General features: G+C 44.4%; 5 protein-coding genes across 9 annotated transcripts; 2 read left to right on the forward strand and 3 right to left on the reverse strand.

Annotated features, from left to right (window-relative positions):
- Positions 1 to 1,048: 1,048 nt before the first annotated feature.
- Positions 1,049 to 5,577, reverse strand: LOC129522545 (uncharacterized). Its single transcript, XM_055344870.1, has 3 exons — positions 4,829 to 5,577; positions 4,321 to 4,421; positions 1,049 to 2,397 (listed from the first exon to the last, which is right to left on the reverse strand). The coding sequence occupies exons 1-3, from the start codon at positions 5,338 to 5,340 to the stop codon at positions 2,093 to 2,095; spliced, it is 918 nt and encodes a 305-aa protein (XP_055200845.1). The 5' UTR covers positions 5,341 to 5,577; the 3' UTR covers positions 1,049 to 2,092.
- A 716-nt stretch (positions 5,578 to 6,293) lies between these two features.
- On the forward strand, positions 6,294 to 7,072 carry LOC129522546 (histone H1.10). Its single transcript, XM_055344871.1, has one exon. The coding sequence runs from the start codon at positions 6,294 to 6,296 to the stop codon at positions 6,933 to 6,935; it is 642 nt and encodes a 213-aa protein (XP_055200846.1). The 3' UTR covers positions 6,936 to 7,072.
- Positions 7,073 to 15,771: 8,699 nt separating this feature from the next.
- HMCES (5-hydroxymethylcytosine binding, ES cell specific) lies at positions 15,772 to 36,955 on the reverse strand. 2 transcript variants are annotated; one of them, XM_055344580.1, is made up of 7 exons: positions 36,871 to 36,955; positions 36,131 to 36,336; positions 26,978 to 27,121; positions 26,209 to 26,334; positions 20,781 to 20,959; positions 17,838 to 18,030; positions 15,772 to 16,407 (listed from the first exon to the last, which is right to left on the reverse strand). In XM_055344580.1, exons 2-7 carry the CDS (start codon positions 36,311 to 36,313, stop codon positions 16,159 to 16,161), a joined length of 1,074 nt encoding a protein of 357 aa, XP_055200555.1. In that variant the 5' UTR covers positions 36,314 to 36,336; positions 36,871 to 36,955; the 3' UTR covers positions 15,772 to 16,158. The 2 variants fall into 2 exon arrangements, with proteins under 2 accessions (XP_055200555.1, XP_055200556.1); XM_055344581.1 differs by having other exon boundaries at positions 36,813 to 36,902.
- A 1,048-nt stretch (positions 36,956 to 38,003) lies between these two features.
- On the reverse strand, positions 38,004 to 67,019 carry COPG1 (COPI coat complex subunit gamma 1). Its single transcript, XM_055344089.1, has 24 exons — positions 66,890 to 67,019; positions 65,909 to 65,961; positions 65,383 to 65,463; positions 64,834 to 64,905; positions 64,641 to 64,720; positions 63,069 to 63,144; positions 62,716 to 62,808; positions 62,208 to 62,294; positions 60,572 to 60,729; positions 60,351 to 60,484; positions 59,202 to 59,269; positions 58,596 to 58,784; positions 57,525 to 57,620; positions 54,330 to 54,573; positions 52,657 to 52,732; positions 48,912 to 49,015; positions 48,309 to 48,434; positions 47,932 to 48,000; positions 44,295 to 44,437; positions 43,798 to 43,969; positions 42,782 to 42,879; positions 41,639 to 41,777; positions 41,217 to 41,315; positions 38,004 to 38,474 (listed from the first exon to the last, which is right to left on the reverse strand). Exons 1-24 carry the CDS (start codon positions 66,924 to 66,926, stop codon positions 38,344 to 38,346), a joined length of 2,625 nt encoding a protein of 874 aa, XP_055200064.1. The 5' UTR covers positions 66,927 to 67,019; the 3' UTR covers positions 38,004 to 38,343.
- Positions 67,020 to 122,851: 55,832 nt separating this feature from the next.
- CNBP (CCHC-type zinc finger nucleic acid binding protein) lies at positions 122,852 to 135,293 on the forward strand. Of its 4 annotated transcripts, none has more exons than XM_055343464.1 (5): positions 122,852 to 123,010; positions 132,414 to 132,551; positions 132,650 to 132,742; positions 132,895 to 133,093; positions 134,292 to 135,293. In XM_055343464.1, exons 2-5 carry the CDS (start codon positions 132,428 to 132,430, stop codon positions 134,407 to 134,409), a joined length of 534 nt encoding a protein of 177 aa, XP_055199439.1. In that variant the 5' UTR covers positions 122,852 to 123,010; positions 132,414 to 132,427; the 3' UTR covers positions 134,410 to 135,293. The 4 variants fall into 4 exon arrangements, with proteins under 4 accessions (XP_055199439.1, XP_055199438.1, XP_055199441.1 ...); XM_055343463.1 differs by having other exon boundaries at positions 132,650 to 132,740; positions 132,890 to 133,093; XM_055343466.1 differs by having other exon boundaries at positions 132,414 to 132,530.
- The last annotated feature ends 7,539 nt before the right edge of the window (positions 135,294 to 142,832 follow it).

Consider the following 142,832-nt stretch of genomic DNA (forward strand, 5'->3'; position numbering starts at 1 on the left):
CAGAGACGGCGGAGGCTCAGGGCCTCAGGGCCGGGCGGCTTCAAACTCCGATCATCCTCCACCCTCCTCCCTTTTGTGGGCCTCATCTCTAGGTTGAGGATTCTCACTGGGCACTCCAGGTCCCCAGGTGCCTGGGGTGAAACCCTGCCCTGAGGCTGCACGCAGACGTGTGCACGTGGGCCTGCCGTCCCTTCGGCCTTAATGCAGTTTGAGAGAACAAGGCGCTTCACGCTGAGCGCCCTCCCACAAAGGTCTGGTTTCTTCCCCCAAGGGCGCTCCTTACCTCCATTCGCAAGACAATCGCATGGGAGCCCTCCGCGGACTGGGTTTGCTGCTGCCCTAAGCCTGGGCCGCCTGCGGTTGGGAACCTGCCCCTGGCCTGCCCCATTCTCCTCGCAGAGTTGGGGCCCAGCTCCTCCTTCCGGACCCTCCCAGACTGGAGGGCCCAGCCAGCTACCTCCAAGTGAGGCCTCCGGGAACTCTAAGCTCTCTCCGTCCACATGTTTCGCACCCTTTCCGCCTCAGCATCGACTTGTCCACTCCTTAGATCTCAGGCCGCTTTGCCAGGGTTCTTCAGACCCTCTGTCCCCTCAGAGCCCACTGCACAGCCACAGGGGGCCAGGGGCCAGGGCCCCTAAGAACGTCCCCATTCGGGGCTTCACAATACACATTTGCATCTTTTTTTTTTAATTTTTTTATTTATTTTTATTTATTTATTTTATGATAGTCACAGAGAGAGAGAGAGAGGCAGAGAAATAGGGAGAAGCATGCTCCATGCACCGGGAGCCCGACGTGGGATTCGATCCCAGGTCTCCAGAATTGCCCCCGGGCCAAAGGCAGGCACCAAACCGCTGCACGACCCAGGGATCCCCCTACACATTTGCATCTTAAAGGCAACCTTCCCCAAGGTCTTGCCTGGTGAATTTCCCTTTGTCTCCCCTTAAATGCTGAAAAATACTTAATGCCTCTCTATTTACATTTTAAATCCCAAATTGGGCCCCATCACCCACCCCCCACCCCCCCCACCCACCCCCCACCCCCCGTCCAGGCCTAGGATGAAGCCAACCTCTCGGTTTAAAACACATTTTGGGGAGACACTCTTGGCCCTCAACTGTTACCCTCAGCAGTTAACAGCCAACGGGTCCTCCCTGGTGAGGTGCCCTCAGCAGCAGGGCCTCTGAACCCGGTCCCTGAGGCTGGTGACACCCACCCAGGCCTTCTGAAACCCTCCCATGCGGAGGGGCCTCCGCTTGAGCTCTAGAACGGATATCCCCTGTACAGGTAACCCCGAGGCCAGCAGAGGCAGAGGAGCCCACCCAGAGTCTAGGGTTCTACATCCTAGGCCCAGACTTGCCACTGGGCCAGGCCGACTCCTCTGTTTCGTGTCTCATCCTCCAGGAAGGTTGTATTCTTGTGGGTCTTCCCTTCTCTTGACTTGTCCTCTGTTCAGAAGTCCAGACTCAGGCTGCCAGAGCTGGAGGGCACGGCACACATCCAACCCCTTTTCACAAACTGGGACACTAAGGGCAGAGTAGTGTAGGGGGAGCGGGGGGCCACACGTGGAGTTTGTGGGAGTGCCAGGGTCCAAGCGCAGCCGGGAGCTCCTGTGACTCCCAGCCCACCTTCCTGTTGCAGAAGCAGGCAAACCTGTCCTGGCTCCAGGCAGCAGTGAGCAGGGGCAGCAGCCCGGCAGGGTGTACCCAGGGCTGGGGTCTGGCGGGGAGCAAGGCCCACCCAATGTTCTTCTTACTAAGCACCCGGTACACACGTAAACAGACCCAAGACGGTGGGATGATGATGATGATAGTGGGCAGCCTGGGCGGCTCAGCAGTTTAACGCCGCCTTCGGCCAGGGCCTGATCCTGGAGATCCGGGTTGGAGTCCCATGATCGAGTCCCGGGACGGGCTCCCTGCATGGGGCCTGCTTCTCCCTCTGCCTCCCTCTCTCTCTCTCTCTCATGAAAAAAAAAAATCTTAAAAAAAAAATGATGATGATAGTAAGTGCTATGAAGGAAATCAAGTAGGGCGCTGTGATTACAGGAACTCTGAGAGGTATGCAGCCTGGCTGCCTAGGCGGCTACGTGGGGAGGCTCTCAAGGATGGAGATGGGAATCAGTGTAGTCAGCCGCACAGCAGGTGCAAAGACCCTGAGGCGGAACGCCCTGGGTCTGTGTGAGGAAAGAAATGGCCAGTGGGGCTGAGAGCAGACTCCTCCTAAATCTGATGACAGCCACAGGAGGCCCTTCCGCAGAGGTGGGATGCAGATCAGAGTCCTGTGTTAGCCGCTCCATCTGCTGCTGCGTGCCAGCAGTGTGCCAGGGCCCGGCAAGCCGAGAGGGGACAGGTGGAGACGGTGTGGGGCTCGGGGAGGATGTTTGCGGATAGATGTGACAGGAATCTGTAGGTTGAATGAGAGGGTAGAGGGAAAAAATGAGGACAAGTCTGTGCTTTGGGTTAGAACTGCCCTGGAAACCTTGGGGAGGAGCAGATTTGCGAGAGAAAAGAGTTCTGTTTTAGCCATCACCCGAGAGATGTGTTTGGACATCCAGGTGGAGTTGGGGGCAAGCAGCTGGCTGCCAGTCCGTCGGTCAGAAGAGAGACAGAAATGAGGGTTGACATTAATGGGTGTCATCAGTATATGGATGGTGTTTGGAGCCCCAGGACTGGAAGACTCCCCTAGGGAGAGAGGACCCACATGCCCACACTGATTCTGCCTTCAGCTTAACTCCAAGACTGGCCTGGTGCTGGGGGGATGAGGGAAGGGGGTCACCCTTCTAGGCCCTGGCCACTTCCAGATTTTATCATTTTTCATTTGTTACTTGAGGCCTTCCCCACCTATGTTTCCTGGGAAGGGTGCCAGGAGGCTGCTGGGAGCGTGGGATTTGAGAAGCATCCCTGAAGACTGGCAGGACCCCAGGCCTAGAATCCTGGCTAACTGGACAAAGCCACTGTCCTCTGTCCTCCAAGCCTGTTTTCCTCATCTGTTTCATGAGGCCAGTGGAATGAAACCACTTGGTCTCTGCTAGTTCCCAAGGCCCTGGAATCAGTCTCCCAGAGCTTGGTCCACAGGCCCAGAGGCAGAACCCCCTCCCCCCCCACAAAAGCACCTGCTCCACCAGCAGGCCAAGGAGCCCGAGCCACACTGCCCTGCCTGCATGTGTCCACTCCCTCCACTGATTCCTTCTCCCCTCCAGTCACCAACCACCAGGCCTCCCCCAGGGCTAGAGAACCTTCCCGCTGCCCCACAATGGCCACACTCCCCAAACTGACCAGGTGCTGGGAGTCTGGCTCATCCGCAGGGGTGATGGTTTTAGGCCCCATTATTTCTGCCCCCACCCAGGGTAAATCTTCAGATTTTTTTAAGGGAAAGCTGAAATCTGGACACGTTTTTATCTGAAATCACTTGAATTTTCAATCCTATTTGTTTGTTTCGTTTCATTTTTGTTTTTAAAACACTGGGCAAAAACAGGCAGATTCTAGCCAGAGGGTCTTGGAAGCTGCAAGCCTGCCAGGCTCTCCAGCTCTGCTGAACCTGTCCACTCTGCTGATCCATCTATCCACTTTCTGAATGGGCTGCATTGTGACAGACCAGCCCTTCTTTCTTGAAACTCTCTCCTCCTTAGCTTCCGAGACACCAGCCACACCTGATTCCCTCCTTACTTTCTGACGTTCCTCCTCTGCCTCCCACAGAGCAACCTTCCCTTTCCTACCATTTCCACATCCTCCTCTTCCCTGCACCATGACCCCAGGAAGACAGGAAGACACCCCTGACCCAGCCTCCTGCTGAACCAGCTCCAGATTCACATTTCCAGCGACCTTCTCTCCGGGATGGCTGGACCAATATCAGTCTGAGGGTGCCCTTGCTCCCATGCAGGGGTTCCATCAGGGACATCACCATCTGCTACTGCTCTGACCTTTCTGAGACCAAGCTCAAGTCCCCCCCAACCCCCCTACCCCCCACCCCCCACCCCACCCCCGCCAGTCACCTGGCTGCCTGCCCTCCAGCTAGGTCCTTGGGCCAGCTCTCTTCCTGGTGTTCCTGCCCCAGCTCCAAGCACCCTGGTCCACTGCAGCGGGGCGGCCATACCCACCTCCCTGCCAGGTCCTCTGCTCAGTCTCAGATGGCTTCTGTTCCTGGACAGAACCTCCTCCGCGGCTGCAGCAGCTCCATCTTACTACTTCTCTTTCACTGCACTACATCCTCTGTGTAGCCCTGCATGCACACACTTGCATTTCCAGAACCTGTGGTTCTCTCCGCAAGACCTTTCAGCTCCCCAGGGCCGCCCCCAGGGTTCAGCCAACAGGACTTCCAGGAACTCACCCCAATCTCTGCTAGGAGATTCCTGATGGTCTTTTCTCACCTTGCGGGAGGTCTCAGGCCTGCAAGGTTTTCCATGGCTCGAGGTCCACTTAGGGTCCTTCCTGGGAGAGAGGCTTGGCCTTCTTTGCACGGACCTGAGCTTATCTTTCCTCTCCTATGGGTTGTACTCACTGCGGGGGGGGGGGGGGGGGCTGAAGACCTCCCCTGCCTCCAGGCCACTGGCTCCTCTCCCCCGCAAAAAATCTCCACCCCCCGTCTCACTGGTTCATAGCCTCAATTTTCTCCTCTCCTGGGTCTTATTCACTAGCTTGTCGGAGGGCAGATGGGGTCTGTGCCTGCTTTGGAAAAGGGGTGCCCACTGACAGGGACCTCTTGGGGTAGAAGGCCCAGAACATCTCCCCTCCCCCCCTTCTCGGACTTCACGGCCTCCACCTCTCTCCACCCCGAACTCCAATTTTCTACCGTCCCCTCCCATCCACTCTTCCATGCTCGGCCTAAAATCACTTACCCCGAAGGAATCAGCTCTCCCTCCGGGGTGTCTCCCCATGGATGCAGCTTCCCCAAGTAGAGGCATCTTTCACTTCGTGAAATGCCTTCCGGCGCCTCCAGGGCACCAGTCACGCTGGATCCCGCCCATATCAGAGCCTCCAGACTTGCACAAGCCCCCGCGGGGGACTTCGCCTGGTACCGGGAGAGAGGGAGCTGGGAAAGCAGTCTCCAGGCCCGGCTCGCAATCGCCCTCCCCGCACGCGGGGGGAGGGGTGCGGCCCAGCACCTCCCCTCCCCCATCACGTCGGAGAACTCCTTGGGGGGTCGCAGCCTGACACTCAACCGGCTCCACCGTGGAACCGCCATTTGGCTTTGGGGCGAACGGTGGCGGCCACTTGCGCACCACAAAATGGGGCATTTGGAGCATCGGCGCCAGTTGGGTGGGGGTGGGGGGAGGTTAAGGAATGTCCGCAGGGAGACACCTGCAGTGGCCCCCACGTCCTCCCGGGCCGTGCTCAGGCCCCTTGGCATAGCAGGACCCCGGGCGCGCAGTCGGAGGGCGCCTCCAGCCGCCGGCCCCTCGGACTCGGGTGGAGACCCCCCTCGAAGATGTCCTAGCACACTTCACATTGCCCCAGCCGACCACGTGAGGGCGTGCCCTGTGTTAGTTCGGACAAATTAAAGCTCGTCCTGCGGGCAGGCCAGGGCCCCCCAGACCGCGCTCAGGGCATGGGCGGCCGTGGCGCACTCTTGGCCGCCGGCCGCAAAGCTCCGGGCCGCGTGGCCTCCCCCGGAGCCCGCGCTATTCGCCCCTAAACCGGGTGCCCCCCTCCACTCGCGCTCCCGCAGCATAGGGTGCGCCCCTCCGTTCCCCTTTGCCGAGCCCTTCCCGGGCGCAGGCCGCCCCTCCGCTGCGCCGCAGGCTCGGGCCCTGTCCGGGGCGCTCGGCCGTGGGCTCGGGGGCGCCCGGGAGGCGCGCTCCGGGAAGCCAGCGGCCGAGGAAGGGGCTCCAAGAAGCACAAGTTGGCGCTGGCTCCAGACCAGGCTGTTGTTGTTCTCAACGTGGTCCGCCACGGAGCTATAAAAGCGGAGCGCAGCGCCCTCCTCGCCAGAGCGCAGCGCGCACGCCCAGCGAGCTCCGGCAGCGGCTTCCGCGGCGCGCCCCCGGCCGACCTGCCCCCGCTCCGGCCGGCGCCCGGCTCCGACCCCCTCCGCCCCGACCCTCTCCGCTCCGCCTTCGGCTCCGGCTCCGGCCCCGGCCCCGGCCCCGCCCCGGCTCCGGCCCCGGCCTCGGGACCCCCGCTCCGGCCGGCTCGGCCCCCGCCCCAGCCCTGCCGCCCGGCCCCAGGCCCGGCCGCGGCCGCTCCCGCCTGGAGCCGCCGCGCGCCCCCAGTCCCCCGGCGCCCCCTCGGCCCCTCGCCTTCCTCTTCCCGGCGCGGCCCCCGGGCTTTCGCGCCCCGCCCGCCACCAACCCGCTCGCCACCATGTCCGTGGAGCTCGAGGAGGCCCTGCCGCTGACGACCGCCGAGGGGGCGGCCAAGAAGGCGGCCAAGGCCGGCGGCTCGGCCGCACTGTCCCCGTCCAAGAAGAAAAAGAACAACAAGAAGAAGAACCAGCCGGGCAAGTACAGCCAGCTGGTGGTGGAGACCATCCGCAGGCTGGGGGAGCGCAACGGCTCGTCGCTGGCCAAGATCTACACCGAGGCCAAGAAGGTGGCGTGGTTCGACCAGCAGAACGGGCGCACCTACCTCAAGTACTCCATCAAGGCGCTGGTGCAGAACGACACGCTCCTGCAGGTGAAGGGCACCGGCGCCAACGGCTCGTTCAAGCTCAACCGCAAGAAGCTGGAGGGCGGCAGCGAGCGGCGCGGAGCCACGGCGGCCGCCACCGCCCCGGCGCCCGCCGCGCACAAGGCCAAGAAGGCGGCCCCGGGCCCGCCCGGCCCCCGGCGCGCGGACAAGAAGCCGCCCAAGGGCCCGAAGGCCGAGAAGCGCTCGCACAAGAAGGGCGCCGCCTCCAAGAAGGACAAAGGCAGCAAGGCTAAGAAGGCGGCGGCCGCCGGGGGCAAGAAGGTGAAGAAGGCGGCCAAGCCCAGCGTCCCCAAGGTGCCCAAGGGCCGCAAGTGAGCGCGCGACGCTCGGTTTTCTACCCAAGTGTATGTAGGTTTTGTACGGATGCCGCCGCCCCTCCTCTGAGCCGCGCGGAGGGCCCCGGGCCCGCGCTCCATCCCCTCCCCGCCCCTCCCCCGCCGCCCTAGCGGTGGTTTTTTTTTTTTTTTCTTGTTGTTTTTCCTTTAGATTTTTGAAACGGCCTGGCGACGCCACTATTGGCTCTCGCCCTTGGCAACGGCCGTCGTCATGGTTACCGGCCCCTCGGCGCCAATGGCCGCGACCGCGCCTGCCCCGCCCGGTCCGGGTACTCTGGGGGACCTTCTTCTCACTCCCCACCCTCCGCCTTTGGGTGCGCGACACACAATCGCTCGGGGCGCGGCCCGCGCGGCCTTCCCTTCATCCCGCCGGCCTTTTTGGGGCACAATAAATTGTTTAAACCTTTGAACCGCTCTCGTTTCCTTCCGAGTGGAGTAGGGATGGGCGCGGTCGGCGCGCGCTGGGGGTCGGATGGTGGGTCCCTAGGGCCCTGGGCGCCCGGGATGTGTGCGAGGTGGGCCTGGAGCCCGGAGTGCCCCGTCGGGGGTGGTAACTGCAGGGGCCTGGGGCCGACCGGCTGATCCTGGAGGGACCCTCGAGGGACGGATCTCCTGGGAACGGAGGTGGAGACAGGTTGAAGACCCGCGGGTCCGGGGCTGGGGGAGGGGGGACGGGGCAGCCCGGGCTCTTCCGGGTTTGCTGGCCTGGGCCCCTCAACACGTACAAGGTCACACCAGGCTAGGCATTTGCACAGGTTAGTTCTTCTGAACTCACGGAGACTGGGTTGATGCAACAGGACATTGGAAATGAGGCCTCGGGCCCCGGCTCACTAAGTACGACCCTAGGTGTGGCTTGAGCCAGGTGCTGATCCTCAGCTCACTGGCTGCTCCGGGGTGTACATGGTCGAGGGTTATTGGACAAGTTGGAAGGATGGGGATCCCTGGGAGGCGCAGTGGTTTGGTTCCTGCCTTTGGCCCAGGGCGTGATCCTGGGGACCTGGGGTCGAGTCCCACATCGGGCTCCCGGTGCATGGAGCCTGCTTCTCCCTCTGCCTGTGTCTCTGCCTTTCTCTCTCTCTCACTGTGTGCCTATCATAAATAAATAAAAATTTAAAAAAAGTATTAAAAGTTGGAAGGATGACCCTCAGCCCTGAGACACCCTGGCGTCCAGTACATGTAATGGTTGTATTTAAGACCAAGTGAGCCCTTGACAGATGTTCCTATGAGGACAACCCTGCAAAAGGAAGGCTCTGGGGCAGTGGGAAGCTAGGGAATGTTCCAGAAGAGTGGGTATGTGCATGTACCAAGCTAGGTAAGCCTGGGCTGGGGGTAGGTGACAGATGGAGATGATCTCTGGGTTAGAGACTATGCGTGGGGGGAAGGGGAAGGAGCATCACTAGAAAAGCCCCTCTGGCCTGCTGGTGTCCCTGACCCTGGCCTGGCAGCCACTAGCCTCCCCCAGCACAGATGGTGGGGTCACAGGGCAAAGCTTCAGCCACTCACCACCCTGCAGACCTTCCACACAGGGCAAGTGGCCAATCCACGGGCTCTTTCAGTTTAAAAGTCTTGCTGGGTCCCCGAGCTGCCTCCTGTCTCTGGGAGCTGCTTCCCACCCTGGGCTGGGCTATGAGGGGGGCACAGTGGCGGGCGGAACAGCACAGGTGCCTGCCCTGCCAGTGGAGAACACAAGTCCTAGATGGTCCCTCGGCACATCATTGCTCTCTAGGCGGGAGGTTTGAGAACAAGATGAAACACCCCCCTACCCCCACATCCGCAGTACAGACACCTGTGTCTGATGGCAGCAGGGGGCAGGGCTGCCACTGATAGTTTTCTAGGACCCAAACCACTCTACCCTCAGGCCGTGTGGCTCTGGGGATTGGACTCTCCAGGCCAGGGATGGTCATGTGACTGGAGACCTGACCAATGAGTGTTCCGTTGTCCCCTTTGTCACAACCATTGGGTCAGAAATAGGTTCTTGACCCCAGTGAGTTCAGTGAGAGTCAATCCTGGGACTCTTCCCGGAGCTGTAGACAAAGAGGTGCTCTCTCCCCCAGGTGGGGATGTGGGGCCAGAATTGCAGCCATCTTTGTCAATATACTGTGAGAGCCCATCTGAAAAAGGAGCCAAGACAGAAAGTTGGAACCACAAAATGGAGAAACAGATACTTGAGGACATTAACAGAGCTTCTGGATCCAGCCATGCCTGAAGCTGGTGTGAACCTGCCTCCTGAGCTGATACTTTGCTTTTTATGTCGGCTCACTTGAATTGGTTTTGTCATTTGCAATCTGGTCTCACTCTGTTGACTCACTTTACCCTCCCATGCTCCCAATGGACCTTGTCATTCCTTTAAATTGTTCTTCCGAAAGGACTGCCCCAGTGTCCCACTGTCTACCCACAGGCCCCTGCCCTCCTCTCGGGGTGCTCCCTAGGCCCTTCAGCTGGCCCCTCTGTGTGGGTCCCACCTCTCTGCCCTACACCCCAAGAAGAAGAATGGATGGCCGTGACCTGCCCCATATGGAGACTTGGTGTATACCAGGTGCTCTAAGGAAGGCTGCACGGGCCGCCCTTCAGCCTTGGGACAGCCCCAGCAAAGACGGGGTTCAAAAGCTTGTCTTGCTAGTCTGGTGCTGAGACTGGAAGGCTGTATTTTCTGCCCTGACCCCACACTCCACTCCTACACAGGGCTGGGGAGCCCAGGACCCACCGTTGACCTACTGTGTCTCTTAGACCTCACTTCCAGGAGCCCCGTGAGGCTCTGGAGAAGGGCTTCCTGTGCAGGGGGTGACCCCAGTGCCATGAGGAAGCAAAGGACCACATGTATTTGCTTGTCTGTAAAATAGGGGCTTAGCAATGGCCCCAGCCTCCTCTCTGTACTCCCTGACCAGGAGGGGAGGGACTTGGGCAGGAACAGGTCTCTGGAGGCCTAGGTCAGCATCCTGGGTCCGGTCCACCATGGATTTTGGTCCACGCAAGCTTCTTGTTCCCACGCCTCCGCTTCCTTATCTCTAAATGGAGCCAGGAAAGATTTCTTTTACTCACCCATCAGCTAAGCTGGGAGAGGGTGGACACACCTCCAATCAGGGGCTGCAGCTTTTCCCGCCTCCAGCCCTCGCATCCCCAGTGTAGCCACTCTCCTGTGCCCCTGCCTGCCGCCTCTGGTGGGGCTGGGACCTGTGTCCCTGCAAACCTCCTCAGCTCTCAGGTTTACCTCCTGGGTCTTTGGCTTGACTCTTCCCAGGCCCCAGGACAGCCCTGAAGACTGGAAAGGCCTCTTTCCAGGCTCTGCAGGACTTAGCGACCCATGCACTGGGGGCTCCACCCAGCGGACTCCAGTAGACTAACCCAATTGAACTGGTCCCTCTGGCAGGGCAAGGCCTAGTGCTGAGCACGAAATCAGATGGGGTTGGGGGGCTCAAGCACTCAGCACAAGGGGTGCTTGCCATCCCTCTGTCCCAGGCATCAGACCTTGGGTGATATAGCCAGAGGGCCCTTTAGCCATTCTGGCAGCTCCATTAGTCAGAGGCAGCAGAGAGGCCCTGGGTCTTTCTACAGCGAGCACTACTGAGGCCACTGGCACTTGCACAGCGGGCCATTGATCCTTACAGAGGTACTGAGGGAACAGGAGGGCTCTATGGCCCAGTCCACAGGTACTCATCAGCACACACTGGATGAACAGAGGCAGGGACAGGGACCCATCAGACCTGCTTCCTGTTCTTGGGGAGGATGCACAGGAGGACAGAGAAGCCAGCAGCTTTAGGGTAGGACCATCCAGGCTGGAGCACCAGCACAGGCCCCCAGGATGGCCAACACTCCTGAGCCTGGAGAATGGCGAAGGTGGCACGTACACTGACCAGGCACGAGGCAGGAAGAGTCAGCAGGGCTTCAGGTTCCCCTCTGAGAGTTCAGTGGAGCAGCAGAACCACAGGGGAACTGGCACATACACACACCTGCCACTGGCTGCACACTTGAGGGGCTAATGAACCAGTTCCTGAAGACTGGATTTCCATGGTGGAGGCTGAAGTCTGAGACCCCCAGGCATACAACCTGGGTCAGTGAAACAGAAGGAGAATCCAGGGAAAATGGAGTCATTGGTGCTGTTTCACACTAAGGACGTAAATCAGCTGATCAGCAACCAAAATGGTGGTTTCCTTCCAAATCTGGCAAGAATTGAGCTTGTGGCCCACCCTGCGGAAAACCTGTGAGTAAGGGAGTTGTGGGAGATGTAGTTTTCAGCCTGGCCAAGCTGACACACTCCACTGCCACCACGTTTCCCTGTTACAGAACAGGCACATGTGAGAGGGTGAGGAGGAACTGGCCCAGAGGTCTCAAACATAAATGAGCACAGGCACCAGGCCAGGTAGGGCAGACTTGCCAACCAGGGGACACAGACCCCACCTGAAGGGGAGGCAGTGACTACCAGTTCTGCGAACTGCTTCCTATTTTCTCAGAAAGTGTCAGAAGCACCTCCTGAAAATGTGTCTACATCCCCTTCCAGAGGCAGGGAGTGGCTTGGGCCATCCAGGGGGCAGAGGAGGGTGCAGCTGCCTGCTAGTGGTCCCACAAGGGGCTCCATTTCAGAAGCACTTCTTGAGAATTTATGTAGAAACCATACTTTTTGGGGGGCTGAAACCCACTTGTAAAATGAGAGCTTAAAAAAAATACCCCAGGGGCAGCCCCGGTGGCGCAGCGGTTTAGCGCCGCCTGCAGCCCAGGGCGTGATCTGGAGACCCTGGATGGAGCCTGCTTCTCCCTCTGCCTGTGTCTCTGCCTCTCTCTCCCTCTCTGCATCTCTATGAATAAATAAATAAAATCTTTTAAAAAAAAAGAATATTTTAGAAAAAAAAATACCCCACCTCACAACCATCAGGACAACTACTATTTTAAAAAATCACAAGTGGGGATCCCTGGGTGGCGCAGCGGTTTGGCGCCCGCCTTTGGTCCAGGGCACGATTCTGGAGACCTGGGATCGAATCCCACGTCAGGCTCCCGGTGCATGGAGCCTGCTTCTCCCTCTGCTTGTGTCTCTGCCTCTCTCTCTCTCTATCTGTGTGACTGTCCTAAATAAATAAAATTAAAAAAAAAAAGTTTAAAAAAAAAATCACAAGTGGTGGCAAGAACGTGGAGACAGACATAACCCTTATACGCTGTCAGTAGGAATGTGAGATGGTGCAGCCACTGGGGGGAAACACTATGGAGGTGTCTCAAAAAATTAAAGAATTATTATATCATCCAGTAGTTTTACTTCTGGACACATGCCCGAAAGAATGGCAAGTATCAACTCAAAGAGATTTGTACACCCATGTTCATAGCATTGTTCACAGTAACCAAGAGGTGGAAGCACCACACATGTCTGTCAATATGGACAAACAAAATGTGGCATCTCCATATGATGATTAGCCCGTCTTAAAGAGAGAAAGAAGTCTGATACACACTAGAACATGAAGGAAGCTTGAGGACACCGTGCTAAGTGCAGTAAACCAGTCACAAAAAGACAAATACTGTATGATCTCGATTACATGAAATATCTAGGACACTGAAAATCATAGACAGAAAACCTGGTGGTTGCCAGGCCCTGGGTGGGGTAGACAGAAATGGGACTTGTTTAATGGACAGAATTTTAGTTTTGTAAGATGAAAACGTCCTGGAGATCCGTTGCACAACAATGTGAATATATGTAATGCTACAGAACTGTGCACTTAAAAATGGTTAAGATGGTAAGTTTTATGTCATGTATTTTATCACAACTGAAAACACTATACAAGCCAAACAAAACCATGTGTGAGCTCAGTGGGGCCTGCAGCTCCCCACCTTTTGAGGTCACTCAACTTGATCTTCTATGAGGGCCCTTCCAGCTGCTTCACAAGACAAGAAACCCGAATGGTGATGTTCTGGTGGCAAGAAACGAGGCCAAAGGAAGCTCTAAAGTGGTGAAAGCGAGACCCAGCCTGCCAGTACTGTGGGTCGGCACCAAGGGTCACAACCTCTCCCCAGAGGGTTGTCATTAGGATTTCTGAGCCTTGTGAGTGCACCCTGCAGATACACACTTCCAGAGGCCCCTTTTTTGCCCACCTCACCTTGGCTCTCCTAGCTCCTGTCCTTCTTCTGGAAGCTTCTGTTAGGGGCCGGGAGTGTGGCACTGGGGCCCTGCCTCAGCCTGACTGTCCTTGAAAACTTTTTGTTCAGCTTGATTGTCCAACTCCTTTCACTGATACTCCCAGCTCCGCCAAATAGTCCTCTGGCCTCTGTGGCCCACAGGAGCACTGCCTGGGAAGTCTGCAGTATACCTCTCCTCCCAGGAGTCCTGGATGCAAGGGGAGATCCTCATCTATCTCTTCAGAGGGGCATCAGCCCAGAGGTAGATTCTGGTCTCACAACAATGAGATCTGTTTCTCTGGGCTCTTAGGAGTTCGACTGTGAGTACCCACTGTCCTGATTCACAGATGGGCAAATCAAGTCTCTGAGGAGCCAAAGTACTTGGTCAATTTTTCTTATACTGGGGACCCTGCCATACAACCTGAGCCAAAGCTCCTTTCTCCAAGGAATGACCTTCCACCCTTCCTACCACTTGCTTCTTGCTCTGGCTGAGAAGGGGGAGGGAGGAGGTTCAGGCCCAGTGGGGATTTAGGAGTCTGAGGCCTCCCATTATTCTCAGGTTCTCACCACCAATCCCCCCTCTAGGTGTTCCCAACAGCAAACAGGAGCTTGTCCAGACTCTAAGCTTAAACACCCCTCCCAGGCTAGGAGCCCTTTAGATTTGTCCTCAACTTAATGCCTAGCTTTGTGTCCTTAGCCAAGCCCCTCCCTTCCTCCCTTGCTTGAATTTGTTCTGCCTCTGTAGGAAGCAGGTTGGGCTTTAGGAACACAGGCTTTGCACTAGGAGATGGATCTTGATGGACTGGAGACAGGAGCAGAGGAGGCGGGCTGGGGGGGTGGGGGGGTGGCGGAGTGGTAGAGTGGGCAGATACCTGTCTATTAGGACCTGGAACAGAGGACCCTCCCCTCCTCTAAGGCTACAGAGGAGCAAGGAATCTCCTAAGGCCTGGACCCAAGCCTGGTCACTGCACAGGCTGATCAGGGGCAAGAGGGGCTTGCTATCTGGGAGCCCAGCCAAGGGGCCAGACAGCCATGTTTGAGGCCTGTCCCACCTATTCGGGGAAACCGTTGGGGCCCTGGCCTGACCTGGCCACGTCGAATGGCAGGTGAAGGCTGCCCTGTTTGTCTCTGAGATCTGTTCTTTAAAAACAAAGGATAGGAGGAGATGCTCCACTGCTCTAATAAGCAAACTAAGTATTGAAAGGTGGGATTCACGTGTCCCTGAAATAAGTGAAAATTTGGAGCAATTTGGCAATACCTATTAAAGCTGGATGACCCAGCTAAGAAAAAAAAATGCAAGGGGAGATGCCCAAAATGATACCATTTCCAAAAACCTGAAAAATCACAAAATATGTTTTCAGGTTCAAGAATGTGCTTTTTTGTTTGTTTGAAGAATGTGCTTTTAACATCCCATTTATGTGCAAGTAAAAACTGAATGAAAAGGATACACACCCCTGAGGACATGCTGTCCTTTCCTGTTACAGTGATTTACAACCCTGACAAACGGTAGAGACAGCAATGAAAAACAAAGGGAATTTCACTTTTGTTGCTTATTAAATTCGAAGCATTATGGCAACATAATCATAACAGTCAACCTTCTGGTAAGTTATCTGTATTTTTAAATCTCTTGGTAATACTAACAACTCAGTAAGCCCAAACAAACATGGAGGCCGCTGTGAAAAGGCTCCCACCTCCAGGGCTCAGGGAGCTGGGGCCCGACCCACCACAGCCCACCCCGCCCCTCGCGGGAAGGCGGGCGCTCCACAGAGGAATCCGGAGAGCAGGGAAGGAGACCCCGGGCTGGCCCCGCCCCCAGGCACCCTGGGAGGCGCGCCGCGCACTCCCATTAGCGAACAGCGCGAGAGCGCCCCTCTGATTGGTGGACACTGCGATCCTTGATTTGCATAGGGCTTCGGGCTCTCACCCTGCCCGCTGCGGGCTGCGTCTGCGCAGCCTGCTCCAGAGGAGCCCTGCCCCGCCCCCGCCAGCCTGTGCATCCCCTCTTCCCCGGAGCCCTGCTGAAACCTTCCCTTTTGGGTGCGGGTGTGGTTATTCCTATTCTGCCCGTACAGAGCAGGGCACGTAGGAAGTGCTCGCAGTCACCTAACAAGTAGTTACACGTCCGTCTGTTAACGGTGAAGCAGTGGCCTCTGCTTTCAGAGAACTAATGGGCAGGGTGCGGAGAGGACAACAGATAACCATTCCAAGTAAGGGTTCAGTGCCAAGGAGGAGCCTGCAAAAGCAAATCACAGGGGCTCTGGCCAGCGCCCTTGGCAGCCCAGGTCACCCTCTGTGTCCTGCTCTGCCCAGAGGCTGGGAATCTGGGTGGAGCTTAGTGGGCTGTGACTGGAGCTTCTCAGCCAGACCCTATGGTCCCTGTGGTCAGGACAGGGCCTTGACCTCTGTGTCCCATTCTCTGCCCAGCTTTGTGTTTAGCAACCACTCAGCTTGGTTTTTAGCTAAAGGATTCACAAAACTTCCAAGTATTAAGAGTGAACAGTGCCTCAACGAAGACACCCTCACCACACACACACACACACACACACACACACAGACACACACACACACACACTGAGCCTTTTTGCGGTTTCCAAAAAAGCAGCTTTGTCCACAAAAAGCCCCAGGGCTCCATATTTGTGACAAAATCCATTCCTGGGGACTGATGCCAGGAGAAAACAGTAAGATCCAGAACTTCCCCTGCCAGCAGCATTTTCTGAAATGTAGACAGTATCAAATATAATTTATTAAGAGAAAAATACAATGTTTTAAGAACTTAATTCCAAAAGGCTGACAGAACCCAAAAGCTGAGCAGAAAACAGCCTTCTGTGAGCAGTAACAGGTCAGGCTGAGAACCACACGGGGTCTAGCTTGGAGAGAAGGCTCCACCAGCCACACACCAGGTATAAAGGCCCCTATGAATTACTGATGGTGGGCGGTCCCTCCTCTGCCCAGGCTGCCATCTGCTCCACTGTGGGTTCCTAGTTGCAGCCAGGAAAGCTATCCACTCATGAATCCACAACTGTCAAGCAATACTGCTATCTCATCCCAAAGCAAATCCACACACATAATAAGCAACAAAATTGAGTACAGCGAATCACAGTCTTGGTCTCTCAAAGTCCCTGATACTGGCTGTGAGGCCGCTTGGCTACAGGCTCCTCTTCCTTCTCCTGCTTCAGCCATCGCTCCAGGAGTCCTGCACTTCCTCTCTTGGTGGGGAATGGGCTCTTTTGTAGGAACTGGCTGGACCACTGGGGCACATCTGACTCTGCCTTTTGGGGTGTTTTGGACTCTTCTTTTTTGGGTGACTTTGTGGCCAGCCACTTCATCATCTTCTGGCTACTACCACTTGCCTTGAGATCCTAGAAGAAAGAGGAAAATGCTCAAACCACCCAGCTTAAGCTTTTGGGAAAAGGCCAACTGCAAGGGAAGAAATTAGAGAAGAGGCATTAGGTACTGACCCAGCCTTGGAAGAGGTTACTGAGAGCCAGACTGGGCCCAGTGGTCAGGAGTGGGGAGAAGGGAGGAGCAACTGAGTATGCTCCAAGAAGTGCAAGGAGTAGGGAGTGGCTCTTACAGCAGGCCTCAGATGAACTGTGTGGGACCAGTCAGAAAAGAGCTGATGGGCAATCCAAATAGGTGTAGAGAAAGAAGCATTCTCAGGGAAGAGGGTATATTCAGTGTGCCCAGGCTAAGTGTGGGGATATCAAACTGGAGATGTATGGCTTCAAGCAGTCACCATGATTAAGGATTCAGCTAAGGCTGAACAGGCTGACCTGTTTTCCCACTGTGCAGCCTCTCCTCGACTGGCACTGCTTCCCCCCTCCAGCTCTTACACTTGCACCTCAACCCTAAACTGAAGGTTTTATATTCATTTAAATGCCACCTCTCCAGAATGAGAATTCTTCAGGGGTAAAGACCATGGCAGAAATGGGGCAGTATCTAGTACAAAATGAATGTGTATCATTACATTTTTAGAGACCTCTAGGGAATAGAGGGATCAGGATTGCAGGAGTTTGCAGAGAACTGAGACAAAAGAAAAAAGATGACACTGTGTATTGAAAACTTAGAAACTTTCAGAAAAATGAGGTGTAGTAGCTATTTTGTAATCATTGTCCTTAACACTTCTCAGGCATTCTAAGATGTCTATTCTTGAACACTCAGAGCCATGTCCTACTTAAGTCCTGGAAACAACTGCTATTCCCAAACCTTTGCTCTGGAGCTTTTGTTCCCACTGGAGGTCTCTGGCCTGTTCACCTCCCCTTCAGAATATAACTATTCTTTCCAATTCTGAAAAGTTAAAGTTCATGGCAAGAATGTTCTCAAATCCTCCTGAAAGAGTATAAGGATTGGAACTCCTCCAACTTGTAGCTGGGAAAACAAAGGTACAGAAAAGAGACAGAAAAAAATTCCACAGTTGTAGACAAAGATACAATTGCCGACAAGGGCTCCTTTGTCTTTCTTAAAATCACCCTCCAGATTAGTAGGAGTCCTCAAATTTGGCTTATCAGATTCGCTTAATGACACAGAAGCCCAAGCCCAGCCCTGAATACTGACTCAATAGGTCTAGATAGAGTCCAACATTTATATCTTGAAAGAGTTCTCCTGAGGAGTCTGAGTCATAGCCAGATTTGAGAATAGTGCTCTGCTCCATCTTACCATACATAAAGAAATGTGAGTCTTGGGTGGTTTAGATTAAAGCTAATTGTGAAAGGCCATATTCTAACTGAAAAAGCTATCCTGGCAGAAGACAGAAAGCTCAGAAAGGACTATCAGAGTCACAGGCCCTTACCTTTTTGACCAATAGGTTGACAGGAGCAAGACATTTAGGAGTGTTGTTTCGGGAGTTGTTCACCACGGAAGAGACTGGATGGAAGGTGATGTTCTCTGTGGGGTGGATTAACTTCAGAGCTTCCTGAGTTGAGACCTCACCAAAGTTAAGCCATTTAGAGACTTCTTCCTCTCCATCTAATATGGCAGGCATCCTAGCCAGTGAGGTAGAGACATTGGTTAGGAGGTAGAGAGAGGGTAGGGAGACAGAAGGAAGACTTGAGTCAGCACAAATCATCCTAAGGATAAACTTGTCCTCTTTTTACACCTCATGTGCTGATCTGAGGCCATGTGCTCCCTGACCACAACTAGATAGGGAACAACATTCAACCCTTGGGAGCTAGCTTACAAAGTTTATGGCAAAGACAGTGAATAGTGCTATGACAGGATCCAGTGCATCCCAGTGTACTAGCTAACCAACTGGTGAACATTCTGTGATGACTCAGATGCCTAAGATTAAAGGGAAATTAAAGGGAAAATTTGTCTATCAGTAATAATCTCTAGATTTACAGTAAGAAAGAGCTATTCACATAATCGTGAACTACCAGAAACTATGCCTCAGAAAGCAAGGATGCTGCCTAAGATGACTCCTGATATCTACCCATGGAAATGTTAGGAAAAGACCCTGTGTTTAGCTTCCAGTTTTATGTCCTAGACCAAGGGAAAGCATGCTGCACATTCACTGGTGGAACACTTGATTTTAGGAGATATATGCATAAACATCTATTTTAATAATTATTATAACTTCAACAAATCAAACGTCTACTTTCAAAAATACTTTAGAATTGGGACATCTGATCTGAGTGGCTGTTGGTTAAACGTCGACTCTCAATTTTGGCTCAGGTCATGATCTCAGGGTTGTGAGATGGAGACCCACGTCAGGCTCTGCACTCAGTGGGGAGTCAGCTTGAGATTCTCTTCCTCTGTCCCTCCCCCTTCTTGCTAGCTCCCTCTCTGAAATAAATAAATCTTAAAAAAAATTTAGTCTGTGAAATCCAGATGCATTTTCTGATGAATGGCATCTCTGCATTGTATTATAGTTTAACTGGAAGTAAATGGGAGCACTTAACTTTTCTTAACAGTGTATAAAATAATGTATTAAAAAAAATGAATGGGAATTTATTATTTTTTTAAAAGATCTTATTTATTTATTCATGAGAGACAGAGAGAGAGGCCAATGTGGGACTCAATCCTACGACCCCGGGATCACGACCTGAGCTGAAGGCAGACGCTCAACCACTGAGCCACCCAGGCATCCCAGAATTTATCGTAAATTAGTGAGAAATACAACCACTATATCATATGAAAGTATAATTTCACAATGAATACTTAGGACAAGGCTAAAATAGATAATCCTATCATGTGCAGCACTACATTCTTTTCAGCAAAACATCAAGTATCACTTCTGAGGGCACCTGGATCTGGCAAAACCTGTTAGTGATAGACAGTCAATTCTACTAATGTTTGTTTTTAAAATGTGATCTGTTCCAATGTGACTGACATATTAGAGAGCAATTTCAGCATAATGTAAATTTCTTGTTTACTTTAGTTTTGTCTGTGGGAAACGTGAGGTGAATAGACAGCTGCATCCAGTTGAATGGAACCTTGTAGGAACACACAGAAATACCTCAAATATTGACAGCTACTGCAGCTCACTGTATGTTATCTTCCAAAGTTATGTTTTGCTCTTATTTTGCATTTGTTGAATATATTCTCCCTATATTAAAAAAAAACCCTTCATCCAACATCTCAAATATGCCTAATAAGCTTTGTAGTTCAAAACATGCAAAGGAGTACGTGTAAGTAGAAAATTTTTTGACTACTGATGAGAAGCTTGAACTATTAGAGCGTCCTGAAAAAAAGAGAACGTGTGCTATCTCTTTAGCAGCAAACATAAACAAAAACCTGCAAGCTCTCACAAGTTTTATTTATACTTAAAGGCCTGGATGGCTTCGTGGTTTCAAACAGTGATTAAATTTCCAAAACTTTCAGTGTCAGGAGAAGACATTAGAATGGATGAAAATGCTGCTAAAGAATTTTCAGGGGGATCCCTGGGTGGCTCAGCGTTTAGCTCCTGCCTTTGGCCTGGGGCGTGATCCTGGAGTTTTGGGATTGAGTCCCACGTTGGGCTCCCAGCATGGAGCCTACTTCTCCCTCTGCCAGTGTCTCTGCACCCCCCACCCTCTCTATGTCTATCATGAATAAATAAATAAAATATTTAAAAAATAAAGAATTTTCAGCAGTTAATACAGAAGTTAATTGCACGAGGGGGCTATATACACTGGATTAAAAAGTTCAATTTTGATTAAATATGTATTTATTATAAACGCAGGCCCTGAAGAACAACATTTCTTTTTTTAACTCTGAGATCATGACCTGAGACTAAGGCAGACACTTAACTGAAATGAGCTACCCAGGCACCCCCTGAAGGAACATTTCAAAGGCAGAAAAACTTGCCCCAGGACTTAAGGCCGCAAAGATCCTACATTTTGCCTAATTTTCCCTCCACTTCACAATAGCTCATAAGTTACAACTACTCCGACACTCATTTTCCACAAGCAAATTCTGCAACTTTCTAAGGTAAAGTGCCATATTTAATGTAATATCTATGTAGATAACTGTGGAACTGTTAATAAATTCCTATTATTTTTTAATGTGTTCCTGATGAATTTTTAGGCATTGTCGTTTTAACCCATACTTTTCTCATATGTCCTTGGGTTTTCACTGTACAGTTTGGCATAGTGTGGGGACTTTTTTTTCATATTATAGCCAAACTCCACAAAGCAACTGCTACTCTAAATTTCTGCATACATAGAAACATTGAATCCAAAGCTACCCATCTAAAAGCAGAGGACAAATCCTCTTCTGAATGCTTTTGGACCTAGGTATTAGAACTGTAACTTGCCTAGGGTGAATGTCATTCAAGCTTTTGCAGGAATCTACTGTGATGATGGTGTAGGAATACAGGAGGTCTCCTTCTGGGGACTCCCAGCAGTCAAAGATCCCCGCCATTGTCAGCAGCCTCCAGTTGTCCCAGACTTTCTCCCAGTACTCAGAACTGTCCACAGCACCAATGCTACCTGACTGGAAAAAAATACATGGGCAGATTAGATACTCAGCAGCCCCCTCCTACACACAGGCTGGGTACTACCACAGACTTAACATAGCAATCATTTTAGAAGTACTTTAGCCCATGTGTTAGCTCCTCTTGATCCACTATTGCTAAAAGAAAGAGGTTTGATGGCAAGAACCCAGTGAAGCTATGGATTTATGGCTCCTTAATGCTTTCAGAATACAATCCAACATCATCAATGGGCATTCAGGCATTCCATGATCTGGCCCATCATTCCAGCTTTTACTATTTTTTTGGTCTTTAAAAAAATATATTTATTTATTTGACAGAGAGAAGAGAGTGTGAGCACAAGCAGGGAGAGCTGCAGCAGGAGAGGGAGAAGCAGATTCCCCACTGAGCCCGCCACAGGGCTCAATCCCAATCATGACCTGAGCTGAAGGCAGATACTTAACTGATTGAACCACCCAGGTGCCCTTTTAACAACAATTTTAATTTGAGCCAAACCCAGCTGTTTGTAAATAAAGCCCTTGTACAATTTCATGCCCTTGTATCTTGCCAGAGCAACTTCTTCTGCCCAAAATGTCCTGCCATTTCTCATCATGCCAGCTCCTACCTAACATTTAAGATTCAGTTCAAGACCTAGAACTTAGAAAGCTGGAAAGAGTACCCCCTCGGGATCCCTGGGTGGCGCAGCGGTTTGGCGCCTGCCTTTGGCCCAGGGCGCGATCCTGGAGACCAGGGATCGAGTCCCACATCAGGCTCCCGGTGCATGGAGCCTGCCTCTCCCTCTGCCTGTGTGTCTCTCTCTCTCTCTCTGTGACTATCATAAATAAAAAAAGAGTACCCCCTCTAACAATAAGAAAAAAGCTAGATAATCTACAAAAGTCATAACTTTCTTTCATTTTATTATTATTTTTTTTATTTATTTATGATAGTCACACACACACACACACAGAGAGAGAGAGAGAGAGAGAGAGAGAGAGAGAGAGGCAGAGACACAGGCAGAGGGAGAAGCAGGCTCCATGCACCGGGAGCCCGACGTGGGATTCGATCCCTGGTCTCCAGGATCGCGCCCTGGGCCAAAGGCAGGCGCCAAACCGCTGCGCCACCCAGGGATCCCTTTTTATTTTATTATTTTATTTTTTATGTTCAAGCCCCATATGGAGCCCAACACGGGGCTTGAATCTATGAACCTAAGATCCAGATCTGAGCTGCTATTAAGAGTTGGACACTTAACCAACTGAGCCACCTAGGGTGCCCAAAAATAGTAACTCCTTAAACTCATCAGAAAATAGGTCACTGGGCAACCAATTGGCATAAACTTTATGGAAAGAGAGGGGCTTCCAAGGGAAGATGAAACATAAGTACTGGCTTACTGGAGGCAACAGGAGGAAAGCAAGGCCTTCATTCAGGTAAAATTATCACCAAATTGCTAAAAACAGTGTATGGGCTAGCCTGAGAGTCCAGAACCCCTGGGAGCTGCAGACATTAGGGGAGTTTACATCAGTTTACAGAACTCTTCTCCATGAACCTCTCCAGCTGCTCACAAGAAAGACAGGGGCAGAGCAGGAAACCAGAGAAAGCCTTTCTTGCTGGTTCATGCCTAGAGGAGGGAGGCCTCACTCTCTTACACCAAGGAAAGGCATGAAGCCTCACCCAATCACTTCTCCTCTAAGGAGCAAAAGCCTTAAGGGGCCAGGGTATAGGTAATAAAGCCTGTTGCCCGTAAGATACAGGTAAGGCCCACTGAGTCTGGGGAAGGGTAGAAGATCCCTCCTACTCCCCTGGGGAAGCAGCAGGATTCCCGAGAAAGCCTGAGCCTGACACCAAGGGCCACAGATCTGTTGAGACTGAGGATGTATGAAGACAAGAAAGAACACTCTCCCACCTTTTAGATCAGCAAGTACCACATGAACAGCAACAGAAGCCTAATTCTGGGGAAGGGGCAAGAGCATAGAGATCCTCTCGAAAGCACAGGCTTAAAGGGAGGTACTATAGTTGAAGGAAGCAGGACTACTGAGAAAAACCCTCTGGAAGATTACTCTTACCCTGAACACAAAATGGCATGGAGAAATTTAAACCCTGTAGTGAATAAAGGTAATTTTTTTTTAAAGATTTTATTTATTTATTCATAGAGACAGACAGACAGAGAGAGAGAGAGAGGGGCAGGCAGAGACACAGGCAGAGGGAGAAGCAGGCACCATACAGAGAGCCTGACGTGGGACTCGATTCCAGGTCTCCAGGATCATGCCCTGGGCTGCAGGCGGCGCTAAAGCGCTGCACCACAGGGGCTGCCCGAATAAAGGTAATTGTAACAACAAAACCAGTTTAGCTCCTGATAAAATCGACTCAATCTCACACATTTATGGCCTATTAGAAGAATAAATGTATCCATTTCCAGATGTAATTATCTCAGTCTCTGGCAATCAAAAATTTTAAGACTGGGCAGCCCCAGTGGCGCAGCGGTTTAGTGCCACCTGCGGCCCGGGGTGTGATCCTGGAGACCCAGGATCCAGTCCCACATCGGGCTCCCTGCATGGACCCTGCTTCTCCCTCTGCCTGTGTCTCTGCTTCTCTGTCTCTGTGTCTCTCATGAAGAAATAAAACCTTAAAAAAAAAAAAAAAAAAAAAGGACTGGAAAAATTCTAGTCATTATTTAAAAAACAAAAAAACCACACACACACAAAAAATACCAAAACCAAAAGCAGATGCTCAATCACTGAGCCACCCAGGCATCCCCACTACTATATAGTTTTTAAAATTAATGAATTAATTAATTCATGAGACACACAGAGAGAGAGAGAGAGAGACAGACAGACAGACAAGAGAAGCAGGTTCCATGCAGGGAGCCTGATGTGGGACTCGATCCCAGGACCGCAGGATCATGCCCTGAGTCAAAGGCAGGTGCTCAATTGCTGAGCTACCCAGGCATCCCCACTATACAGTTTAAAAGGGTGAATTTTATGATATGTAACTTACTTCTCATAAAGAAAATTATGATGATTAAAAAAATGAACTAGATAGTTTCTTGGACAAAAATAGAATTCATTACCAATAGGCCTGAACTACAAGAAGTATTAAAGGAGTTCTTTAGACTGAAGGAATAGGATACCAGATAGAAACTTGGATCTACCCAAAAAAGTAAAGATCCATGGAAATGGCTAAAAATTAAGGTAAATGTAATACTTATTTTTTATCACTATAAAATAATTGTCTAAAGCAAAATAGTAGCAATGTATTGTGAGTTTATAGCATATGAAAAAGTAAACTGTATGACAATATACCAAAAGATAGGATTCAGAAATGCACTATTATAAAATTCTTACACTATTCAAGAAGCAGTTTATTCTCTGCAGACTTTTTTTGAAAGATTTTATTTATTTATTCATGAGAGAGAGAGGCAGAGACAATGTTCAATGGGCTGAAGGCGGCGCTAAACCACTAAGCCACTGGGGCTGTCCTCAGATACATTCTGATAGGTAAGAAAAACTGGACAGAATTGAGAAAGTGCCATCCTACTTAATCCACACAAGTGCCTAACAGTCTCTCAAGAAGAGTGCCAGAGGGAAAGACTCTGAAAAGATATATAATTCCTAAAAACAGAAAAGCTAAGCACTAGAATCCTGGAGTGGTGCCCTCAAGAAAGAAGCCACAGAATTCCGACTTACTGCTAATTTATTTATTTACTTAAATATTTTATTATTATTTTTTAAAGTAGGCTCCATCCTGGTGATCAAGTCTCAGATCAAGACTGAGCTGAGAGCAAGTGACTAAGCCACGAAGCACACCTAAAGGATTTTATTTTTAAGTAATCTCTGCACTTAAAGTAGGGCTCGAACTTACAACCCTGAGATCAAGAGTCACATGCTCCCTTGACTAAGCCAGCCAGAGGCCACCAATAATTCCCAATTTTTAAAAAATTTAAATTCAATTAGCCAACATATAGTACATCATTAGTTTCAGATGCAGAGTTCAGTAATTCACCAGTTGCATATAACACCCAGTGCTCGGGATGCTTGCGTGGCTCAGCAGTTGAGCAGCTGCCTTCCGCTCAGGTCATGATGCTGGAGTCTGGGATCGATTCCTGCATTGGATTCCTTGCGGGGAGCCTGCTTCTCCCTCTGCTTATGTCTCTGTCTCTCTTTCTCTGTATCTCTTTCATGAATAAATAAATAAATCTTAAAAACAAAACAAAACAAAACCACACCCAGTGCTCATCACATCATGTGCCCTCCTTAATGCCCATGGCCCAGTTACCCCATCCCCCCACCCACAATAATTCCCAATTTTAACAAAGCAAACTAGTGAGAATGCAAAGGCTTTAGCAACACCAAAGCAACAAATGTGATTAAAATGAAAACATGATACTGGTATGTCTGATTTGTTTTTAATTTCCTTATAATGGGGGTCCCTGGGTGGCTGAGTTGGTCAAGCAGCCGCCTTCAGCTTGGGTCATGATCTTGGGGTCCTGGGATTGAGCCCCACATTGGGCTCCCTGCTTAGTGGGGAGTCTGCTTCTCCTTTTCTCCTTCTGCTGCTCCCTCTGCTTGTGCTCTCTCACTTGTATTCTCTCTTAAATAAATAAAATCTTTAAAAAACCTTTTCCTTAAAATGTTATGTGAACAGCCTAATTTTTTTGTCTTAAAATGGGAGTTCTATGAGGGAAATGCTAAATATAATCACCATGTGACCTAGCAAATCTACCTCTAGGCATAAACCCAAGAGAAATTATAACATATATTCATATGAAAACTTGTACATGAATGTCCACGTAGCAATATTTGTAAGAGTCAAAAGTAGAAACAACTGGTGAATGAATAAACAAAACGTGGCCTATCCATATAATGGACGAGCAATAAATGAGCAATGAAGCAGTGACATGGATCAACACTGAAAACATTATACTGAGTAAAAGAAGCCAGATACAAAAGACTATATATTGTAGAAGTCTAAATATATTAAATGTCCAATATAGGCAAATCTACAGAGACCAAAAGATTAGTGGCTGTCAGGGCTGGGGAGAATACAGCATGGACACTGACAGTTAAAGGACATGGGGTTTCTTTCTGGGGTGATGAAAATGTAAAATTAGCAGCGATGGTTGCACAACTCTGAATATACTAAAAAATCACTGACTTGCATACTTTAAAAAGGTGAATTTTATGGTGAATTATACCTCAATAAAGCAGTTATTTGAAAAGAAATTCTATGAAGAAAGAAACAAAGTGTGCCTCTTTGGATTAGCTACTATTGACAATACCTTTTCTGTTTTGGCTTGGGGGAAGTAGATGAAGTATGGCTGTCTTTCACTAGTAACCTGACATCGCTGCCACTCGTAGAATCCATCTGCTAAAACAACACAGCGTCTTCCCTTTCCAAGAGGAACCTGAGGGAAAATGTGAGCAAAATACAGTTTTAGTGAGAGAATGTCATGGGCTTGAGTTGAAATCTCAGGTCCACCAATGTAGGACCTTAGGGCAGTTATTTCTGTCCCTCACTTTTCCTATGCATAAAGTCACCATTCACACAGCTTTTGAAAAGATTAAATAATGTACTACAGCCTCAGCTGCACTTAATTTTAATGCATGAGGGGTGCCTGGGTGGCTCAGTGGTTGAGTGTCTGCCTTAGGCTCAGGTCATGATCCCGGGGTCCTGGGATTGAGTCCCGCATCAGGCTCCCTGCAAGGGAGGCTGCTTCTCTGCTTCTCTGTCATAAATGGATAAATAAAACCTTAAAAAAAAAGTAAGTGCATGAGAACCTCCAAATGAAAGCTGTCTACCTGGGGGGAGAGGAAACTGTCTAGCTGGACCCATTCAACCTACAGAGGATGAGAAGAAATAATAGTTTTGTTTCAAACCATTAAGTTTTGGGATGACTTACACAGTAATATATATAATAGCACTCAACATTATTAGCAACTGGGAACACACTTTCCAGGAGAATCTTATTTCTTGGGTATATAAGGCATTAATAGCTCTGTTGGAAGAAAGAACAGAATATGCGCATTTTCCATAGACCTGTGACCTACCTTAAAGGAACGTTTCTCCATCATGGTATCACTACGACAGTTGGTAATGTTGAATGGCAGTTTGGAAGGATCACTCTCTTTGAACCATGATGGGACCAATCCCCACCTCATGGGAGCAATGATACGCTCAGATGAATCTGCACCCTGCCATGAGAAAAGATAAGATCCAGTGAGGAGATCATAATGAAATTTAGAAAACCAATGGCTCAGCGGTTGAGTGTCTGCCTTCACTTCAGGGTGTGATCCCAGAGTTCCAGGATTGAGTCCCACATCGGGCTCCCCACAAAGAGCCTGCTTCTCCCTCTTCCTGGGTCTCTACCTCTGTCTCTCATGAACAAATAAATAAAATCTTAAAAAAAAAAAAACCATAAAAACAAATGTAATGGGGAATCCCTGGGTGGCTCAACGGTTTGGCGCCTGCCTTTGGCCTGGGATGCGATCCTGGAGTCCCGGGATCAAGTCTCACGTCGGGCTCCTGCATGGAGCCTGCTTCTCCCTCTGTCTGTGTCTCTGCCTCTCTCTATGTCTATCATGAATAAATAAATAAATCTTAAAAAAAAAAAACAAACAAATGTAGCACATGCATTATATTACTATTAGCATAAAAATACAAAAAATACAGAGATTATTAAAAGGGAAAGATTCGATTTGAAAACAATTTTAATGATTTATCACAATGTGAGTAACTTAAGTTCTTCAGCATTTATTAGAATGTAAGACATACTACTTGGGTAGGGTGGGACACAGTTTAGTTTCTGGGGCGCCTAGGTGGCTCAGTTAAGCGTCTGCCTTTGGCTCAAGTCATGATCCCAGGGGCCTGGGATGGAGCCCTGTATCAGGCTCTCTGCTCAGTGGGGCATCTGTTTCTCCCTCTCTCTCTGACCCTCCCCCATGCTCATTCTCATTCTCTCTCAAATAAATAAAATCTTTAAAAACACAAAAAACTCTTCAAAGAAGTTTATTTTTTTTTTAAGAGACATACAGAGAGAAGCAGAGACATAAGCAGAGGGAGAAGCAGGCTCCCTGTGAGGAACTTCATGAGGGACTCGATCCCAGGACCTGAGCCAAAGGTAGACAGACACTCAACCACTGAGCCACCCAGGTGCCCAAAGAAGTTTAGTCTCTGTAAATGTTTACTTAGTGCCTCTTATGAGAGTCATAGTACTAGGCCTAGCAGTATGTGGTCCCAGCTCTCAAGAACTACATATCACAGACAATGATAATACAATAAGGTAAATGCTATGATCTAGGGATACACAGGGTGCTGTGGGGCAAATGAAGGAGTGCTTAACCTCAAAAGGATTGCGCTATAACATATAAAGCCACAAAGACAAAAATATTAAAACATGGGAGTGGCAGCAAAGGAGTTCAATGGAGAGTGATCTGTAAGAGATGGAATGGAGAAGTATCAACTCCTCAGAAGGGACAGAAATGACATGGGTGGGGTGGTGTGGTTCTTAAATCAGATCCCACAAGAGGTACAGAATTACACTGAGTGTGGAGCCTCTTAAAAAAAATAAAAACATTAAAAAAATTTATTCATTCATGAGAGACACAGAGACAGGCAGAGACACACAGGCAGAGAGAAAAGCAGGCTCCATGCAGGAAGCCTGATGTGGGACTCGAACCCGGGCCAAGCTGAAGGCAGATGCTCAACTGCTGAGCCACCCAGGCATCCCAAAATAAAAATCTTTAAAAAAAAAAAAGATTTCAGAAAGAAAGAAAGTGTGCAAGTGTGGGGAGGACATAGGGAGAGGGAATCCTCAAGCAGACTCCCCACCGAGCATGGAGTCCAATGCAGGGCTCGATCCCAGGACCAAGATCATGACCCGAGCTGAAATCAAGTCGGTTGCTTAACTAACTGAACCACCCAGGTGCTCCTAAATAAAATCTTTAAAAATAAAATGAAACAAAGCAAAAACAACAAACAATGTTGGGCTTTCAGTTTCTAAGGGGTTGCCCCAGGTAAAAACATTACTACTTTTTCACTGCTGGAGAAGCAACATGCCTGGTGTATCCTCTCACAGAAAGAAGGGAAGATAAGGAAGCCTGTGCATGGATTTTTTTTTCCAGATTCCTACTGGTGTTTCTCCCTTACTGATTCTATTATGTATTTTTTCACTGTAATAAACCTTAGCCATTATATGCCTTGTATGCTGAATCCTTCCTAACGAATCTCCAAATGTGAGGGTACACTTGGCCTCCGACACATCCTTGTCTAACTTTTTTGGGCGGTAATTGGCCCCTTGAGAATCTGATGAAACCTACAGATTATAATATCTGTTTGCATGCACAATTTTTTTTTTTTAGATTTTATTTATTTATTCATGAGAGACACAGAGACACAGAGGGAGAAGCAGACTCCCTGGAAGGAGCCTGATGTGGGACTTGATCCCAGATCCCGGGATCACACCCTGGGCCAAAGGTAGATGCCCAATTGCTAAGCCACCCAGGCGTCCCCCCCTCCCCCGCCCGCTATTCTGTATGTGTACACTATGGGTCGGAAGACACCATGAGCAGAGAGCACATTCTGGGTGCTATCATAATGGTTTAGGGATAAAGATACGGTGGGTCTCATGATGGTAGTAGAATAAAAAACAACAAAAGACATACTAAAAATAAAATTGTGAATGTAAATGTAAAAGAAAACAAGACTGTTTAAATTTTCAAGCCTAGATGACTGAGCTAAAGAGGAAAGTCTGAAGAGGGGCATGATTTGGGGAAAGGTCAGGTGTTGAATTTCAAATGATAACTGGAAGTCTGGAGCAGTTTAAAGAGATGGTTGCAAAATCTTTGATACTCCTCTCATTGACAGGTGAAGGTGAATGTTCCCTCCCCCTGAATCTGGATGGGCCTGTGATTCACTTGTAACCAACATAATGTGGCACAAGTGACACTATATGATTTCTAAGACTAGGTCAGAAAATGTGTGTCAACTTCTTCCTTGCTTATGGAGACATTGCTTCTGAAGCTCTGAGCTGCCAAAGAAGAAATCCAGCCCCCCCTAGAGACTGTCATTCTGCAAGGAAGCCCAGGCTGCATTGTGGATGGCCACCGACTAGCTAGAATTACTAAACCAAACCAAGCTCGGACTTGCATCCCGCATTTACTCATAAGGCTCAGGAGCCCAAAGGGTAAATAGTTGGTTGATGCTTGAGAAAGGGCTTGAGCAATGGTTTCTGGAGCTCGCTTATACGTGATCGCCCACATAATACAATTGATATAATGTGTTCTAGCCTGGTGGTAAAGTTAAATAGGGGTCTGTGCTATTCTTACTGGTCTGTTAATCATATCTATTGTCCTTTTGAAAATGTATGTACCTAGAATAGCATGTTTATCTATTAACTAGGACCCTCCTGTGTCAGTAGGGTCTGTCATGCATGTAGGTATTCCTTTATCTTTGTTCTGCTTGTGCTATATAATATTGTAAGAACCTTGAATAAAGTTGACACTGCTTGGACATCATCCACTGTGTCCCTCCTGTCCCCATCTCTTTACTTTTTTTTTATTTTCCTCATCCCCTTACCCTCAGGACCCTGATCGTGTTGCCGCAGAGTGCGCAACACTGCATGGAGAGGACACATGTAAATGTTCTGGTCAACAGCCTCAACTGATAACCAATGTCAACTGCCAGATAAATGAGTGAAAATGCTTCTAGATCAGAGGTTAGCAAATTTTTCTGTAAAGGCCAGATATTAAGTATTGAAGATTTTGGAGGCCCTGTTGCAATTATAATATAACTATTGTTACAGGGACAAAGCAGCCATAGATAACAGATAAATGAATGATGTTGTTGTGTTCCATAATATTTTATTTATGTAATAGTCAGAGGGCCCTAGTTTTCGGATTCCTGCTCTAGATGATTCTAACCTCAAATGCCAGGCCTTCTCAGCTGACTAAGACTTCAGGGAAGAGACAAACCATATCTGTAATGCCCTGTCCTCATCCCTCACTGGTGAACAAACGTAACAAAAGTCCTTTAAAGTCAGTTGAATAAAATCCAAGTACAGGTGTTTATTATGTCCAAGAAACATTTAGAAATATGGAATTAAAACTTAGGAGAGGGACACCTGGGGGGCTCTGCATGGAGACTGACTCTTTCTATGTCTCTCGTGAATAAATAAATAAAATCTTACACAAACTTAGGAAAGAGGCGGCATGGTACAAAGAATGGGTCAGCAAACTTTCTCTGTGAAAGGCAGATAGTAAATATTTTTGGCTTTGTGAATCCATAGTTTCTGTTGCAATGACTCAAGCAACTCAACTCTACTACCACTGGTATGATGAAAGCAAAGAATGAAGGAGCATAGCTGTGTTCTAATAAAACTTTATTTACAAAAACAGGCAATGGGCTAGATTTGATCTGAGGACCAGTTTGCCAACTGCTGGTATAGAGCAAAGAATAAGGCCTTTGCAAGAAGATCCTTGTTCAAAAATCCTGTCTCTGCTACTTATGAGATTGGACTAGTCTGAACTCCCTGGACCTTCAAATGTCCTTATTGAAAAGTAAAAGTAAAAGTCACCTTATAATAAAAGTAAAGTGAACAATACCTACCTTGCAGGATCATTTAAATGCATGACATGAAATACACAAATTATAGTTCAATATTTTTCTAAGGTTAGAATTAAACAGTAAAATTTTTCTACGTGAAGGTGATTGTTAAAGCCATGAGGATAAAGTTTCTTAGAAAGTACATCAGGGTGTCTGGGTGGCTCAGTTGGTTAAGTGTCCAACTTTTGATTTTGGCTCAGGTCATGATCTCAGTGTTGTGAGATTGAGCCCAGCATAGGGCTTGGTGCTCAGTGGGGAGTCTGCTTGAGATTCTCTCTCTCAGATTGATAAATCAATCTTTTTTAAGATTTTATTTATTCATGAGACACACAAAGAGAGAGAGGCAGAGACACAGGCAGAGGGAGAAGCAGGCCCCATGCACCGGGAGTTCGATGTGGGATTCGATCCCAGGTCTCCAGGATCGCGCCCTGGGCCAAAGGCATGGGCCAAACCGCTGCGCCACTCAGGGATCACTCTTTTTTTTTTTTTTTTTAAGGACACTATTTGCAGCAAATAATATGGAAGTAAGTGGAGATGGGGTGGTAGTGAGCAGGTTTCTTTTATTTAGGGTGAGGATGAATATTCAGAAAGTGGAGCTTTGTCATTGCATGTAAAAGTGGGCATAAGGTTGCACAGATGTACTTTGTTTTTGTTTCTTTTTTTATTTTATTTATTTATGATAGTCACAGAGAGAGAGAGAGAGAGAGAGAGAGAGAGAGGCAGAGACACAGGCAGAGGGAGAAGCAGGCTCCATGCACCGGGAGCCTGACATGGGATTCGATCCCGGGTCTCCAGGATTGTGCCCTGGGCCAAAGGCAGGCGCTAAACCGCTGCGCCACCCAGGGAAACATGCCTATAATGTATCTGATGTTACGTTAATGAACTTAACAGTTCATTAACTGTTAAGAGACTGGCAGAGACTTTAACATAATGAAGCAGACCAGGGGATCATGACCTGAGAGGATGGCAGATGCTTCTCCCTCTGCCCTTCCCTGCACTTGTGGGCACTTGGGTGTGCTCTACGAAATAAATCGATCTCAAAAAAACAAACCCCAAACCAAGAAAAACCGCTTTTGTGAATCCTTTGAGAATCAAACGTGTGAAGCAGAAGAGCCCCCTACCCAAAGGATAAATGAGATAACATTATACCATAGTGATCTAAATGATCTCTCATCAGGAATTTACAAGACAATAATACTCTAAATTTGAAGTTCTCAACATGCCCTTTTATTTTTTTTTTTTAAGATTTTGTTTATTTATTTGAGAGAGAGAGAGCACGAGCTGAAGAGGCAGTTGCAGGCTCCTCACTGAGCAGAGAGCCTGATGTGGGGCTCGATCCCAGGACCCCAGGATCATGACTGGAGCCAAAGGCAGACGGTTAACCAACTGAGCCACCTATGTACCCCTTAACATGCAATTTTGACAATCCGCCCCCACCATCAAGATCTAGTGGGGAGAAAGGAGGCATCTGGTGGGTGAAGGCCAGGAATGCTGCTAAACATTCTGCAATGCACAGGACAGCATCCCATCCAAAATGTCAATAATGCCAAGGTTGATAAATCGTATCTTAAAATCCCACTGTTGAAAAAAAAAAAAAAATCCCACCGTTCACCTTTAATGTTAGTGTGTTCACTGGACAGTTATAAGCCAAACCCAAACATGAGGCTTCCCCCTACTGGGAACAATAAATAGAAAGTAGCTGAGAAGCCACAATATTGAAAATATTGCTCAATATTAGTCATCTTTTCCTCTACCCTTTTGGACTTGTGTAGAGCTGGGGTAAATAAATGAAAGAGGAAGTAATTTGCAAACCAGTGGTTTTAAACGCAAATGTTGCAATCTATACACATGTGCCGGCCACTGATGATATGGATTAACAGAGACCTGAAATGATTCTAATTTTGTTTTATAATTTATAGGTTTCAGACAAATGGAATATCATATATTTAACAAAATTAGGGAACTCCAGCAATCTTAAAATTTATTAGAGATGTGGAGTCAAAAAACACTGCATCAGTAAATTCATAACACTGATGGAAAGGAGAGGGGGCTATGTTTACTAGGGGCTCTACCTTCTCCATTTCTAGCTCTAGAAGCATCCACTGGAGTGGAGAAAGTGGTCTGGACCTCAGTCCCAGCTCTGTCCCCTCACTTACTGGGTAACCTAAGATAAGTCACAATCTCCCTACGTTTCTATCTTTATATCTGTTAAACAATTTTTTCTTTTTTTTTTTAAATTTTTATTTATTTATGATAGTCACATAGAATGAGAGAGAGAGAGAGGCAGAGACACAGGCAGAGGGAGAAGCAGGCTCCATGCACCGGGAGCCCGACGTGGGATTCGATCCCGGGTCTCCAGGATCGCGCCCTGGGCCAAAGGCAGGCGCCAAACCGCTGCGCCACCCAGGGATCCCTAAACAATTTTTTCTTCTAGCTAACGTGCATTCTATAATTCTACAAACGTGATATACAAAGAAGCAAGGCCAAAAAAGGCACATACATTTAATCTGTCTTCACTTCAAATTAGGCCTTCCTTTATTTTTATTTTTTTAAAAGATTCTATTCATGAGAGAGACAGAGAGAGGCAGAGACATAGGCAGAGGGAGAAGCAGGCTCCATGCAGGGAGCCTGATGAGGGACTCCATCCTGGGACTTCAGGACCACGCCCTGGGCCGAAGACAGGTGCTAAACCAAGGAGCTACCCAGGGATCCCCTAGGCCTTCCTTTATTTTATTTTTATTTTTATTTAAGATTTTATTTATTTATTCATGAGAGACACAGAGAGGCAGAGACACACACAGGCAGAGGGAGAAGCAGGCTCCATGCAGGGAGCCTGATGTGGGACTCGATCCCAGCCAGGACTCCAGGATCACGCCCTGGGCCAAAGGCAGGTGTTAAACCGCTGAGCCACCCAAGGATCCCTAGGCATTCCTTTATTTTTATTTTTTTTTAAATTTTTATTTATTTATGATAGTCACAGAGAGAGAGAGAGAGAGAGAGAGAGAGAGAGAGAGAGAGAGAGAGAGGCAGAGACACAGGCAGAGGGAGAAGCAGGCTCCATGCACCGGAAGCCCGATGTGGGATTCGATCCCGGGTCTCCAGGATCGCGCCCTGGGCCAAAGGCAGGCGCCAAACCGCTGCGCCACCCAGGGATCCCTAGGCCTTCCTTTAAAACATGTTTTATTCTTTCCTTTCTCAGTTAAGGTTCCCCATGATATTTATTTTTTATATTTTTAAAATACTTTTTTTTTATTTTTAAAATACTTTATTTATTCCTGAGAGACACAGAAAGAGGCAGAGACATAAGCAAAGGGAGAAGCAGGCTCCCCGACTTGATCCCAAGATCACGACATGAGCTGAGGGCAGAAGCTCAACCACTGGGCCACCCAGGTGCCCCTCCCCATGATATTTAATTTTGATTTGTCTCATTAAAAAAAAAAGTTTTTTTAGTTTCAATAGGGAAGGATTGCACCCAATAAAAATAGCTCAAGAATAAACTATTTCATATATATGGCTTCATTCAACCAAAAAGATCAATGTTATTTGGTATGCTTATTCCAAATAATATAGAAATGAATCCTATCACAAGAATTCTGACAAGTAGCAGGGGTATAACTGACTTTATAAAGTGATTTAAGCATTATGGATCAAACAATAAAAATCCAGGATGGAAACAATCATGATTTTTTATCCCTATAAAGGCCGCTTAAAATGCTTAAGACATGGAGGGGCCCCTGGGTAGTGGAGCCAGGTAGTGGATCTGACTCTTGGTTTCTGTTGAGGTCTTGATCTCAGGGTTCTGGAATGGAACCTGGGGACCAACTCTGTGCCCTGTGTGGAGTTTGCTCGGGATTCTCTCTCTCTCTCTCTCTCTTCATCTCCCTAACCCCTCTCCCTCTGCCCCTCTGTTCCTGTTGTCTCTTTAAAATAAATAAAATCTTGAGTAAAATAAAATGCTTAAGGCATGGAGAAACCATTGATTTCTGGAATTAAGCATTTTATTTACCGCACTGGTGCCCACCTGCATACACATACACCCACACACACATTCAGAAGATAAAGAACCAAAACAGGATTTTGAATTATTGGGCATGCCAACACTACAGAGGTAAGTACTATAGAAACAATGAGTGCAATTAAACCTCAGATACCCAAACCATCCACATCGGTTCCTAGCTTCAGTAAAAGACAAAACGACTGAAAACATAAGCAGAAAAAAAAATCACCAGAGGTGTTTCAGATTAGCTCATCTTAATCCTGCTCTAGCCTAGAGATTCTGGGTCAGCTGGGCCTGTAAGGGGCATGGAAGTCTTTTTTTTTTTTTTTTAAATACTCAAAAGACTGATAATCAGTTAAGGTTTCAAAGATGTGGTCTTAAAAAACGTATTCTAATCCCTTTGCACGCATTACGACTAGCCCTCAACTGAGCCTGAGGAACACGGCGCCATCTTCCAAGCTGAGCAAACACGGATGACGCTTCTCCTTTGCACCGGGGGCGGGGGGTGGGGGGTGGAGACCAGAGCCCGCGAGCCGAGGCGGAGCGCTCGCCACAGCATCCCCCGCCGAGCCGGAAGCGGGCGGGCTCACACAGCGGCGGTTACCTTCTCCAAGTGCAGTCGTGACAGGAGCACTGGGCTGCTGGACTGCGGGCTCTTGTTGTACGACGGGCAGTACTTGTCGGGGTCCTTCCACTCGGGGAGCCGCTGCCGGCCCTGCCGGTCCCGGTAGGCACACGCTCGGGCCAGCACGTCCTTAGGCAGGTGGCAGGAGGTGCGCCCGCACATGCTCGCGCGCGGCCCGGCGCGGCCTGCAGACCCGAGCACAGCGGGGACGGTCACCGCCCCGATCCCCCGCGGGGCCCCCTCCGCGGCCCGGCACAGCCTCGCCAGGCCCGGACGCACGGCGGGGAGGCGGCGCGCCCGGAGACGCCGGGGGGCGGTCTGCGGTCACGCCAGGAGCCGCACGCCCCGGCTCCGCGGGACCCTTTCCGGCCTCGGCGTCCCGGCCCCACTCCCCTCCTCCCTGCAGACTCTCCCCTCCGGGCTCCACCGCCGAGACAGGGCACGGCGGGAGGGGGGGGGCTCCCGCCCCAACCTCTGGGACTGCAGCCGCCGCCGCCGCCCGGGGTCCCGCCTTGCCGGCGCAAACTCCACCTGCTCCTCTCCGGCTCGCCTCCTGTCCTCCGCGGCCCGGCCGCCCGCCCCGCCTCCCCTCCCCTCCCGTCCTCCGCGGCCCGCCCGCCTCACCTCACCTCCCGTCCACCGCGGCCCCGCCTGACCTCACCTCCAGTCCCCTCAGCTCGCTCCACGTCCACCTCGGCCGGGTTGCCCGACCGCCTTACCTCGCCCGCCTCACGTCCACCTCCGCCCAACCGCAGGCAACGCTCTCCTGCCGCAAGCTCTCAGTACAATGCCGGCCGGCGATCCGGCGCCAGCCCCGGCCCCGCCCCCAGCGCGGCCGGCCCCGCCCCCGAGGGGCAGCAGGTTCCCGCAGGTTCCCGCAGCGCCCCGTGCCCGCGCTGCAATCTGAATCTTCTTAAAGTACCCCAGGAGGAGGCTACGGCTGGCTTTGGAGGCTGCCGGCTCCCTCCATCTTGGCCCGGCCCCCTGCGAGGTTAAGCCCCGCTTCCCCGGCTCCCCGGCCGGGCCGCAGGAATGGGCTGGCCGAGACCTCCGGTGCGTCCCAGGGAGTGAGGTACCCGTCTGCACAGAGGGAGCCAGAAGTAGTGCACCGGATCCTCGTGGGGATAACAGGAAACCTTCTCTTTACGTCGCAGTGAGGCTAACTGCCTCAATTTTGAGGCAAAAATTGAGAAACCATCAGGAAAACTTCATACTTCACTCTCATACTTCAGTGGGCACCAGAATGCAATTTTCCAGGAAAATTCCCTTCCTTCCCTTCCTAACCCTAAAACTGAATTTTTAAGGGTGAGACCTAGATTTTTTAAAAACAGGCCTTGCAGGTGTATTTCGGGCATGAAATTAGCAAAGCTACTTGGCTTGAGTTTAACAGAAGTTGAGGTGGCCTCTGAGCCTGCTCCCTTGGGACATAAACCAAGGCTTTCTGGTCTTCAGCCAACAGAGTGCTCTCCTTAGAGAGGGGGCTGTTCTTCCCCTGTGTGTTCACAGAATTGGGCTGAATTGGGAGCAGACAAACCCCAGTGCGCATGTTAGAGAACACCCAAATCATCCATCCAAACCCTCTGAGGGCCCCATTCATAACCTAGAGAGGGAGCAATGGTCAGGATAGCAAGAACAGGTGCAACCTCAGTGCCTGCTGTCATCTTCTCCACAAATCTGCGCTGCTCCTGTTCCTGGGGCTTGAATGGAGAGGAGTGGAAGCCGTCTGACCTCAAGTACAGCAGCCAAAAGGCTGTGTGTGTAAAGGGGATAGGTCAGGTGTTCCTGGGATGGGGCTCAGAAGGGGGAAGGGGAAAGTGCAGCCCTTAAGCATGAGTCTGCAGAGTAGCAGCCATTCAATAAATACATGCTGATTTATTTATATGGACAAGATGGTTTTCTTGGGGATAAATTCAAGAGGAGGTGCGAGCATTTTATTCATTTGCGATGTCCTACCCTACAAGAAGGGCAACAGGTTCTAGGACAAGCTAAAATCATCCCCTATTTAAAAAAAGGAAAAAAAGAGTTACCCCCTAGCAGTCCTGCAGGGAAAATTTTTTTTCCCAGTGATTCCTAGTTGTTTTTGAATGCAGAGGCTTGGGAAGGAGTCTCCATTGGAATTCAGGTTGAAGGCATGACTTCTGCGTAGTGTTGAGGGGAAAAGGGTAGGAGCAGGGCCCATGCAGTTTGGCCCCTTAGCCCACAGATGCCAAGATGATGTCTACTGGCAGCTCCTCTGAACTTCTGGCTGTCACCTGCATTGTTACTGTGTCCAAAAGCAGCAGTCTGGAGCGCACCAAGATATCATGACCTCCCCGGAACACACCTAGAGGAAAGAGAGAAGTACAGGTGTGTAAGGAAGAAGCTGCAGAGAGTGGGCTAAGGGTGGGATTTGTAGCAACTCATCAAGGAGGCTGTGATGCAGTGAAACGGGAGTGGGCCTGCAAACGGGAGTTGGGCTGAAATCCCTGAGATTTTATGCAAGTCACTTTACCTCTCTGAGCTACAGTATCCTCAACTATGAAGTAAAGGAGATAATTACACTGTTTTTTAAGCTTCTGCCAGGTGCAAATGAATTAATAAAACATACAAGGCTTTTACCTGGCATCACAGAGGCTCTCATGCATGTTGGCTAAATCTAAGAGCAAAGATGAAGGGACAGCCCCTCCATGACAAAACCGCATCGCAGGTGTCTGCAAGACCCAGGGGACTAGGTTGCTTCAGTGTGGCCAGAAACAACCGCTTGGGGTCTATCAGCTGTGAGCAGGGCACTGAAGCAGAACTGCCTCCCAACCCTGTTTAGAAACACTCAGGAAAAAGGGACGCCTGAGTGGCTCAGTAGTTGAGCGCCTGCCTTTGGCCCAGGGCGTGAACCCAGAGTCCCAAGTCCCGGGATCTCTCTCTGCAGCTCTCATGAATAAATAAATAAAATCTTAAAAAAAGAAACAGGAAAAAAAGAAAATCTCCCATTTCCTTTTGTTGAGTTTTAGGTGTGATAACTGTATTGCCCTCACTCCTTTAAAAAAGGCATTATTATCTCTTAGAGAAATATACAGATATAGAGACATTTACATACAAAATGCTGTATCTGGAATTTTCTTTAAAATAACGGGATGGGATGCCTGGGTGGCTCAGCGGTTGAGTGTCTGTCTGCCTTCGGCTCAAGGCATGATCTCGGGGTCCCAGGATCGAGTCCCATGTCAGGCTCCCTGCATGGAGCCTGCTTCTCCCTCTGCCTGTCTCTGCCTCTGTCTCTCTGTGTCTCTCATGAACAAATAAATAAATTTATTTATTAAAAAAATAATTAAAATAAAATAAAATAAAATAAAATAAATAAAATAAAATAAAATAAAATAAAATAAAATAAAATAAAATAAAATAAACCGGGGATGGGGGATAGAGGGAGTGGTGGTATGGATGCTGTTAAGTTACTGAAACTGGAAGATGAGCATATGAGGGTTCATTATAGTATTCAATTTTTGCGTAAGTTTGAAAATTTCCATGTTGACTTCTTAAAATACCATTCCTATTAAAAAAAGACCCACAAACCCAGTAGAGAATTAGAGAAAGGATATGGAAATAATTCACAGAAAAAGAAATACAAATGGCACACATATTTGGGAAGAATGCTTAACTTCATTCAATATGCAAGAAATATAAAATAAAAACTATAGGGACACCTGGGTGGCTCAGCCGTTGAGCATCTGCCTTTGGCTCAGGATGTGATCCTGGAGACCTGGAATCAAGTCCCACATCGGGCGCCCTGCATGGAGCCTGCTTCTCCCTTGGCCTATATGTCTGCCTTGCTCTGTGTGTCTCTCATGAATAAATAAATAAAATTAAAAAAATAAAATAAAATAAAAACTACACTAAGATACCATTTTCCACCCAGACTGGCAAAGATCATTTGATAATGACCTGATAATATACTCTGTATATTACTGATTACTGTATTATACTGATAACATACTATGTTGTCCACAGTGTGGAAGGAAAGGCATACAGTTCCAATAGAAGGCAACTAGAAATTTTTATCAAAATGAGAAATGCGCTTTGACCTGGTAATGCCTTGGGAAGTTTATCCTATAGATATCCTCAGGGAATACATGCAAAATAAAGTATGTGTGTGTGCATGATTATTCACTGTAGCATTGTTTGTAATAGCAAAAAGCCTGGAACAATCTATATATATATTTTTAGCAATCTATATATTTATCAATGCAGGCTGATTCTATAAAATATGGTACACCCATACAATGGAATATAAGGAAGCTACAAATAAGTATGAAGATTTACTCTGGGATGATAAAAAAGTCCTGGAGAAGAACAGTGCTAATATCTACACAATAATGCAGATATACTTCATGCCACTGGGCTGTATACCTGAGCTTAAAATGGTAAATTTTACATTATGTACATTTCACCACAATTAGAAAAAGAGGAAACTCTATGCATTTTTAAATATATTTTTAATGTAATCTCCACCCCCGATGTGAGGCTCAAACTTAGGACCCTGAGATCAAGAATCACATGCTCTACCGACTGAGCCAGCCAAGCATAGGAAAGACAATATATATACTATTTACACGTAAACATCTGAGTTAAAATAGGAAATTGTGCATGTCAGTGTTCGTATCCATAAAATCACTGTTTAGTTTATAATAGCAATGCTGATCAGTCACCTGTCAGAAAGAAATTAGATGACAGGCAGCAAGGGTTGGAGGATATTTCACTGCTGGGCTTTTTTTACTTTGTGAATTTTCTTTTTTTGTGTTTTTAAAGATTTTATTTATTATACAGAGTAAGAGAAAGCACAAGCAGGGGGAGTGTCAGGCTCCCCACTGAGCAGAGAGACGGACACAGGGCTCCATTCCAGGACCTTAAGATCATGACCTAAGTTGAACGCAGACGCTTAACCGACTGAGCCACCCAGGTGCCCCTTACTTTGTGAATTTTCAATGCTATAAATTTGAATCCCCATGTTCCCAGTGGGAGCCCTCAACCCAGGGCGCAGTAGCATGCAGACTGTAAACTACGTAGGCCCTTCCCACCTAGAAGTGTTGCTTACCAGCCAGGAGCAATGTGTGGGTGTTCTTGTTATCTGGCACTTTGTCTGACCTCTCACAAGGGTGCATTCCCAGGAATTTCACGATATTGCCCACAGCCTCTGTAGGGAGAAATCCCAGCATCATTAAGCCACATCTCATTTCTACCTTTGTGTCACCACAACTCCCCCTCCTCTAAGCCTGCTCTAAGTTGCGCTTTTAAAAATTTTATTTAGTAATCTCTACACCCAACGTGGGGCTCAAACTCATGACCCTGTGATCAAGAGTCACATGCTGTTCTATTGAGCCAGCCAGGCCCTCTCTAAGGGCCTTTTCATGAACTGCCATCTGAAGTATATACTCTCAACATGGCCCTGGGTTCCTGGGGGGCCAAGGCCAGGAGGAGTGAAAGGGGAGGACACCTTTCAATAGCCAAGGACTTTACCTTCAAGCGTCTTGATAGTAGACAAGGTGAATGTTTCCTCCTTCTCAAACTCATCCCCTACCTCATCCCAGGCTGCTTCAAAGTTCAGTTTCATGACCTTTTGGATGTGATCAGCAACAGTGATTTCCAGATCTTCCAGCTGTGGAGATGGAGGTGGAAGTTAGGCATACACCTCCAGGGGAATGGGTTCCTGTTCTGCACACCTGTGGGGCATCTGCTCTGCACTCACTGCTCATCCCTTTCTGCAACGCATTGGGCAAGTGCTCACTAGACACAGAGCACTGTGCTTGGCTCTGGGGACATACAGTAACTGGACTTTCCTTCAGGTGCTCACAGCCAAGTGGTGTCCTTTCAACCGAAATGCCCTGACCCGAGTGCTCACCTTAGGATGTCAGCTGCAAGGTCACGTCCCTTTGGAAGCCTGCCTAGAGTCAGTGCCTTAAGGATCCAAAGGTCTGCCTTCTACGGCTCAGACACTTCTGACTCATCAGATCCCACCCCCTGCCTCAGAATCTCTGAGCCTGACAGATTCTGGACCCCTAGCCTCCATCTCAGCTGTGTCCTCTCTGAACCTGACACATATTAACCCCCAACCTTGGACTGAGAGAGCACATAAAGGTTCCCCATTTATCCAGCCACCAGCTCTTCACTGAGCCCCTACTCTTGGGGATGTTTGTTTCAGGTGTGTGTAAATAGGACTCAGCTCCCACAGCAGAAGCAATCCTCAGGCCCAGTTCTCCCAAGGAGCTCACTTGATCCTAGGGCAATTCCTGCTCTTAGGGTTACTGCTGGCTTTGGGAGGTTCCCTTAACAATGGCCCCCGTGTGACAATGTCAATTACATTCCACAGTGACTGTCCCTCTAGTCGCGAGGAGCTGGAATAATTTGCATCAGATTGAGTCTGCCCTCAGATGGTACTGAACCACACTGCCCCACAGTCAAACCCCAGAGCGATCCTGCACTCAGCTCATCCAAGCTCAGAAAAGTGGAATTAGACATCCTTTGAGTGCATGAAAGGACTACTCAACAGATGCAAACCAATCCAACTTCTCTAGAAAGCTTGAAGTCTAATTGTTAGCTCCTGGAAGGGGCTGCTCTGCAATCTTAGGCACAAAATTGAGCCTCCCAACACTAGCTTCTTACCACATATTCATCTTCATAGCCTTCATCATCAGTCTCCCCAGTGGTGGGGTCACAGTCCTTGACAGTGAACTTCATCATGCAGCTGAATGTGCAGGCCACTGCAGGGAAGAAAGGCTGGGTGGTCAGGTTGGCCCTAGTCCCTACAGGGGATAAGCTCCTCCATAGGGCAGGTGGCCATGGCCTATTCCCCAGGCCTGTGTTATATTATCAATAGCAGCAACCCCACACAAAATAGCCATCCAACCCCACAAATTTGGACAGAAGATACCACCTTGTGGAAGAGTGGAAGAATTAAGTCATGGGTTTGAGGAGCCCCCTCAGAGGGAAGGAAGAAAGAGGAAAGCAGGGGTGCTTGCAGGATGGCTAAGCCCATGCCAGTCACATGTCCAAAGTCCAGGGTCTGGAAAAAGACGCTGGTGGGTCCCTTGGAAGGAGTGGAGCTGGGGTGTTTGATTCTTTGTGCCTATCTTTGTACTCTCATGGTAAAATGAAAAAGTACAAGTTGAGAACCAGAGAGACCTGGGTTCTGCCTCTTACCAGCCACAGGAACTCAGGCAAGTCCTTTACCCTGAGTCTCATCTAGGAATAGGGAGAGCAGTACTTATCCCCTTAGGAGACTATGAGGGTGAAATGGGATGATGTAGGACAAGTTCCCAGGATTCAGCCTTTCTTCTTCTTTTCCTCAAGACTGAAATCAAGGGGATCCCTGGGTGGCGCAGCGGTTTAGCGCCTGCCTTTGGCCCAGGGCATGATCCTGGAGACCCGAGATCGAATCCCACATCGGGCTCCCGGTGCATGGAGCCAGCTTCTCCCTCTGCCTATGTCTCTGCCTCTCTCCCTCTCTCTCTGTGACTATCATAAATAAATAAAAATTTAAAAAAAAAAAAAAAAAAAAGACTGAAATCAAGGAGTTGAAGCTCTCAGAGGAGACAAATGGCTGGTGTACATTTGGCCCACACCATCTGGATCCCCAGGGTTCTCACATGGTCCAGGGTGATTTCTGGAGAGGGGCTCACCAGCTGTGGGGTCTTCCTTGGGCAGTGCCACCAATGTGTAGCAGGTCCCAGGCTGGTTGTAGGGTAGGCTTCGGGCAGGCACGTAAGAGACCACCTCATAGGCTTCAGTGGGCTCCATCTGCACTGTGACGTTCTCCAAGGTCTGGTCGTTGAGTGTGTTTGTGCAGTCAAACTGAACCAGGGAGGAGAGGGGTTGCTAAGAGACTGCTCTAGGTCTAAGCCCTGCTGTAGAGGAACAGCCCAGAGATCCTAACTCACCCCATGAGCCAAACTAATTCCTATCCCAGTACCTCTGCACAGGCTCCCTGTCCCCATGCTGACACATAAGAGCCAGAGAAGTCCTGAGTCAAGGCTGCAAGATACATACCAGCTGGTGAAAGAACCTATCATTAAATTGGGCTCCTGACCAAATCAGTGTGGGACCCTATAGGACCTGTCGCACTTAAGACCACTCCCTAGGCCCAAGCCCCAGCACGGCCTCGGCACTCCCTGCTCACCTGGAACACCATGTGATCAGTGAAGGTGTGTTTGGTGCAGCGGATGACATACTCTGTCTCTGATTCAGTGAGGGCCACAGGCTCAGGTGAAGACTTGAAGAGGGGTCCCAGCCCATGGAACTCTGGCACTGCCGCCAACTGCTCTGAAAGCCACAGGCCACAAATTCACTCAGCCTTTTAATTCCCAGACCAACCTGTGATGGTTTCTAATATATGCTCATGGCCAACTCTCCAGGTCTTTCACCCTACTGAGATGGATGCATATATATACACAACGGGTTACTCGCTATTTCCCAAATATACCAATACATTTTCTCCTCTTGCTAACAAAAGACCTCAGCCACAGAAAACTGACTGAGAGACCCCAATGTCTGAGGCCTAATCCATTTGGAGACTCCTACAACTTTAGAAGCTCAGCAAGAATTCTTAAAAGGAAAACTCTGGGCAGCCTGGCTGGCTCAGCAGTTTAGCACCGCCTTCAGCCCAGAGTGTGATCCTGGAGACCTGGGATCGAGTCCCACATCGGGCTCCCTGCATGGAGCCTGCTCCTCCCTCTGCCTGTGTCTCTGCCCCTCTCTCTGTGTGTGTTCCTGGTGAATAAATAAAATCTTTAAAAAAAAAAAAAAAGAAAAAAAAACTCTAAAGACGAGATGAATGACGTTATAGCCACAAAATCAGGCAAAAGAACAAACTGGTCCTATACATTTGTCAGTTAAGATAAACTGGCCAGTAATGAGATGTTTGATTCAGACTTGTAGAAAACCTCACTTCAAGTGGTCTTGGGCACCTGGTAAATAAAGCCTACCCCTACACCCCAAAGCCTGCTTCCAGCACTGGGCTTCTGGCCTACAGGCCCACATCTGGCAGCAGTCTGCACACCATGTTTGTCTATGATGACTGTGCCTACTGCTCTCTTCCCTGTTCTACAGTAGGGGCATCGTTTCTCAAAGTATGGTCATGGATCACTTGGTGTCAAGAGTTATCTAAGAGTTGTGACTTGTCAAAAACTCAGATTCTTGGCCCATCATAAATATGCTCTGGCTCTGGGATTCAGGAATCTCATTTCTAAGAAATTTTCTCAGATGTTTCTGATGTACACTAATATGTGTAGACCACTGCCCTAAGATTTTTAACTTGTCTTCCCAATTAAGTTGAACTCTATAAGGACAGGAATTGTGGCAAGGCCAGGGATCTGATTATTTTGCCCTGAACTTAGTAGGTACTCAATTCATGTTTCATGGGTAGAGACAAAAAAAGTAGGCATTATTATTATTTTTTGCTTTCTCTTTGTGACTGCTTCAGTCCTCTGCCACCTGCAGGACTGCATCTGATGAATGTGCAGGCAGTAAAAAGCCCAGAAAGAGCCAGCCTAGATATCAGCGGGCACTTTTGGGCCATCATGATCATGAGCTACTACAGCGCTTTTTCTGTGGGAATTTACTTCTTGGAGCACCATGTTTCTACACCTGACACTTAACTAACCCAGGGGATTCTATAGAAGCTATCCGTTAACACTGAGTGTCTGATTCTTCACCAATAAAATAGATTTAACAATCTTGTTCACAGTATTGTTGTAAAGATAAATGAAGCAATAAATATCAGGATCTAGCAAAATTCCTAGAACTGAACAGGTGATCAATAAACGTTAGGCTTCGGAAGACTGTTTAAAGATGAAATTCACAGCCCCTTAGAGATTTAGAAGGAGTCTTCCTTCGAAGGTATGTCAGAATGGTGATCCCAAGATGTAGACAGGCTAACTCCCAGAACCTGTAAAGACGTTACATCACATGGTAAAAGTGATTTTGCAGATGCGATTAAGTTGGATTTTTGAGAAGGCGAGATTATCCTGGATTATCTGGGTGGGCCCAAAGTAATCACAAGGATCCTTATGAGAAGGAGGCAAAAGGCTCAGAATCAGATTTGGCTGACTGTGAAGGTGCTGGCTATGAAGGTGAAGGAAGGGATCATCAGGAGAGCAATGAAGGAGGCCTCCAGAAACTAGAAAAAGCAAAGACACGATTCTCCCCTAAAGCCTCCAGAGGGAGCTCAGCAATACCAACACAGTGAAACCCATTTTAGACCTCTACCCTCAGAATTGTAAGATAATAAATTTGTGTGGTGCTAAGCCACTAAGCTTGTGGTGATTTGTGGTAACAGCATGGAGAAGGTAATACAGAAGGAAAAATTCTGTGTTAGAGTGGTCCCAGTTAGTTCCAGATCCTAGTTTTGCTGAATTTGAAAGGTAAATTGATAGAAGATAGGATTCTCGAATGGAATGGAAAAGGGGGGGGATTTAATTAAACAATAATTGGTAACTGACCGTGAGGAAGAAAGGTACTGTTCTAAGTGCCATGATAGAGCATATAAAAGACAAAACCTGTGAAGAACCATATAGAACTAATTAAGAGAAGACAGAAGAGCTGGAATACAAGAGATGAGCATAGGAGATCCTTCAAGAAGAAGGAGGGGCACATGTTAGACCCTGAAGGTGGGAATTCAGTAGATAATATGGTATGGCAATTAGATACACAGCCTCTACCCTTAAATAGATGCAAGACCAGAGGGATAGATAAATATCTAAATAAAACCTTTCCAGACAGTGTGGACTTAAATGTCTCTGGAATCCAAAAAAAAATACTAGGGTCTTTGGACCCCAACTATACTGAATTTGACCTCTGGTATCAGCCTGGGCTCTCAGAACCAAGGCCAAGTGGTAGCCTTGAGCCAGTCTGATGTGAATCTTAATTCCAACCCCTCTACTTTCTTGCTAATGCAACTTTAGGCATATCACTTTCTCTCTCTGAACTTCCAATTCCTCCAATACTAAATGGACCCAATACCTTACAACTGAGGATTAAATGTGCTGTCTAGGGTACCCTCAGGGCCCAGCACTCCAGAATAAGAACTGTTGTTGATGGGAGTCTGGGTGACTCAGTCAGTTAAGCATCTGCTTTTCTTTTCTTTTCCTTTCTTTCCTTTCCTTTTCCTTTCTTTCCTTCTTTCCTTCCTTCCTTTTTTTTTTTAAGATTTTAATTATTTATTCATGAGAGACACACACAGAGAGAGGCAGAGACAACATAGGCAGAGAGAGAAGCAGGCTCCATGCAGGGAGCCTGACGTGGGACTCCATCCTGGGACTCCAGGATCATGCCCTGGGCTGAAGGCAGGTACCTAACCACTGAGCCACCCAGGAATCCCAAGCATCTGCTTTCGGCTTAGTCATGATCCTAAGTTCCTGGGATCAAGCCCAGCATTGGGCTCCCTGCTCAGCAGGGAGTCTGCTTCTCCCTCTGTCCTTCCCCACTCACACTCTCTCTCTCAAATTAAGAAGTAAAGGGATCCCTGGGTGGCTCAGTGGTTTGGCGCCTGCCTTTGGCCCAGGGCGCGATCCTGGAGTCCTGGGATCGAGTCCCACGTCGGGCTCCCATCATGGAGCCTGCTTCTCCCTCCTCCTGTGTCTCTGCCTCTCTCTCTCTCTCTAAGTCTATCATAAATCAATAAATAAATCTTAAAAAAAAAAAAAAAGAGTAAGAACTGTTGTTGATTGAGTCTCTTCTAATTTCCCTGAGATCAACTACCCTAAAGCTGAGGAGACCAAGCCCAGGTCCTAAGAGCCCCACCAAGCACTGCTACTCACCCTGGAAGATCTCTTGCCGGGTAGCTGCCACTTTCTCAGGCTGCTTGGCGGCTGTGATGGGGGTGCTTTCTGCAGGAGCAAACAAACACTGTGACCAACAACTCCAGTAATGGGGATGTTGACCACAGAACTGTTACTTAGGGATTATAACTTCCAACCCCCCTGACAGAGTGTGAACATGTAAGAGTACAGAACACGTGAGAAAGAGTGTATGCATGCATCTCTATGTCCTGGAGCCAGACGTAGAAAGGATTATTCCATCCTTTTGGTATAAGCACCCCCATCCTGACTAGGTTTAGTGGCTTCAGGGCCCATGCAGACCTTCCCACAGAGCTTTGGACCTGACAGCCTCTGAAAGGAGCACAGATATTACTTACCTGTTCTCTGCTCTGCCATTGGCGTGGTGGCCAGGGGCACAGACTTGAGGTCAAAAGGTTTTTCCGATGGTTCTAGAGTATACTGCTGCAGAGCTCTCTCCAGACCAGGGATGGAAACTGTCAGACCTAGAAGCCAGTGGGAGACAGACATGCCTGCATACATGACAGAACGAGCACCTGGAATCCCCCACAAAAGACTGAGACCCAGGGGTCTAGGTTTTATGACCCTAGACCACTGAGAAAACCACTTAAAACCCTCTAGGCCTCCACTTTCTCATCTATATCCTTCTTCACATGGCTGGTATGGAGATAAATGTATATAGAAGAATGACTTATAGAGAGTAGAGTACTATGCAAAGAGAGATTTTTATTAATGACTAGTGTTTCAATTCACCGAGCTGTTTCCACCCACATTGGTGTGAACCACAAGATTGTAGGTCTCCTGAGGTTAGTGATACCATGAAGTTGCCATGCAAGTCTAGCCGAAAGTGTCTTGCCTCAGGCTTCCCCTCCCCAGTGAGGATCAGGTGCACCTGCTCTGGAATAGTGAGAAGGGCCATAACTCTGGGATGGGGCCAAGTCAAAGGAGCTGGTAAGACTCACCATTTAGGATATACCCTGCATTGAGGGCCTTCTGCTTCTGCTCCAGGACATTGAGATAGAAGGTGGCTCGGTCCCTTACTTCATTGTCATCATCCATCACACACCTGCAGTCAGAACACACAGTTTTCCTGGCTGGGGCCCCACAGGGGTAGCAGGAGGGATACGGGAAGCCTTCATCAGAGGCCAGAGGAAGCAAGTCTCCTAAAGCTTAGTCCCTAGATGTGCAATCCAGGCATGAAAAGCACAGGGGAGCCTATGATATTCTAACTACCTAAGGGGTGCCCATATTCATATTCCCTGGACCCCCTCCCTGAAGTCCATCCAGTGAAGAAGGCAATCTCCTATATCCAGCAGCATGTGTCAAAAAACAAATTTTTTTTTTATTGGAGTTTGACTTGCCAACATATAGCATAACACCCAGTGCTCATCCTGTCAAGTGCCCCCCACAGTGCCCATCACCCAGTCACCCCATCCCCCCACCCACCTCCCCTTACACTACCCCTTGTTCATTTCCCAGAGTCAGGAGTCTCTTCTGTTGTCACCCTTTCTGATATTTCCCACTCATTTTCTCTCCTTTTCCCTATAATCCCTTTCACTATTTTTTATATTTCCTGTATGAGTGAAACCATATAGTTTGTCCTTCTCCGACTGACTTACTTCACTCAGCACAATACCCTCCAGTTCCATCCACTTGAAGCAAATGGTGGGCATTTGTCATTTCTATTTTTTTTTAAAGATTTTATTTATTCATAGACACACAGAGAGAGGCAGAGACACAGGCAGAGGGAGAGGGAGAAGCAGGCTCCATGCAGGGAGCCCGATGTGGGACTCGATCCCAGATCTCCAGGATCACACCCCAGGCTGCAGGCGGCGCCAAACCGCTGTGCCACCAGGGCTGCCCTATTTGTCATTTCTAATGGCTGAGTAATATTCCACTGTATACACAGACCACATTTTCTTTAACCATTCATCTTTCGATGGGCACTGAGGCTCCTTCCACAGTTTGGCTATTTTGGACATTGCTGCTATGAACATTGGGTGCAGGTGTCTCGGTCTTTCACTGCATCTGTATCTTTGGGGTAAACCCCCAGCAGTGCAATTGCTGGGTCATAGGGAAGCTCTATTTTTAACTCTTTGAGGTACCTCCCACACTGTTTTCCAGAGTGGCTGTACCAGTTCACATTCCCACCAACAGTGCAAGAGGGTTCCCCTTTCTTCACATCCTCTCCTTCCCCACTCACATTCTCTCTCTCAAATTAAGAAGTAAAGGGATCCCTGGGTGGCTCAGTGGTTTGGCGCCTGCCTTTGGCCCAGGGCGCGATCCTGGAGCCCTGTCTTGTTAATTTGTTTCCTGTCTTGTTAATTTTCACCATTCTCACTGGTGTGAGGTGGTATCTCATTGTGGTTTTGATCTGTATTTTCCTGATGGCAAGTGATGTGGAGCATTTTCTCATGTGTTTTTGGCCATGTCTATGTCTTCTTTGGTGAAATTTCTATTCATGTCTTTTGCCCATTTCATGATTCCACCCTCACCACTGCTATTCAACATAGTACTAGAAGTCTTAGCCTCAGCAATCAGACAACAAAAAGAAATAAAAGGCATTCAAATTGGCAAAGAAGAAGTCAAACTCTCCCTTTTCACAGATGACATGATACTGTACATAGAAAACCCAAAAGACTCCACCCCAAGATTGCTAGAACTCATACAGCAATTTGGCAGCGTGGCAGGATACAAAATCAAGGCCCAGAAATCAGTGGCAGTTCTATACACTAACAATGAGACTGAAGTATGAGAAATGAAGGAGTCAATCCCATTTACAGCTGTACCCAAAATCATAAGATACCTAGGAATAAACCTAATCAAAGAGATAAAGGATCTATACCCTAAAAACTACAGAACACTTCTGAAAGAAATTAAGGAAGACACAAAGAGATGGAGAAATATTCCATGCTCATGGATTGGAAGAATTAATGTTGTGAAAATGTCAATGCTACCCAGGACAATTTACACGTTCAATGCAATTCCTACCAAAATACCATGGACTTTTTTCAGAGAGTTGGAACAAATCATCTTAAGCTTTGTGTGGAATCAGAAAAGACCTTGAATAGCCAGGGAAATATTAAAAAAGAAAACCAGAGCCGAGGGCATCACAATGCCGGGTTTCAAGTTGTACTACAAAGCTGTGATCCACCAAGACAGTGTGGTACTGGCACAAAAACAGATACATAGATCAATGGAACAGAATAGAGAACCCAGAAATGGGCCCTCAACACTATGGTTCACTAATATTCGACAAAGGAGGAAAGACTATCCACTGGAAAAAGGACAGCCTCTTCAATAAATGGTGTTGGGAAAATTGGACAGCCACGTGCAGAAGAATGAAACTGGATCATTCTCTTACAATATACACAAAGATAAACTCAAAATAGATGAAAGTTCTAAATGTGAGACATGAATTCATCAAAATCCTAGAGGAGAACACAGGCAACACCCTTTTTGAACTTGACCACAGCAATGTCTTGCAAGATACATCTAGGAAAGCAAGGGAAACAAAAGCAAAAATGAACTATTGGGACTTCATCAAGATAAAAAGCTTCTGCACAGCAAAGAAACAGTCAACAAAACTAAAAGACAACCTACAGAATGGGAGAAGGTATCCACAAATGACATATCAGATAAAGGGCTAGTATCCAAGATCTATAAAGAACTTATCAGGGGCAGCCCGGGTGGTCCAGCGGTTTAGCGCCACCTTCAGCCCAGGGTGTGATACTGGAGACCCGGGGTCGAGTCCCAGGTCGGGCTCCCTGCGTGGAGCCTGCTTCTCCCTCTGCCTGTCTATGCCTCTCTCTCTTTGTCTCTCATGAATAAATAAAATCTTAAAAAAAAAAAAAAAGAACTTATTAAACTCAACAGCAAAGAAACAAACAATCCAATCATGAAATGGGCAAAAGACATGAAAACAGAATTTAGTATGACCCAACAATTCCCCCTCCTGGGTGAATTCTCTTGAGAACTGACAACACAGGTCACACAGAAACTTGTACATTAATGTTCACCACAGCATTATTTGCAAGAACTAAAAAATGGGAAGAACCCAAATGTCTGTCAATTTGGTGAAGAGCTAAAATGTGGTGTACCTGTACAATGAATTCTTTGGCCATAAAAAGGAATGAAGTATTGGTACATGTTACAGCATGAATGAACCTTGGAAAAAAAACATTGTGGAGAAGCCAAACACATGAAAGCCCACAGATTAAATGATTCCATTTCATGAAATGACCAGAATGAGCTAATCCATAGAGATAAAAAATAGATTAGTGGTTGTCTGGGGTTGAGTAGGGGGGGGTGCTGTGGGGACGGCAAAGTGACAAGTAATGGATATAGGGTTTCTTTTCTATCTCCACCCTCACCAGCTAACCAGCAAAACAGCCAAGCAGGTACAGTTGAAAACAGCCTCATCAAACTTCATATATTGCAAAAAACCCACAGAAACCAAGGAGTCTTAATGCTAGGAACACACATCCACAAAAAATACTACCCTAGTACAACATTTAGTCTGCCGTATAAGCACCATGGATATAGGGTTCCTATTGGGGATGACAGAAATGTTTTAAACTTAGATTACGGTGATGGTTACACAGCTCTGTGAATATAATAAAAAACATCACATTACACATTTTGAGTTGGTGAACTTTATGGCTTGCAAAACATATGTCAATAAAGCTGTTTTTAAAAAAGACTCACCTCTTCAGCAACACCAAGATACTGGGTAACATCTCTTCATTCTGGGCTCCAAACTTGGCCAGAGCACTCACAGCACCTGTGTTTATGAAGCAACTATGATTTATTTAACACACCTGACAGCTTATAGCTCGGACACTTCCAGCACTTGGAACAGGTGTTTGAGCAGAAGAGCCCCAGAGCTTATAAGCAGTCCTGAGAGCATGGAGGCCCAAATCTGCCACCATTGCAATGACTGGTCTTGGACGGACCTTCACTGGGCCTCAGCTCCCTCATCTGTTTCATGGAGAAGGCAGCCCCAATCTTGGGTTCCAGGAGCCATTTTGGCATTAACTGAGATGAGGCCACAGAAGCTAGCCACACACAGGTTGCTCAGCTTCTATACACAAATGGCCTCAATTTGTAGTTATTAACCTTTGGATTAATGTAAGAAAATGAACTATTATTAATGAATATCAATCGCTGAAACTGGAAAGATCTGTCCAGTGGGGGCATGAGAAGACAGTAAATTTGAAATAAAGAATATGATGGCGGGACACCTGGGTGGCTCAGCGGTTGAGCTTCTGTCTTCACCTTAGGTCATGATCCTGGGGTCCTAGGATCGGGTCCCACATCAGGTTCCCTGCATGAAGCCTGCTTCTCCCTCTGCCTCTGTCTCTGCCTTTCTCTCTCTCTCTGTGTCTCTCATGAATAAATTAATAAAATCTTAAAAAAAGAGAAAAATATGATGGATGCATATTGAATTATATACTTATTTAAAAGAGTGCGTTTTGGGGTGCCTGGGTGGCTCAGTTGGTTAACCACCTGACTCTCAATTTTGGCTCAGGTCATGATCTCAGGGTTGTGAGAGAGAGCCCTGCATCAGGCTCTGCACTGGGTATGGAGCTTGTTTAAGTTTCTCTCTCCTCTTTCCCCTGCTCCTTCTCTTAATACATAGGGATCCCTGGGTGGCGCAGCGGTTTAGCGCCTGCCTTTGGCCCAGGGCGCGATCCTGGAGACCCGGGATCGAATCCCACGTCGGGCTCCCGGTGCATGGAGCCTGCTTCTCCCTCTGCCTGTGTCTCTGCCTCTCTCTCTCTCTCTCTCTCTCTCTCTCTCTGTGACTATCATAAATAAATAAAAAATAAAAATATAAAAAAATACATAAATAGTGAATTTTATAGTCTGTGATTTATATCTCAATAAAGCTACAGTTTTCAAAAAACAGCAAGAAATAAAAGAAAGCTAAACACCAACATGTAGTCAAAGTTAAAAACCAAAAATCAGTAACATAAATGAGAGAGCTAAAGAACCATCCAACTGGGTGATACCCAAGCATTTGAGGTCCTTTCCACAATGTTATAAATCATGGAGCTTGTCAGGCAAGAACACAGAGTGCCTGTGGGCTGGGGCTTAGGTCCCTTCAGCAGGCCATTTGCTCAAGCAGCAGTTAAGAGCCCCAGTTTGGGGAGTGCCTGGGTGGCTCCGTCAGTTAAGCAACTGCCTCCCACTCAGGTCGTGGTCTTGGGGTCCTGGGATCTAGCCCTGCATCGGGCTCCCTGCTCAGCAGGGAGTCTGCTTTTCCCTCTCTGACTCTCCCCCCTCCTTGTGCTTCTCTCACAATCTCTTTCAATGATTAAATAAAAAACAGCTTTAAAAAAAAAAAAAGCCCCAGTTCAGCACCAGCTCAGACCCACCTGCCCGGACCTCCTCATGCTCCAAAACTACACGGTTATAGATGAAGCGGATATACTTGGAAGGGTTGTTGGTCTTGGGTCCCTCCTGCCCTAGAAGATGCAGGATGCGGGTGGCCAGCACAGTGAACTCGCAGTCCTCGATGAACTCGCACAGGTGTGACAGCCCTGTCTCCTTGCTCTCTGTGTTCTCCTCAATGATGCTGATGATGCAATCCACGATGGCCCGCTTGTACTCAAAGCCACCCTGCAATGGGAGGGGTTGAGCTGAGCAAGAAGGTTGCTTTTCAGAAATGAGCTGTGAGGCCCAGCACCTAACCAGGACAAAGGACAGCGGTCCCAACACAGAACCTGGTCAAGGGAGACCAGGGACCTGGCTTATATTCTGTGTAAAATATAAGGCTTGGACTGAATGCATGCTGGGGCCCTTGCAAATCTAATAGTAGATCATTTAATAGAAATATTTTGGGTCTCGCTTTTCTTCCCAACTTTGAAGTAAAAGGCAGACTGGGTGGTACAGATGCTATGGAAAATAGTACATACAGGAGTTCCTCAAAAAATTTTACAAAACAGAATTACCATATGATCTGGCACTGCCACTTCTGGGTTATATATTCAAAAGAATAGAAAGCAGGGTCTCAAAAAGATAGCTCAACATCCCTGTTCATAATTGCCAAAAGGTGGAAGCAACCAAAGTGCCCCTCAATAGATGAATGAACAAAATGTGGTCAATCCATAAAATAAATATATTATTCAGCCATAAAGGGAAAGAAATTCTCCTATGTCCTACAACATGGATGAAACTCAATGACATTTATGCTATGTGAAATATATCAGTCACAAGAAAACAAATAGCGTATGATTCTATTTATGTGAAATACCTAGAGTAATCAAACTTATAGAGACAGAAAGAACGGTGGTATCTGGGGATTGTAGGCAGAGGGAAATAGGAAGTTATTGTTTAACAGGCTCTGAGGTTGTTTTACAAGATGAAAAAGTTACAGAGATTAGCTCTACAACAATGTGAATATATTTAACAATATTGAACCATAGACTTAAAAGGTTAAGATGGTAAATTTAATGTCATATGCATTTTACCACAATCAAAACAAAACCAGAGGCACCTGGGTGGCTCAGGGGTTGAGCGTCTGCCTTTGGCTCAGGTTCTGATCCCAAGGGTCCTGGGATCCCATCCGGATGAGGCTTCCTGCAGGGAGCCTGCTTCCCCCATGCCTATGTCTCTGCCTTGCTCTGTGTTTCTCATGAATAAATAAAATCTTATAAATAAATAAATAAATAAATAAATCAAAAACAAAAACAAAAACAAAAACAAAAACAAACAGAATGGGGCAGCAGAGATCCAGAAGATCCCAGACCAAATCTGTGCTCTGTGACTTACAGACTTTAATGACTGAGGTGGCAACCAAGATGCCCACAGGTGCAGGCACATAATCTGGCAACAGAAATGCAGTGGATACGAGTGGTAAGGCACTGAACAGTGCCCATCCCACCTAAAAAGGGAAATCACCACTCGACCCAGTGTTGCCAGATGTTCCAAATTTGGCAGAAGAAACTAGAAATCTGTCGTGCAGGTGCTGGTGGCTGTTTTCCTGATTTGTAAAGAACGGCCACTAACTTGAAATGTTTAAAACTTTGTACAATCCAAGTAAATTTGGCCATGGGTCAAATCTAGCCCCTGTTCTCAGATTAGTTTGCTGTATGGCTGTGAGTTACTTTCCTTGTCCGAACCTCAGGCATATTCATAATGACCATCAGTGTACTTAGTTCACAGATTATTGTGAAGGGTAAGATGCTATTTGTATGCTGTTTTATTTCAGTGAGGCGGTTATGTGAGAAAGCGCACTATAAACCTTCAAATACTGTTTTCGGTAACAGTTTTACAGCCAGGCAAGCAGCGAAGGGGGGGGGGTGGGCAGCAAGAAGCTCAGACTAACTGCATCAAGGCTTCGCTGGCAGCTGCTCTGATTAGTGAATGGACATACCCCTGTGCACAAGCAGCAGATCCATTTCTAGAACACAAGGTTTCAGTGTCTGACTGCTGCACCCTAATGAATGAAATCTTACATTTTACTGATATTTGGAACCATGAATTTTTCTGGGAAGAAAGGAGGTATGGGGAAAAACCATGGACTCTGGAGCCAGATACATCTTGGTTCAGATTTTGGCTCAGATACTGATTGGGCAGGTGACCACAGGCAGGTCACTTCACCTGAGTCTCAGATCCCTGATTTTTTTTCTTTAAGATTTTATTTATTTATTTATTAGAGAGAGAGAGAGAGAAAGAGAGAGAGAGAGGTTGAGAGAGGCAGACAGACAGAAGGAGAAGCAGGCTCCCTGCAGGGAGCCTGACGTGGGACTCAATCCCGGGGCCTCCAGGATCATGCCCTGGGCTGAAGGCGGCACTAAACCGCTAAGCCACCAAGGCTGCCCAGATCCCTGATTTTTAAAGGGAGGAAATGATGTCTGTTGACAAGGCCTGTTATGAAGATCACAAGATTGTATACGCTGTGTGGTGTCTCCAAAGTGTTGGACCCATTAGCTAAAAACTCCCTAAGTATTAGCACCCTCCTCCCCTCTAATATTGCAAGAATCCCAAAGATACCCAAGGCAAGGGCTCTTCACCTGCCTTGTTCCAAGGGCCACTTTGGGCTAGGATAAAGGGGCACTAAATATCTGGGGACCAATTCTACTCTAAAGCCCTTTGCTTCTGCTCCTCTGAATTAATTGGTTTTGTTGACACACCCAAGGAAGGCAGTGTAAGTGAATCACAAACTTACATCAAAAACAAAAATAGAACCCAATGTTACATTATTAGCATTAATTTCAGAAGAAACCACCCCTGGAGCTCTTGGAATGCCCAGAAACTTTCTATACTAGACACCAGTGAACACAGGTTTTCCTGACTCTGGCATAAGCATCGCCACAGGGCATCTGCTGTGTCTTTAAAGCCAGGGTGGTGAGTCATTATTTATTACTGTAATTACTAGCAATTGGTATGTTTATACCATGGTTCATGAGGAGTATAAAGGCCACAGACACCAGGAAATCTACCTGGTTAATAGGTTGATCTGGGTACCCCCCAAGAAGAGGACCTTGGCTCCAAACTGAGCATGGAGTTAGCAGCCAGGTCACTCCCTGCACGAGGAGACCTGGCAGGCCCCAAATGCCAGCTCTTACCTCTTCCCGCAGCATGGTGAACAGGAAGTTCATGAGCACAGCATGTTTGCGAGGATACTTCTGACACAGGGCACTGATGGCCTGGACCACCACCACCTGAGTCAAACAGACATGTGTGAGCAGCGGCCTCTGAGACTAGGGTCAAGTTACTTAGTTTACTACATGCCAACAGAGTCCTTTCTTAGGTCCAGCCAGGCCCTGGACCTAGAGGGCAAGGAGGAGAGAGGAACTCCACTACCCTCAGGGAGTACATTATCCCCAAGCCCATCCAACTAGGGTGGCATGCACACAGGTCCCAAGAGCCCCAGACCCAGACTCTGGATCCGGACTCTGCTTTTCTCAGACCTCAAAGTAAGTAAGTAAGCTGGCAGGCCCTTCTCCTTGCCACCTGTTCTGCTTCTCTTCCTACCTCCACCCCCACAATCTTACACATCAGCTGTTCTGGTTCCTCCCTAGGTACTTTGGTCTTGGCCCTCTCCCCTTTGCACACAGTCTCAATTTTAGTACATGTGCTGCCAAAGTGAGCACTGCACAAAGTCTCTTAGGCAGTCCTTTCTGCTCCTGTAGTTTTACCTATTATGCCGCTCACTCTCAAACCATTGTCTGTTGTCTGAGCTCAAGACCAGTGTTTCCAAATGCCCACCAGGCAACTCCACCTGGTGTTCACTGGCACATCAAACTCAACATATCTGCAATCACCACTATTACCTTCTCGCTGTGCTCATCCAGGACCTGACTCTCCCTCCTTCCCCAAACTGATCAATAGCACCACCATCAGCCCATACTAGTAAATGAGAGATCTCGGACAACATTTGCTCCCTCAGCCCTCGCTCTATGCCCTGACAACTGGTCTCACAAAGGAACAATAAGGACAAAGATCCAGAGGCAGGATGAGCGTGTCTCCCAAGTCCGAGCCCTCAGAAGGGCAAAGTGCCACCCTCTCCACCAAGTCTTCAAGCCTGACCAGCTCCCAGGTCAATCTTGGCCTGGGGGCTAGGGAATGTGGAGGAGCAGGCACAAAGTGTCTTCCTCACTCTGGGGACAGTGGGTGTTCCAGGCACACCCGGGTACCTTGAACTCATCTGAGATCTCTGACATGAAGGACGAGATCTGCTTCATGAGGCGGTCGATGCTGCTCTCACTGCCGGTCTTGAGGAGCGTGGTGATGGCCAGTGTAGCGATGCTACGGTTTGAGTCCGTCACCAGGTTCTCCAGATCCAGATTGCATGCTGTCACTGCAGAAGGGTGCTTCATGGCCACCTGTTTGAGAGGACAGAGAGAACAGATATAAAAAGGGCCTTTTTCTTTTTTTCTTTAAAGATTTTATGAATTTATTCATGAGACATACAGAGAGGCAGAGACATAGGCAGAGGGAGAAGTTCCCTGCAGGGAGCCCAGTGAGGGACTTGATCCCAGGGCCTGGGGATCATGACCTGAGCCAAAGGCAGACACTCAACCACTGAGCGACCCAGGTGCACCAAAAAGGGACTTTTTTGATGGCTCTGGCCTCAGACAAGCCCATCTCACCATCTGGTAGAAAGCAACTGTGACCAGCACCACACCTTTTGTAACTCAGGTCAGGGGTAATTGAAATGCCTCCAGCTGATTAGGCCACCCCCTGACCCTCTCAAAAGGCCAGACCCCCGTTCTGCCCACCTCTTCCTTACCTTACCTTACCTTATTGAGGGTGCGGACAGCAGCATAGCGGAGAGCGGCCTTGGGTGAGCTGCAGAAAAGCTGGAGCACTGTGGGGAGACAGATGCCATGTGCCAGGCTGCCCTCACCACTCAGCAGCTGGGAAAGCCCAGGCCTCCAGGGAAGGGCAGCACAGGGCATGGAGGGCACACAAGGGCTAGGAAGCTGTTCAGACCCAAACCCTGTGCTCATTTCCCTGCTGGCACCCTCATCATAACCAAGGAAGAGAGCTCACGAGCAAAGAGGCTTTGATATGCCTCTGAGAGCCCAGTGGATGTTATGAATGATGCCGGCTGCTACTTACTGAGAACCTGCTATTTTCCAGGCATTGTGCTAGGGAGCTGCTGTACCTTGTCTCATTCATTTCTCACAATCTCACAGAGCAGCTATTATCCCCGTTTAACAGATACAGAGACTTAAGTACATGGGTAAAGCTACTAAAGTTAACTCTGGAGCAGCTGCTAGCTACCAGCAGAACCAGGACTGAAATCCAGGACTGCCTGTATCTAAAGCCTGAGCCCCCTACCTCTGTGAAGTAGAACTGCACTCCCCATTCCTGGGCATGCACTGAAACCAGCAGAATTAGCTCCATCCTGGCTTCAACAACTGCCCTGGTTCCTATGCTAACTGGTTACACGTCAGACAGCATATCTCTCCCCGTGTCATGGCTGTCAGGAAGCCAGGACTCCAATCCAGGCCATCAGGCTCCAGTGTTCAGGCTTCAGGGACCCCTCTGAAATGCTTTTCCTTTGTCTAAGATAGCTTGGCCCCTAGTGACCATGCACTGGTTTTATAAATATTGGGTTCCTCCACCAGGCTCTCTTGGCATGGCTAGCCAGCCTGATAGGCTGCAGAGTGGATCTGAACCCCACCTCTGCCTCTTATCAGAGCCCCAAGCTCTTTAATGAATGGTAAGATGGAACTAAAAGTACCCTATCCCCAAACATAAGGCACACGAGAGCCTGGTACAGTGCCTGGTACCAAATACATACTAGATCCCAAATCCTTCTCTTAACATAACACTATGGCCTATTTGAGGGCTTTTTCTTTCTTTCTCCTGACCCCTGGGCCCAGGGCCTAGTTCCCAGCAGGCATACACATGTGGGGCTTGGGTGAAGGGATGTCTGTAACCTGACACAGCTGGGGCCAGCTCTTTGGCGCTGCAACCTGGCAGATTGACAATGGCTGAGGCAGCTTCATACACCACCATCTCATGCTTGTTGCGCAAACAGCTCTCAATGAAGTCAAACAGTGGGCTGTCACGGCTACAAAAGAACATGGGCAGCAAGAAGTTGGGGGTGGCCCAACACTGAATGAGGCATTACCTGGCCAGGGGAGCCGAGAGCCATTACCTGCCGTCCTCCTCCTCCAGCTGCTTGCTGGCCACCCGGATCATCATGCAGTAGGCAAAGGGAGACTTGAGGCCATGCCTGGTGAACTTGCTGATCATCTTGTTGACAGCCAGGCGGTCATTCTTACGCACATGGTACAGGAGCCCCAGAGCATGGTACTAGATGATAGGAGATCATGGCATAGTACAGACATGTGAACCTCAGGTCTACCAGCAGGCCAGTACATCTCTCTGGGCTTTAGCCTTCTCATTCTACCTCAGAGGGGCTATGAACAATTTACCCAGATGCTCTGTATGGACAGCCTCTGACACAATACTCAATAAATCATATGAATATATCTGTAGCCTAGCTCCTACCCCCAATTTTGGCAAGGCGGCCTGAGTACAGATGTGGAGGGGACAACAGAAACCACAGAGATGAAAGAACAGGAGAAGATGAGATGTCTTTCAACAAGAGAAAGTGGGAGCCAGGCCTCGAGCATGGACATGTGTTGTAAGGTTCTGTGTAGCACACCTCCCATGAGATCTTACAGCGTTAAACCTTATGACACCCCTAAAGGTAGTTATTTGTAGCCCTACTGACTCCCAAGGACTCATGGCTGGTACTGGCAAAGCTAGGTCTGAGGGCACAAAGTCAAGGGATTCCCCTTTTGGAGATGTAAGGTACACAGAGTTCATTCTTATCCCCCTGCCCTTTGTTTTTTTTTTTTTTGTTTGTTTTGTTTTCTTTTCCTTTTTTGTTTCTTTACCAGAGTGGTATTCAAAGGCTAAGGCATGCAACTTTGGGTGCCTTGTATGTGAGAAGCTTCTCTGACCCCAGGAAGTGTTCTGAGGGGCCACAGCTGGCCCTGGAGAGGAGAATCAGCACAAGGAGTGAGAAGAAAGAGGCGATAAGCACACAGGGAACACTTACAGGTACACACCTGAAAGGTCAGACTTTTTTTTTTTTTTTACCTTTATTTATTTGAGAGAGAGAGAGAGAAGGAGCACAAGCAGAGAGAGGGACAGAGGGAGAAGCAGATGCTCTGCTGAGTGGGGAGCCCAATACGAGGCCCAATCCCAGGCCTGTTGGATCATGAACTGAACTGAAGGCGGACACCTGAGACTGAGCCACCCAGGTGCCCTGGACAGGTCAGGTGTTGTTAGATGCTGTCTCATAGTATTCTTACAGCCTTGTGAGCCAGAAACTTTCATTCCCATTTTACAGGAAAGGAAACTGAGACTCACAAAGATTAAAGGAATTCCTGGCCTAGGTCACTGAAAAAGAGTGAGTGGCTGAAAGCCCCACCAATGTATTTATTTACATGCACCACTAACACGGCCAACTTGGCAAAGGCTCTCTGTCTCCCTGGGCCAGGTTTGCTCCCTCCCATGCCCCCAGACACTACTCAGCTGGTTATCAAATACTTGAATATTTCAGTTCCAGCTGGTAAGCAGCCTCTAACTTAAACCTTCCCAAGTGGTACCCTGGATTCTTTTCCCAAATTCCCAAGTCTCCCCACAATCCAATGACAAAAGATTAAAGCCTGCTCCTGCTATGGACCACCAGGATCTCCAGGAGAGTGTCCTTTCTGACTGGCCAGTGCCATGCCATATGCCTAAGAATTGTAAATACCACTCCTCTGCTCACACCTCACCTGGACCATGATGTTATCGCTGGATGCCGCCTCCTGGGCCTCATTCACCCAGCGCTTGACTACGTCAAAGCTGCACTTCAGCAGGTGCTACGGGCAACAGAGCACATTAAGAAGCAGGTAGGCAGAGTGCTCTGCCATCATACTGCCTGGCCCCAGCTCACAGTTAAGTCCAGCTCTGGATCCTCCCTTGGACAGCCCAGAGACGCCCTGTTGTCCTGGTTTTGTGAGACAGTGCACGAGAACAGCTCTCAAACTCAGTCTCCACCCTGGTGACAGATCTCCCACCAGACCAAAATTCCAACAATCTGTCACCCTAAGGAATCGGTCAAGAGTTCCTTGGTACCCTTTACTGAGAATGTGGTGGGACTCAGATCTGGGGACATAGAAACACTTTTTTTCCTACTGAAAAACAACTGATATTTCCTCAGTTTCCCAACCTGATGCCTAGCCCCCATCCCATGTAACAGGGTCCCATTACACCCATGTAACAGGGTCCCCAGCTACACACCAGGGAAGACACCAGGGCAGAACTGGAGACACTGGGCACCTTGTCCACGATGGCCTGTTTCATGTAGCGCTCAATAGCCTGCAGCATGGTGCTCTGTGGGGACAACAAATAGGGGTGGGAGGGGACCCTATCAATCCATAGCAATAGTCAGGAGTATAGATGGTGGGAAGATTGAGGGCAAGAAGGAGGCAAACCTGTTTCTGGTGTTCCTGCACCCCACCCGCACCCCATCACCTGGCTCAGTGTTTTACCCAGGAGACACAGGACAACCTAAGGCATGTGAAGGAAGATCATAACTGAGCCTCTCCAGGAAGCAGGGAAGAATGGCTGCTTGGAGGGGGCAGGAGACTCACGTCAGTAATCTGGCAAAGGGCACGCACAGCTGGGCCCCGGTAGTTGTCTTCTTTCCCAGTCATGTCCTTTGTCAGGCTGCAGGAGGGGAAGGCATTGTCTACACACAGGAAACTGGGCCTCTCTGAGACCATGTCCCCATCCATTCCTATCCAGCTCTGGTCAACATGCTTGCCTGGACTACTACATGAGTTTCCTAACTAATGCTCTCACAAAATTCTTACTCCTTCCTGGTCAAACCCCACATGGCAACAAGAGAGATTTTTATAAAGCTTGAAACTGACAAGGTCACTCCCCAGCTTGGGTTGAAACATTCCCAAGGCTTCCTATTGCCCATTACCACCAAGTATAAACTCCTTAACAGAGAAGTCCCCAAATAGGCCATGCTCTCTCCTCTCCAGGCCTTTGAATATGCTATTCCCTCAGTCTGGAGCACTCCTGACCCACCCCCCCCCCCCCACTTCTGTCCTGCTATTTATTTATCTAGGTTTCTATCCCTTCCTTCCTTAAGATTTTATTTATTTGAGAGAGAGTGTGTGAATGCAAGAGAGAAGAGCAGTGAGGAAGGGCAAAAGGAGAGAAGCAGGCTCCCTGCTGAGCAGGGAGCCCAACACAGGGCTCGTTCCCAAGGCCCTGAGATCATGACCTAAGCTTAAGGCAGATGCTTAACCGACTGAGCCAACTAGGCACCCCTAGGAGGCCTTTTCTGATCCAAATTCAAATGGAATATTCTTCTAGTCTGTTCTCACAGTCTATCATGATAAACTCTATTATATATTTTTTTTTTTTTTAAGGTTTATTTACGGGAGACACAGAAAGAGAGGCAGAGACACAGGCAGAGGGAGGAGTAACAGGATTCATTCGGGGAGCCCAATGTGGGACTCAATCCCAGGACTCCAGGATCACGCCCTGAGCCAAAGACAGACACTCAACCGCTAAGCCACTCAGGAGTCCCTAAACTCTATTACATCTTAATACCTGTCTGCCTAGTTATTTCTCTGTCAATTCTGGGGCTGCAGAGCTCATGTCAGTTTTATTTGCTGCTATATTCCCAGACTATTCACAAGGACTAGTGGACAATCAATAGATATTTTCTAAACGAGACCTATGATGTAATGTACAACATCCTTCCCGCCCCACATTCTTGGTTCTTAAGAACAGAGATTATATTTTAGTCACATCTGCCGCCTGAATAACTCAGTCTACAGCAGAAACCAGTGATTGGTAAGCAAGCCTGTCTATATACCCCTGCACTCTATTTTTCTTGTGTTCTCTCTTGGTACTCACTAAAGTCTTTGTGAAAGTTCCAGGGTGGCTCAATTGACTGAGAGGAATCAAGGCAAGGAAGGGTTTGTGCTCTAAGGTAAGGTCAGAGAATTAAAATGGAAACTGCACACTCCAGAGGCTGCCATGGGGTAGGCAGCAGTAACACAAGGATGAGGGAGACAAAAGAGGAAAGGGGCCTGGTATTATATTAAACAAAATTTCATTGCCTGATATACAAGAGAAAAAAAACGGCCTCTGTGTCAATGGCCTCCATCAAGGGAACCATCATCCATAGACCTAAGACTCACCTGCTGGTGACGATAATAACATCCTCAGCGATGCAAGACATCTCCTTGATGGTCAAGTAGCACATCCGACGGAGCGTGGGCTGGAAAAGAAATAGGAAAAGTCCTATGACTGACCCGTGGCTCAGCAAGAGGGCCAAGGTAAGGAAAACTCCAACCCACACAAAGGTAGACCATACTGACTGAGGGCACTTACGTCATTGGACTGAAAGAGCTTGGTCATGGCAAAGAAGGCCTCAGTTGCTTCAGTGGTCCCTAGGTGCTCCCCCTGTTTTAGTCGAAAAAGAAAGTCTCAGTGTGGGGCAGAGAGGCCAGAAGGCTCTTTCTGCCAGTTCAGCCCTGGCCAGATCCTGACCCTGCAGAGGCAAGGGCACCAAGGGCAATACATCAGAGTTAGACATTGAGGAGACCCAGAGCTGGACAACCATCACACAGGAGCTGTCAGATATCTGAAGAGCTATCTTAGCAACCCCTCCAACAACCTCCAGCACCATTTCCCTCACCCCCAAGTTCCATCCTTTTTTTTTTTTTTTTTAGGATTTTATTTGTTTATTCACGAGAGGCAGAGCGAGAGAGAGAGAGAGAAAGAGAGAGAGAGAGGCAGAGGAAGGCAGAGGGAAAAGCAGGCTCCCTGCAGGGAGCCCGATGTGGGACTTGATCCCAGGACTCCAGGATCACACCCTGGGTTGGAGGCAGGCGCTAAACCACTGAGCCACCCAGGGATCCCCAAGTTCCATCCTCTTACCTGGTTTATGAGGTAAAGGATCTTGGTGAGGATGTGCGCACATTTTCGAGGATTGATGGGAGTTTCATTAAATACACGAGCCTAATAAAAAGCAACCAAGAACATTACTTTCTAGCCTGGTTTATTTCCTTCCCATTGACTGCACTCAAGCACATTCAAAATCTGAGAAGTCCCAGGGTAAATAAATACATTTGCCTAAAAAAGCTTATTTTCATGAGGAAACAGTGTTGTTTTGTTTTTTTCCTTAATTCATCTACTAACCACTCCTCAAATCTTCCCTAAATATTAGTTAGGGATGTGCTGACTTACTAACAGATTTTTAATAAACACTTGTTAAGTAGAAAAAGAAACAGAGAGCAGGAACAACAACAAATGCGAGCATAATGAACTCTCTCCAGGAAGTTTTCCTGTCTTTCCAGGAACAGGTTCCTCCCTTACTGTTCTTTAAAGCACCACTTTGAAGGTGTTAGTATTTTGAACACGTTGATTATGAACATTTAGGATGGAGAAGGTAAATGATACTTGCCTCCTGGAGTACTGCACTCTTCTCAAGATGCTGGAATGGGTTAGAGCCTCCACCTACAGAGCAAAGAAGAGTGAGTATGGGTTGGAAGCCTAAACTGCAAACCTTGCAGACATAGAGAAGGGAAGATGTCACTACTGTCTACCTAGTCAAGTTCAAATTACTCCAGAAGGGCAATCAAAGCTCTACAACCTGCACATAGATCCTACCACTCTTCTGCAGGGAGCTCCCTCTACCCCAAACCACTCGGTCACCCAGCAGCCCTGGTACAGTCCTTCTGTGCTTCTCAGTGTGGTGTCTTGCATTCATTTATGCAACTTGTACTTAACTGAGTCCCTACAATGTGTGGGGACCATTGTCTCCTAGTGACGAGGATTTCTTCACAGCAAATGTCACATTTGTAATCAGTTACGTGTGTCCTTATCTGGTTGGTGTCCAGCTTCTCCACTACGCCTGTGACTTAATATTCCCAGATGAAGCACTGAGGGTCTCATTGTTCTACTACAGTCTCGGGATGCAATACAGTGCCGGGCATTCGGCAAGCGCTCAATACATGTTTACTGAATAAATAAATGAAAGAGGGTTCTTAGCCACGGCACTGGCTCCACAGATTACGCTCCCGGTTTAGCCAGCAGCAACGCAGCCCCGGTGAATCCCAAGGGGTCTCACTGAGAAAGCCACAACGGTGCATCTGGCCGGGCCCCTCCTCCTGACAGCTGGGGAAACCGAGGCCCCCAGAGGCGCATGACCCACCCAAGGTCACCCAGCGAACTGTGGTCGAGCTCCCGAGAGGGGGCAGCGGAGCACGCTCGGGCTCTCCGAGGCCTGCCACTGACCCCCTGCGGACGTTGGCACAATCCCTGCCCACCCCCCCTCCCCGGGTCTCGGCTTCACGTCGAGGAAGGGGCCCGGAAGGACGGCTCCCCGGGCGGGTGCAGAGAGCCTGCGCGAGGGTCCGGCCTCCCCCAGCCTACGCCCCCTCACCCGACTCCTCGTCTTTCTTGTCGAATTTCTTCAGCATGGTGGTGCCGGCGGGGCGCGAAGCAGCAGCCCTGTGGCAGACCCGTGCAGCAAGCGGCAGCGATCCGGGGGCAGCTCCGCACAGGCCACTTCCGGCCAGCCACGTAGTCTCGCGTTCTGCGCACGCGCAATCTGCGCTCCGCGCACGCGCACAACCCGGAGCTACGCCCGGTTTTAACCCTCTCCCTGCCGGGGAGGAACAGGGCTCAGGGCCGGGAGTTGCGGGGGAGGGCAGAGGCCTGGGACTCGGGGCTGACGTGTACCCCAGCCGTGCGCCTTACGTCCTCCTTATTTGTGCAATGGGAGCAATCGTTCCCCCCTCCCTGCGTTGTGGCGTTAGTCTAAACGGGCTTCCGAAGGTGAGGCCCCTTGTTAGCAGTTACTATTGTCACTTCAGGGAGGCCTTGCTTTCAGTCTCCCAGCCGCGCCGGATTCGTCTCCCGAGCTCGAATCACCATCTAACACACTGCTTTTTTACTTTATTGAATTCATTGTCTTTTACTCACCACCGTGGATAATGGTGGCATATAGTAGGTGCTCAGTCAATTCTTGAATGAGCTTTCGTGCATGAAATGCACATCTCCCCCTCCCCATCACATCTAATCATGGTGCAAATTGTTTTTGACTTTCAGGGACCTAAAGTAAAAAAACAGCCTAGAAACTTCAAGGTGCTGTTTAAAATACTCGGGATGTTTATCAAGCGCTTACCAGATGCGCCGCCCTACCGCTGGAGGCGGGAATGGACTGAAAGGGGAAAAAGGAACGTCCTCCGCAGTTTGTCTACCTGGGCACCTGCGCGGGACACAGAGGCTCAGGTAAGGACGGTGCGTGCCAGCGTCCCGAAGTGCACCTGGCTCCGGCAAGCCCGAGCCCGGACGGCCGAGCGCTGCGGCGCGCAGCGGGCAACAGCTTGCCTGGGGAGGGGGTGGCCCGAGGCCGGCGGTTGTGGGGGGAAGGAGCCCTGGAGAGCCGCTGGTGGAGAGGGCCGGAGGGGCCTGCGGCACAGCCGGAGTGGAGTCGGGGAGGGCCAGGCTCCAGGGTTAGGCTTTGCGGAGGCCGAGGCTGGGGGCTGCGGGGAGGGGGACGGGGGAGATCCTGCGCCAAGGTGCAATTGTGAAGAGTCGGAAAGATATTCAAGATCCAGCCGGTATCCCCACGCCTTGTTCGGTGGAAATCACCCAAGAGAAAATAAAATTGTCCACTGCAGCAGTTTGCAGCAAGGTGATTGGAAACACCCTGAATGTCCCGCAATGATGGGGTGGTTAAGGGAATCACGGTAGATCAGATGAAATACTCGTCACCCTTTATAAAGGGATATTTCTGATGACTTAAGAGGCAATATGCAAACTTCCTATAATGAATGAGACATTAAACGAGGAGAGCAGGGTGTAAAAATGTTCCCGATTAAGGTGAAATAAATATGCCTCATGGTTAAAAACCAGAAAAGAACCTCAGAAATTTGAATTATGTTAAGAGGCTGAAATACAGATGTATTGGGCTAAATACAGATGAATTATATTGGGCTAACATATCCTTTTATGTTTTAATATTAATTCTATAAAACTGTGTACCAAAGCCAAAATATACAATCTTTACCATACCTCTCTGAGAATGAGAATTGTGAGTGGTGACTCCAGCTCTAAGTATGGGCATATATGTGTATATAATTGTAAGGTTTTTATTACTTTTAAATGTTAGTATATGTTCTTTATGAAAATTGCTAAGTCCTTGGTAGAAACACAGAATACTGAAAGTACCTGCGAAACTAGGAAAATCTGGAAGACGTTGGTAGATTGAGCCAATATTAATATACTGGTCATGATATTATTTTTTATTTATTGTTTTTACTAGTTAAAATTGAGATATAGTATGACACAAAATTTACCCTTTTAAAGTATACAATTCAGTGGTTCTTAGTATATTCAAAGAGTTGTGTACCCATTCACCACTAATTCCAGAACATTTCATCACTCCCAGAAGAAGCTGGTACCCATTAGCATTCCTCACTCCCCTCCTTTCCCCAACCGTTAATCTACTTTCTGTTTCCATGGATTTGCCTCTTCTGGATATTTCATATAAATGGAGTCATACAATATGTGGCCTTTTGTGTGTCTCACTTCTTTCACCTAGCATAATGTTTTCAGAGTTCAACCACATCATAGTATCAATCAGGTACTTCATTGCTTTTTATTGTTGAATAATATTCCATTTTATGGATATGCCACATTTTGTTTATCATGCATTAGTTTATGGACTTTGGGGTTGTTTCTACTTTTTGACTTTCATGAATAATGCTGCTATGAACACTTGTATACAAGTTTTCATGTGACATATGTTTTCATTTTTCTTGAGTGCATACGTAGGAGTAGAAATGCTGGGTTATGTGATGACTGTTTAACTTTTTGAGAAACGACCTATTTTCCAAAGCATCAGTACCACTTTATATTCTCACCAGCGTTTTCAATTCACCACCAATCTCTCCTCATCTCAGTAACACTTATTATTGTCTTTTTGATTATAGCCATCCTAGTGTGTGTGAAGTGGTATCTCATTGTGGGTTGTTGTTTTTTTTTAAGATTAAAAAAAAATTATTCATGAGAGACACAAAGAAAGAGGCCCAGACATAGGCAGAGGGAGAAGCAGGCTTCATGCAGGGAGTTTTTTTTGTTTTTTTTTTAAGATTTTATTTGTTTATTCATGAGATACACAGAGAGAGTGAGAGAGAGGCAGAGACAGAGGAAGAAGCAGGCTCCTCACAAGGAGCCCGATGCAGGACTCGATCCCGGACTCCGGGATCAGGACGTGAGCCGAAGACTGATGCTCAACCGCTGAGCGGTCCAGGCGTCCCTTTGCAGGGAGTCTTATGCGGGACTCAATCCTGGGACTCACAGGGCATTTATATATCTTCTTTGAAGTATTGTCTACTCAAATCCTTTGCTCATTAAAGAAAAAAATTTTTCTATCATAGGGTTGTAAGATTTCTTTATATATTCTGGATACTAGAACCTTACAGATATATATGATCTGCAAATATTTTCTTCCATTTTGTGTGTTGTCATTTCACTTTTTTTTACAGTGTCCTTTTTTTTTTTTTAAGATTTTATTTATTCATGAGAGACACAGAAAGGCAGAGACACAGACAGAGGGCTCCATGCAGGGAACCCGATGTGGGACGATTCGGGTGTCTAGGATCACACCCTGGGCTGAAGGCGGTGCTAAACCGCTGAGCCACTGGGGCTGCCCTTACAGTGTCCTTTGAAGGAGAAAGGATGAGGTCCAGTTTATCTATTCTTTCTTTTGTTGCTTATTTTTTTCTTTAAGATTTTATTTATTTATTAATGAGAGACAGAGAGAGAGGCAGAGACATAGGCAGAGAGAGAAGCAGGCTCTATGCAGGGAGCCTGATATAGGACTCAATCCTGGGACTCCAGGATCATGCCCTGGGCTGACGGCAGGCGCTCAGCCGTTGAGCCACCCACGTGTCCCTTGTTGCTTAGTCTTTTGGTATCCATATATAAGAAATTGTTGTTCAAACCAAGCTCATGAAGATTTAACCTTATTGTTTTTTCCTAAGAGTTTTATAGTCTTACCTCTTACATTTTAGGTTTTTGACCCATTTTAGTTTTTGTATATGGTATGAAGTAGGGGTCCAACTTCATTTTTTTTCTTTTGCATGTGGATATCGAGCTGTCCCAGCACCATTTGTTGAAAAGACCATTTTTTCTCCCATTGAATTATGTTGTTAACATTGTAAAAAAAAAAAATCAACAGTAGTGTATGGGTTTATTTCTGGACTCTAGATTCTACTCAATTGATCTATATACTATAGTTGTTTTTTTTTAAAGATTTATTTACTTATTTGGGGGGAGATAAGGGAGAGGGGTAGGGGGAAAGGGAGAGAGCATATCAGGCGGACTCTGTGCTGAGCGCACAGCCTGACCTGGGGGCTCAATTCTATGACCCTGAGACTACAACTTGAGCTGAAATCGAGAGTTGGATGCTTACCTGACTGCACCATTCAAGTGCCCTGTGTAATGTAGTTTTACAAGATGTTACCATCGGGACTGGGTAAAGGATACATGGCATTTCTCTGTATTATTTCTTTTTTTATGCATTATTTCTTATAACTGCTCATGAATCTATAATTATCTCAATAATTTAATTTTAAAAAGTAGAGATGGTTTTTATTACCACCACCACCACCCCACCTGTGCCCCTAAACTAAAACAACTATTTTATTCTAAGAATTTTTCTAGCCTTCATCTAAGGTGCCTATTCTCACCCTCCAGGTGGCACCAACTCTCTTTTTTACCTCTAGTTTCTCACAAGCCAGAGTAGGAAAAGGCCCTGCCAGGATCTTTTGACACAAGCAGGGCCCCTTGCCAGGCTCTGGTGTCCACCAGGAAGACTTGCGGCAATTTCAGAGCCCTGCCCTGCCCTGAAGGTTCCCTTAATGTGGAGGGAGACATGGGCCTACCTTTGCTTTAGGGGCAGCTTCTAGCCTCATAAAATGGAATTGCCCAGTCAAAGAAGCAGTCCACTGTTTTTTCTCTGCTTATACTCACCTTTGAAAGCATTCATTCATTCATTCAATTAGCTCTTACTGAACACCCACTTTATATAATTCTTATAAACATAGCAAGTAGTCCCTACATGTAAGATATTATCTTAATAAAAATTAGACTTTTGGGGGATTCCTGGGTGGCTCAGCGGTTTGGCGCCTGCCTTTGGCCCAGGATGCGATTCTGGAGTCCCGGGATCGAGTCCCACGTCGGGCTCCTGACATGGAGCCTGCTTCTCCCTCCTCCTGTATCTATGCCTCTCTCTCTCTCTCTCTCTCTCTCTCTGTCTATCATGAATAAATAAATAAATCTTTAAAAAAATTAGACTTTTTTCAGGATCAGATAATGAACATAACTCCCTGCATACCTTTGCAAACTATAAAGGGCTACACTATAATAAGATACAATCAATGCTGGGACAGGAGGATGACAATGTAAGTGCTGACATTTATCAAGGACTCACCAGAAGACAGATACTTCATGTATTTTATCCTTAACCCACCCAAAGAAAGCTCAAAGTAAACACCACTGCTCCTATAGTCACAAAAACCCAATCTCAGAGAAGTTACATACATTGCCAAAGGATACACAGCTGCTGAATGACAGAGCTGGCTTTCATAACTAGATTTCCAGGTTGCCAAAGACTGCTGCTGCTTCTCCTTAACCCCAAGCTATCAACTGAAAAGAAATTTCACCTCCAGGAAGGTTTGTGCTGAACACATAGTTACTAAATGACCTGGGTCAGCTTCCTAGATATACTTTCCTTATGCCGTTTCTTCCAAGCATCCTAACCCGGTTCTATTTATAAACGATTCCTGAATTTAGCAAGTGACATTTCCCAGGTAATGTAATATATTTCTTTTTTTTTCCAATTAGAAAAAAATGTAATATATATTTGGAGGGAGGACACTTTAGAACAATACAACAAAATAAAATGAAAAGGACAAAATTATTCCTTTTTTCTTAGTTACATCTTTATATTTGGTGCATACAAAAGAATTTAATTGTAATAAATGTGTAAGTTTGGGGATATAAGAATCCAATGACCCTCCTGAACTCACTTCCCAAGTGCAGATCTAGAACCTTACCAATAATCAGAGTTCCTTTACATGATCATCCTCTGCTCACCCCCAGTAGTCACTACCATCCTTGGTTTATTGTCTCCCTACCATTTGAAAAAAAAAAAATCAGGGATCCCTGGGTGGCTCAGTGGTTTAGCGCCTGCCTTTGGCCCAGGGCGTGATCCTGGAGACCCGGGATCGAATCCCACGTTGGGCTCCCAGTGCATGGAGCCTGCTTCTCCCTCTGCCTGTGTCTCTGCCTCTCTCTCTCTCTCTGTGTGTGACTATCATAAAAAAAAAAAAATCATCTACATATGCATGCTTAAAAAATAAACATTATAGGTTTTTCTTGATTTTGAGCTTTATAAACACTACACCATAGGTTGTATTCAATGGGTGAAGGAATAGTCCTTTCAACAAATGGTGATGGAACAACTGGATATCCACATGCAAAGCTTCCTTTTCACTGCTGCATAATACTCCATTGTGAATATACCACTGTATGCTTACCTGTTTTCCTATTGCTGGTATTTAATTTGTACCTAATTTTTTTTATCACAAAAAAACCCCCACCCACTGCTATGAACGTTTTTATGCCTGCATATATACTGGAATGCCTCTTGGACATACATAAGGAAAAGAATTGCCTAGGTTATTAAACCTTGCGAGATAGTTGGCAATTGTTTCCCAAAGTTTTTGTACCAGTTTATATTTATACCATAATCTCCCATCCTCTCCCATTCAGTATTGTAAAAGTTTTTGTTTGTTTGTTTGTTTGTTTGTTTGCTGACCTAGTGGCTATAAATGGAATCTCACTAAAGTCCAATTTGCCGGCAGTCCTGATGGCTCAGTGGTTTGGCGCCACCTTCAGCCAGGGGTATGATCCTGGAGACCTGGGATCCAGTCCCCCATCAGGCTCCCTGCATGGAGCCTGCTTCTCCCTCTGCCTGTGTCTCTGCCTCTCTTTTTCTCTGTGTCTGTCATGAATAAATAAAATCTTTAAAAAATTAAAAAAGTCTAATTTGCTTTTCCCTAAAGTTGAATATCTTTTATCTGTTTATTGAAAAATTATGAAATTTCTATGAAATGCCCATTCATGTCTTTTGTTGTTTTTGGGTAGGCAATATAAAGAAGGTCTCTATATCCTATGAGTGCTAATCATTGTTGATTTATTGCAAATATCTTCTCTCAGTTCATAACTTGTCCTTTCACTTTCTTCATGGTATATTTTGATAAATGGAAGTGTGAATATTTAATGTTGAATTATCAATATTTTCATTTGTGGGTTGCATTTTTTTTTTGTCTTTTTAGGGAAATATTTCCCTTTCCCAAGATTGGAGATTGGGAAGATACTCTTCTATATCAAGTAATGTTCCATAGCACTTTCTGCAGTAGTGGATATGTCCTTTATCTGTGCTGCCCAGGATAGTAGCCACTAAATGTGGCTAGTGTGACTTAGGGATTGAATTTATATCTAGTTTAATTTTAATTTAAAAATAATTGAAGATAGCCACATGTAGCTAGTGTCTACTGTATTGACCAGTACATTTTTATGTTTTCTTCTTTATTTCTTTTTAAAGATTTTATTTATTCATGAGAGACACAGAGAAAGAGGCAGACACGTAGGCAGAGGGAGGAGCAGGCTCCATGCAGGCAGTCCCATGCGGGACTTGATCCCAGGACTGTGGGATCATGCCCCGAGCCAAAGGCAGACGCTCAACCACTAAGCCACCCAGGCATCCCTGTTTTCTTCTTTAGAAGAAATTTTGCTCTTCACATTTAAGTTCTAACTTCATCTGAATTTTTTTTTGTGTGTGGTGTGAGATAAAAGGCCCATTTAATTTTTTTCCAAAATATTTATTTATTTTAGAGAGAGACAGAGACAGCATGAGCAGGGGAAGGGGCAGCAGTAGAGGGAGGAAGAGAATCTCAAGCAGACTCCCTGATGTGTGAAGCCCAACAAGAGGCTGGATCCCAGGACCCTGAGATCACCACCTGAGTGGAAACCCAAGAGTCAGACACTTAACTCACTGAGCCACCCAGGAGCCCCTATCTTTTCCTATATGGATAATCAACTGCCCCAACACAATGGATTGAATTATCCTTTCTTTCCATGCTGCTCTGCAATGCTACTATTGTCCTGTATTAGTCTTTCACTTACATTCTGCTTATATATCATGTATCAAAAGCCCATTTCTATGGGTCTGTTTCTAGACTCCTCTATCATTGTCAACTTGTCAATCCCTGTGTCAATTCCATACTGTCTTTTTTTTAAATAAAGATTTTATTTTTTCATGAGACACAGAGAGAGGGGCAGAGACATAAGCAGAGGGAGAAGCAGGCTCCCTGCAAGGAGCCCAATGTTGGACTTGATCCCAGGATCCTGGGATCATGCCCTGAGCTGAAGGCAAATGTTCAATCACTGAGCCATCCAGGCATCCCAATTCCACACTGTCTTAATTATCAAAGTCTTAGAATAAGTCTTGATATCAATATCCAATAGAGAAAGGCCTTCAATATTATCCTTTTTGGAGAATCCTTTGCCTCTTCTTGACCTTGTCTCCTCATTAGAATTCCTCCAAATAAAGCTTATTCCATAAACAAACCTGTGGGTTTTAACTAGAATTGCATTAAATCTGTAGGTTACCTTAAGTGATCTTGAGCATAACCATCAGTTTTATATATGTATGTAACTTTCTGGCTTTTTAAAAAAGTTAACCTTATGGTCCTTACATTTTCTCTGATGGTCCTTACATTTCTCTGATACTACTGGGGCACGATGGGGCCTCCAGGTGCTGAGCCATGGATCACATGTTCATTCCTATGTAATTGTACCACAGCCCTAGGTGGTGGGGTTGCCCTCGTTGTCTCCATTTTCCAAGACAAGTGAAGGTTACAGCATTTGATGACTTTCCAGAAGTCACCTAGAGGATACCCTGGAAGAGCCAAGTCTTTTTCGCTTCAAAACTCTATGTATAACCTACCAAAGTGTTTTTAAACCACCCCTACCCCAGACATTTAGTTGTTTCCAGTTTTCCTGTGTCTAAATGACATTGCAACAAACATCTTTCTTTTTTTTTAAGATTTTATTTATTTATTTGATAGAGAGGAAGAGTAGGAGGAGTAGGGGGAGGCAGGCAGAGGGAGAGGGAGAAGCAGACTCCCCATGGAGCAAGGAACCTGATGTGAGGCTCGATCCCAGAATCCCAGGATCATGACCTGAGTCTGAGGCAAATGCTCAACCAACTGAGCCACCCAGGTGCCCCAACAAACATCTTTGGTATACATTTTGTCTCTGTTTCTCTTTGTTTCCCTAGGCCACAGGGGAGGTAGCCCCTTGTCAAAGGATATGCTGACACTGCCTTCCAGAAAGTTCATGTCAGTTCCACTTCCCCAGTTCGTTTTACTATCAGCATTTACCAGTCATTGCCCCTGGTGAACAACCAGGAAAAGAAACTGATATTTCTATAGCTACTTCTTTGGGGCAAGCATAGTACTAGCTCACTCTCTAATATTACCTCATTTATTCTCACGACAATGTCAGGAAACCAAAGCGTAGAGAGGTACACTCATTTGCCCAAGATCATACAAGCTAGGAATACAAGCAGCTGAAGTGTTACACTCTACCTTAAAACTTTCCAAAGGATTCCCCTTGCACTTGAAATAAAATCCAAACTCCTCCCTATGGCCTATGAATCCTTAATGCCCTGCATCCTCCTCTCTTGCCTACCATTTTCCCCTCCAGTCATACTGGTTTTCTTTTTTGTCCTTCCAGCTTTCCATGATCCTGCCCACCACAGGGCCTTTGCCTAACCATATCCCCACATATTTTACATGGCTGTTGCTCTCTCACTGTGACTCAGCTGAAAGGCCACCTCCTCTGTGAGGTGGTCCTGACCTCCACACCTAAAGTACCACCCCTCTCTTTTCCACAATCTTGTTTTATTTTTCTCACGGCAATTTATCACTGTCAGATTGATCACTGATTTGCTTGCTGGGTTTGTCAGGATCCTCCAGAATAACAGAAACAATAAGGTGTGTGTGTGTGTGTGTGTGTGTGTGTGTGTGTGTGTGTGTGTAAAGAGAGTGAGAGAAATTGATTTACTATAAAGAGTTCACTCATGCAGTTATGGAAATGGGCAAGTCTCATGATCTGCAGGGTGAGTGGGCAATCTGAAGACTCAAGAGAGCTGATAATTTGGTTACAGTCCAGGTCCAAAGGTCTGAGGACCAGGAGAGAAGATGCTGTAGTTATTGTCCAAAGACCGATAGGTTCAAGACCCAGAAAATACCAATATTTCAAATCCAAAGGCAGAAGAAAGGCTGGTGTCTTAGTTTGAAGGTAATCAGGCACGGGTCATTTTCTCTTAGTCAGCAATTTTGTTTCATCCAGGCCTTCTACTGATTGTATGAGGCCCACTTACCTTGAGGAGGGCAATCTGCTTTACTTGATCTACTGATTTAGATGTTAATCTCACCCCAACACACGCTCCCAGAAACACCTAGAAAAGTGTTTGACCAGACATCTGGGCCCCCATGATCCCGTCAAGTTGACACATAAAATTATTGTCCTCTCTCCACCTTTAGTGGCTAAGGCAGCTCCTTGAGTGCTCGGTCCCTGGCACATGGAAGATTGTGTTAGTTGAATGAATAGCAGTTGAATGAATGAATGACAGAGTCTAGATTCTAGCCCTGATCTGAGCAATTCCACATTTATTCTTTTTCTGTGATAAGTTACCTCACACTGATCACTGGTGGTTTACTGCAAAGAAGGTAATGTAACATCTAAAGTCAAATCAGTGTCCATGTGCAAATGGATGATTTGTGTGTGCGTTTGTGATGAAAAGACCCTGGACTGAGAGTCTGAGGGCACTACTCAGCTTCTTTTGGACCCTCGGTTTAAGGGGTTAACACCCCGGCTGCTCTTCTCTGAGCGTGTGACTGTGAGCCAACTGAAAGTCAAGTTACCTACAGCAAAGCTTCAAGGATACTGAGAGATGATTTCCTGTCACTGCAAAGTAGGAAGAGAAGCAGCATCTGCAGGAGGGGTGGAGTGGCTGAATATTTATTAGTGATTCATCAGGAGCTGGTGACAATGAATAGAAAGGGTTAGAGCATCTCCACTCATCAGTCTGTAGAATAATGACCTTCCAATATATCCAAGGGGAGTATCTATGATAATCTCTGAGGGGCCCACCCCTAGGTGACTGCTGTATACAACCCATAATGCCTGGGCCTAGTAAATGTTGGATTGTGCCGGGGCCTGGGTATTCTACAATCAAAAGGCCCCCACAACAAGTCTGCCTTTACATAGAGAGCTAAAATACACATGCATGTTGTGGTGGAGTGTACACAAATCACACTTGTGTGAATAAAGCAGGAACACATTTTATGTGCAGGGACTTAGTTCTGCTGTTGGCCTGGAGGATGTTTATGGTGCAGTTTGTAAAGGACCTGAGTCAAAACTCAGGAATCCCCAGGAAGTTCAGCCATAGGAGTGATTTCATTTTCTCTTTCAAAAAAATGTCATTGGGGACTTACTATACATTATGCTTTGCTTGGAAGAGACTTGAACAGGAGGTGGTGTGCTAGGGAGGAAGGGCATGGAGCTGGACTATCCAAGAGACAGATTAAACATATATTTGTACCCAGCCAACAGGGGCACCAAGAGGAAAATGGGAAAGAAAGAGAGAATGAGAATCCTTGAAATAATTAAATATTCGATATTTGCCACCTAGAATAGTCATCAAGGAAAAACATGAGAACATTGCTGGTTGATGTCTTGTTTTTTATTTTGCTTCAGACGTGGGCAGTTGAGCAAAGCTCAGGAGCCTTTCAGGTTGGGTTCTAGTCCCACTTGACATAGGTGCCATAGGTTTTAAACATGATCATTTTTTTTCCTATTTTTAAAAGGAAAAGCAAGTAAAACCCTCTTTCCAACTACCATTTATCTCACCTTCTCAGGAAAGAAAACAGGCAATCCATAAAAATTATGTAGATGATTCCTGGAGCCCCTGAATGGCTCAGTCGGTTAAGTGTCAGACTGTTGACTTTGGCTCAGGTCATGATCTCAGGGTGGTGAGATCGAGCCCTGCGTCTGGCTCCATACTCAGCACAGACTCTGTTTGTCTGTCTCCCTCTGCTCCTCACCCCACTCTTTCTCTCAAATTAATAAATCTGTAAAATCTTTTAAAAATATTACATAGACAACTCCTTTTTTTTTTTTTAAGATTTTATTTATTCGGGATCCCTGGTGGCGCAGCGGTTTAGCGCCTGCCTTTGGCCCAGGGCGCGATCCTGGAGACTCGGGATCGAATCCCAGGTCGGGCTCCCGGTGCATGGAGCCTGCTTCTCCCTCTGCCTATGTCTCTGCCTCTTTCTGGGTCTCTCGTGAATGAATAAATAAAATATTTTTTTATTATTATTATTTTATGATAGTCACACACACACACACACACACACAGAGAGGCAGAGACATAGGCAGAGGGAGAAGCAGGCTCTTTGCAGGGAGCCTGATGTGGGACTCGGTCCCCGGACCTGGATCACACCCTGAGCCAAAGGCAGACGCTCAACCACTGAGCCACCCAGGTGCCCCTACATAGACAACTCCTTAAGTTTACTTTATTCCTCTTTGCTTACTATTGCCAGCCCCCCTCTCCACCTTCACCCGCGGAGTCTGCTTTGCCCGAGGTCTCGCCTTTATTCTATGATGACTGCAGGAGTTTTTGTTTGAGTTCTCCTATTGTTCAACCTTTAAGCCGCAAGCATTTAACCAATAACTACTCCCTCCTCGGGACTCACAAAATGAAGTGATATATTACTTATCTCGTGCTATGTAAGAATCACCCCAAACTCAGCTGCTTAAAACAACCCATATTTAGTGAGATACCTCTCCATGCACGTTGGGCTGACCACTATCAGAAAACCAAAAAACAGAAAAACAAGTATTGGCAAGGATGTGGAGGAATTGAAACCCTTATGCGCTGCTAGTGGGAACATAAAATGACACAGCCACTGTAGAAAACAGTATTGCAGTTCCAGGAAAAATTAAACATAATTACCATATGATCCAGTAATCCCATTTCTGGGTGTATATCCAAAAGAACAGAAAATAGGATCCTGAAGAGATATTTGTACACAGTGTTTATAGCAGCATTATTCTAATAGGCAAAAGGTGGAAGCAACCCAAATATCCATTGATGGATGAATGGATAGACAAAAGGTGGTCTATACATACAATAGAATATGATTCAGCCTTAAAGAGAAAGGAGATACTGACATATGATGCAACACAGATGAACCTTGAGGACATTATGCTAAGTGAAGTAAGCCAGTCACAAAAAAGACAAATATTATATGATTCCCCTTCTTTTTTTTAAAAAAGATTTTATTATTTATTCATGAGAGAGAGAGAGAGAGACAGAGAGAGAGAGACAGAGAAAGAGACAGAGACAGAAATATAGGCAAAGGGAGAAGCAGGCTCCATGCAGGAAGCCCGATGTGGGACTCAATCCCTGGACTCTGGGATCATGCCCTGAGCCAAAGGCAGATGCTCAACTGCTGAGCCACCCAGCCATCCCTATATGATTCCCCTTCTATAAGTCATCTAAAGTAGTCAAATTCATAAAGATAGAAGATAGAGTAGTGGTTACTAGGGTACTAGGGTCTGGGATGAAGGAGAAATGGGAAATTGTTGTTTCATGGATATAGAGTTTCAGTTTACAAACCAAAGAAGTTCTAGAGATCTGTTGCACAACAATTTGAATATAGCTAACACAACTGAACTGTATGCTTAAAAATGGTTAAGATGGTAAAGTTTATGTTATGTGCTTCTCTCACAAAATAAAAAACAAACAAACATGCCTTTATTATCTCACAGTTCCAGTGGGTAGGAATTTGGGCATAGCTAGCTGGGTCCTCTGCTTCAGGTCTCCCATAAGGCTTCACAAAGATTGGGGTCTTATCTGAAGGCTTGACTGGGGAAAGATCCTCTTCCCAAACAGCATGATCATAGGCAGGATTCAGTTCTTTGTGTACTGTTGGCTTGAGGCTGCTTTCAGTCCCTTGACATGTGGACCTCTCCGGAATGGCAGCTTACTTCTTCAAAGAGTGCAAACCAAGAAGGCAATATAGAGAGTCTGCTAGCAAGGTGGAAGTCATATTTTCATAATGTAATTACAGAAGTGACATTTTGTCCCCTTGATTCTACTGAGTAGAATCAAGTAATGGTTCAGCCTACATTCAAAGGAAGGGGATGACATAAGGGCATGAGCACCAGAAGGCAAGAATCCTTGGGGACCATCTTAGAAATATCATAGGCAGAGAAGGCATTTCATTAAGAAATAGGCTCCCTCTCATTTTTCAAGTAATGCTTGATTGTCTCAGTCTATATTTTGTTTTCTTACTCTGAATAGAAACATACATTGAAGAAAGCCTCTCCTTTCTTTTAGCTCTACTAGAAAAAAAGTAATAATGTAATCAAGATGATGTCATAGGCTGAGTGTTGTATGTACTCCCCCTCCTAAGATTCATTATGTTGGAGCCTTAACCCCAAATATTTAAACCCAAATATGATGGTATTAGGAGGTTGAGATGAGGTCATGAGGCTGGGACCCTTATGATGGGATCAGTGCCCTATAAGAAGAGGAGGAAAGAGAGATCTCTCTATGCATAAGAACCAAGGAAAGGCCAAGTAAGGACCCAGCAAGAAGGGGCCATGTATAAGCCAGTAAACAGGCTTCCACTAGGAACTGAATCTGCCATCATCTTCCTCTTAGACTTCTCAGCCTCCAGAACTATGAGAAATAAATGTCTCTTGTGTAAGCCACTAGTCTATGGTATTTTGTTATAGCAGCTCCGGCTGACTAAGACAGATGGAGAAGGACATCTGCCAGGCCTCCAGTGTCAGGGACACAACAAGAATAGGTGGAGACTGAGACAGAGAGGAGAGCACACACCTCAGCTAATGGGGGGAGCCGTGACTCAGTGTACCTGGCTCTTGGCATACAGGAGTTCAGGCCCAGAATGGCCCATATTGTGATTTTTCCAGGGAAACTGGAATAGAGATTTCTTTTCTTTTTTAAAGATTTATTTATTGGGGCACCTGGGTGGCTCAATGTTTGAGCATCTGCCTTTGGCTCAGGACATGATCCCGAGGTCCTGGGATCAAGTCCCACATCAGGCTCCCCACAGAAAGCCTGCTTCTCCCTCTGCCTATGTCTCTGCCTCTCTCTCTCAGTGTCTCTCATGAATAAGTGAATAAAATATTTTAAAAATAAAGGTTTATTTATTTGGCAGAGAGAGAGAGAACAAGAGCATGCACAAGCAGGCAGAGGGAGAGGGAGATGCAGGTTCCCTGCTGAGCAAGGAGCCCAATGCTCCTCAACCAACTGAGCCACCCAGGTGCCTCTAACTTTTTAAAAGATTTGTTTATTTTAGAGAGAGAGAGCACAAATGGGAGGGGCAGAGAGAGAGGGAGAGAGAGAATCTCAAGTAGATTCCTCACTGAATTCAGAGCCTGACACAGGGCTTGATCTCATGACCTCAAAATCACGACCTGAGCCAAAACCAAGAGTTAGATGCCCAACCAACTGTGCCACCAAGGCACCCCTGGAATAGAGATTTCAAAAAAATACTCTTGTTTTTAAATTGTAACAGCTAAGTCAAAGTGTTTTAAAATATATTTTTTAAAGATTGTATTTATTTATTCATGAAAGACACACAGAGGCAGAGACATAGGCAGAGGGAGAAGCAGATTCCCTGAGGGGAGCCCAATGCAGGACTTGATCCCAGGACCCCAGGATCACAACCTGAGCTGAAGGCAGCTGCTCAACCACAGAGCCACCCAGGTGCCCCAAAGTGTTTTAAAATATCGTACAGGCCAAGAAAACAGACCAAAAAAAGCATGTTCCAGCCCAATAATACCTGTAGCTACCACATTGAACCCCCTTCTCTTTTTCCTTGGCCTCTGTGAGAGGGTTACACTGCCTTGGTTTCCCACTTAACTTTTTAGCTTCTGTTTTGCTAGGCTCTGTCCTAGACCTTCTCATCTCACTCAGAATACTTCCTTGGGTGATCTCAATTACCTCCAGACTCCATTTACTACCTGCATGCTGACCACTCCTAAATCCACATCCACCATCCACCACCCAAGACAGCTCCAGACCCAGGGCAACATAATAACTGACTTCTCAATGCCACATTCCCTAACCCAACCAATCCCCATCTCCAGTATACCTACTGGCTGTCTCTGCATGGCTCCTGGCCTGGTTAATGGCAGCACCCGGTTGCATAATCCAGAAACCTGGTATCATCCTGACATCTTCTTTCCCGTCATTCTCCACATCCAGTTCATCTACCTTCTTCACTGTCTCTTCAGTAAATATGTGCAGTTTCTTCTTATGGGCCAGGCCATATGCTTGATCTTGGGGATTAGCAATAGACAGGACAGATGAGATCTCTGTCCTCTTGATGCCCACACTCTAGCTGATACAGTAGTTTAAAATGTGTTTCTTTTTTTTTTTTTTTTTAAATTTTTATTTATTTATGATAGTCACAGAGAGAGAGAGAGGCAGAGACACAGGCAGAGGGAGAAGCAGGCTCCATGCACCGGGAGCCCGATGTGGGATTCGATCCGGGGTCTCCAGGATCGCGCCCTGGGCCAAAGGCAGGCGCCAAACCGCTGCGCCACCCAGGGATCCCTAAAATGTGTTTCCATAGCTTGAAAATTAATGTAAAATAGGATTTATTTGGCACATAGTAAATAGGCTCATCAAATGCTACTTGTTAGAGAAAGTAAGAAACCCTGGGAATGAAGAGAAAAAGAGGATGTTGTAGAAGAGAACAGGAACATGGGCCTCCTCTCACTGGGGTGGGCAGGGGAGACTTTTTTTAGAAGCCCTTTTATACTTTTTAAAGATTTTATTTATTTATTTGACAGATAGAGCCAGAGAGCACAAGCAGGGGGAGTGACAGAGGGAGAAGAAGGAGCAGGCTTCTCCCTGAGCAGGGAGTCCGACTCAACTCTGGGCTCCATCCCAGGACCCCGGAATCATGACCTGAGCCGAAGGCAGATGCTTAACTGGCTGAGCCACCCAGGTGCCCCAAGAAGCCCATATTTTGGATGAAACCAAAAGGATGAGAGGGGACCAGCCAGACAAGCATGGGGGCAGGGAACAGCAAATGCAAAGATGAGAGGTGGTACTGGGCTGGGCTGAGGTGGAGGACGTGGAGAGAGAGAAAGTGTCCCACCTAGGAAATGTTTTGGAAACAGAATCAACATGATTTGCTATGGGTGAGTGAGACAAGGGAAAGGGAGCAAAGAGAATGCCAGTATCATTTAATTAGCCAATATCATTTTTTGAAAAGGGGTCACCTAGGACACCACCAGTGTGGGGGAAGGGCAGAAAACAAGGCTCCCAGCTGAGTTGTCCAACAGACCATTTCCTGCATGGTCACTTGAATCCACTCTGTCCCTCCCTTTCCACTGCCACCCCCTAGTCCCAGCTGCCCACCTCTCCTGGACTTCTGCAGTAGCTTCCACCCTGTTTCATTCCTGCCCATCCCTCCTTCACCCAGCAGCTCCAGCTACCTTACCTACACAAACCTTCTCCAGTAGCTCCCTGGCAAGCAAATAATTGCTTTGTCTAAGAGTTCAGTAGGTGTTTATTAACTTACAGATTTATAAACTGTTGGAGCCAGAAGAGGCCTTAATAGCATCTTTACTTCAAATTTTCAATCAACTAGTCTTTCTGCTTCCACATTTCTCACGAGAGGCAGTGTAGCATGGTAACGGGGGGAGGCCTTTGTTTTATTATTTTCTTAAGATTTAATCTATATATTCATGAGAGACACATACAGAGAAACAGAGACACAGGCAGAGGGAGACGCAGGCTCCCCGCAGGGAGCCCGATGCAGGACTTGATCCCAGGACCCCGAGGTCACGACCTGAGCCAAAGGCAGACAGATGCTCAACCACTGAGCCACCTAGGCGCCCCGAGTGAGGCCTTTAGAATCCGGTGGAACTTGCAATCAGTTCAGGTATGTTACTTACATTCTGGAGACCCTAGACATTTTGTTTGTGAAAAAAAAGTTTCCTTTGTAATTGGTATGTTGGGGGCCCCAGGACCACACTCAGGTTTGCGATTTGCTAGGAAGACTTTATGCAACTCAGAAAAGCTGTTCTACTTGTGGCTACAGTTCATTACAGCAAAAGAATAAAGCTTAAAAATCAGTAAAGGAAAAAGTGCATTGGCCAGGGTCCAGGAGAGACCAGGTGTGTGGTTTTAGTTGTCCCCACCCAGGGGAGCCCTACAGCCAGCTGAATTTTCCCAGTGATGACTTGTGACAATACACACAAATGTTGCCAACCATCTGAGCCTTGGTGTCTAGGGTTTTTACAGAGAATCAGTTGTGTAGGCATGGAGGGCCCGCATGACTGACCACAGGTATTCAGTGTCCACCACCACTCCCCAGCCCCAATGAAGTCAGACTGGAACAGTGTGGCCAAGGCCTCAGGCAAATTAAAACAGGCATTCACTCTAAGTCACGAGTGTTAGTGTAAGCCATCTGGTGTGACCTAAGGTCCACAGTATAGAAAGATACTCTTATCAGGCAGGATATTCCAAGAGTTTGTAAGTTATCTCCCAGAGCCAACCAAGAGCCATTCCGTTTTGTGGCTTGTCTAGGGTTTGAGCACCCCAAGCCTGCTGAATTAATCCTTTAATGCATAGTTACTTAAAAAAATTACTTTGTGTATCTGCTAGACTCCAGTCAGGAAAATCAAAACCATTGTAGCTATTTTAAACAGACAGGATTCTTTTTTTTAAGATTTATTTTTTTAGGGATCCCTGGGTGGCTCAGCGGTTTGGCACCTGCCTTTGGCCCCAGGGCGCAATCCTGGAGTCCTGGGATCCAGTCTCGCGTTGGGCTCCCGGCATGGAGCCTGCTTCTCCTTCTGCCTGTGTCTCTGCCTCTCTCTCTCTCTCTCTCTCTCTCTCTCTGTGTGTGTGTGTGTGTGTGTGTGTCTCTCATGAGTAAATAAATAAATCTTAAAAAAAAAGAAAAAAAATAGTCTGTAGGGGGTGGAGAGAGAGTTTTTGGGGTGGGGGAAGGAGGAAGGATTGTAGGCTTCATCCCATCATGGATGCTTGTAAAGTTTCTCCAAAAATCGTTCAGGGCAGGAAGTATCCCTTGTAGCCAGAGCTGGCAAAGGTGGAAAGAGTGAAATATTAGTTCAGCAGATTCCTTATTAATTTAACACAGTAAGGAATTTCCTCCTGCCTGGAGCCTCATTTCCTTCCTCAGTCAAGTTGCCCCACCCAGATGTCCCCTGGGAAGACCTGTGTTCATTAACAGCAGAAATTGTGCTGAATCGTTTCTTTCTTTTTCTTTCTCATGTGTGCAAAGATGACTTGTGTCTCCAGTTTGTTTCTTCTCTCAAGGACTGACTTCTGTGTTTCATGTTATTTTCATGCTGTCAATCAGTGAAGTCAGCCTGGGGCTTGTTAATACACAGGCAGTTAATTATACATGCTTGAATCCAGAGACCGGAGAGCTCCCACAAAATGGTTTTATTAAAGATTGATTGATTGATTTTAGACATGGAGGTAGAGAGAGAGCACAAGTAGGGGGAGAGATAGAGGCAGAGGGAAAGAGAATCTCAAGCAGACTTCCTACTGAGCGTGGAACCCAATGAGGGGCTCATGATCATGACCTGAGCTGAAATCATGAGTTGAACGCTTAACCAACTGAGCCACCCAGCACCTCTACCACAGATGCCAACTTCACACATTTTTCCAGGTCTCTGAGGTTCAGAAAACCTTTTCTTTCCCAGCTCCCTCACATTTGGCCTAGGACCCTGGCTGACTTTCCTATGCTCCCAGTTAAGAGATAGAGATAAGGCTCTTATCTCCTTCCTCCAACCCCTGTTCAAAGATTCTAATTATAGTTAATTTTCTTAGGTACAACAATGTTATGGTGGTTATGTAGAAGAATTGGACTTACCTCCAAATCTTTGAGGAAAACACGCATACATGTACACAGAGTCAATGTGGCCACTTATTAATTGTTAAATCTAAAAAAAAAATTGTTTTAAATTGTTGAATCTTTTAACTCTTCTGTATATTTGACTTTTTTTGTAATAAAAATTTTAGGAGTAAAAGAATCCCTATTCCCTCCCCCTTTAAAAAATTTTAATGTATTTATTTGTAACTGTAAAGTTAATTATTTTTTTACTCTCGCATAACCAATCATTACTTCTAATCTCCTTCAGATAAATTGTGTCATCACTTTGAATTTACTTAATTCCATCCAAGAGGGAAAAAAAGAGGAGAAAGAGGGGCACTGGGTGATGCAGTCAGTTACAGCATCTGACTCTTGGTTTCAGCTCAGTTTGTGATCTCAGAGTTGTGACATGGAGCGCCATGTTAGGCTCCATGCTCAGCACAGAGTCTGCTTAAGACTGTCTCTCCCTTGAGTGCCTGGGTGGCTCAGTTGGTTAAGCATCTGCTTTGGCTCAGGGCATGATCTTAGGCTCCTGGGAATCGAACCCTGATTCAGGCTTCCTGTTCAGTGAGGAGTCTGCTTCTCCCTTTCCCTCTACCTCTTTCTCCTGTTCATGCTCTCTCTCTCAAATAAATAAATAAAATCTAAAAAAAGGACTGTCTCTCCCTCTTCTTCTGTGCCTCCCCCAGCACTCACATGTGTGCACTCTCTTTCTCTCTCTCAAATAAATAAGTCTTTTTTTATTTTTTTTTCTTTTTTTTTAAATTTTTATTTATTTATGATAGTCACACACAGAGAGAGAGAGAGGCAGAGACACAGGCAGAGGGAGAAGCAGGCTCCATGCACCGGGAGCCCGACGTGGGATTCGATCCCGGGTCTCCAGGATCGCGCCCTGGGCCAAAGGCAGGCGCCAAACCGCTGCGCCACCCAGGGATCCCATAAGTCTTTTTTTAAAAAGAGGAAAAAGAAATACTTAGCTTAGGTTTGGAGGCAGTATAGAGTAGGGTTGGGTTTGGTTTGGTTTTTAAAGACATGGATGAACTTCAAGGTGAGGCAGACCCATCCCATTTTCCTTCCCTTTCTTTCTCCCTGCCCCACCCCCAAAGAGTAGCTGGGGCTGTGGAAAGGGGGCCAGAAGATAGGATGGGTGTGTGTCTGTCCAGCGTACAGGGAAGGGGAGATTTGGCCCCCAAACCTTGGGAGTCAGGGAGAGGGCAGAGTGATTTTGAAGGTCTGCAGGAAGCTCACTCAATGTAGCTCAGCTATGGCAATCCTTCATGAGCTGTAAAATGACCCTATTACATTTGGTGGTTTTAAAGATCACATGAGCAAATGACTGCAATCACCTTGCCAACTTCCCTACTTTCAGACAGCAGCTAGAATGATGCTCAGTTCAAAAGCTGCTTCTGAGGTGGGTAAAGTTTCCCCCAAGTCTTGGGTGGCAGTTAACCATGCCTTCTCTGGGCCCCTGTAGACCTTTCTTTTGACGTCTCTGAACGCTGATGTTCAACCTCCTGCACTTGGCCTGCTGTGCTGGGAGTTGGGTATGATCTCTGACCTCAAGGAACAGCCTTGTGAAGTGTTTGGGGAGTGAATCTTCACTACTTCTTTTTGCACCTTCTCCATCCCTGACAGACAAACACATGCACACAAACGCACAACTATCTGCACATAGGCGGCACGGAGACTACTAGCATGTAGAGGAGCTCAACAAATCTTTGAATGAAGACTCCTAGATTGACTTAGCTTGTGCAGGATGCCAGGCAAAGTGAGGAAAGCAAAGATAATTATGTTGCATCCCTTTCCCTTGGGCTCATAGTCTAGTAGAGGAAGGGTATAGACTCATACAGAACCATTTATAGTGGAAAGTAAGCTGGTGTTTTAGCTACCTGTTGCTGTGTAATAAACCATGCCAAACTTATACAAAATAATTACTTATTATTTCTCAAATGGTTCTGCAATCTGAGTTGGGCTCAGCTAAGTGGTTCTACTTGGTACCTGCTGGGGTGAAACGTCCAAGAGGACTTCTTCACTCACATTTCGTTTTTTTTTTTTTAAGATTTCATTTATTTATTCATGAGAGACACACACAGACACACACAGACACACACACACACACACACACACACGCAGAGACACAGGCAGAGGAAGAAGCAGGCTCCCTGCAGGGACCCTGAGGTGGGGATTTAATCCTGGGACTCCAGGATCATGGCCTGAGCCAAAGGCAGACACTCAACCACTGAGCCACCCAGACATCCCTTCACTCACATTTCTAGTACTTCAACTGGAATGGCTGGAACAGTGTGGGCTGGCCAGGCTCATCTGTCTCTCTATGTGGTCTCTTCATCAGGGTAACTCTTTACAGGGTAACTTGGGACCTTAAGACACAGTGTCCCAAGAGGACAAACGATTATTCAAGGACTTAATCAAGCTTCTGTTTGCATCACACTTTCTAAGGTCCTATTGGCAAAAGCAAGTCACACAGTCAAGCCTGGAGTTAATATGTGAGGTACTACAAACGAGCATGAATACTGGATGCTGTGTTCCATTGGAGACCATCAATGTACCAATCCAGCACAAGTAAAATATGCACCGAATACAGGAATAAATATACTGCCATGAGTCACCCAGGAGGAAGCTATTCATTCTGCTGTGAAGATAGTGTAGAGGTTTTCGCTCATTCATTCACTTACCAAACGCTTCTTGAGTGTGGAAGTGCTGGGGATTCAGTATGGATAGATGTGCTCTTGCCTCTGTGGGGTATCGTATAATAAATACATATGCAAATAAAGCGATCTTAAGTGCTAAGATGATGATGATGATAAGTGCTAAGAAGAAAGTCAAGTAGTACAATAGGGTAAAAAAGTGACTAGTGGTTGAGGGATGGCTACTTTAGCTAAGGAGGACAAGAGAGACCCTCTGTGGACGGGTAGCTTTGTGGAGACCTAAATGATGAGAGGGACCTGGCCATGTGGATATCAGGGGAAGAATGTTCTAGAAAGAGGGAACAAGGGCAAAGGAAGGAGGCAGGAATACACCTTGGAATACACCTCAATTTGGCATGTTTTAAGGACAGAAAGAGGGCCAGAGTGGCTGAAGAATACGAAGAGCTTGGAGAGAGTAGAGTAAGTTCAGAGGAAGCAGGCAGGTGCCTTCTGGACTTTTGGATGCAGCCTTGAAGTATTTATTGAATGTAAGGACCTGTGACCTGTAATTCCTTCCCTACAAGCTTGGCCTTGTGTATTTCCAGAACCCTTCTGAGAAGCTAGCTGAATCTGACAACTGCTCAAAGGGGAGGGGCCCAGAAGAAAGTTAAAATATATCATAGCATTTGAGGCCTAACATCCTTTTACTGGGAGTTGGGAGGCAACATAGCCAAAGACCTCCACCACTACCATCTACAACACAAACAGACATGCTGTCTTGACATAGGTTCAGAGCCCCTGTTACCCACTTCTAATTATAACCAACATTTGTTTTCACATACATCATCCAAGGTAATCCTCACGTCCAGCAGAGAGAGACAGTCCAAGGAAGCAAACATTTGAGCAACCCTGCTAAGCCCTGTTCTAGGGACCGTCCTGTGTATTACCTCAGTTATTCTTCCCCACCACCCTGTAAAGAAGATTTTATTACTGCCTCCATCTTGCTGTGGAGGACATAGGCTCAGAGTCAACACAAGAAATGGCAGAACTGTGATACCAACACAGTCCTTTGATTTTGTGCCATAGGTTCATCTACTCCCTGCAGCTCTTGCTGTCTCATAGCAGGGCCTGCCATGGGCTGGTGGCCAGGTTGCGCATTCTCTAAGAGCCTCATCTCCAAATAAGGGTGTGCATGAGTCAGAGACACCCTGGCAGGATTAAAAGAAGATACTTATCATATTACTTTGAATTTGTCTTCCTTTATCAAACTGGAACACCTGGAATACACTATGAGTAGTTACATAAAGTAGATATGATATTATGCATATATGTGTAAAAACTTTATAATATATGTACCTTTTAGAAGGAACAACTGGATCTCTTGCTTTTTTAAAAAAAAATATTTATTTATTTATTTATTTATTTATTTATTTATTTATTTGAGAGAGAGTGAACAAGAAAGACAGCAAGCGTGCGCACAAGCCAGGGAAGAGGCAGAGAGAGAGAGAGAGAGAGAGAGAGAGAGGCAGAGTCCCCACTGAGCAGGGAGCCTGATGCGGGGCTCAATCCCAGGATCCTGGGATCATGACCTGAGCCAAAGGCAGATGCTTAACCATCAGAGTCACCCAGGTGCCCCTCTTGCTTTAAATTTAGGTGTTTTTTTTTGTTTGTTTGTTTTTTACTTTAAAAGGTCTCTAGAAATTAAACAAATATTGAACATATCATTTGAAAAGACAACTAATATACTACTTAAAAACAAAACATCCTATTTCCTGACTTTTAAAAATACCTATATGTTCCAAAAAGGAAATATATGTATCTCCATACATGCGTATAAGATTCTGTAGTCATCTTTAGAATAGCAGTATTATAAATGCAATGCTTGTGTGTTGAAAGTGTTAATCATTTAAAGTAAGCATTTAAAATATACCACTATTTTTAAACCTGATATGATATTGCTTCATATTGGAAAAACAAATTAGAAGTGGCCTGAGCCTCTCTCAACCTGTAAGAGGCCCTCTGTTCCAGTGGATTTGAACCATATCAAATGTAGGATTGACTTTGTTTTATTTAAGTTGCAGGGAAAAGTGACCTGCTTGGATTATATTCAATTGCACCCCATGTTCAGATATTTCAAAAACATTTGCTGGCTAATCACAGTCCCCTCCCTTGGCAGAGACTGTGTCTCTCTCCTGAAAACTAGCCCATTTTAGATCCTTGCCACTTGTGTCCCTTACACAGTGTAGCCACTTCAGATGTTCCAGTGACCCCACCAGCCCCCTGGGGTTGAGTTGTAACTGAGCATGAGCCTCTGTCCTAAATACCTCTCACTGTGGCCAAGCCTGATTACAATTCTTTCTGGATATAGTCTCTGATTTGCTTTCCAAAGGTCAGCAGCTCAAATTAATGTGTTTCAGGGATGACCCAATCAGCTTGTATTTAGGAGAGATTTTGTATAACTTGAAAAAGAAGATTGAGCTTCTGGGAACTGGAAAAGCACAAGTTAAAAAGCCTTTTCCCTCTACTCTCGATTTGTATTCTTTGTGATATAACAGTAAAGGAAATAAAAATTAGAAAACCCTCAACAATATAGGGGTATATTGTGACAAAGCTGTAGTCAAAGCATAATACAGATTTGTGTTCTAATGTCATTAATTCCAAAAAAAGGAGAACCTAGCCTTTTATTTATTCTTATTTTTTATTTATTTATTTTTTGAACCTAGGTTTTTAGAGGGGAGGAGTTACTTTTTTATCCTAAGATATTATAATATTGCATAAAGAATGGGGAAATTGAAAAAAATGATTCATAGGCCTACCATCCTTACTAAAGAATTTTAATTTTTGCATTTCTATCTATACTTTGTTCACTTCATAAGTATTTTGCATACTTTACATAATAGAACTATTTTGGTTATTGCCCACAAGCATTCACAGGTTTAAAAAAAGAATGCATACTCCCACACTCTAAAAAACTCTAAAAACCTGTTTGAGTTCTCCTTACCAGCCCTTATCCACATGCATATTTCATTTTTACAGTTGTAATCCAAGCATGAATTCAATTTGATTTTTTAATTCTGTCATTTTATATTGCAAAATATTTACTATTATAGTCTTTGTCATTCTTAAGTTTTCTTTAAGACTTAAAAGAACTACAAAAGGCAATTCATGCTTATTTGTTACAAGTGGAATAATAAAGAATTTTGTGAAAGAATAATTTTATATGCCCTACTCTAATTCCATCCCCTGAAGTAATAAATATTAACAGCCTAGAGTGTTCAACATGTATTTTTCTATCTTTCAGATATGAACAATATATAAAATAAATACTTTTTTTTAATTTATTTATTTATGATAGTCACAGAGAGAGAGAGAGAGAGAGAGAGAGAGAGGCAGAGGCAGAGGGAGAAGCAGGCTCCATGCACCGGGAGCCCAATATGGGATTCGATCCCGGGTCTCCAGGATCGCGCCCTGAGCCAAAGGCAGGCGCCAAACCGCTGCGCCACCCAGGGATCCCTACTTTTTGGTTTTTAACAGAATAGGATATTATTCACATTTCTTGACAAATCACTTTTTTAAAAAAAGTGACATGCATATTTCTTCAGGTCAGTAGATACCAATTTAACTTATTCTTTCATTTATTTATTTATTTATTCTAAAGATTTTATTTTTAAGTAATCTCTGTGCCCAGCATGGGGCTCAAACCCACAACCCTAGGATCAAGGGTCACAGGCTCCAGAGACTGAGCCAGCCAGGTGCCCCACCAATTTAACTTATTCTTCTATTTAAATTTTTTTTAATTTTTTATTTATTTATGATAGTCACACAGTGAGAGAGAGAGAGGCAGAGACATAGGCAGAGGGAGAAGCAGGTTCCATGCACCGGGAGCCTGACGTGGGATTCGATCCCGGGTCTCCAGGATCGCGCCCTGGGCCAAAGGCAAGCGCCAAACCGCTGCGCCACCCAGGGATCCCTTATTCTTCTATTTATTTATTTTAAAGATTTTATTTTATTTATTCATGAGAGATATATATAGAGAGAGGCAGAAACTTAGGCAGAGGGAGAAGCAGGCTCCCTGCAGGGAGCCTGATGTGGGACTCCATCCCCAGACTGGGATCACACCCTGAGCCAAAGGCAGGCAAGACGTTCAACTGCTGAGCCACCAAGGCATCCCTTAACTTGTTCTTTTAAATGGGTTCATATAGGGGCATCTGGGTGGTTCAGTTCATTCAGTGTCCGACTCTAGTTTTTGGCTCAGGTCGTGATTTCAGCATTGTGAGGTTGAGCCCCAAGTCAGGCTTTGCGCTGGGCATGGAATCTGCTTAAGATCCTCTCTCTCCCTCTCCTGGTGTCACTCCCCTCTCCGTCTCTAGATAAATAAATAAATAGGTTCACAATAGTCTAAAGGAAGGATCTACCTTAATTTATTCATCTATTTTCCTAATGATAAACACTCCTATCATTTCCAATTTTTGCCTCTTAAAAACAGTGCAATAAAACATCCACTTACATACATTCTTCTGTACCGGTACTTTTATTTCTGCCAGCCTGATTCTCCAAAATGGGACTTACAAGGTCAAATATATACAGATATATATTTGTATTTGTAGTTTTGAAACCATCTTTATTGAGATATAATGAGCATATAGTAAAATGTTCCCATTTTAAGTCTCATTCATTGAATTTTGACAAATGTATTAATCAACATAACCACCAATACAATCCAGATATGAAACTTGTCATCACCTCCAGAAGGTTCCTCCTGCTCCTTCACTGAAGAGCCTTGCTCCCACTATCCGTGCAAGTTTCAATTTCCTAGGATTCCACATAAACAGAATCATCAATGCGTAGACACTTATGTCTGGCTTTTTTTACTTGGCATGATGCCTTTGAGATCCATGCATCTTGTTCATATCATTAGTTTCTCCTTTCTTGCTGCTTAGTGTAATTTTGGGAATACCACATTATTTTCCAAAAAGGTTATAGTAGGTCATACTCCTACCAGCAATGAACAGGAATGTCTTTTTCCCTGAACCTTTACAAGGACTGGATGTTCTCATCCTTTTTGGTTTTTGCCAGTGTCACAAATGAATATTAGTATCTTGTTGCTGCCTGAATGTGCATTGCCCTAACTGCAAAGGTTGTGTTTCTTGGATTTCCCCTTATAAATGTTGTCCTTATTATTACCCATTTTTCTACTGGATTTTAATTTGTAGAAACTGTTTACTAAGGCATTAACCTTTGTTGTACATATTAGTTTTTTCCTGCTCTGTTCTTTGTCCTCTGACTTTTCAATAGTGTTTTTTTTTTTTTTGTCATAAAATAGTTTAAGTATTTTTGCTTTTATAGCTTCTGGATTCTCCATAATCATAATGCATATGTGCTTTTGTGTTATCTTTCTTCCCTTAAGATATAAGTATTTCTTATTTGTTAGATCCCTCACAATTGTCGATACCCCATCCAGAGATGATCCATAGTTTTTAAAAAAGATTTATTTATCTGTCTTAGAGAGAAAGAGCATGAAGGGGAGTGGCAGAGAGAGAGACTCTCAAGCAGACTCCTAGCTGAGCACAGAGCCTGGTGTGGAGCTTGATCCCACAACCCCGGGATCATGACCAGAACCAAAACCAAGAGTCCGACAAGTAACTGTGTAACCCAGGTCCCCCCAAATGATCTATAAATTAATTAAAATTATTCTTCTTTTGGATATGTAAGTTGTTTTGATTTTTCATTTTTTATTGAAATATCTTTGTGCATATATCCTTTTCTATTTATTCAATTAATTTGTTTCATTAATTTCCCAGGAGTAATAACCTAGGTTTTGAATATATCATATAATTTTAAAAATATGTCAATAATCTAAAGAAATACTAGCACAACATCATTAATGATTTCATAGTTGAGTGTAAAAGAGGGCTAATAGTAGACTTACAGGTTCAAGGAACGACACATCAACCCCAAATGTGCCTAGAGCTTACTGCTATCTGGTTTGTAGTAGAAGAGAATTGGACACTTGATGCTCCAGGCTTTCCCATATCTCATTTAAATGTCCTGTGTCTCCCCACCCTCATTTCCCTTTTACTGCTTGGTAAACAAGCTCAGAGCTGAGAGGGTAGAGCCAGGATTGGATCACAACCCTGACTCTGATTCGGAAGCCTGGTCTTCACACTGTGTCTGTGAATAAAGTAACATTTGTACAGCACAGAGCACATCACAGTTTAAAAAAGCCCTTTTACATCTCTTTATGCTGGCACTCCATTTCTCCTTTTCTCAGCCCAGTGAATGCTTTCTCGGGATGGTCTTACCATTTACTGCACTGTATTTTAGTCTGACCTTTTTGTCAGTCTCCTTAACTAAACCTAGTTCCTCTACCTACTTTGGATGTGTCAGAAGAGCAGCAACTGCCTTTGCAGGCTGAGCATGGTGAAGGATCTAGTGTGCTGGGATCTAGGTAAGGACAAGATGGAGCTGGTAAGGTTGGCTGAGGCTGGGTCACCAAGAACCTTGCTTGCCATGCAAGAAACTGGACTCCATCCATGGTTAGCATGGAGCTGATGGAGGGCCTTAAATTATGTGCATGCTAATGACAGGGCCCAGTAGTGGCAGCTGGGACAAAAGAAAAGGAAGGGACTGGGTTCCAGAGGAAAATTGGATCTTGAAATAATACATCTTGACCACTGTAGTGTCTGCCATTATTCAGGAACACCTAGGTTGTTTTCTGGCTTCAGAACTTGACAAGCCAGTGAGGTGGAGTATGGGCATTGGAGGTGGATACGGCAAAGCAAAGTAAGTGGTTAGGAGTGTATGTAGGCTTTGGGGCTGGTGTGCCTGGGTTCAAATCCTGTGAGTGGCTGCCTATAAGTTACCTGACTCATCTATGCATCCACTATTTTGGCCCATACCCCAAAGGCACAGACACACAGAATCTAGAGTCTTCCTTGGTGTTAGTGGTGGAGGAGAGGAGTAAAGGCAAATGGGTTTTTCCATGTGCACACTGTAAACTCGTGACTTGTATTTTTTTGAAAAGATTTTATTTATTTATTCATAAGAGACATAAAGAGAGAGGCAGAGACACAGGCAGAGGGAAAAGCAGGTGCCCCTTGGGGAGCCCGATCCGAGACTTGATCCCAGGACCCCAGGATCACTACCTGAGCCAAAGGCAGATTCTCAATCACTAAGCCACCCAGGCATCCCATGTCTTATAAATCTTGTCTCATTCTTCCCCTTGGTGGTCTGGCACATGGTAAGCTCCTAAATATTTGTTACATGAATGAAATGCTTCAAAAATATTTTCTAATTTTTCAAAATTTTGTAAATATATTTTAAAATATTTTTATTTATTTGTTTGATAGAGAGAGTGCGAGCACAAGCAGGGGGAGCTGCAGAGGTAGAGGGAGAAACAGGCTCCCCACTGAGCAGGGAGCCTGACACAGGGCTTGATCCCAGGACCCTGGGATCATGACCTAAGCCCTAGGCAGACACTTAACCTACTGAGCCACCAAATGCCTTAGTACTTTTTTTTTAAATCAAAAAACACTCATAGCAAAGAGTTTACCCATTCATTCATTCATTAAAGAAACCTTAGAAAACAGACCTTGTCGAAGCTACTTAATTAATTGAGTCCTCTGGCTTTGATAGAATGAAGTGGAAGCTTAGGCAGCCTTTTCAAATTACTTACATTTATTATAAAATTCCTTTTTAAAATATTTTATGTATGTATGTATGTATGTATGTATGTATTTATTTATGAGAGACACAGTCAGAGACAGAGAGAGAGAAAGCATGAGCAGGGGGAAGGGCAGAGGGAGGAGAGAATCTCAAGTAGACTCCATATGGAGTGTGGAGCCTGATGTGGGGCTCAATCTCACGACCCTGAGACAAACCAAATCTTTCTTTCTTTTTCTTAAAGTAAGCGTTATACCCAACAGGGGGCTTGAACCCATAATCCCAAGATCAAGAGTCACATGTTCTACCTACTGAGCCAGCCAGCCAGGTACCATTTTATTATAAAATTCTTAAACATAACAAGAGATTGTCCAATATAAAAGTACCTCATCTATCCTAATTTCCTATTAAGCAGCAGCATACAGAGGCAAATTTCTGTGGGGTAGGGGCAGAGCCCATATATAGTACCTTAACTTCTAGGTGGATATTGTGTTCGGGAGCCCCATCCTTACAGCTGCTAGGCGTTTGCTCACTGTGGACTGGATCCAGTTCATAAGGCTTCCCCATCAGAAAGAAGGCCAGAGCTTTCAACTGCAGACTCCCTCCACCATTCAAGAGCCAGAGAGTGGGTGAACAGCATGTCATGCCTGCCGCAATGGTACTAATGCCAGTAGGATCTGCAGGCTCAGGCTCTTGAACTCTGGAGTGGGGAATGGCTTTCTGAGATTAATTGCCTCAAGAAAACCATTTCCCATGGCCTCCCATAGTCTCATCTGATGGGCTCCATGCAAATGAGCAAACCCTAGCATGTTGTTTCTAGGTATGACTAGTGCACATTTGTCTCTGCTCTAGGTCTTATAAATATGCAAATAGGCAACCCCAATATGTTGATACTGATATGATAAGTTGACCCCCTCCCTAGGATAGGGCAGCTCCCATATGTTGGCAATTGATAAGATACTGTGCCCAGAACTAGGCCTTTGAGGGATCCCTGGGTGGCGCAGCGGTTTGGCGCCTGTCTTTGGCCCGGGGCGCAATCCTGGAGACCCGGGATCGAATCCCACATCGGGCTCCCGGTGCATGGAGCCTGCTTCTCCCTCTGCCTGTGTCTCTGCCTCTCTCTCTCTCTCTCTGTGACTATCATAAGTAAATTAAAAAAAAAAATTAAAAAGGCTGAACTTCCTTAAAAAAAAAAAAAAGAACTAGGCCTTTGAGTTATAGTTCATATGCACACCCACTCCACACATATAAACAAAGAAGAAAGTCATCATTTCTCATAATCCCACCACTGATAACATTTTGTTGAGGTTATGCATGTGTTATGTATGTATGTATATGTTGCTATGTTTTACCTATCTGTACAGACACATATTTTGAAATTTTAAAAAAGATTTTATTTATTTGATATAGAGAGAAAGAGAACATAAGCAGGGGGAGCAGGAGAGGGAGAAGCAGGCTCCCCCCTGAGCAGGGAGCCTGACAGAGGGCTTGATCCCAGAATTGCAAGATCATGAGCAGAGCCCAAGGAAGACACTTAACTGACTGAGCCACCCAGGTGCCCCCAGGCTTTTATTTTGAAAATAAATAAATAAATAAATAAATAAATAAATAAATAAATAAATGCTACAGCAATAAAAATGAGATAATACTATACAAGCAGTTACATACCTTATTTTTCACTTAAACAGGTTAATGGATATGTTCTGGGCTTGCCACTGATTAACTAGGTGATTTGAACAAGTTACTTAACCCCCATGCTTCATTGCTCTCAGATATAAAAATAAAAAATGTGAGTATTTTATCATAGGGAGTTATATTATAAAGATTAAATGAGAGGGACACCTGGGTGGCTCAGTGGTTGAGTGCCTGCCTTTGGCTCAGGTTATGGTCCCGGGGTCCTGGGATCAAGTCCTGCATCAGGCTTCCTGCAGGGAGCCTGCTTCTCCCTCTGCCTGTGTCTCTGCCTCTCTCTCTCTGTGTCTCTCAGGAATAAATAAATATAATCTTTAAAAAAAAAAGATTAAATGAGAGAATATATGTGGAGCACTTAATTAAGGTCCAGTGTATGTTAGTTACTATTATTAAGTTATTAAATACAGTTCTTTAATTTTAATGGCTATATATATATGTTTACATATATATATAATTAGATTTTAAATGGCTATATAGCATTTCATTGTATTGATACACTAACATAAGTAAATATATGTAGGTTGAATATCCATATATTTACATGTTATTTAATTACATATACATATGATATATATCTGGCATATATATTGATAGACTGATTATGGTGGCATATGTATACTGGTGTATGTTTTTTGTTTTGTTTTGTTTTGTTTTTTACTGGTGTATGTTTATTTATACATACACTATCATATCTATCTATATAATATATATAAAACCAATTTGTAATCTTTAGACATTTAGGTTTCTTCTTTTTCAGTATTATAAATAATTATCTTATTCCATTTGGTTGTTATAACAAATTATCATAGACTGGGGGGCTTAAACAACAAGCATTTATTTCTTACAGTTCTGGAAGCTGGGAATCCGAGATCAAAGTACTGGCAGATGTGATGTCTGGTGAGAGCCCCCTTCCTGGTTTGCTGATGGCCATCTGCTCATTGAGTCCTCACACAGTGGAAAAGGAGTAAGCTAGCTCTCTAGCCCCTTTTTATAAGGGCACTGATCCCATTCATGAAATCTCCATCCTCATGAGCTAATACCTCCTAAAGGCCTCCCCTCCAAACACCATCACATCGGGGATTATGGTTTCAGCATAGGAATTTGGGGGAGACACAGTCCATAATGACAATCCTTCAGGGAGCATCCTTACAACTAAATATTTGTGCATATCATTGAACATTTCATTAAGATCATTTTCCAGAAGTGAAAATGATGAGTTAAACTGCCTTAAATATTTTTCCCAGTTGTTCCATATTTTATTTTAAATACCTAAGTGTTAAGCTGGAATGTGGTGGAATCAGGAAAATCACCATCAATTAGCTTCAGCCACATCCAAACATTTTGTAAAGGGGAGTCCTACAGTATATGATTGAGACTTGTCGTGTAGTGGCAGGGAGTCTTGGTTTGTTCCTGGTCGATGCCATATAATATTCCACTGCCAACCCGTTTCACTGCCTTCTTTGATTTCTACATTAAGCTATTCATTATTAATATCCATGTTTTGCTCAACATCTTAGGCTGATGTTTGTGGGCTAAGCATAGAGAGAATAACTAAAATCTCCTTTGGATAATTTCTTTTGTGAAAACCCTGATATCATAATGAACACTAAAGTTACTGGATAAGTCAGCCCCAAAACTGTGCAGTGTTTTGTTTTGTTTTTTCATTTATTTCTCAAGAAACCTTTTGAAATTGCCGAGGTGCCCTGATGAGGATAAAATCATCAATTGAAAATTGTAGGAAAGAAAGTTATTTCTATCTTGCTGTACTGTGTTCCCAAATTTGGTCTCTAGGCCCTGGAACTAGGAGCATTCTTAGAGATCTCAGTCCAGCCCTTCCATTTTGCAAAAGAGAAGGCAGATCCAGAGAGGGGCTTGCCTATGGTCACTGTTCTAGGTGGTGGCAGAGGTGGACCTGGAACATCTATCTCCTGACAGCAAGTCCAGTGGCCTTTCTGCTTAAGTCCACTGTTCCCTGAGGCATGATCTTGGCCAGTGCCTGCCTCTGCTTGAACCACTTTCTCTCTTGGTCCATTCAATTGCTGAGCAGACGGCCATATGTGAGCCCAGATGACTCAGAGGTGAGGCCTAGGAGGGGTCTGGGTGGGGTGGTAAATGGTGCAGGAGTGGCCGGTTACTCACCGGAGGGAGCCAGACTCTCAGACTGGGAATTGGAGAAGGCTATGTGGAGCTGGGCCAGTAGGATTTGGGCATAGGCCAAGAGCAGCTTCGAAGAGGTAGAAGGACTTGTGGGAAAAATGTCTGGAAAGGCGTAATGGAGGTCCTGCCTGCCAGCCATAGGTGTGGATTTTTAATTCTGCAAAGCTGTGGAGCCACTGAAGGATTTTTTGGTTTGTTGTTTTTTGTTTCTTAGTCTTTGGTGGAGAAATCTATATAAAATTGACCATTTCCATTATTTTTAAGTGTACAATTCAATGCTATTAATTACAGTGCTGTGCAACCATCACCACTACTTAGTTCCAAAACTCTTCTATCACCTGAAAGAAACTCTACTCATTAAGCAATGACTCCCCATTCCCCACTTCTCCTAGCCCTTGGTAACCTCTGATCTACTTTCTGCTTCTATGAATTTGTTTTCAGCTCAGGTCATGATCTCAGTGTTCTGGGATGGAGCCCCACATCAGGCTCTCTGCTCAATGAAAGGAGCCTGCTTTTCCCGCTCTTTCTGCCCCTCCCCCCTGCTCATACTCCCTCTCTTTCTCAGATAAATAAATAAAATCTTTAAAAATAAGATTCATCCATGTTGTAGAATGTATCAGTTCACTCCCCTTTTATAAGGGGGGGATGTCTTAAATATGTCATGTTTTCATTTGCTTTTACTTTATTTTGGTAATATATAGATAACGTGAGGCAGCCCAGGTGGCTCAGCGGTTTAGCGCGCCTGCAGCCGGGGCTGTGATCCTGGAGACGCAGGATCGAGTCCCACATCAGGCTCCCTGCATGGAGCCTGCTTCTCTCTCTGCCTGTGTCTCTGCTTCTCTCTCTCCTCTTTGTGTATTCTCATGAATAAATAAATAAAATCTTAAAAAAATATATAGATAACATAAAATTTGCCAGTTTAACCATTTTTAAGTGAACAAACAGTTCAGTGGCATTAGTACAGTCACACTGTTGCACAACCATCCCAGCCATCCTTCTCCAGAATGTTTTCATCTTCCTAAACTGATACTGTCTCCATTAAACACTAACTACCACTCCCTCTCCCCAAGCCCTTGGCAACCATCATCTTATTTTCTGTCTCTAGGAATTTGACTATTCTAGAGACCTCAAATAAGTGGAATCATATAATATTTGGCCTTGTGTGACTGGCTTATTTCACTTAGCATAATGTTTTCATGGCTCACCCATGTAGTAGCATATATCAGAATTTTATTATTTTTTAAAGGTTTTTAAAAAGATTAAAAAAAAATTTTAGGTCATCTCTCTACTCAACATGGGGCTCAAACTCACAACCCTAAGATTGAGAGTAGCATGCTCTACTGACTGAGCCAGCCAGGTGCCCCAGAAATTCTTTATTTTTTAAGCCTGATTATTTATTTATCCATTCATGCATTGTTTATACACTCATCCATTTTTGGACGTTTGGTCATTTTTACTTTTTATCTTTTGTGAATAATGCTGATGTGAATATTGGTGTACAAATATCTGTTCAACTCCTTGCTTTCAGTTCTTTGGGGTATATAGCTAGGAGAGGAACTCTTGGGTTATATAGTAATTTTATGTTTAATTTTTTAAGGAACCCAAACTGTTTTTCACAGCAGCTGAATCATTTATACATTTCCTCCAGCAAAGCATGAGGATTTTAATTTCTCCACATCCTTGCCAGTACTTGTTATTTTCTGTGTTTGCTCCTTTTTATGGCAGAATAATTTTCCATTGAATGTATATATCACATTTGGTTTATCCGTTCATGTATTGATGGACACTTGGCATGTTTCCACCTTGTGGCTATTGTGAATAATGCCTCAGTGGACATTGGCATACAAGTATCTGTTTGAGCCCCTGTTTTCAGTTCTTTTGGATCTGTACCTATGAGTGGAATTTCTGGGTCACATGGTTCCTTTTTGAGGAACCACCAAACTGTTTTCCACTGTGGCTGCACCATTTTACATTCCTACCAGCAATGCACAAGGGCAACAGAGGGTTTTGAGCAAGGCCAAAATAAGAGAAACTTCTCCAAACCACCTCCCCTCCTGGCCTGCTGCAGTGTTGTTCCAGGATTAGGAAATCACTTCTGTGTAAACTGCCTGCTTCTGGGCTATTGCAGTGCCATCTCTAAGGCTTTCTTTTCTTTTTGGCTTTAGTATTTAATTCTGTAGTGATTACCTTTCTCCTTAATTGTAATAGATCCCACTCTATGAAGATTCTGAGCAAAGCTATTTTATATCCCTTATTATAGCATATTTCTGCTTTGTTATGTATTTTTTCACGTCCTTGAGAACTTTCTTATTAGAATCTGTTGGGTTTCAGAAAGGGTTGGTCTCTTGGCTCTGTGACCAGCAGCAAGTCACTGAATTTTGGGGGGCTTATGGCTTCATGAAGGATGTTGGAAGATGTAATGTCTGAGTTAGTTTTTCAGAAGATTGTCTGTCTTGCTTTTTGGCGAAAAAAAGAACCAATTATATAGTATATCTTCATAATATTTCTAATATGCCCAAACTTGATATTGAAATTTTTAAAAGTCATAATTATATTTAAACTTACGCCTTAAAAATTGGTGGTTTGTACCCTAAAAATTGTTTTAACTGAAATTCATACAGAATAATTCAAGTTCACAGTCCATATACATTTGAAATATAGTTATTATATTTTATGTATTTTTAAATAGAAGTATTTATCTTGTCTTGAATTTTCCTCCTATGGTGGATACTGATAAAATCATCAAGGCAGCATTTATTTGTCACAATGTATATGTTAGGGGTAATTTTTTAAATCAGTAAATACCATTAATTTTACAGATATTAAAATATATTCTTTATATAATATAAATATGCTACATTTATGCATATACTTATAAATATGGAATATAATTATATTCTTTATGGTAATACAGTATAAGAAAGCAATATTTCCTGGTTGGATTGTTTTCTAGATGCACTAGCAGTTATTGCTTTGACTTCAGTTCGATAAGTGTATGATAGGAAGAAGCAATAAAAATTACTGTACTTAGAAAATATTGTATGAAAAAAGTGTATGGTAGAATGTTAAAGTATGAGAATAGGCATTATTAAATGTTTTATACGTTGCCATTTTCCTATAGACTAAAAATTTCCTTGCATCAATTAATGCACACTTTTTGTAAAGATTTGTATAATGCAGTACAATCCATGATTTATATTAATTGGTTTGTCCTAGATTGGAAAGTCCTAGGATACTTTGTTTATGGACTTTGTGGACTCATTTGTATCTATTTCTCAGAAACACAGCTCCAGAACACAGGCTGATTATCTCAGAGCCTGTGGGATAAAGTGAAATATCTAAAAGCAAACAATGTTTACAGTTGCTCTGATTCAGCACAATTTAGATTCTCTTTGGCAAAGAAAACTAAATAATACTCTGCTATTTCTCAGCCTCAGTCGATAGAGCTTTGAGCTCCTTGTCCTAATGATCATCATTGCAAAGGCAGCCTCTGGAGAGGGCCAGGAAGCCAGCATGGACACATCACACCGGATGCTCCTCTTGGACAGCTGTGTCTTTAGGTTGCCTCGGCTCAGTACGTTTGTTTGTAAAATCAGGACTGATTTTGATCGTTGTAGTTTTAATGGGAAACAAAATGAAGAAATAAAAGTTCAGATAGAGATTTAAAAAGGGAGCAAATTCTAACACATGCTACAACATGAATGAACCTTGAGGACATTATACTAAGGGAAATAAGCCAGTCACGAAAGGGCAAATATGGTATGATTCCACTTAGGTGATGAATACTCTATTCTAAGAATCTTCAAACTGATAGAAACAGAAAGTAGAATGGTGGTTTCCAGGGGTTGAGGAGGGGAAGTTGGGAGTTGTTGTTTTGTGGGTACAGAGTTTCATTTTGGGAAGATGCAAAAGTTCTGGGGATGGGTGATGTTGATGGTTGTACATCAACATGAATGTACTTAATGCTGCTGAACTGTACAATAAAAAATAGTTGAGATGGTAAATGTTATGTTAGCTATATTTTACCAAGATAAAAAAGAAAATTCAGTTAGAGAATCTACCTCAAATCCACATAGTTCTGTTCATTTAGTCTTTGGCTTGTTAAACAGCAATCTGCTTAGTCATCTTTTACTGAACACTGAGCTTTTTTTTTTTTTTTTAACTTTCATAAATCAGTTTAATACAAAGAGAAGTAGAGATTTGGGAGCTTTTTTAAAAGACAGTTAATCCTTCCAGGTTAACATTACAGTCAGACTTGGATCAGATTCAGCAGATTCAGTGGTGCCAGTACTCAGGGCCTTAACTCTGCCATGTACTGAGAGATAGCTGGGTGGTCCCAGCCTGTTCACAGACTACATGGAATTGAACTAGAAATCAACAACAAAAAGAAAGCTGGAAAGTCCCCAAATATGTGGAGATTCAACACACACTTCTAAATAACACATGGATCAAAGAAGAAGTCTCAAGAGAAATTTTTAAATATTTTGAATATACAGGGGCACCTGGATGGCTCAGTCGGTTAAGGATCTGACTCTTGCTTTCAACTTGGATCGTGAGAGTGAGCCCTGCTTTGGGATCCATGCTCATGTGGAATCTGCTTGAGATTCTCTCCCTCTCCCTATGCTCCCCCCTCTCAAATAAATAAATAAATAAATAAATAAATAAAATCTTCTTTTTTTAAAGATTTTATTCACTTATTCATGAAAGACACAGAGAGAGGCAGAGACACAGGCAGAGTGAGAAGCAGGCTCCATGCAGGGAGCCCGATATGGGACTCGATCTCGGGACTCCAGGATCACGCCCTGAGCCGAAGGCAGACGCTCAACCACTGAGCCACCCAAGCATCCCAAATAAATAAAATCTTAAAAAATAAATTTTGAGGGGCTCCTGGGTGGCTCAGTTGGTTAAGTGCCTTCAGCTAAGGTTATGATCTCAGGGTCCTGGGATTGAGCCCTGAGTAGGGCTCCCTGCTCAGCAGGGAGTCTGCCTCTCCCTCTCCCTCTGCTCCTTTCCCTGCTTGTGCTCTCTGTCTCCATCAAATAAATAAATAAAATCTTAAAGAAAAATATATTTTCAATATACAAAGAACTCTTAAACTTTGAAATTAAGAAAAGGAATAACCAATTAAAAAATGAGCAAAACACCTGAACAGACATCTCACCAAAGAAGGTACAGAGGTGGCAAATAAGCATCTGAAAAGATGCTCAACATCATATGTCATTAGGGAAATGCAAATTATTTTTTAAAAGATTTTATTTATTTATTCATGAGAGAGAGAGAGAGAGGCAGAGACACAGGCCAGAGGGAGAAGCAGGTTCCCAAGGAGCCCGATGCAGGACTCGATCCCAGATCTTGGGATCAGGCCCTGAGCCGAAGGCAGATGCTCAACCACTGAGCCACCCAGGCATCCTGGGAAATGCAAATTAAAACAACCATGAGACACCACTACATACCTATCAGAATGGCCAGTCTGAAACACTGACAACACCAAATGCTGACAAAGGAACAGGAACTCTGATTGATTGCTGGTGTAAAGGCAAAAATGGTACAGACACTTTGAAGGACAGTTTGGCAGTTTCTTACAAAACTAAACATACTCAGGGACCCTGGGTGGTGCAATTGTTTTAGTGTCTGACACTTGGTTTCAGCTCAGGTCATGAGATCAGTGAATGGTCTGCTAAAGTTTTTCTTTCCTTCTTCCTCTGCTCCTCCCTTCGCTTGTGTTCTCTCTCTCTCTCTAAACATAAATAAATTTAAAAAGAAGAGGGTTTTTTTTTTTAAAGATCTGTTTATTAATCTTAGAGAGCAAAAATCCAAGCAGACTTTGGAGCCTGACATGGGGCTTGATTTCATGAGCCTGAGATCATGACCTGAGCTGAAACCAAGAGTTGAACACTTAACCCAGGCACCCCTAAACATACTCTTACCATAGGATCCAGCAATCATACTCCTTGATGTGAACCCAAAGAAGTTGAAAACTTTTGTGCACAGAATACCTTCACACAGATGTTCATAGCAGCTTTCTTCATAATTGCCAACACTTGGAAGCAACCAAGATGTCCTTCAGTAGGGTGAATGGATGGGTAAACTGTGGTACATCCAGGTAATGGGATGTTATTTAGCACTAAAAAGAAGTGAACTACCAAGCCACCAAAAGACATGGAGGAAACTTAAATGTATATTACTAAGTGGAAGAAGCCAATCCGAAAAGGCTATATACTATATGATTCCAATATGACATTCTGGAAAAGGCAGAATTGGAGACAGTAAAATGAGCAGTCTTGCCAGGGTTTCCAGGGGAGGAATGTGGGAATTTTCTGTACTCTCCATTCAATTCTGCTGTGAATCTAAAACTGCTCTTAAAAAAAAAGTATGAAAAAAAAAAGTCTGGAATTAGATAGTGGTGATGATTGCATGGCTCTATGAATGTACAAAAACCCACAATTGTACACTATAAAAGGGTGACTTTTTTAGCATATCCATTTTATCCCAATAAAGCTGTTATAAAAAAAATACCTACTTCATAAGGTTGTGCAGATTAAAGAAGGTCATGAGGGGGAGCTCCCTTTTACTTGCTAAATGGGATGCTCCTCAATTCATGAATCACTTAATAAAGACTTTCAAGTTAACAAAAAAAGGTCACGAGTCATTTTATATAAGTGTATTATAACACTTAGTAAATACTGTTTTGCAAATACTTGTCCCTTTACACCTTTCCCCCCAAAGCCTGGACTACATTTTTTTTATATTCGTATCCTCAGTACTTAGCATAGTACCTAGCACTTAGGGAATGCTCAGTAAAGGTTTAATAAAGGAATTGGAGATGAAAGATGAAATAGAGATCAGGTCACAGATGACAGCGGGCTTTCTAATCTGGACAATTAGATGGACTGTGATCAACAAGGACTTCAAGATGGGAGGCAAGTTTCATTCTGTTTGTATGTTGAGAAAGATGTATTGTTTAAACAGATTGTATTTGAGTACTCTATGGAATGCCCCAGTTAATTTATCCACATTCTCATTAAAGAAACAGGCCTCAAGCTCAAGAAAGAAGTGCAGGGTAAAGCTAGAAAATGTACAGTCACAGGTTGCTAACCACAGTCTATGCATACTACTAATGGGTTTCATTTGGCCACAGTAGTTTTTTTTTTTAATAGACACTATTTATTAGAGTAGTTTTAGGTTCCTGAAAAAATTGAGTAGAAGGTACAGAGTTCCCCTGTGCCTTCTGCCCAGACGCATGCATACTGTTCCCTACTATCAATATTCCCCATCAGAATGGTGTATTTGTTATAGTCAATGAACCTACACTGACACATGATTATCACCCAAAGCCCATAGTTTCCATTAGGATTCACTCTTGGCATTGTACATTCTTCGGGTTTGGAGGAATTTATAATGATATTTATACACCATTGTAGCATCATATAGAGTAGTTTCACTCCCATAAAAATCCTCGGCAATTTTATTTTGAGAAGGAGAGAGAGCACAGAGGGAGAAGACAACTCCCCACTGAGCAGAGAGCCCAATGTGGGGCTAGATCTCAGGACTCTGAGATCATGACCTGAGCTGAAGACAGATGCTTAACTGACTGACCCAGGTGCCCCTCCTCTGCAATTTTGAAAATAAATTGTCAATAGTTGAAATTGGGAGATTTGTCCTAAAAACCAAGAATTTCAACTTCTGTCAAAAAATGAGGGGGAAAAAGGCCCAGAAAACAAAACAAAAATGAGACACCTGTAACCCTAATCTCATATTCTCCAAAGACAACTAGCTAGATCTGAATAAGGAGGCTCACATGCTCAAGTTTGTTTCAATCATTTTCATTCTACTCTATCCCTAAGTTATTTTAGGTAACTTTCCCCTTCCCTCCTTTCCTCTTAGGTAAATGGTAATTGAAACAGGGAAATTAGGGAGTGAGGAGAGAGAGCAGTTGAGGACAGATCCTTTGAGAACACCAATGATTAAAGATTGAGAGGTGAAAGCAGGAACAGTGGTAGGTCTTATGTTTAATGGTCTCTCCTCCTCTGAGCCTTTTTCTGGGTTTCTCTAGTCCTTAGCTTGGCTTCCTGTTGCTTCATCAAGAATCTAATCATTGGGGCATGTGGGTGGCTCAGTCCATTAAACACCCAATTCAATCTCAGCTCAGGTCTTGATCACAGGGTCCTTCATTTAAGCCCTGTGTTAGAGGCCAGCATGAAGCCTACTTAAAAAACAAAAACAAAAACAAACAACCCAAACAGACAAAAAAAGAACTATTGATAGTTGATCTTGGAGGAGTTGATGAAGAATGTAATTTTAGTTATTCTTGTACTTGAACTCCTTTCCACAATTCTTTTATTTCTGTTTCTCTTTCTTAACAGAAGATTATTGGAAACTGGAAATTAAAAGTAGTCTTTTTTTTCCATTCACTCGGGTAAAACACTTGCATTAGATAAAAGTGAATGAGATCGAAAGTGTTGAGGTGTTTTGCCAGAATGATTAATCAAAAATATTGGAGAGCCACTGCTTTGTCATGTTGAGTAAAAGTATCCTTGAGTAAAAGTATCTTCTTTATAAGACTGGGTAGTTTTCTGGTATTCTAATAATGATAGTAGCTAAAATATGGATAGCACTTTACAGTGTAAAAAGTGCTTCTTACATACATCATTCTAAACTCCCAACCCTCTTGTTAGGTAAGCATCCAAACTTCCTTTTCTATGGTAGTTCCATTTTAAAACTAATTGTGTTAAAAAAAAACTAATTGTGTTAACATCAATTCTGGAGATTCCAGGTTCTGTTATTGTATCATTGCAAAGGCCAGCATAAAACACAAGCCAACTGATGTCACCAGCAAATCAAGATTGGCCAGTACTGAAAAAAACAGGAAAAGCCTGTAGAAAATGCCTTGTCTTAGCGACTTTCAAGTGAGATGTAATAAATGCTGGCTCTGAAGATAATGAACAATCTGAGCAATCTCAGGTGTGATGCCGAGAGGGAAAATGAAATCTTCATTCATTCAATAATAATTCACTGAAGACCGATGTTCAAGATACTCTGTTACGTACTGGTACTATAAAAATTAGTCAGACTTTGCCTACCTTTGACTTCGAAGGGTAGTGTAGAATCATATAATGAAATGAAGAGATTTGTTTTCAAAGATTTCCTCAGATTTTACTTTTCAGAGTTCTCTTTTTTTCCCTATTGTGGATTTTTTTTTAAGATTTTATTTATTCAAGAGAGAGAGGCAGAGACACAGGCAGAGGGAGAAGCAGGCTCCCTGCTGTGAGCCCCATGTGGGACTCGATCCCAGGACCCTGGGATCACAACCTGAGCTGAAGGCAGACGACCAACCACTGAGCCACCCATGGATCCCTCCTTTTTGTGGAAATTCAGCTAGAGTTTCACCTTTTGTGTCCCCACACAATAACCCAATATAGTGTCCTTCCTTTATATTGGAACATATAAAGGTCTTAAAAGTGGGTAGAATAAAGAAGTAAATGAGGATCTCTGTCTATGATGTGAGGAACCTTGAGGAGCCTGTCCTTTATTAGCCTCCCTACGACATCTACCACAAAGGATTTAATGGGCTCTTCAAAAAGAACCCATGGAAGAAATCCCGGAAAAGCTAAGACCCTAGACTAATGTGTTCTAACCTCTCAATAGGAAGCTCTTTGTTGTTGTTTTTTTTTTTTTTTTTTTAAAAAGGAAGCTCTTTGTTGGCTCTTTTACTCAACTGAGATCACTACCTAAGAGTATGGGCAAGACAATGGTAAGGAGTGGGAAAGGGAGTTGTGAAAAGGTAGAGGGCTAGAAATCAAAGACAGTTGTCACCCTCCAGTTGGGTCTTAGGGCCAGTCGGTATCCTTAGAGTTGTTGATATCAAGGGGAGGTTTTACCATTCTGTGTTGTTCTTCCAATCTTCCACTAATCAAGGGCACATACAGTGCTGTGCGCAGGTATGTGCACTGCACACACACATACACACACGCAGAATGAGATTGCTGCTCTGAACTTGGAAAGCTGCCTGCATCTGGAGACCCACACCCACACTGGATGTTTCAGACATACTGTGCAGACATATGTGCTGAAGCTCTCAAGCATCCCCTCTATTAGCCTTTCACTACCTTCCTCACCCTGACCAAACAGCCCCATAGACAATTTCCTGGGATTAGCAAGCCAACAGGAAAAGCTCGTTGAACAGCAGTCAGACATTTATGGTTCCCAGTACCAGCCCTGGGCTCCAGGTTCTTCTGCTCTGAAAACTCTGCACACAGAAGAAGTAGGAAACAGGAAATGGTTTCTGCCCTCTTTTTTTTCCCTCCCTCAATTTAAAAACATTGTTAATGCTCAAGGATAGCTGGCCAACATGTTATGATTACTCAACAGCGTCCTTGCCATATTCAAAGGAAAAAAATGATCTTGTGTTTTATTTTTAACAATAGTGTATTTCTTGAGGATCTTTCCTTCCACCATAATTACCAAATTGCTCTGGCAGCTGATCTTCAAGGCCTGTTAGAGTTCAAAGGGGGATACTAAAATTGGATTAGGTGAGAGGCTCTGGAAATGCCATCCCCATGTACTTCCCTTCTCCTCTTCCACTATTAAGGATTCCTTTGAATTTCACCTGCTTTCCCACACTTGCTCCCCTAGCATACCCTCCATTCCATCTTTGCCAAATCTACCTATCCTTCATGCTATCTTTGGAATTGTTTACATTTTGTTGTACTTCCTCTGCTCTTATTTACTTCATATTCTCTTTAAAAAAAAGATTTATTGGGGACGCCTGGGTAGCTCAGCAGTTGAGCACCTGCCTTTGGCCCAGGGTCTGATCCTGGAGTCCTGGGATTGAATCCCACATCAGGCTCCCTGCATGGAGCCTGCTTCTCTCTCTCTCTGTCTCTCATGAATAAATAAAATCTTTTTTTAAAAATTTTATTGATTTATTTTGGTTGGGGGAGGAGCAGAGGGAAAGAATTTCAAGCAAACTCCCTGCTGAGCGTGGAGCCCAACATAGACCTCAGTCTCACAACCCTGAGGTATATCTTGAAACCTGAGTTGAAATCAAGACTAGGATGCTTAACTGACTGAGCCATTCAGGTGTCCCATATTTGTTCTTAAATCAACTCATGTTTTACTCTTATTTTAAGAGGAAACTTGAAAAAAAAAGAGGAAACTTGAAAAAAATTATGTAAATATAGTTGACACATAATGTTCCACTAGTTTCAGTAGTTGTACAGCATAGTGATTTGACAAATTTCGACATTATTCTCTGCTCACAAGTTAGCTATCATCTGTTACTATACAACATTGTTATAATACCATTGACTATATTCCCTATGCTGTGCCTTTTATTCCCATGACTTATTCATTCTGTAACTAGAAGCCTGTACCTCCTTCTACCCTTCACCTATTTTGTCCATCTCCTCACCTCCTCCTCTCTGGCAACCATCAGTGTTTGTGGGCCTGTGTCTGCGTTTTATTTGTTGTTTTTAGTTTTTGTTGTTAGATTCAACATATAAGTGAAATCATGTGGTATTTGTCTTTCTAAGTCTGACTTATTTCACTTAGTATAAAGCCCCATAGGTCCATCCCTGTTGTCATAAATATCACAATCTCATCCTTTTTTATGACTGCATGATGGTATATATATATATATATATATATATATATATATATATATATATCACATCTTCTTTATCCATTCATCTATCCATGGATGAATAGGTTGATTCCATGGCTTGGGTCTTGTAAACAATGCTGCAGTAAACATAGGGGTGCATAAATCTTTCAAATCAGTGTTTTCTTTTTCTTTGGTGTATACACAGTAGTGGAATTATTGGATTATACAGTATTTGTATTTTTAATTTTTTGAGGAAACTCCATACTGTGTTCCACAGTGGCTGCACTAATTTACATTCCTACCGACAGTGTAAGAGGGTTCCCTTTTCTCTACATCCTCACCAAGACTTGTTATTTCTTGTCTTTTTGTTTTTAGCCATTCTGACAAGTATAAGGTGATATTTGAGGAAACTCCATACTGTGTTCCACAGTGGCTGCACTAATTTACATTCCTACCGACAGTATAAGAGGGTTCCCTTTTCTCTACATCCTCACCAAGACTTGTTATTTCTTGTTTTTTTGTTTTTAGCCATTCTGACAAGTATAAGGTGATATCTCACTGTGGTTTTGATTTGCATTTCCTTGATGAGGAGTGATGTTGAGCATCATTTCATGTGTCTGTTGGTCACCTGTAGGTCTTCTTTGGAAAAAAAAATGTCTATTTAGATCCTCTGCCTGTTTTTTAATTGTATCATTTGTTTTTTTGGTGTTGAGTTGTATCAGTTCTTTATATATTTTGAGATCATCTCTCTCTCTCTTTTTTTTCCAGAGCCAAAGAGAGAGAGAGCATGGTGGAGGGAACAGGGGACAGTGGAGGGAGAGGGAGAGAAACTCCATGCTGAGCATGGAGCCCGATGCAGTGCTCTATCTTATCACACTGAAATCATGACCTGAGCCAAATTCAAGAGTCCCACTTTTTTTTTTAAGATTTTATTTAATTATTCATGAGAGACACAGAAAGAGGCAGAGACATAGGCAAAGAGAGAATCAGGCTCCAGGCGGGGAACCCGATGTGGGACTTGATCCCAGGACCCTGGGATCACCACCTGAGCCAAAGGCAGAATCTCAAACACTGAGCAACCCAGGCATCCCCAGTTTTTTTTATATTTTGAACATTAACCCTTTATCAGATATGTTATTTGCAAGTATCTTCTCCCATTCAGTAAATTGCCTTTTTGTTTTGTTGATTGTTTCCCTTACTGTGCAAAGCCTTTTTATTTTGATGTAGTCCTCAGTTTATTTTGCTTTTGTTTCCCTGGCCTCAGGAGACCTATCTAGAAAAATGTTGCTATGGCTGATGCCAGAGAAATTACTGACTATGCTCTCTTCTAGGATATATTTTTTCAGGACTTATATGTAGGTTTTTAATCCATTTTATTTTTGGTGTTAGAAAATGGCCCAGCTTCATTATTTTACCTGTAGCTGTCCAGTTTTTCCAGCACCATTTATTTGAAGACATTGTTTTTTTCCTCATTGTATACTCTTGCCTCCTTTGCCATAGATTAATTGACCATATAATCATAGGCTTATTACTGGGCTCTCTATTCTGTTATACTGGTCCATGTGTAATTTTTGTGCCAGTACCATACTGTTTTGATTACAGTTTTGTAGTGTATCTTGAAATCTGAAATTGTTATACCTCCAACTTTATTCTTCTTTCTCAAGGTTGCTTTGGCTATTCAGGATCTTTCGTGGTTCCATACAAATTTTAGTATTATTTGTTCTAGTTCTGTGAAAAATGCTATTGATGTTTTGGTATGGATTGCATTGAATCTGTAGATTGCTTTGGGTAATATGGACATTTTAACAATATTAATTTTTCCAATCTATGAGCATGTAATGTCTTTGCATTTGTGTCATCTTCAATTCCTTTCATTGATGTTGTATTTTGTTTTTTTAAATATTTATTCATGGGGCAGCCCCAGTAAGCTCAGCGGTTTACTGCCGCCTTTGGCTGGGGTTGTGATCCTGGAGGCCTGGGATCGAGTCCCACATCAGGCTCCCTGAGTGGAGCTTGCTTCTCCCTCTACCCCTCTCTCTCTCTCTCTCTCTCTCTCTCTCTCTCTCTCTCGTCTATGAATAAATAAATAAAATCTTTAAAAAATAAATATTCATTTGAGAGAGAACAAGAGCAAGAGAAAGAGCAGGGGAAGGGCAGAGGGAAAAGGAGAAGCAGATTCCCCACTGAGCAGGGAACCCGGTGTGAGGCTCAATCCCAGGACCTGAGATCATGACCTGAGCTGAAGGCAATGCTCAACCATTGAGCCACCCAGGTGCCCCTCATTGATGTTTTATAGTTTTTGAAAGTACAAGTCTAAAAAAAAAAAAAAGAAAGAAAAAGAAAGTACAAGTCTTCCATCTTTGGTTAAATTTATTCCTAAGTATTCTATTCTTTTTGGTGCAATTGTAAATAGTATTGTTTTCTTAATTTCTTTTTTTATTTTTATTTTTTTCAAATTTTTTTAATTTAAAAATTTATTTATTTATTTATGATAGTCACACACACAGAGAGAGAGAGAGAGAGAGAGAGAGAGGCAGAGACACAGGCAGAGGGAGAAGCAGGCTCCATGCACCGGGAGCCCGATGTGGGATTCGATCCCGGGTCTCCAGGATCGCGCCCTGGGCCAAAGGCAGGCGCTAAACCGCTGTGCCACCCAGGGTTCCCATCTTAATTTCTTTTTTTAAAAAGATTTTATTTTTAAGCAATCTCTGAACCCAATGTGGGGCTCAAACCCACAGTTCTGAATCAGGAGTCACATACTCCACCAACTGAGCCAGCCAGGTGTCCCATTTTATTAATTTCTTTTTAAAAAATATTTATTTTAGAGAGAGAGCACCTGAGCATGTGAGCAGAGGGAAGGGGGAGAGGGAGAGAAAAAGAAATCTCAAGCAGACTCCTGCTGAGTGCACAGTCCGAGACAGGGCTTGCTTGATTCCAGGACCCTGAGATCATTATCTGAGCCAAAACTGGGCCACCCAGGGCCCCCTTGTTTTCCCAATTTCTTTTTAAAAAATATTTTATCTATCTATCTATCTATCTATCTATCTATCTATCTATCTATCTATCTATCTATCCATCCATCCATCCATCCATCCATCCATCCAATTTTTCTATCCATCTAGAGAGGGAGTGCCAGCAGGGGGAGGAGCAGAGAGAGAAGAGAGACTCTGTATTGAGTGCATGGAGGCTGACAGCGGGCTCGATCTAACCCAGACACTACAACCTGAGCCGAAATCAAGAGTCAGCCACCTAACTGATTGAGCCACCCAGGTTCCCCTCATTTTCTTAATTTCTAAGAGGAAACTTTTGGAAGCAACCTGAATGTCCAGTGAGGGATGAATGGATAAAGAAAGCGTGTATGGAATATTATTCAGCCATATGAGAGAAGGAAATCCTGCGATTTGCGACAACATGGATGGATTTGAAGGGATTATACTAAGTGAGAGAAGTTAGACAAAGAATACAAATACTATATGATCTCACTTCTATGTGGCATCTAAAAAAAAAACAGGGGCACCTGGGTGGCTAAGACAGTTAAGCATCTGCCTTCAGCTCAGGTCATGGATGATGAGGTCCTGGGATGGAGCCCTGCGTCTGGCCCCCCACTCAGCAGGGAGTCTGCTTCTCCCTCTCCCTCTGCCCCTGCCCCTCTTTCCACTCATGCTGTCCCTGTCAAATAAATAAATAAAATCTTTTTTTAAAAAAAATAAAACCCTTATATATACACACAAACCAAAAAAATAAAAAATAGAAACTCATAGATCCAGAGAACAGATTGGTGGTTGCCAGAGGCAGGGGGAGGGTGGTAGGTGAAGTAGGTGAAAGGGGCCAAAAGGTACAACTTCCAGTAATAAAATAAGTAAGTCCTGGGGGTATAATGTACACCATGGTGACTGTAGTGAGTGATATATTCTAAAGTTGCTAAGAAAATTAATTGTAAAAGCTTTCATAATGAGAAAAAATGTGTAATTATGTATATGATGACTATTAAATAGATTTATCGTGGGGATCATTTTTCAGTATATACAAAGGTCAAACCATTATATTGTTACACCTAAAACTAATATGTTTTTATCAATTTTATCTTGATTAAAAATGCCTAAAGTCTGCTGCTTACTCTTAGCTGCTTCAGCAATAAAATAAAATATCTATGTGTGGATGTGAATGTAAGAGGAAATTTGATTACACAAATTAGGAAACAGTGTAACTTGTCTATTATATTATCATAATAAAATGAATGATGTTCTAGATGGTTACACTGCTCTCCTCATTAAGAAAGGTTAAATACAGTGTTGTAGAGGAGTTAAAGACTGGTAAGCACCAAACTGAGACTTCCCCTTGAGATAGATAGAAGGCTTGAAAGAGCTTGAAATGAGACTTTATTATACCATATGACATAACTTTAGTTGATGCCCTGCCATATACCACCTGAAAGTAATTGTGTACATCCCACCCTGTGAAAAACACTAGGTAAGGAGGTTGGTGCCTCCTACATAAATACATAGATCTTACCTAGAAGAAGTTATGCTTGAATCTGAGGTTTCTTTTTTAAAAAAATATTTTATTTATTTGAGAGACAGAGAGAGCATAAGCAGGGAGAGGGCCAGAAGGGGAGGGGGAAGCAAACTCCCTGCTGAGCAGGGAGCCTGAAGCGGGGCTTGATCCCAGTATGCTGGGATCATGATCTGAGCTGAAAGCAGATGCCTAACCGACCAAGCCACCCAGGCACCGCATGAAGTTTCTGTACTAACTAAATAAAACAGAGGTGAAAATACCCTGGATAATATGGCACATAATAATCTCTTGATGAATGCTGGCTGAATGTTTATGTGCAACTATGAAGGGCTATACAAAATGAAGTTATTACCCTAGCTTGCGTTGGTTGATAAAATGATAGTCCCTGATAGAGCAGGGCACGTCAACCTTGAAGAGAAAAGGAAGTTGGCCCAGATTGATTCAGGAAATCCCTAGGAAACTAGACGTGTATTTGAGGTGTCAAAAAGGAAGAAAATAAGAAGTACGGAGATCACATTAACCACCCCCTTTAGTTTAGTCCAGAGCTGTCTTTGAATTCTGTGCCACTCAAAGCAAACTTCATCTTGGATAAACGTTCAGCCTCAGAAGTTTGAGAGTCAGTTTCAGGCCCCTGAGAACTTTTATTGCATCAAGTGGGGAAGCTAGCCACTAAATAAAGGGAAGAAATTACTTCCAGTCATTCTTCAAATGCAATAGAAATATTAGCATTGCCTATTCACATGTCCAAGATACAGTCTTTATCTGTTTTAAATCAGCATAGAAAAGGAATGTCATGCGTTAGATGTGTCAGAAACTGATCTTAATAATATTTTACCGTGGCAAAACGCTTTGGAATTTGCAAAGCATCTTCCATTTGAATACCTTATTTAATCCTCACCATTACCCTTTGAAAATATCCAAAGCCTCTTTCTTTAACATTCATTTTGGTTTTTTGTTTTGTTTTGTTTTGTTTTGTTTTAAAGATGGTGGAGGTAAAGATCCCTGGGTGGCTCAGTGGTTAAGGGTCTGCCTTCGGCCCAGGGTATGATCGTGGAGCCCCGGGATCAAGTCCCTCATCGGGCTCCCTGCATGGAGCTTGCTTCTCCCTCTGCCTGTGTCTCTGCCTGTCTCTTTGTGTCTCTCATGAATAAATAAATAAAATCTTAAAAAAAAAAAAGAGTTGGATGCATAACCAACTGAGACACCCAGACACACCTAACATTTATTTGTATAGCATAGGTATAAATTTCATGCTCCTAGAAATCCTGATACTTGCCTATATTTTTTTTCCTGTGATTTACGAGGGGAAATTCTAAGAGACTTTGTCTATCAGTTTCTTCACAGGCAATAACCATGAACAATTGCAATGTTCTTATAAATAAACTAGTGAAGATAATTTTGGCCAGTGAATGTTTTATAAGGTAATTTATTGAAATGAGAGCTAAATTTGGAATTGTTAATTCAGCTATGCAGATTGTTTCACTGTAAGCGCCACGCCCCAGCTGAGACTCTCTGCAGATGGGAAAGACAACTCACTGAGCTCAGAAGGACAGCACTGGCTGTGCCAGCTCGTACAATCCACAGCTTTCTGGCCAGGATTGCAGAAGTGTGGCTTCCCCGTCAGTCAAAGGAGAAAGGATAGCAGCGGAGCAGAAGAGAAAGTTAAAAAGGAAAAGCCTCACTATTACCTGAAATTGCACTGATTTTGGTTTGTCCAAAAGCTATTTCCCCTTTCAAAGTCACTTTGTGAGCACTGACCATACCAGAATGATCAGCATTCTCTGTGGCTGGCTGAAGGGTGAGTCAGGATTCTAAATTCTGGCTGCAGTGCTAGGGAAAATGGAAACACCAGTGAAGGAGTACATCATGATGTCAGCAGTTTCCAAGGGCTGATTAAAATGCTGAAAATCATAGTTTTGTGATGCAATAAATGCATCTGAATGCCCTCTCGCCAAATGAAGCAAAGGGTTTGCTAAAGGCAAATCTAAGGACTCATGGCATTTGCTCACAAGCAGGCAGAAATTTTGATATGCTCTGCCTAGCATTGAACATGCCATTATATTGTTGGCATTTAACAGATGGAAAGGAGGCACTACAAAGTGTGGGGATTGCAGTAGTCTCCCCAAACTTTTGGTGGGTAGCCCTGAGTAACATTCCCTGAATGAAATCACTCTGTCTCTTCATCAATTATCCAAATCCAAGTTTCAAAAATTCTTTATCCATTTCTAAACTTTGCATCACATTGAGAAACAATGATCACCAAAATGTCAACACATACGATTTCATGTAACTGATAAAGGATTAGTATACCAAACATATAAAGAATGTTTTCAAATCAATAAGAAAAAGACAAACAACAAAATGAGCAAAGTCTGCCCTTCTCAAAAGAGGAAACTTGGACAACCTACAAATATATGAAGATGATGACCAGCCTCACTGCTAATATGATCCATATGAAGTTACTTTAAATGAATGTATCTGCTTTTCTTGTAAGAAAAAAATGGGTGGTTTTATTTTGAACCTTTAAGAACTATTTTCAAATGATGTTCTCTTGCCAGTTATTTTGCAGAAGTAGAGATAGTTTCAATTTGAGATCATAGAGGAGGAAGCCAACTGATGGAATGCTCACTAAATTATTAGTGTTTCATATTTTTTAAAAGATTCTATTTATTTATTCATAAGAGATACAGAGAGATGCAGAGACACAGGCAGAGGGAAAAGCGAGCTCCCTATGGGGAGCCAGATTCAGGACTTGATTCCAGGACCCCAGAATCATAACCTGAGCCGAAGACAGATGCTCAACCACTGAACCACCCAGGTGCCCCCAGTGTTTCATATTTTCCTTACCATGTTAGTATTCCCTATACTGTCACTTTAATGAGTCAATGGGAAATTGTAAGATTGGGTTTCAATAACTACTAGGAGGCTGGAAGCTTTGTATTTAAGCACATACTCTATCTCTGAAGCCTGCCCTGTCATTTATTCACTCTCTGCCCTTGGCGGCATACATGAATCTTCTGGAATTGTATTTCTTCACGGGATTAATAAAAGTACGTATCTCAATGAGGTTTTGTGTAAACTTATAAAGAGGTTATAAACAATGACTGGCATATAATAAGCACTCCATAATAATAAAAATCATAGATAACACTTTAATGGTAATTATGCTAAGCCCTGTTAAAGAAATTATATATACTACTAGCTATTCTTAGTATAACTGATATTTCGGGATTTAGCTTAGTAAACTATGTTTTAGCTTCAGAAGCAGACCGGAGTGGTGAAACAATTTTCACTTAACTTTAGTTGCATACTTTCCAAGTCAAGTCACAGAGCCTCTTTCCCTGTAGGCAGAGAAAACAGGACATGGAAGGATTTAGAAAAACAGATACGATATCATCTCCATTTGACAGCAGAATTTAAGGCATGTACTATGCAATTGGGCATTTTAGCGGAAATTAAGAGTTGGCAGGTATTGCTGCTCAACTGGTATTTTAAGGAATCCTGAATCATGCTGAATCATAGCATTTTAGCTGGTCCTCCTCAGGACACTTAATACTTTCTTATAGCCCATTACATCTTGCAAGATCTTCAAGGGCAAAGTCTATGTCTAAACTAGTCACGTTTGTAACACACTGCTGACCACAATATGTGTGGGTAGACTGGGTGAGACTGAACATTGGAAGGGAGGAGAGGAGAAAATACATTTCCAGGATAGGGACTCTTTCTTCATATATGGTTGGCAGTTTATCTTTTGAGTGGAGTGGCTTTTTCTTTTCTTATTTTCAAACATCTCTAGTGAGATAGGTGTACCCAAGGCCATATCCAAACACAAATGACTGTAGTTAAATTCCATCATAAACCTCTGGAGACAGAATGCCTCATGATCAGTCTGGTTCTGTTAATAGTAATAGTTATTACAGAAAGCTGGATGCCAGGTAGAAAAGAGCAATTATCTGTTACTACTCCTAGAGCTGAGAAGTGAAGACCACATTATGTTTCCATTCCTTCCACTTAAGTCTTTTGAAACCTACAGAAGAACATTATGCCCACTATTTCACACCCACCCTCTTTTTTTTTTTTTTTTAACATTAGGAACATTCTGTCCCTGGGTCTATAATAAATATCAAACATTTTATGTAGTATTGTGTTTGGAGTGATAAGTCAAAGTCAGACAAAAATAGGAATTTATGGTTACTATGACAATTTAACTAGTCCTCTTGGATGTACCCAAGGTGGACTTCCTCCATTTAGCCTGTTGCACTAATACTGACTCAATGCTTGGGCTTAGGAAATCATGGAATGATTAAGTGTCTTCAATTACCATCCTACTACTTACCTTGAGATATTATAAAGATTAATCTGTTAGGGAGGGGAAATCTGTAAAGCTGTGTAAGATTCTTGAGAATAAAATTCTGTAAGCACAAAACACTGTTTTATTATTGGTAACTGTGGTGTTATATAACTCAATACATAAACAGCTAGGCAATTCAATCTTACTGGAAATAGGACATTTCATACTGAATTCTAAAATATTTTTACTTTAGTTGTCTTGGTTTAAAAAAGCTTAAAAAGTCATTGGTCCTTGAAATAGTTCATTCACTCTTAGATAATTGCTAACCTTTATCAAATACTGTGTTGAGCACAGTCGCTAAATGCACTACCATGATTAAGTACTGGTGATCTGAATCCAGGTGTAATGCCTGATTCCTATCACCTGAGCTCTTAACCACTGTGCCTCCCCATAAACATGATTTCAAAAGTCATACAGCCTGGGGACTGGGAGAATTCAATGAGATGAGACTAAAGGCAAAGAACAGCTGGAGTCTTCACAGCTACTCACTGAATTAATGCTACAAACAAGGACTGTTCAGCAGTTTTAACATCGTAATAGATCTGTGCAATTAACTTCAAGTACCATGGTCATTAAAAGAATGAGAAGTAAATCTCCGGGATGTACCAGCCAACAATATGGGCTACATCCTAACCTTGAGGAGCATATTAAGCTTTAGTAGGAGACTATAGTTAATTTCAGGGCTTTTAGAGCTCAAGAGACTGGGGTACTTCTATTTTTTTTTTTTCCTGTTTCCAACAAAAGCTGTTCCAAGATGGCACTCACAATTCTAGAAAATTTTAGTTCACATTCAATAATTTACATTGTTTTCATCCTGAAAGAGTATCAATGACGACACACACAGTCTTTTTGGGAGAAGGTAAGGGATCCCAACCAGAGGCCGTTCCTGAACACGAGAGCCCGGCCCGGTGGCTCTCCTGGCACTTGCTACCCCAAGTTGCAGGATGTCATTCACCGACGTGTGAAGCGGTCCCAGGGTGTGTCGTGAGGCGGAGGGTCCCGGAGCCCTCCCTCCGCAGGCAGGTCCCAGCCCTCATCTGGGACATTTGGGGGGCAGATGGTCATAGGGAGCGGTGGTGAGGGTCTACCGTTCAGAGGTGTAAGCAGCGGCCATTCCAGGCTCTGCCTGGGTCACACAAAAACCAAAACAGAACTCGGGGCCCGGGACCCATGGCCACAGTAACTTGTTACTTGGAGAAGCGACTTTCCCCCGAACTGGGATGTGCGGATTAGAAATCGGGAACCAACTGACGAGCTCTAGGAACCGGGGCCGAGCTCGTAAAGCCAGTCCGAGCCACAAGCTTGGGGGCAAGCGCTTCTCCTGAGCCCCACAAGGGACCGGAATTCTCCCTGACCCCACGCTAATCACAGCCACTTCACGAAGACCTGCCCCCTGGCATCCCTCGGCGCCGGCTGCCGCGAGAGACCACCAAGGCCCGGACGACCCAAGTTCCCCGGCGTGGGGAGTGGCCAGGAATAGGGTCGGGGCCGGCGGTTCCGGGCGGGAAAGGCCGCGCGCGAGGCACGGCGGGAAAGGCCGCGGCGCGCGGAGGCCGAGGCCCGCCCCACGCCGCGCCGCGCCGCGCTGCGCTGCGCTCAAGCTGGGCGGCCCTCCTCGGGGGCGGCTCTGATTGGACGGCGGAACTCCGCGTGCTGATTGGCCGCGTGGGCGAGGCGGAGGAGAGCCGTGCGCAGCGGCGTGTGTGGGGCCGTGTGCAGACCCGCGTGTGGCGCAGGCAAGGACCCTGAAAATAAACAGCCGCTACCTTGTGAGCCGCCTTCCCCGGGCCCGCGTCCGAGTCTCCGCCGCTGCGGACCCGCTCAGACGCCGAAGGTGAGGGCCGGGAGCAGGGCCTGGTGGCGGGGAGCCTCCGCGGTGCGGGCGGTGGCCGAGGCGGACGGAGAGGATGGGAGCGGCTCGGCGGCGATGGCGGCCGCGCTCTGGCCTGCTCTGCTGCTGCGTCAGGCGGGAATCTCGGCTGCTGCAGCCGTCCCGGGTCCAGGTTTCCGGGCTGCCGCAGTCGGGCGACCCCGCCGCCCTTCCTTCCGTCTTGGGAAGCCGGGCCGCCGGGCCTCGGGGCCTCTCCCAGGGCCAGGCCGCGCCCCAGGCCGGGGCCTCAAGCGACGGCGGCCCGGGCCCGTGCGCCCTTGGGACTGAAGCGCTGAGACCTCTGGGGTCGCGGATGCGGGACGGAGGGGCGATTTGGCGGGAACTTACTGGGGGGAGGCTGCGGGTGGGGAGGGTCGGGGGTATGTCTGCAGGCCATGTGCTGGGGTCGGGGGCCCGGCGGGCCATGTGCCAAGGGTCCTGAAGGCGCGCTGGTCCTAGGGCGGGGGGATACTCCGCCAGAAGGCCTGCGAAGCCTCGAAATTCGTACTCTGCGTACCTGTTAGCTTTCCGATTCTTGAGTTCTTACCGTGGTTCAAATGTTGAGTTACTTCTCTTGACAGTGTAACTCGAAAAGGGGCAGATAGGACTGGCTTTCCGTGAATCAACGAAATTCAATCATTTCTTGGATTAATTAAACGGGTACAACTTAATCTAAAAATGAGACCTGAAAGTTAATGAGCCAGCCCCCGTCTAGATATTCCAAATGTGCAAGCCTATTTTAGGACGACATAATTGCCCACATTTGGTTTTGGGTGTTGATTTTATTATGGGTAAGGCTTATGCTTGTTGCCACATGTTAACCACATGGCCTCAGCCACAGGGCACTTCCAAAGGAAGTCGATACATCTGGTCTCGGAGGTCTTAGAAACAGAAAATACTGCTCAGTAGCCCTCTGTGACTTGGGATAGTGTGTTTCAGTCATTATCCAGAAAGACCCACAGAAAGAGTAAGAAGCCCAAGAGTCTGGATTACTCGTTTCTTTTAAGGTAAAGGGAGATTAATTTACATCCTCCTACCCCAAATTATTCGAGTTTTCAAAAAAACCTGTTTCTCCTTTCCTGTTGTTTGATCCAATTTTTGGAACATAACCAGTTACTTTCTGCATGGACGTGTTATCTTAATTAAGATAGCAACTTGTTACTCTTTTTGCTCAAGCACTATAAATTGCATATACGATTTTGAGGGTTCTTAAAAGATGAATGAAATGAAATTCCTACATCTTAGATTTTTTTCTTCTTCTGCAAAGCAGTCCTTCTCGAATGCTTAAAAATTACTCTGATCCTGGTTTAATCAAACCCCTACAAAATGCCACGTTCATAGGTACATGCTGTGTTTAGCTTGTTGAGCCTGATTCTTGTCTACAAGGAGCTCTCTGTACTGGAATAAAAAAGGAATAATTTATTAGATTCCCTGGGGCTGAATTAAGGACTTAAATTTTTTTCCAGATCGTAATTGTCGGCAACCGTTTTTTTTTCTTAAACTAACAATATATGTTTGTGTACTTATCTGCATATGTCACATTAGGAAACTTGGGTAAGTCTTGGCAAGCTAAATATCCGCGTTTCATACTGATGAGAGGTAATATATTTCAAACAAATATGGAGTCCGTAAAAAATATTTTGAGCCAAATCAATAGAAGACCAAAGGGCATTTATTACACTAGCATTTGAACAACTGGAACAGGCAGAGTAACCTCTTCTTTAAGGTATTATAAATGGGTTTTGCAAATGCCAAATGACTTTTTGGGGTATCTGTCTCTTTTAAAATCTAATGAAAATATGGTACAAACATGGGAAGTTATCAAATTGGTACTTAAAAGGAATAGAACCACAATTTGACTAATTGGAATGATTGGTCTGTTGGCTAAGCACTTGACCACAAGAGAGATTTTGCTTTTTCTTGCAGGAGTGAGAGTTTTAAAAAATTGTTGGCTGCTTTTTTCTTCCTAGCCTTCTGACAGTTAAGTGGAGAGCCAGAAGACTGATGCCAAGGCATCCTGGCCTGCTATGTGGAGAATGCTCTTTCCCTACTGTCTCACTTTAATAGAACTCCTATTCTGGCAGTGTCTGGTGCTGCCGCAGTAAGAGCATAATAATGAGAATTCCGGTAAATTGTGCACCATTTTCATGTTGTAAAAAACTGCTGGAGTAATAAAATTGAGAGCTTGTGACCACCCAAAATGCAAGTTGTAAGTAGATGGACTCTATTAATCAGTAGTATGAGAGTGTAGTATAGTGATCAGCTGCAGTGACTCCATAATTACAAATGAGGCTATTAACTAGTGGAATCAGATAGCCAGTGTTTGGATCTGTGGTGACACTCTAAGTACTACCACAGAGAAAGTTAAGAAAATCTATCTTGGCTTAAAATTCAGGAAAGCTGTATGATGGTATACTGTGAATAAGTTTATATATGGCTGTGGATTTTTAAAAAGTTTATCAGTTCTAGTTTCGATTTATCTAAAGAGAACAAAGACTTTTTACATTGAAAACGAATGTGTTTTTCAAAGTCTCCGATCTGGGCAGCCCTGGTGGCACAGCGGTTTAGCGCCGCCTGCAGCCCTGGTTGTGATCCTGGACACCCGGGATCAAGTCCCACGTCGGGCTCTCTGCGTGGAGCCTGCTTCTCCCTCTGCCTGTGTCTCTGCCTGTCTCTCTCTGTGTGTCTCTATGACTAAATAAATAAAATCTTTAAAAAAATAAAATTAAAAACGTCTCAGATCTTCAGTCTCCTTATCAGTAAAATGGGGACAAGAATACATAATTTGCAGGGTTGTAAGGATTATAGATAATGCGTTCATTAACCTTTGAGTCATACTAGATAGTTAGCTATTAAATTAAATCTCTTTGGGGGGTAATTATGGCAGGAGCCAGGATAAGAACCCAGAATTGTTCCAGTATTACACTGTGGTCTCCATTATTCTGGTCTGAATGCAAGTAGCGTACAGTGTAACTTGCTTCCCTCCTGTCTGTAGTTTTTTTATTTATCTTAAAACAGTCTGAAGTGTTTTAGGACCATGTTGGAACACTAAACTGATTTATTACAGCATCATGATGAGTAAGTACATTCAGGGGGCCAAATCTCCCCTATGGTCTGGATGTAGTTAGGTCAGCAATGTGGAGGAGTCAGGGATAACCCTAAACTTGAGGGAAATAACTAGAAAAATACAGTAAATACACACATCTATATTAGGAAAGCCATATAAAACAATAAAGATAGCCAGATCCATATCATACTTTGTTCCCACGACCCCCTACACTTGCCTGTCACTTTATTTTAGATATAGGGAGAGTTAGGGCTTTCTATTCATTGGAACTCCCATTGTTAGTCTTGTCAGTGTCCTGTTAAGATTTAAGTAGTTTGGTTGGGGGTGAATGGGTGACAGGCACTGAGGGGGGCACTTGACGGGATGAGCACTGGGTGTTATTCTGTATGTTGGCAAATTGAACACCAATAAAAAAATAAATTTATTATTAAAAAAAAGATTTAAGGGATCCCTGGGTGGCGCAGCGGTTTGGCGCCTGCCTTTGGCCCAGGGCGCGATCCTGGAGACCCGGGATCGAATCCCACGTCGGGCTCCCGGTGTCCCACGTCGGGCTCCCGGTGCATGGAGCCTGCTTCTCCCTCTGCCTGTGTCTCTGCCTCTCTCTCTCTCTCTCTAGGACTATCATAAACTAACTAACTAACTAACTAAATAAATAAATAAATAAATAAATGATTTAAGTAGTTTACTGGCTTTGCTCTTAGTATCAAAAAATGTGGAAAAATTACATTGATGAAGACAAGTTAGTATAACCAATAATGTTTGGGTATCAATTCTAGGATTTAATCCTAGATGAGTATAAAATAGACTCTTAATTATATACTGGCCCTCTCAGTAAATTTTCAAGCAGTATCTTGACTGCCTTACTGCTGTGTTCCTACATTTCTTTGTGTGGTTTGTGTCATGCAAATTTGGTAGACAAAAAATGAAGTGGAAACATACCTGATGTCTGTTGCAAATATGAAATCATTTGGCATTCACCCATTTTTCTTACCTCTTCTCCAATCCACTCAGGAAGTAGACTTTATGAGATGGGAAACTTGAGTATAAGCAGTTTGCCCTCTTCTAAACTTGTTCTGTAGGCATTGCATGGGGGGGCGGGGGGGGGTTTCTAATCCACTTGTAAGCAATCTAACTTAATTGGAGTGGAAAGGAAAGAATAAGCAGAAGACATAAGCCCTTAAAGGTTTTTAAGTTGAGCATCTGGTAAGGACAAGACACCTGGTAACAATTCTCATCACAGATCAATTTTATCTTTTCCTGATAAGGACAGACCTCAAGTGTCTGAGGTAACAGCACAGATGGTTCAGTGGTTAACCCAGGTTTAGCTATTAGGATCCCCAAATCTTTTTACTGTCTGATGATAACATCAGTGTAGATACAGCGATGATTGCTAAAGCAGCAAAAGGAAGAAAATAAATGCTCACCTGCCTGGCAACAGTGGAAAATACAGCATTTTGTCTTTTTTAAATTTTTTTTTTTTTAATTTTTACTTATCAGCCCCGGTGGTGCAGTGGTTTAGCCCGGAGACCCGGGATCGAGTCCTGCATCGGGCTCCCTGCATGGAGCCTGCTTCTTCCGCTGCCTGTGTCTCTGCCTCTCTCAATCTCTCTCTCTCTCTCTCTCTCTCTCTCTCTCTCTCTGTTTCTCATGAATAAATAAGTAAAATCTTAAAAAATACATATTAGGTCTAGTTGATTGTGAATTCTTGGAGTAATAGGATTTTATTAGATAATCCAAAATAAGCATTCCTGAATTTAGATAGATAGTCCATCCTCAATGAGTACATAATTTGGGACGTCTGGGTGGCTCAGCGGTTGAGCGTCTGCTCTCAACTCAGGATGTGATCCTGTGGTCCTGGGATCGAGTCTCCCACATCAGGCTCCCTACATGGAGCCGCCTCCTCCCTTTGCCTCTCTCCTCTCTCTCTCTGTCTCATGAATAAATAATCTTAAAAAAATGAGTACATAATTTAAAAATATTTTGTGTGTGTTTTTTTTTTTTAAGATTTTATGAGAGAAAGGGGATAGGAGGGGTAGCGGGAAAGGGGGAACAAACTCCCCACTGAGTGGAGAGTCTGACATGGTACTTGGACCTGATCCCAAGGATGCTAGGATCATGACCTGAGCTGAAGGCAGATGACCAAATCACCTGAGCCACCCTGGTGCCCCTATGTTGTTACTTTATTATTATTGTTTTTAAAGATTTATTTGACAGAAAGCAAGCAAGCACCAGCTGGGGGAGTGGCAGAGGGAGAAGGAGAAGCAGGCTTCCTTCTGAAATGGGGGAGCCGGATGCAGGGCTCAATCCTAGGATCCTGGGATCAGACCTGAGCCAAAGGCAGACGCTTAACCGACTGAGCCACCAGGGGGCCCTCCTACGTTGTTACTTTAATGGTGCAGTAATTCTTGTCATAGCAAGAATTGAAGTGGTGTTAGTACTTGGTCAGATTGGGTTGGGTCTGTACAAGAAACAGTTTGTTTCAGCAAATGACTATTAGTTGCCCCCCCCCAAGCAGTTAAAATACTGAGTATAACTGCTACTGAAAGGATAATTATATGGGGTGTTGTGATGATTGAAAGGTGAATTACTTGGTCTCTGCCTTCAAGGAATATGATAAAAGTCAATATGGTAGTGTCAGACAAATACTAATAAAGAACTATGGGTTTTGAGAGTTCCAGGCTGAGATGTGGTCAGATTCTTTTATAAGAGTTGGCATTTGAGTTGGCTGTTGAAGGTTGGAAAACGTTGTGACAGGTGGAGGGGGCGGAGGCAGGACAGTGCGGCAAAATTCCAGCCAGGAGTAGTCATAGGCAGAATCACAGACTCATAATTCTCAGCTGTCTTACCTTACTGCCTCTTCTTTTCTTAGAGATGGCATATAGCTCTCTAAAGATCTTTTAACTAAATACATTTGTATATAAGATGAATATTAGGATGGGAACCTACTTCTAGGATAAGTGGCAGGACTCTAAAACATTGTGGGAATTGGTTGGTTTAATGTTACTGAAGAAATAAATATCACAAGGGACTCGGAAAATGTAGAATAGCTAAATGATTGGCTTGGCCAAAGCGGGAGAAGACAATGGAGAAACAGTTCATGAATAATCTACCTGTAGATTAATCAGTTCTTAAGTAGTTTTTTATTTTTTTTAAAGACTTTATTTATTCATGAGAGACACACAGAGAGGAAGAGGCAGAGACACAGGCAGAGGGAAAAGCAGGTGCCATGCAGGGAGCCGGACGTGGGACTTGATCTGGGTCTCCAGGATCACGCCCTGGGCTGAAGGCAGCACCAAACCACTGAGCCACCTGGGCTGCCCCTTAAGTAGTTTTTTTTTTTTTTTAATTTTTTTTTATTTATGAGAGAGAGAGAGGCAGAGGGAGAAGCAGGCTCCATGCACCGGGAGCCCGACGTGGGATTCGATCCCGGGTCTCCAGGATCGCGCCCTGGGCCAAAGGCAGGCGCCAAACCGCTGCGCCACCCAGGGATCCCCCTTAAGTAGTTTTTAAAATTCATATTACTGTGCTGAAAATAAATCCAATTACCTGTTGACTTTATTCCACTGATAAACATGATGATGTGTTATAATGCATTTCTTTTGTACTTTATTAAATAAGGTCTTTTTAAAGCAGCAGTCTAAAGGGAAGATTGCCTAGAACCATCGTTTCTTTAGCTTTAGAATGTATAGGACTGTCATATTTTGTAAAGCATAAGTGTCTTGTTCATTAATATGTATGTGTATATAGTTCTATAATTTTAAGATTGAGAGTGTATGTGTGAGTGGGGGAAGAGGGGAGCAAGGAGAGAGAGAGAGAGAACCTTCAGCAGATGCCCTGATGAATGTGGAGCCTGATGCAGGGCTTCATCTCAACCTGAGATCATGCCTCAGCTGAAATCAAGACTTAGCTGCTTAGGGATCCCTGGGTGGTACAGCGGTTTGGCACCTGCCTTTGGCCCAGGGTGCGATCTTGGAGACTCAGGATCGAATCCCATGTCAGGCTCCCGGTGCATGGAGCCTGCTTCTCCCTCTGCCTATGTCTCTGCCTCTCTCTCTCTCTCTCTCTCTCTCTCTCTCTCTCTCTCTCTCTATCATAAATTAAAAAAAAAAAAAAGACTTAGCTGCTTAACCAACTGAGCTACCCAGGCACCCCTCTTGTTTAAATATTAAGTGATAAACTACTCAGGACTTGTCAGATTGCCTGTATTACTTTGTAAAAAGAAGTGATCACTTCTCTGCAAATAACTCATTGACATCAGTAGTTAAATGTGCTTAAATTGGTCTGGCTATAAACTAGAGAAGGTGCAAAAGGAAAATGAGGGTGGAGGGGAGGACAAAGTACTATAAACTGCTCTTTTCTGTGATTTTTTTTGTTAAGATTTTATTTATTTATCATGAAAGACACAGAGGCAGAATCATAGGCAGAGGGAGAGGTAGGCTCCATGTGGGATTCGATCTCAGAACTCTGGGATCACACCCCTGAGCCAACCAGGGGTTCCTCTTTTCTGTGACTTTTTAATTACTTTTCACCCTAACTCTTCTCTCCGGTGGAAACTAGTACTTAATATGATTTAGAAGGCTAATACCAGTAAAAGAAAGCCAATGTAATCTCATTATTTTACAGAAATACATTTTTAATCTTCATTGGGTGTTTTCTTTTTTCTTCTGACTAGAAATGTGCGTTATGCATCTGAAACAACTATTTTTAAAGATTTGTTTGAGAGACAATTGGGGGGAGGGGTAAGAGGGAGGAGAGAATCTTAAGCAGACTCCCAGCTGAGCATAGACTTGGATGCAGGTCTTGATCCCAAAACCCGCAAGATCATGACCTGAGTCACCTAGGCACCCTAGAATCTATGGACTCTTGAGTATTCTGTGCAGGTACCTGCCTCTACTTCCCTCATCCCCCTTTTTTGGTAATGTGTTTATATGCCAAGTGGCAAGAATTGATAGAAAGATCCCTTTGAAAACTTACCCTGAATCTGATTGCAGAGACTTGGGATAAGTATTGAGTTCTTTTGAATATTTGACAATGGAAACTTTTGAAACTGAACTTTAGCTTCATTTTTAGTTACTAGATTCTCTATAACTTAGTGATGAACCGGTTACTGAAAGGATGATTGGGAGGGGGGCCTTGGCCATTTTACTGTCATTTGAGTTTGGTGCTGTGGTTGATTTGGATAATTCCACTATCCAGTCTTACTCAGTTGAAACAGTATCTTTTGCTAGATCATGGTGCTTATGGCTTTGAGAAGATAGTTTAAAAAGTTGGTGTGCCATGGCTTGACACTGGAAATAAGGGTAAAAATATTCGGATGTGGAAGTGTGGAAATGTAAAGATTAGATTGTTCTGAGCTAGTTTGTTTTTTAAAAACCACTTTCCTAGGAGTTTCTCCTACAACATTCCATTCTATTCCAGGAATAGTTCCTGTTTATTTTTAGATTGTTACATAAGAAGTGTAAAATTCATTTACTTACTGGGAGATTTGCCCTCCCTCCCCCATTTTTAAATAATACCCAATAAAGGAATCTATTGTGAAGTTCCAAGTAGCCTTGTTTTAAATGTAAAAACTACAGGAAAATTTAAAGAATAAAAGAAAAAAATGGTCCTGGTGCTTTAGATACTATTAGCACTTTGGTGTGCCCTTTTGTTGTTTTTCTAATATTTTTTGCCATACGGTATTCTCCAGAGAAAATTTTTACGTGCATTTCTTATAATATACCTGCTGTAAAGAGTGTGCAAACAAGTGTTGTAGTATAGCTAGACACTGTTGGACGTTAAAGTTAGAAATAGTTTCTCTTTACCTACCCCTCACTTTCAGAGTCCATACTACAGCTGTGTTGTTTTGAGCTATTTCCGATTTTATGACCATTAAATAACTTCCAGTTGCCCAAAATAAAGTTTACTGGCTTGTAACCATGAAAATATGTCTACAAATTAGACCTTGAGTAATATGTTACTATTTCTAATAATGGATGTGCATTAATCCTTTAAATTCTACCACCCCATTATAACTGAATTAGCATTTGTATTAATCCGTATATCCATAGTCTTAATGGTTTTTTAAAAATCACAAATTGTATCAAAATACATGTTTTACCTTTTTTTTCCACTTCTAATATATTTCTTAATAGGTATGTAAGCCTACAAGTACATAGTTGTGTGGCTATTTTTCTAAGCAAGGTATATGCTAATAAGCTTCATCCCCCAGAATAATTATCCAAAAATACACTAAAAGGGCAATAAAAAGCTAAAAGTAATTTCAATTAGTTTAACATTGTCATTTTTAATATTTTGAAGATCTAACTGCAGCCATGAGCAGCAATGAGTGTTTCAAGTGTGGACGATCTGGCCATTGGGCCCGGGAATGCCCTACTGGTGGAGGCCGTGGTCGTGGAATGAGAAGCCGTGGCAGAGGTGGTTTTACCTCGGATAGAGGTATTTTTGTCGAATAAAAAATTTTGAAGTGCTTCAGTATCTATTAGTGTCAAGACTGGTCTAATTAGCCAAATTCTTTTTGTTTCTGCCCAAAATAGGTTTCCAGTTTGTTTCCTCATCTCTTCCAGACATCTGTTATCGCTGTGGTGAGTCTGGTCATCTTGCCAAGGATTGTGATCTTCAAGAGGATGGTAAGTATTTAACACTTCATTTTCATACCCTTCTAGAACTTGGAGAGGTGAGCCTGTGCTACTGCTGCACATAGCATTGGAAAAGACTTTTTAAAACAACGTTTTGTAAAGGTTTTATAGTCTTGGTCTGCTTCTTTTCCTTATTGTTGAAGCCTGCTATAACTGCGGTAGAGGTGGCCACATCGCGAAGGACTGCAAGGAGCCCAAGAGAGAGCGGGAGCAATGCTGCTACAACTGTGGCAAACCAGGCCATCTGGCTCGTGACTGTGACCATGCTGATGAGCAGAAGTGCTATTCTTGTGGAGAATTTGGACACATTCAAAAAGACTGCACCAAAGTGAAGTGCTATAGGTAAGTTGTTAGGGTGTTGGCTGGAGGAAGGCTCATGGCAGAGATTATTTTAGAGGTGAATTAGCTATAAATGGACTTTGTGGACCAGTATTCAGTGGAAGTTCGTTTTGACCAGATGATACTAATTTTCAGCATATATAACCAGCAGTTTGTCTATACATCAGTTACTATTTTGCCAGTCATGGTTTGTGGCTTATGACAGCTGAAAAACTTACACAGCTTTGGAATTTTTAATATTTTAAAAATAAGAATGTTAATGCTGTACTTCGGAGTTTTCAGAGACATTGTAGAAAACTATAAATAATTCACATATACAAATTTTTTGTCCTACAACCTGAAATCCTTGTGGATGTGACATAAGATAAAATGTACATATTTAAGCTGTAAAATTTGGTAAATGCCAGTGAAATCTTAAAGATTAATTTGTATAAAGGTACAACATCTTGGGGCGCCTGGCTGACTCAGTCAGCAGAGAGTGCGACCCTTGATCTCAGGGACATGATTTTGAGCCTCATGCTGAGGGTAGGGATTACTTAAAATAAAACTTAAGAAGGATTCCTGGGTGGCTCAGCAGTTAAGCATCTTCGGCTCAGGGCATGATCCTGGAGTCCCAGGATTGAGTCCCACATTGGACTCCCTGCATGGAGCCTGTTTCTCCTTCTCCCTGTGTCTCATGAACAAATAAAAAAAAAAAAAAAAAACTTAAAGAGAAAGGTATGTATTGGCCAGTGTTATTACTGTTTGCAGTGGGAGGGAGAGAGAATCTAAAGCAGGTTCCATACCCAGTACAAAAGTGGGTCTGGGTCGCAGGGCTCCATCTCATGACCCTGAGATCATTACCTGAGCCAAAATCAGGAGTTGGCTGCTACACTGAGCCACCCAGGAGCCCCTATTTTTAGTGTTTTGATGTTAGTGGATCTCTTGGGGTAAAAATTTTAATTTTATGGCTTAGTTTGCACAATTGAGTACTTTGTTACCTAATTCCTCCTTCCTGCTCTTAGTGGAGGGGTTAATGAGACTGTCCAGAGGGGAAAAAAGCATTGCTTCACCGATCATTGCATTTTGTTACCCAGTTACTACTGTTTCTACAGTCACTATTGTTTCAATGCAGCTTTACGTTTTCTGGGGACATTGTGAAAACTCACTGTCCCTCTTTCTTTTCTTTCTTTCTTTCTTTTTTTTTTTTTTTTTTTTTTAGGTGTGGTGAAACTGGTCACGTAGCCATCAATTGCAGCAAGACAAGTGAAGTCAACTGTTACCGCTGTGGCGAGTCAGGGCACCTTGCACGGGAATGCACGATTGAAGCCACAGCTTAATTATTTTCCTTTGTCGCCCCTCCTTTTTCTGATTGATGGTTGTATTATTTTCTCTGAATCCTCTTCACTGGCCAAAGGTTGGCAGATAGAGGCTACTCCCAGGCCAGTGAGCTTTACTTGCCGTGTAAAAGGAGGAAAGGGGTGGAAAAAAAAAAACCGACTTTCTGCATTTAACTACAAAAAAAAAAAAAGTTTATGTTTAGTTTGGTAGAGGTGTTATGTATAATGCTTTGTTAAAGAACCCCCTTTCCGCGCCACTGGTGAATAGGGATTGATGAATGGGAAGAGTTGAGTCAGACCAGTAAGCCCGTTCTGGGTTTCTTGGATATGTTCCCATGTAGGAGGTAAAACCAATTCTGGAAGTATTTATGAGCTTCCATAAACAACTTTAATTTTAGCATAATGATGGCCTTGGATTGTCTGACCTCAGTAGCTATTAAATAACATCAAGTAACATCTGTATCAGGCCCTACATAGAACATACAGTTGAGTGGGAGTAAACAAAATAAAAAGATGTGTGTTAATGGCTGTGCGAGAAAAATCGGGATAAAGGCCTAAACAGGAACAACTTCATCACAGCGTTGATGCTGGATATGCATAAGGTGATGGCAAAGGTTTAGAACACATTTTTTTCAAAGTCTAAATCTAAAACCCAGAGTAAACATCTATGCTCAGAGTTAGCATAATTTGGAGTTATTCAGGAATTGCAGAGAAATGCATTTTCACAGAAATCAAGATGTTATTTTTGTATACTATATCACTTAGACAACTGTGTTTCATTTGCTGTAATCAGTTTTTAAAAGTCAGATGGAAAAAGCAACTGAAGTCCTAGAAAATAGAAATGTAATTTTAAACTATCCAATAAAGCTGGAGGAGGAAGGGGAGTTTGACTAAAGTTCTTTTTGTTTGTTTCAAATTTTCATTAATGTATATAGTGCAAAATGCCATATTAAAGAGGGGAATATGGAGGACTAAAAGCTGACAGTTTGGACTTTTCTTTATGTACTAACTCAGTCATGTCTTCAGTAATGTAAAATAGCTATTTTAAGGAAGCAGGCATTAGATACTTTGGTGTCCCATTTTGCAGGGATACAAAAGATTTAAGTCTCTCTGTAATCCATTATAATGCTGCCCTTTAGCTCTGTTCATTCTTTTTTTTTTTTTTTTTTTTTTTAATTTTTATTTATTTATGATAGTCACAGAGAGAGAGAGAGGGGCAGAGACACAGGCAGAGGGAGAAGCAGGCTCCATGCACCGGGAGCCCGATGTGGGATTCGATCCCGGGTCTCCAGGATCGCGCCCTGGGCCAAAGGCAGGCGCCAAACCGCTGCGCCACCCAGGGATCCCAGCTCTGTTCATTCTTGATTGCCATTATTATATTTTAGCATTTAATATTTTTCTTGGGCTTCACAAGGTTCTGAGATGTTAGATTGCATATTTTTCCAGGATTTGTTCTGAAGTCGGGATGGAACTTAGAAATCACTTGGATTAATGAATGAATTCGCTTTATTCATGAGTTAGTGGAAACTTGCTTGAAAAATGTACAGCTACGTAGGGTCTAGAACCTACTTCAAGAATCCCTCCAGCCCTATGTCCTCTTTTTTTGACACCCCCCCCCCATACTCACCCTATAGTTAGTAGCTATGCTTTCCTGACTTAGTTTATTTTTTTTTTGTCCCTTTTCACTGCCATGTGATTCATTCACATTGGATATACTGGGTTTTTCATCCTTATGTAGTCTGGTCAATTTGTGATCTATACCATTGCAGGGTTAAGATGTTGGTGTCTCAACTGTGCTGTGCCAGTTCCTACTTTGTCAATTCTTTTTTTAAGGAAAGGTTTTCTTCTTCTTTTTTTTTTTTTTTTTAAAGATTTTTATTTATTCTTGAGAGAGACAGAAAAAGAGAAGCAGAGACACAGGCAGAGGGAGAAGCAGGCTCCCTGTAGGGAGCCCGATATGGAACCCGATCCCAGTACTCCAAGATCACGCCCTGAGTCAAAGACGCGCTCAACCGCTGACCCACCCAGGCATCCCTACTTTGTCAAATTAATAGTGAAAAGCAGGCAAAAAAAAAAAAAAAAAAAGTGTGAGGTCATGAAATGTTCTTTTTCCTCATGAATACATGTTAACAAGTTCCTTTGTCATTTGATATTTGTATTGAGCAAATGGTATGTGTCAGATGTTAACTAAGCATGTTAAATATCTTGATAATTTTGTTTCTACTATAAATACAAAACAGCATAAGAGAAGACCTATTTTCAGAGGCATCACTGTTAAATGTAGTCAGACTCAGGTTTGGGGTTAGTGCACATGCGGTTATTTTCCCCCAAGGTTTCCAGCCTCAACTTGGAAAACCTAATGAGTGAGATATTTAGAACTGCTTTGCTTCACACAACTGTTCCTTGTGCTGCATTTGTAGTACCTAACAGCCTTTTGTTTCAAACCCTTTGATACACATAACTGAGAGCCTATTCACAGGCCACATAAGTGTTCTTATATAAGGTTGCATTTAATTGTATTGACCTTGATTACTGAGCAAATACAACGTGAAAATATGTGTATTCTAGGGAATTCAGGCTAATTGCTGAGAGCCAGTGAGCAGTTACTGTGGCAGTTATTTTTTTTAAGATTTGTTTTTTTATTGGAGTGGGGCAGAAGGAGAGAATCCTCAAAGAGATTCCCTGTTAAGTGTGTTGCTTGATGCTGGGCTTAATCCCAGAACCCTGAGATCATGACTTGACCTGAAAGAGTCAGATGCCCAGCCAACTGAGCCACCCAAGTGCCCCGTTAAGACTTGGTTTTAAGCAAATTTTCAAAAACTTTTCAGATAGTAAGTAGCATTGCCTTGATAGGTGAATGGTTCTGTCAAAAGTGTGGTTGGTTTGGGGTTTAGCAGCTTTCAGCTTTGGGTAAGAAACCAATCCCGTGTTTCTGTAATATCTGCTAAGATTCCTGTCCCTGCAAGCTAGATAAATGGGCAAGTATTTCTCTTGTGACAAGGATTGAGGGGATGATGAAAAGGTGAATGGAGGTGCTACAATGAATTTTGCATTGTCAACAAATTTTCATCTTTGCATCCTTGTTAAGTTTTGCTGCCTTTTTGCGTACTTTAGCTGTTTCTCCTCAGCCTCTTAAAGCTGCTTCATCAGTGACTTGAATGGATCAGATGGAGTTCTTGCCTGCAAACTTACTTTGAAAAGTTTCATAAAGAAGAGTTAAGAGAGGGACACCTGGGTGGCTCAGGGATTGGGCAACTGCCTTCAGCTCAGGTCACGATCCCGGGATCCAGGATTGAGTCCCACGTCAGGCTCCCTGTGAGGAGCCTGCTTCTCCCTCTGCCTGTGTCTCTGCCTCTCTGTCATAAATAATCTTTTTAAAAAGATAAAAAGAATAGTTAGAATGATCTATACATTGAGGGGTGCCTGGCTGGCTCAGAGCATGCAACTGTTGATCTTGTGGTCCTGAGTTCAAAACCCCACATTGGACTTAGAACTTAGTTTATCTTTTTTTTTTTTTTTTTTTTAAGATTTTATTTATTCATGAGAGACACAGAGGGAGAGAGAGGCAGGCAGGATCCTGGTGTGGGACTCTTATCTCAGATCCAGAGCCGAAGGCGGACACTCAACTGCTGAGCCACCCAGGCATCCCAGAGCTTATGTTTAAAAACAAAAATAGTACAGTGAACACTTGAGTGTATTCTCCACCTAACAGCAAACATTTGTTACTGAGCCATTTGAAAATAAGTTGTAGACCTGAAGTGGCAAAAGCATCTTCATTTTTGTATGCATGTCCTAAGAAGATACCAGGATCACAATCTATTATCATACTTAGAAAATTTTACCTAATTTCCTTAGTACCATCTGATACCTAATGTAATATTCAAGTAGAGTAGTGACTAGAATAGAATATTACAATTCTACTGAATTGTACCAAAATTTTAACATTGCCCAGTTTTCCAAACTGGTATCCAGCCAGGGTTTGTCATTGCATTTGGGGTATAGGTTTCCTTGGTCTCTCTTAACCTAAAACTTCCCCACTTTCCCCCTCATAACCTTGATTTTTTTTTTTAAGTGCCGAGAGCAGTTTTTTTGAATGTCCTATATTTACTGATTGTTTTTTCTTCCTGATGTTCACTTATTTCCTGGTCTAGAGGCCTGATTATTAGGTTCCGCTTGAGCTTGTTTTCATCAGTTTTATTTTTGATACAGAACTTGATCATTAAGACAATTTTGTATTTTCATTGTAGTTATAGGTATTTCCCTTGAAAAATTCAGTAAATCAGTCTCCACTCCCAGTATCCACTTAATGCTTTTTTCTTTTTTTCCACTTAATGCTTTTAGCATTTATTGTTCCTTGTGTAGCTGTTGCTTTGGGTTCTTAAATTTGTTAGCAATCGCTGAGGATGTAGAATGTAATTCCACTGGTTTCAGCAAAGCCAGGTTATAGCTAGAGTGATAACAATGTATCCCTAAGCATAGGTTCTTTATAAATGTTTCACTAAAAACACATGAGAAAAATTGGTTTTCTTGATATAGTTAGATTTCTGCTGAAGTTGTGGGAAAACTTAGAAAACAAACATTTATATATAGTCCTTTGAAAGATTGTAGGTTATAGGTTGGAAGATTGTAGCTTTTGCACTAGAGTTATTTTGATTTTTTTTTAATATATTCGGGAAAACTGCCTTTTTTTTTTTTTTTAATGATAGTCACAGAGAGAGAGAGGCAGAGACACAGGCAGAGGGAGAAGCAGGCTCCATGCACCGGGAGCCCGACGTGGGACTCGATCCCGGATCTCCAGGATCACACCTTGGGCCAAAGGCAGGCGCCAAACCGCTGCGCCACCCAGGGATCCCGAAAACCGCTATTTTTAAGAGCAATTCTAGAGTTTGGGGTCAGACACTGGTTTTCTAAGAAGAGAGCATGAAACATTTTCTATGGCAAGTGTAGTGGCTGGAGGGAGGTAGAAAGCTTACATTATTGACATTCAAATTGAGGTGTGCTGGGGTGGGGTGGCTCAATTGGTTAAGCATCTGACTTGATTTCAGCTCAGGTCATGATCTTAGGGTTGTGAGATTGAGCCCTTCCTCATCCTCTGCACTGGGTGTGGAGCCTGCCTAAGTTCTCTCCCTCTTCCTTTGCCCCATCCCACCCTGCTTGTGCAGACACAAGCACATGCGCTCACTTTCAAATATTCAAATTGAACATTCCATCTAACTTTGATATGCATGGCAAAGCTACAGTATTAAGTACTATTTTAAAATGTTAATTTCAGGAGATCCCTGGGTGGCTCAGAGCTTTAGCGCCTGCCTTGGTCCAGGTGTCGGGCTCCCGGCATGGAGCCTGCTTTTCCCTCTGCCTGTGTCTCTGCCTCTCTATGTCTATCATGAATAAATAAAATCTTAAAAAAAATAAAATGTTAATTTCAGGGGTCTTTGTATTCTTGCTTTGAAACTTCATTAAATATTTAGCGTGAACCAAGTGGAAGGGGGAGAGAGGGAGAATCTCAAACAGACTCCTCCCTGAGCAGGGAGCTGGACAAGCGGCTCGATCCCAGGATCACAACTTGAGCCACCCAGTACCCCTCCCCCCCTGCCGTCTCTTATTTTCTATTTTGGATGTGTTTGCCCTAATATGTACCAGTATTTGTTATGATAATCTAGGTTAAACTTCCATGATATTGAAAATTCTTTAAAAGGGTTTGGGGCATGTTTTTGTGGTGGACTCTGGTATGTCATAGTAAGCATTAGATATTGCATTTCCTGTGTGTAACCTAAAGTATTGGGGGCTACTGTTGTGAGTCTTCTGTGCTTTATGTGAAAAGCAAGTAACTGCTGAAGCAGTGGAGAAGCATGAATCTTATTAGCAACAGCCTCATGGCTAACCTCTAGAATTAGACATGCAGGCATTTGGCTTTAGTTTGGGTGGGTCTGAGCTCTCAGTATTTTATAAGCTTCCAGATGATTTCCGGGTACCACTGGATTAAAAACCATTGGTGTAAGTAACCGAAGGTCATAGCCACAGTGGTGCTGTTGGAATTTGAGAACACAGTACTGTGCTTATGTTCTTAAGATAGTGGTTTACATGTAATTCTACTTTTTTGCTTTAGAATGGAAAGAACATTCATTATGCATAAACTGCTTCGTATCAATCTATATTCAACCCCACAACAAATCTTTACATGGAACTTAGGTGTTATCTGTAATCTTACAGTAAATTTTTTTTTTTTTTTTTGAGATTTTGTTTGACAGCACAAGCAGGAAGAGCGGCAGAGGGAAAGGGAGAAGCAGGCTCCCGGCTTAGGACCCAATGTGGGGCTCCATCCTAGGACCTAGGACCTGAGCCAAAGGCAGATGCTTGACCAACTGAGCTATCCAGGCGCCCCTTATTAAATATGTTGATAGCAAGCTATATGGTATCTTACCTCCTAAGGTTGCTGATACATATCTGCATGCAAGGATGGTGATAGTGTTTTCTTAAAAATAACAAGGCTAAAAAAAAAAAACCTATCTTTTTTGACTTTTACTTGGATTTTGCTTCTAAAAACATCCTTTCTTAAATGGGTCTGAGGAGATGAAGGTAATTCTGTTTAGTGTGGGTACATTTTAGTCTTGATTGTTCCTGGTCTTTTTTCTTCCTGCTATTGTGGTTCTTGGTTTTCGGCATTGAATTTTTCATTGAAGTTACTTTGCAGCATGGCCCACCAACTAGGGCCTGGAGCTTAACTACTCTTGTCTCCCCAGATAACATTGCTAGGTGACCAAACTTAGGCAAAAATAATTTGGTGGTAGATAGTTCATTACTCGGCGAATTTTTTCGCTTGACTGAGATGGACTTGTTTCAGAAGTATGGCTGCTTCATTGCTTTGCCTTTACAGAGTAACCATCCTTTCCCCTTAGGTTCATTTCAAATATTCTTAGTTGCAATTAGCTTACTCTCTTGTGCCCCCAATAATGAAGGTCACTGGAGAAGATTTATTACAATGGGACCTCTACTTAAATTGGATGCAACTGTTCCAGAACCGGGGACCCCATTCTCCTGGGGAACTGCATCCAGTCCTTCTGCCTACTACATTTGTACTTCCTGGATCAGGCCACAGGGATTTATCCAATTGGCACTTGATGCTTAGCTGACACACCTGCCATTTATGAGGCAGCCTTATTACATACTGGAGCTCTTAGGCTTCTAATCAATAATTGATTATACCTGGTTGAATGGTTCAAAGTCGGAAGACCTGGGGCTGGTTTAGGTATAAAGCTCCTTAGAGGAATGGGCATTCATTCAGTGCTTGCAAGTATTTTTAATTTGGAAAATTAGAAACTATTTGCAAATTATGTGGTGTAACAGATGAGGTGACACTCTTCTGCAGGCTATGGCCGTTTGCTTGTCTGCTAATGTTTTTGGATGATAGTTTCCACACGGACTCTGAGCAGGTATGTTAAGAGGTCAGAGCTTATAGTCACGATCTTTTTTTTTTTTCTAAGTAGGACAAATATTTAGAGGCAAGATTTTTGTTTTTTAGATTTGTAACCATACAGCTGAGGGCTGAAGCAGAAGCAAAAACTCACTTGTCATGGACTTTTCAACCTTTGCTGATTCTCTATGGTGAATCAAGGAAAAAGCCAATTCACTCTAGTGATTTTTGTGCCAGTTTTCAGAATTAGATCACAATTATCCTAGTTACCAAGTTTATGTCGACTTTACAAAATTGCTCCATTAGGTTTGTGAATCAGATAAAATGCCTTGGAATATTTGCAAAATGATAAGTGATAATGTACAGAGGAAACACAAATTTCCATTGGGTTTCATTTTAATTTTTGCTGGTTGGTTTGTTGGATCAGGATCCAAATACTCCATGTACATTGCATTTGGTAATGTCTCTTAAATCTGTAAGCATTGCCTGTCCTTTTTGGAAAAAAAAATTGTATTCCTAATGACCTGCATTTGGCTGATTGTATACCTTTAGTATTGTTTAATATGGTTTTATCTCCCAGAATCTAGTGGTAGTCAGGTCTAGGAGCTTGATTATATTTTTAAAAAAGTTTTTTTTAGGCTAGATATATCATGCAGGGTTCTGTGTACTTCCTGTTGGATTATATCAGGAAGTACATGTCATATTGCCTTAACTTGTAATATTAAGCTGGATTAATAGATTCAGGTGATTTCAATGTTTTCTATGTTATAAAGTCTTCTATCAGCCTTGCACCACATGGTTTTAACAGCCATGGATGATAAACATACTCCACTAATACTTCAGTCATAAAAAACAATTATTGAAGGTGCCTGGGTGGCTCAGTGGTAAAAAAGCAAGCAAGCCCAGGATAGAATACCCCAGAAATTAATGTGTGTGACTTCTAAAAGCTGGCCAAGTTACCTTACACTTTGTCACCCAAGGTATATTGGTACTGCAGTACCTGGGCCTTAAA

This window comes from Nyctereutes procyonoides, unplaced genomic scaffold (genome assembly GCF_905146905.1).
Source record: "Nyctereutes procyonoides isolate TBG_1078 unplaced genomic scaffold, NYPRO_anot_genome, whole genome shotgun sequence".
Classification (NCBI taxonomy): domain Eukaryota; kingdom Metazoa; phylum Chordata; class Mammalia; order Carnivora; family Canidae; genus Nyctereutes; species Nyctereutes procyonoides.

Coding starts and splice junctions, on each gene's coding strand:
- LOC129522545 (XM_055344870.1), bottom strand. CDS start 5,340: ATGCCAAGGGGCCTGAGCACGGCCCGGGAGGACGTGGGGGCCACTGCA. Junction 4,422..4,828: donor GGAGAGCTGATTCCTTCGGG/GTAAGTGATTTT, acceptor CCTCTCTCCCAG/GAAGGACCCTAAGTGGACCT. Junction 2,398..4,320: donor ATCTCCTAGCAGAGATTGGG/GTGAGTTCCTGG, acceptor TTCAACCTACAG/ATTCCTGTCACATCTATCCG.
- LOC129522546 (XM_055344871.1), top strand. CDS start 6,294: ATGTCCGTGGAGCTCGAGGAGGCCCTGCCGCTGACGACCGCCGAGGGG.
- CNBP (XM_055343463.1), top strand. CDS start 132,428: ATGAGCAGCAATGAGTGTTTCAAGTGTGGACGATCTGGCCATTGGGCC. Junction 132,552..132,649: donor TGGTTTTACCTCGGATAGAG/GTATTTTTGTCG, acceptor TGCCCAAAATAG/GTTTCCAGTTTGTTTCCTCA. Junction 132,741..132,889: donor GATTGTGATCTTCAAGAGGA/TGGTAAGTATTT, acceptor TTTCCTTATTGT/TGAAGCCTGCTATAACTGCG.
- COPG1 (XM_055344089.1), bottom strand. CDS start 66,926: ATGCTGAAGAAATTCGACAAGAAAGACGAGGAGTCGG. Junction 64,721..64,833: donor AGCTCTTTCAGTCCAATGAC/GTAAGTGCCCTC, acceptor TTTCTTTTCCAG/CCCACGCTCCGTCGGATGTG. Junction 62,809..63,068: donor CCCTTTGCCAGATTACTGAC/GTGAGTCTCCTG, acceptor TTGTCCCCACAG/AGCACCATGCTGCAGGCTAT.
- HMCES (XM_055344580.1), bottom strand. CDS start 36,313: ATGTGCGGGCGCACCTCCTGCCACCTGCCTAAGGACGTGCTGGCCCGA. Junction 20,960..26,208: donor CCCAAGCCAAAACAGAAAAG/GTATTGTCAATA, acceptor ATTTTTTTCCAG/TCAGGTAGCATTGGTGCTGT. Junction 16,408..17,837: donor TCAACCTATTGGTCAAAAAG/GTAAGGGCCTGT, acceptor TCTTTCTTCTAG/GATCTCAAGGCAAGTGGTAG.